This window comes from Cupressus sempervirens, chromosome 8 (genome assembly GCF_028749045.1).
Source record: "Cupressus sempervirens isolate cs-2001-9-10 chromosome 8, ASM2874904v1, whole genome shotgun sequence".
In the NCBI taxonomy this organism is placed as follows: domain Eukaryota; kingdom Viridiplantae; phylum Streptophyta; class Pinopsida; order Cupressales; family Cupressaceae; genus Cupressus; species Cupressus sempervirens.
Window position 1 is genome coordinate 275,636,182 of NC_143125.1, and position 144,179 is coordinate 275,780,360.

A 144,179-nucleotide genomic window follows, 5' to 3' on the forward strand; every position below is an offset into this window, starting at 1 on the left:
AGGGGGAAGGCTTTTCTATGCAAATGATTTCCTAGGTTGAGGCAAAGCTATATGACAAAACCTAAGGAGGATTGGGTTGGGGATTCTAACTTCAAAGATATGTTGTCAAAGTACAAAAGGTCTGCTTTCCTATGTGGAAGCTTGGTGGTGATTGTGTCAACTTAAGGATAGACTGATGATCCTTTAGGAAGAACACGAGATTGACCACTTGTGAATCCCAACCTTTAGCTCAAGGTGATGAGGGATAACAAGTGACAAAGCTAGATTACCCTAGAAAAAGCTATGTCAAAGGGATAACCTTGGTGAGATTGGTGGATTTGGAAGATTTTAGGAATGGCAAACTTTTAGCAAGGTGACAACAATTTTGAAAGCTTAGATATGCAGAATTTTGATTACTGGCTAGATGGTATGATTCTAAACGAGATGGATGAGCTGATAATGCTTAAGGGGATAACCTAAGATGGCTGGCTTTTCTACAAAGATGACTCTAGAGTGAAGCTTATCCAAGAAGATGTGGAGAAACAAGGGTGTCTAATCATAGAAATCATGCCTAGTTGGTAAGGCATAAGTAGGATTAACTCCTGGATGTTGGCTAAATTTGATGGTGCGCTCTAACCAGGCCTCTTGAAGTGCTTCGTCGGTAGCTTTGTCCTCTGCTTTGTGAAGTTTGGAAATTCGTGGGCTTGGTGTTATTGCTTTTCTCTTGGCTGAAAGTTCTTGGTATGCTAGAGATGGCTTGAGTTTGACCTTGTGAAACTTCTGTTTGGGTTTGGGTTGTTCCGACATAAATTCCTGAATTTGCTTGGCTTTGGGAAAAATCTTAGTTGTTTTGCTTCAACTTGTTCAACTTCCAAAATAGGCAGTGACTACGCTAAGTGTGCCCTAAGCTAGGATTGACCAAGTTTGGCAAACATTCATTCAACAAGTAAAATAAAAACAAGCAATAGATAGGAACACCCAGATAGAAGTTTGTGGTTCTCAGAATGTGGTACTTGCGCCAAGGAGTGTGTATGTTCTACAAATGTTTCGATCAGTCACTCCAAACACATTAACATCCTAGATGGTTTTCTGCAAGGCAGACAATTGGTTTAGCTAGGGAGTCCTCGATATACGTAAGGTACGTGAGGCCCAAATCCGTAGATGATACCAAAAGGATGTCACACAGCCGAGAGGAGCGGTAACCCACTTCTCCTCTTTCACTTCTCAAGGGTATAAAGTTCCTTGAGGCTTAGCCCGAATGACAAAATCTTGATCCCAAGAGAGGTGTCTTTCGATTCACCTCCCGATTCTTATACTCCGCCGGAACGCTGGAGTTGAGGTCGTCCAAGGGGTGATGAAATCCCCAAGCAGGCCTCCTAAAAAAGAAACAAGGTTTTGGATCCTAATCTTATGCACCCAAGATGGCCTCGAAAGACGACAAGGGGAGAGAAGACTCGGATGACCTTGGGCTAAAAAACACGCTTGTTCTTTTACCAACTGACTCTTATGTGTGCTAATCTAGACTTTGCAAGCACTCATGTTTAAGAGACAATGTTCAATTCCAACTTGAAGCGCCAACAAAAGTAAATCGATCGAAGAATGCACACAATAAGAAGAGTTAGGGTCAACAAAAGCAAACTCGCGCACCTGGAGGCCCTCCACGTCAAATATCGATTAATTTTCTTTAAGGCATTCAAGATTGAGTGTGAGTTTGTTTTAAGCCCAAAACAAAAGTGTGTGAGATTCGATTTCAAGCGCGCGCCCGGAGGCTCTCCACGTCAGTTGTTGTTCAATTTTAGTGCCCAAACTCAAAGTGTGATCAATTTAATCTAGAGTTTTGACCATTTAAGAATTTTGATAAAGTTAAAGCAAACGTTCAAAGACCAAGTGAGTGAGTTAGATTGTGGAACATTTAACACCTTTTTCAAGTAGACCCATCCCCATAAATGGCGCTGAGATTGCAACCAATGGTTAATATTTGATGGGTGATTAGAAAAGAGGTGAGTCCAAGGAACTACTCAAATTGATTTTTGTAAATTTGTATTTTAACTTAACAAAGTTTCTTAAATGTCCAAAAATCCAACTTTACCTAGATTGCATGTGAAAAAGAGATTTGTAATGGTTAATTGATCCTTGGCATTCAAGATTGGATTTTTTTTGTTTTAAGCATGCATTCCAAAGAAAGTTGATTTTAATCCATGACATTCAAGAGTGTGTTTTTGAGCAACATTCATTCAATGAAAAATGTGTTTAACCATTCAAGTTCATTTTTTTTTTTAGCAACATGCATTCAAAGACAAATGGTTAAACATTCAAGTTCATTTTTTAGCAACATGAAAACCTGCAAGAAACATGGTTAGTGGTTCCATATGTGCTCCAACCTGCAATGAGACAAAAAAAAGCAATTTAGTTAGTTAGCCAAAATCTTCAAAAATGAGAGCTTAACTATGGGAAAATTTTTTAAAACTTTTTTTGTTGTTTTTTCTACGCGTAAAAATGCTTAAAATGGTCTAAATCCTACGGAACCACTAAAAGTCAAATTTTGATTTATACAAAGAACACAGTCTGCCAAAATACAAAGACGCTGAACTACAGAGGTGCCAAAATACGAAGAGGACAAAACAGAGATGTCGATTTTCGCAGACGCGGATTTGCGCAGACGTCAATTTTCGCAGACGCGAATTTTTGCAGATGTCGATTTGCGCAGACGCAGATTTTCGTAGACGCGAATTTTCGCAGATGTCGATTTGCGCAGACGCAGATTTTCGCAGATGTCGATTTTCGCAGACAGAACAGGTTGCAAACGCCAAATCTGCGCCAAAAAAAGCTAAAAATGCGATTTATTTTTTATTTTTTATAGATGGTATTTCTTCTTCCTAAGTGCGTTCTTTAACCTGCAAAAACAAGAAAAACATCCTCACAACACACTCAAACAACAGCAAACGTTAGATGGTTAGAAAAATGACATATAGATGAAAATAGATGATTAAATGACCCATAGTGGGGTCCCACCGGGCGTGCCAAAATGTAGAACCAGAATCAGTATGCAAAGAACATTAACAAATGAAGTAAACATTCACAAACCAAAAACTAAATTCACATATATGCTTAGACTAAGAAAGAAAATAAGAAGTGCAAACCTCACAAGAGAAAACACTCCATGCTTTCTTGATTCTGTAGATGTGTCCTTTTGTTGTGGATGTATGCTCAAGATGCTCAAAAGCTGCTTCAATGGAGATGGGTAATGGCAAATTGGTAGCTTTGTGAGCTCTCAATTTGGCATTATAAGGGTATGGTTGATGGCTTTGGTTCTCAAAATAGCATGGTAACTTTAGCTCAAAGATTGTTGATGAAATGGCTTGGGATGGGATTCAATTTATAGGCTAAGGGGTAGAGGGATGGAGGGCTTAGATGCAAGGATGGATGAAGGCTTAAGGAGGGCTAAGATGCACTCAAAGGGGAGCACATGGATTGTGCTTGTTTAGCACCAATGGGAAGGTGACACTTGTCACAAGGAGGAGGAGTGTGAGAGGGTAGGGTTAAGGGTTGGTTAAAGTCATGATGAGTGGGGTTGAGTATGTAAGAGGGATGTAAGAGGAATGAGTGTGGAAGAGGGAAGAGTGTGTAAGATGGATGTAAGAGTCATGAGTGGGCTTGTAAGAGTCTTTATGTTTTGTAAGAGCACTCATGACTTAGTGGTTGGGTTTTTTTTTGAGGGGAGACTTTGGTTTGGATTAGGAAAGTCTTAAACTTGTTTAAGGAATGTGAAAACATTAGGGGGTGGATTAGGCTTGGGTTTAGGATTAGATTAGGGATGTTAGAGATGTGCAAGTGGATGGCATTAATGAGGGTGGGTGAGTTAGTGGCTAAGCTTGGTTAGTATGGGTGGATGGGGTGGATTAGGCTAAATGGAGGATTAGAAATAGGTTAGGGGTTTTTGAATTTGAGGATTTCATTTATCAAATAGATTTATTTAATAAATGGGGATTTTTGGAATTAGATAGAAGAATAGGATTTAATTGATAAATAATAGATTATTTGATTTATCAATTAGGACTATAGATGATTAATAAATTTAATCAACTAGGGGATGACAAAGGATTAATTAAATAGAAATTTAATTAATAATGCCTTTTTAGATAACTAAATAGGATTACTAAAATAGTGTAATCAAATTTAGGTGTCTACAAGTACAACTTTCTATACCTTAAATTGTGTGCAAGTCAAGAAAGGTACTCATTCAAAACCTTTTGATCTATGGTATGGATACTCATGCAATGTAAAATATTTTAAGGTATTTGGAAGCAAATGTTATATTTTCAAAGATTTTAGGAATAGTAAACTAGATTCAAAAGTTAAGAAGGTATATTTCTAGGTTATTCCACATGAAGTAAAGATTATAAGTGTTTAAATACTAACATTAACAAAGTTGTGAAAAATGCAAATGTGAAATTTGATGAATTACAAAAGTATATGAGGCTAAACCTATGAAGGAACTAGAAGAATACAAATCATTTGTATATTTTTATGAAGATATGCCTATTGAAGAAGATGCTACAAATCAAGTTACAAACCAACAACAAATTTTAGTGACTGCTGAGTCACATACTATAAATGTCGAGTTGCATTCAAGAACTGAATTGTATTTAGGTGTCAAGTTGTAGAATGAAGTTGAAGCACATTCCAATTTTGAGATTAGTGTACATGAAAGAGATGCTAAACTACCTGAAAGATATCTACAAAGTGATTTAGAAGTTGAGAGACCAAATGAAGAAACCAAAGCCAAACCAAGATTGTCTAAATATGTCAAGAGACATCATCCTATAGCATAAATAATTAGAGATAAAGATGCTAGACCAATGTCAAGGAACAAGTTGAGAAAATATGCATGTTTGTTGAGTATGGAAGAACCCAAAATAGTGAAAAATTCTTTATAATATGTGGACTAGAGTAAAGCCATGGAAGAAGAGATTGAACAAATTTAGAAAAACAAAACATGGACTTTAGTTCCTAGACCAAAGGACAAAAGTGTGATTGGTACCAAGTGAGTATACATAAACAAGTTAGATGAAAATGGTGAGTTCACAAGGAACAAGGAAAGATTAGTTTGTAAAGGATATACACAAGAAGAAGGGATTAACTATGTAGAAACATTTGCCCCTATTGCTAGATTGGAAGGAGTAAGAACTCTACTTGCTTATTCTGCATACAAAGGTTTCAAAGTTTATCAAATGGATATTAAGGCTACATTTTTTAATGGTACATTAGAGGAAGAAGTTTATATAGAATAGCCTAAAGGATTTGTTGATGCCAGCAATAAAAACATGGTATGTAGATTACATAAAGCTTTATATGGTTTGAAGAAAGCACCAAGAGCATGATACATGAGACTTAATAGTTATCTTGTAAAGATTAGATTTGTAAGGACTAATGATAACGAAAATATATACTTGAAAATAGAGAAAGGAAAGGATATTTTATTATCTAATTTTTTTGTTGATGATATCATATTTGAAGGTCAAAATACTTTATGTAAGGCTTTTGCAAATCAAATGGAGCAATAATTTAAGATGTCTATGTTTGGAGAGATCAAATTCTTTGTGGATTTCCAAGCACACTAAATAAAATATGTTATATACATCACTCAATCAAAGTACATTAAGGAGATAGTGAATTTTTTTTAGATTGGAGGATTCTAAGCCAATAAGTACACCTATGGTGACAAGAAATAAATTATCAAAGAATGATGACTCGGCTGAGGTGAATCAAACATTATATAGGTCTATGATTGGAAAATTACAGTATGTAGTACATAATAGACCTGATATTGCATTATTTATAGGAATAGTTGCAAGATTCTCTACTAATCCTAGGGAGAATAATCTGATGGCTATAAAGAGAACAATGAGATATCTAAAAGCAACATAGGAATATGATCTATACTATAAGAAAAATGAGAAATTTGAATTGAGAACCTATATTGATGTTGATTGGGATAGAAATATTGATGATAGAAAGAGAACCAATGGAGGAGCATTTTTTTAAGGCAAGAGGCTAGTTACATAGACTAGTGAGAAAAAAAACTACATTTCTCAATCTACTGCTAAAGCTGAATATGTTGTTGCTATAGTAAATTGTACAAACATTGTATGAATCAAACAACTACTCAAAGGTATGAAGGAAGAGATCACTGAACCAATGATACTATATTTTGATAATACAAGTGTTATACATATATCATAGAATCTTGTGATGCACACAAAGGCTAAGCACATTGGAAACAAGTATCATTACTTGAGGGAATTAGTTTAAGATAAAGAGGTGAAGATGAAATATTTTGACACAAAAGAGAAAATTGCTAATATCTTCCCAAAAGAATTTCCCAAGGATGCTCATGAGTATCTAAGTGGTAAACTATGGGTGATACCCCTATCAAAAGCTATTTAAGAAACAAGATAGTTACCCTAAATCAAACAAGTTGATTAACATATGTTACACATTAATATAGTGGATCCTACTTTAGAAGCTTCCTAAAGTAATCAAATAGATTTATTTACAAATTAGTCACAAGCAAGGTGATTGAGGGAGAAATTGAAACTTTTCATATCTGCATGTTTAAGATGATTAATCTTTGGCATTGTTGTCAAAGAGGGAGATTGTAAAGAAACTGATTAGAATAGATATTGAAGGGAGATAATTCTAAGAATGAAAAGATGAAGTCCTAAGTGGGAGAAATTATGAGGGGGACAGATATTATAATAAAAGAGAGAGAAATCCTAATGCACACTATGAGGGATCAATTCTAACTATTGAGAGAGAAAGTGTATCTACTAATTAAATCTACCTAGTAAGAGGGAGATAATGTATAGGGTGACATAAGAAGTAATTTAGAGTGGGTCATAAGGATGAGATGATTGTCTATTGATCAAAACAGAACAAAGTTTTGTAACCTATCCAAAAGATGAAAGTTGTTGTTAGAGGGAGACATTTCAATACAAGAAATTGTTTTCTTTTTGGTATTTTTTTGGTCTTACTATTTAAACTTAGTTAGTTTGGTTTTCCATCAATGTCAAAGAGGGAGATTGTTGAAAATAGATTGATACAAGTATGAAAAATGTGTTTCAATTATTGTTTTGCCATTGATGTCAAACTTGTTATTTTCTAGTAAGACAATTGCTTATATGATTTAAGAACTATCACTTGTTTGATTAATGAAGAGGATTTGATCAAAATGACATAACAATAGCAACTAGAGAAATGGTTGAGTTATGCTACGAAAAAGGAGTACAAGAATTGACTAAGAAAACTATATCATAATGCATTAATAAACTACTTATGGTTGCAAAGGTTGGTTACACTTAGAAAGGTTAGAAGAACAAGTTAAAAAAAGTTTGTTTTCCAAGCTTGACCAAGTGGATAGCAGGTGCAAAGCAAAGTTAGTTCAAGCCGAGAAGAAAATTAGTTGGAGCCAAGGAAAGTCAATTTTAGTGTAACCTAAGTGAAACACTTGATGTCGAGTAAAGTTTAGTTGATGTTGAGCACTAATAAACTTAAGTTCATGTCGAGTGATTTTATTGTGGATGTTGAGCAATGCAGTATGTGTCAAGCATCAAAAGTTATTTAATGTCGAGTTCCAACATTATTAGAAAGATCATGAATTCGATGGATCTAAGATGTCAAAGTTGATTTCTTTGATTATATGAACTATGTGGAAGATAAGATTGATGAGTTAGTGGCACAGAATTCATGGTAAACCATTTTGAGGAAAACTCAAAGAGGATTGAAGGAGAAGTTTCTAGAAGGGAAAAAAATGAACTAAGGAGTAGATTCATTGGATCCTACCTAATATGTCCTAACCCTAAATTAGATGATGAAGAATCAATGAAAAATATATTAATTCTCTATTTATAAAGATGGTTGGTTGAGAACCTAAGGAAGACAAGGAGTATAGGGTATTGCTTCATTTAGCGACTTAAGAGAAGAGTCTACATTAGCAATTTATTCAAAAAGGCTTAAGGGTGTGAATTCTTGAAGGGTAAACAAGCTATTAGAGCTGAAGTGTGTGAAAGCCAAGCATAATGGAGGATTGAAAAAAAGATATGTAAATGGAGTTGTAAGTTGTTATTAGATCAAGCCTTATTGTTAATCTCTAATAATTGTATCAGTCTACTATAAATCCTTTGGATTAAGGTTGACCTAATAGTCATTTGTAAATCCTTTAACTAGGTGACATCCAAGTGAATGGTCTAAAGTCCTCTAACAAGGCTAATTCCTAATAGGGTGATTGAAATCCTTTAATAGGTTCACATTTAACAGTGTGTATTGTAACCTTTAACAAGGTTGGCCTTTCACAAGGCATCACTTCAGAAGAGTACAAAAGAGTAGCATTTTATTGTTGATTTTTCCCAAATTTTATTTGAACATAAATCATTGTGTCAATTGTGTTATTGAATCTATTATGTTGCATGTTTACATTTTTGCAAATTAATTTAATAGTAACCTTCAAGTTTTAAGTGATTGCATAATCTTATGGATGCATGCAATGATGAAAATGTTTTATGGGTTCACTAAGCTATGAAAAGTTATAAGAATAGATCTGGACCTTGGATAATTGATTCAGCCCCCCTATCAATTATTCTAAAGAATTCTAACATCTCATATATCCTAATCTTACATTGTATTGTTGAATTTCAATTAGGTATACCTTGTAAGGATTACCATTTGGATGAACACCAAATTATATGATTTCAAGATCTATAGTTTGTGTTCAAGAAGCTAAAATTTCCTTAATTGAGTTGACATCTGAATATTTCCATAAAACCCATTATAAATAATACCTCCACCACACTCCTTTTTTGGTAGGATTTGGGAAGTATGTGGTAATACACATGTTTTCCTTACAATATTATGAACCAAAAAGTGAAGTCATTAAAAAATGTGATGGTTCTATTTTCTCTCACAATATTATGAACTAGATAATGAAGTGATTAAAAAATGTGATGGTTCTTATGTATCCCATGCATGACTGATTCAAAGTGTGAAAAACAAGATTCAATTTTTTATTATAGTGTAATAGTTGATCAAATCATTTATTTTATGAAATCAACCTAGTTTTGGGTAGTTTCTTGATTAACTAGGCCTAACTAGGCCTATTAGGTCTTTGAACAAATGCCTTTACTTTTATATAGACATAATATGATTGTATTATTGATAGTATAGTTTACTAAATATAACATGGTAATATTATGTCTAATATGATAGTTTACTCATACAAAGCATAACACGGTCACATTTTGTTAACAAAAAAGAGCGATCATGTTTAGGCTTGGTAATAAGCGTTCTAAACTACCCAAAGGATTGGGTTCATGTTTTCCCTCCATTTTTTATTGATTTAGATTTTTTTAATATCCTAATATCAATTTTCATCTTTGACATCATCAAGTTTGAAAATTTGTGAAGTATCTCTAAAATAACCACCATAATCTCATGGGTTTCTTACCTTTCTACCCATTTAATTTTCTTAATTTTTGGACAAGATTAGCATTGTGAAGTTAATTTTTCTATATAAATGTCTTGAGTGTCCTCTTAGACATATGTCTACTATATTTTTAATAACTTTTGATCTTCTCAACCAAATGAAAAATAAATTACATAATATTATTCTACATTTGATTCTCTACACTTTTAAGAAAAAGTGTTGATTTTAGATTATTTTAGAAAAAGTTATGCCCAATACATGAAGAGGTACCATAATTTCAAGATGGAGTTAGTATTAGAAACTTACAATTCAAAGAATTTTTGGTTTGTCATTGATGCCAAATATATGGATGAGACACATTGATACCTAATCTAAATATCATATCTATTTGATTGATGAAGAGGATTTGAGAGTTACTTATAACTCTTATACCTAGAGGAAAGGTTGAAGTTAATGGGAGTTAAAAATATCATATCTAGAGGAAAGGTTGAAGTTAAAGGTTGAAGTTAGAGGATTTGAGAGTTACTTATAACTCTTATACCTAGATGAAAGGTTGAAGTTAAAGGTTGATTCTCTACACTTTTAGATTATTTTAGAAAAAGTTATGCCCAATACATGAAGAGGTACCATAATTTCAAGATGGAGTTAGTATTAGAAACTTACAATTCAAAAAATTTTTGGTTTGTCATTGATGCCAAATCTATGGATGAGACATATTGATATCTAATCTAAATATCATATCTATTTGCTTGATGAAGAGGATTTGAGAGTTACTTATAACTCTTATACCTAGAGGAAAGGTTAAAGTTAATGGGAGTTACAATGGATATTTGATTAGATAGACTTCAATTAAGAAAAATAATTATTTATGTCAAGAAAGTTAAGACATGCCAAGCAAAAGAGTAAATTATTAAGGAGTATCGAGTAATGCTAGTGTCAATCGAGCAACAATTAGTGCCGATAAAATCTAGTGTTGACCAAGTATTAGCACCAACCAAGAAAGTTAGTTGATGCTGAGCTAGAAAGCTTAAACAATGATCGATTATTTTAGTGTTGACCAAGTGTTGGAGTTCAGTGATTTTCAAGTGAAAATAAAAGGCCAAATTTAAAGGAATTATTAGATCAAACCTACTTAGTTGATTTCTTGAGAGATGTAAAACATGTTGAAAATAAGATTGATGATTTGGATCATTAAATTCAAGGTAATGATTACGTAAAGACATAATAAAAGGATTCTAGAGAAGCTTCTAGAGGATGTTCAAAAACTTGTACAAGTACATTGAATCAAGTTGAAGGTGATTATAAACCCTAAGATCTATGGTAGATGTAGAAAATGGTAAAGCACAAATTGCCTATTTAAATGGAGACTAGATCAATTTTTTGGTGTAATTTCTAGTCAAGCCTATCCAAACCTAGTGATTGTGTATGAGCGAGTTCATATACAGAGCAAGGTTGATCATAAGCACACAAGAGTGTGAATGTGAAGCTAAATGATAAAGTCAGAAAATTTGTAGTTTTTATTGTGAAATGATTTTGATAAAAAGGCTTAAGTGTTGATGAGAAGTGTGCACTAATTGCTTGAAGGGTTTCCAAGCATATCAAGGTTAGAGATGACAATGAAAGTCTTATTAGTGAAATAGCAAAAGGACTGAATATATATGTAAACTAGATAAAGTGAGTTGTAATCACATAGATCAAAACTATAGTTTTCTTTCCTATATTTAAAAAAATTTGTATTGAAATCCATTTAAGAGATGTTGACCTAACAACCATTGAAAGACTTAATAGTTTGTGTAAATCCTTTAACTAGGTGGCATTCTAAATAAAATGATCAAATCCCTCTTACAAGGCCATTCCTAATAGGGTGATTAAATCCTCTAAATAGGACACATCTAAGAGTGTGTATTGTAAACATTTAATAGGGTTGGCTCCTCATAGAGCTCACTTAGAAAGAGTGAAAAAGAGTGACATGTTGCTAGTGGTTTTTTCCAAATTGGGTTTCCATCTAAAATTCTTGTGTTAAATTATGATGAATGTCTTATGAATATTTTACATGTGCTGATGTTTTTCATTATGCAATATAAGTTGATTTCATGACAATTTTACATTATAGACCGAACAACAACAAGTTAAGCAGGATCAACAGAACATTGATGTGTTTAATGTTTAATAGTTCAAGTGGTACATATAGACCTTGAGTAACTAATTCACCCTCATCTTAGCTATTCTAAACATTTCTAAAAATTGGTATCAAGCTAAGTGCTTATAAAGAAAAATATCATGACAAGTATGAGAGATATACCCAAGTTGAATAAGTGAGAACTTTCCTTCACGGTAGACCCTGATGAAGCTATACATGTCTAGAATCAATGATGTTTCTATATAATTTGTAAGCAAAGAATATGTAGTGGTAATAACCACTCCTTTAACTATTGAAGAATGGATATTTAAGTTAGATCACAAGCAAGCAATGTTGGAGATTACCTTAGCCCTAAGCTATGTCAAGTTTGATGACCAAAAAGATTGTGATACTACAAAGAAGATGTGGGATATACTTAAAACCATATATGGAGGTGTTAGAAATGTACTAAGAGCCAAAGAAGAAAGCTTGAGAGGTAAATTTGATGATATGAGAATGATGGAGGGTGATAATATAGGACAATACTACATACGAGTGAAAGATGTAGTTAATTCTATTTGAGGAGCAAATGCAACAATTGAAGACAAAATAGTGATAAGAAAGGTATTGAGGACTCTTTATCTTGAATTAGGTCAAGATAAAGAGGTAAAGATGACATATTTTTACACAAAAGAGAAAATTTCTTATATCTTAACAAAAGAATTACCCAAGGATGCTCATGAGTATCTAAGAGGTAAACTATAGGTGATACCCCTATCAATGGCTATTTAAGAAACAAGATGAGTGTCATGCATCAAACAAGTTGATTAACATATGTTACACATTGATGTAGTAGATCCTATTTTAGGAGATTCCTAAAGTAATCAAAGATCTTGATTTACAAATCAGTCACAAGCAAGGTGATCGAGGGAGAAATTGAAACTATTCATATCTACATGTTTAAGATGATGAGTCTTTTGCATTGTTGTCAAAGAGGCAGATAGTAAAGAAACTAATCAGAATAGATATTGAAGGGAGATAATCCTAAGAATAAAAATATGAAGTCCTAAGTGTGAGAAATTATGAGGGGGATAGAGATTATAATAAAAGAGAGAGAAATCCTAACACACAGTATGAGGTAGAAATTCTGACTGTTGAGAGAGCAAGTGTATTTGCTGATTAAATCTACCTGGTAAGAGGGAGATAATGTATAGGGAGATATAAGCAGTAATTCAGAGGGGGTCATAAAGATGAGATGATTGTCTGTTCATCATAACATAAATTTTTTTTGTAACCTATTTAGAAGATAAAAGTTGTTGATAGAGGGAGATATTTCAATACAAGAAATTATTTTCTTTTTGGTATTTTGTTGGTCATATTATTTAAACCTAGTCAATTTGGTTGATCAGTTTAGTTTTCCATCAATTCCAAAGAGGGATATTGTTTGAAAATATATTGATACAAGTATGACAAATGTGTTTCAATTATTGTTTTGTCACTTATGTCAAACCTACTATTCACTAGTAAGACAAATACTTATATCATTTGAGTAGTATCAATTTTTTAATTAATGAAGAGCATTTGATCAAAATGATACAATAGCACCTAGAGAAAAGGTTGGGTTATTGTTGGTGTAAATACGTACTTTACTATTTACACTTACTTAAGATTACTTAGGTTAATGCATTATTTAATTATTTTGCATTATTTTATTATTTTCATTTGTGAGACACTTAGGAGTTTTCACACCTTTTGAGTTGTCATGTAGACAACATAGGAGTACACAATTCTTTTTAAGCACATGGTGTCTACAACACTGATTTGCGTGTCCCACCCTTGTAGACTTATCCTCACATCACCACACTTACTTCTGTGCTTAATGGAGGATAATCCATATTTGGTGGACATGTGCTTGGTTGTATGACACTTCATGGTGCTAACTTTTATGCATTCTAGAAGCTCTCCTGAGGCCTTTATATTCAGGCACTCCTAGTGTACTCTGGAACAAGATATTGAATACATTATTATTCTGATCATACAGTCTCTCTCTCTTGGTCTACTATGTGCTTGTGTTTGAGTTCTTAGTTCTTGGGTGAATTTTTACCTTAGGAAAATTCTTACATGGTATCAGAGCATAAAGACTTTCTCATCAAAAGTCATTCAAGACCTCTTACTTGCTTCATCACCTCAGCTTGAATCTAGAATGTTGCAAAAATTGGGAGTGTCCAGCATCATATCTGACCTCGCCATCACGTCTGAAATGCTGAACCGATGAAAATTGACTATATCACACATACCTTGGCTTAAAGTCGACCATAAGGCAAATTTTTTTTTGCAAATCGGAACCTAGAGATCTGATTTGCGATATGGGTATGATCTTATTTTCAGATCTATAATTTAACTTTTGGATCTATTTTTTTCTCTGTAATTTTTGAAATTAGAAATTTTTTTAGCAGACCCGGGCAATGACACCCCGGATCTGCCATTTGGAAGGGTTTATTATTTTTCGCAAGAGAATATTCTTTTTTAAGGCCATACTGCACAATCTAGCATCCCATATTTTCCATTGGCATTAGAACTAGCTTGAGGCCCCTTAGGCAGGCCCAACCCAACCAAATTCTCCACCGGCATCTCTCTATTTTTCATTTCTACGGAGGCTTATTTTTATTAAGCACATAGTGGTTTAGCATGCTCAATGTGGGATTAACCCACATCTCCGACATGCAAATAACAACTTCCAGTGAAACGTGCCCTGTCTGCAGATCTTAAACCCCGACGACATTTTTCAAATTCTAGTAGGTCTGCGGTAATGGTGGCCCGCGTAGAGTTTTTTTGGCAAGGGTTTGGAGATTTTTGGAAATTAGCCTGTAAAAGCATATTTCGAGCACAATTTTGCATTTCTCACCCACCGCCATTCTTCTGTCACCTGGAGCCTTGTACCACTCTGCCATGCGAACCAACTGCCCTGCGCTACGTGGCATATCTACCAGTATTGCAGACAGATAGACTGGTACTACCACCTCACCAAGTGGAAACTGGATACATTTGCCACATCAGCATCATCCATACGTTCTATACAGTACAGACATCCTAGTTAGTAGACACATCATCCTGCCACGTTGCTGGGCGCCTTTTCTTTGCTGATGTCATCATTTCCTTGTGTTAAATTTGATGCCCATCTGGACATCATTCCAGGTTATTTTTGAACTTCTTTGATGGTCATTTGATCATCAAATTTGAACTCGCATTTCTCTTCCATACCCCTCTCCAGATTGCTTTTCAATTTGGCAGCCTATGCGAGCTCATAACTTGGACATCCAGACTCTGATTCAGGTGCAATTTTTTTTGAAATTAGGTAGAATTTCCTAAATTTTCCAGTGGTGGTGTTGTTTTCTGGTTTTGTTGCAATAATTTTGTAGAATTTTTTTTTTGGCGACTGTACCTGCATAATCCTATGTTTTGCAAATTTAGAAGCTCTGTACGGGCACATCTGGTCACCTTTTCAGGTTCTATTTTTTTTAAAGTGCGTGTTTTTCATCTACTTTCTAGATTTGAAGTCAGATTCTAGGGTTGTGTGGACCAATTTCTCACTTTAAGAATTAGGCCTTCTTTGGCATTGTAATGCTTTGATTCTTTTCATAATTGTTGTAAAACCAAGCTACAGTGCTTAAGTGACAGATTTCAGCCTCATAAGGTAGTTGTAAAAGCCAATTCAAAAAGTCCACTTTGTTCATTTTGACAAGTGGCCCATTGTAAACACACTACTTATAAAGTGCCAAAGCATCTCTTTTTTGGGGGTCTTTTTATTGAGTGAAAAGGGGGGGTGTGTACTATGTTTCTTGTGTCTCTCTATTGTGCTCTTTTCATTTTTGCATGATGAGTTTTAAATGTCCTCCTCTAACTTCATGCAACTATTCTACATGGAAAGATATTGCATGGAGTAGATTAATGGAAAAAGGATATAGTCTTTATGTTGATGGCACAATCACTAAACCTACTGATGCTAAAGAACTCATTGATTGGACAAGTCAAGACCGACAAGCTTTAGGTGTAATTAGGACATGGGGATCTTCTCTTTCACATTAAAAATTGTTCAAAATCTAAGAAAGCTTCAGACAAACTTGAACAATTGTATGGTAAAGTAGATGAAGAAAAGGGATTTCAGAGCCTATTCTGTCTCTCTTCCTTCTTTCATTCTCTTATGTATATACTAGATGTATGTCATAATGGGGGGGTCTTGATTACTCCATCCATCAATGCATCCTTACTTATATCTCTTTTTGGGGGAGGGTTTTTCCCATGAGGTTTTCCCTCTTTCCCTGCTTTATGGGAGATTTCATTTTCATTATGTACATGGGTACCTTATATGGCCTAGTAGCCGAGACCCATTATGCATCTTCATCCTAGTTTGTAAGCTTAAGGACATTCCCCTAAGTTGCACTTAAGGGGGCGTGTTGGTGTAAATATGTACTTTACTATTTACTCTTACTTAAGATTACTTAGGTTAATGCATTATTTAATTATTTTGCATTATTTTATTATTTTCATTTGTGAGACACTTAGGATTTTGCACACCTTTTGAGTTGTCATGTAGACAACACAAGAGTACGCAATTCTATTTAAGCACATGGTGTCTACAACACTGATTTGTGTGTCCCACCCTTGTAGACTTATCCTCACATTACTGCACTTACTTCCATGCTTAATGGAGGATAATCCATATCTAGCGGACATGTACTTGTTTGTATGACACTTCATGGTGCTAACTTCTATGCATTCTAGAAGCTCTCCTGAGGCCTTTATATTCAGGCACTCCTAGTGTACTCTAGAATAAGTTATTGAATACATTGTTATTCTGATCATACTCTCTCTCTCTCTTGGTCTACTATGTGCTTGTGTTTGAGTTCTTAGTTCTTGGGTGAATTTTTCCCTTAGGGAAATTCTTATAGTTATGATATGAAAAAGGAGTACAATAATTAGCTAAGATAGTTTTATCATAGTGCATTAATAATCTACTTATGGTTGTAAAGGTTGGTTACACTAAGAAAGGTTAGAAGAACAAGTTAAACAAAGTTTGTTTTCCAAGCTCGACCAAGTGGATAGTACATGTCGAGAGAAGTTAGTGCAAGCCAATAAAAAAATCAGTTGGAGCTAAGAAAAGCAAATTTTAGTGTAAGCTGAGTGAAACAGTTGACACCGAGTAAAGTTTAGTTCATGTCGAGCATGAGTAAACTTGAGTTCGTGAAGAGTGATTTTATTGTGGACATTGAGAAATGTAGTATGTGTCAAGCATCAAAAGCTATCTAATGTTGAGTATCAACATTATTATAAAGATCATGAATTTGATGGATCTAAGTTGTTAATGTTGATTTCTTGGATTATGTAAACCATGTGGAAGATAGGATTGATGAGATGGTGGCATAGAATTCATGGGAAACCATTTTGAGAAAAATTCAAAGAGGATTGAAGGAGAAGTTTTTAGAAGGGAATGAAAATGAAATAAGGAGTAGATTCATTGAATCCTACCTAATATGTTCTATCCCTAAATTAGATGATGAAGGATGAAAGAAAAAATATATTAATTCTCTATTTATAGAGATGGCTAGTTAGAAGTGAAGGTTGTCATGTGTGAGAACCTAAGGAAGACAAGGAGTATAGGTATTGATTTATTCAATGACCTAAGAGAAGAGTCTGCAGTGGAAAGTTAAACAAGAAGGCTTAAGGGTATGGATTCTTGAAGGGTGAACAAGCTATCAAAGCTGAAGTGTGTGAAAGCCAAGAATAATGAAGGATTGAAAGAAAGATATGTAATTTGCAAATGGAGTTGTAAGTTGTTATCAAATCAAGTCTTACTATTAATCTCTAATAATTATATTAGTCTACAGTAAATCCCTTGGATTAAGGTTGACCTAATAGTAATTTGTAAATCCTTTAAATAGGTGACATCCACGTGAATGGTCTAATGTCCTCTAACAAGTGTCATTCTTAATAGGGTGATTGAAATCCTTAAATAGGTTCACATTTAACAGTGTGTATTATAACCTTTAACGTGGTTGGCCTTTCACAAGGCATCACTTTAGAAGAGAGAAAGTAGCATCTTACTAGTGATTTTTCCCAAATTTTGTTTGAATACAAATTATTGTGTCAAGTGTATTATTGAATCTATTATGTTGCATGTTTACATTTTTGCAAATTAATTTGATAGTAACCTACAAGTTTTAAGTGATTGCATAATCTTATGGATGCATGTATGATGAAAATGTTTTATGGGTCACCAAGCTGTGGAAAGTTATAATAATAGATTTGGACCTTGGATAATTGATTCACCTTCCTCTTAGTTATTTTAAAGAATTCTAACATCTCATATATCTTGATCTTACATTGTATTATTAAATTTCAATTATGTCTACCTTGTAAGGCTCACCATTTGGATGAACAACAAACTGAATGATTTCAAGATCTATAGTTTGTGTTCCAGAAGCCAAACTTTCCTTAATTGAATTGGAATTTGAATATTTCCATAAAACCCATTGTAAATAATACCTCCATCACACTCCTTTTGTGGGGGATTTGGGAAGTCTTTGGTAATACACATCTTTTCCTTACAATATTTTTCTGTTTTCTCTCACAATATTCTAAACCAGACAATGAAGTGATTAAAAAATATGATGGTTCTTATGTATCCCATGCATGAGTGATCCAAAGTGTGAAACTCAAGATTCAATTTTTTTTAATAGTTCCCTAGTTGATCAAATCATTTATTTTATGAAATCAATCCATTTTTGGGTAGTTTCTTGATTAACTAGGCCTAATTAGGCATATTAGGTCTCTGAACAATTGCCTTTACTTTTATATAAACATAACATGCTTGTATTATTGCTAGTATAGTTTACTAAATATAACATGATAATATTATGTCTAATATGATAGTTTACTCATACAAAGCATAACACAGTCACATTTTGTTAACAAAAAAGAGCGATCATGTTTAGGTTTGGTAATAAGCCTTCTAAACTACCCAAAGGATTAGGTTAATGTTTTCCCTCCATTTTTCATTGATTTAGATGTTTTTAATATTCTAATATCAATTTTAATCTTTCACTTCATCACGTTTGAAAATGCGTGAAGTAAGTATCTCTAAAATAACCACCATAATCTCATGGGTTTTCTTACCTTTCTACCCATTTAATTTTCTTAATTTTTGGACAAAATTAGCATTGTGATGTTAATTTTTCTATATCAATGTCTTGAGTGTCCTCTTAGCCATAAGTCTACTATTTATTTAATAACTTTTGATCTACTCAACCAAATGAAAAATAAATTACATAATATTATTCTACATTTGATTCTCTACACTTTTAAGAAAAAAGTGTTGATTTTAGATTATTTTGATGCAAGTTATGCCTAATACATAAAGAGTTACCATAATTTTAGGATGGAGTTAGTGTTGGACACTTACAACTTGAACAAGTGTTGGTTTGTCATTGATGTCAAATCTATGGATGAGACATATTGATACATAACCTAAATATCATATCTATTTGATTGATGAAGAGGATTTGAGAGTTACTCATGACTATTATACCTAGAGGAAAGGTTGAGGTTATGAAAAGGAAGTTACAATGGATATTTGATTAGATAGACTTTAATTAATTAAATTAATTATTTAGTCAAGAAAGTTAAGACATGTCGATCAAAAGAGTAAATTACTAAGGAGTGCTAAGTAATGCTAGTATCAACCAAGCAATAATTAGTGCCAATAAAATCTTGTGTTGACCAAGCATTAGCATCAACCAAGAAAGTTAGTTGATGCTGAGGTAGAAAGCTTAAACAATGATTGAGTATTTTAGTGTTGACCAAGTTTTGGAATTCAGTGGTTGCTGAGTGACAATAAAAGATCAAATTCAAAGGAAACATTAGATCAAGCTGACTTAGTTGATTTCTTGAGAGATGTAAAACATGTTGAAGATTAGATTGATAATTTGGATAATTAAATTCAAGGTGATGATTAGGTAAAGACCTAATAGAAGGATTCTAAAGAAGTTTCTAGAGGATGATCAAGAACTTGTACAAGTACATTGAATCAAGTTGAAGGTGATTGTGAACCCTAAGACCTATGGTGGATGTAGAAAATGGTAAAGCACAAATTGCCTATTTAAAGGGACACTAGATCAATTTTTTGGTGTCGTGTCTAGTCAAGCCTATTTGAGCCTGGTGAATGTGTATGAGCTAGTTCATATACAGAGCAAGGTTGATCAGAAGCACACAAGAGTGTGAATATGAATCTAAAGGATAAAGTTAGCAAATGTGAGGTTGTTATTGATAAATGAATTGGATAAAAAGGCTTAAGTGTTGATGAGAAGTGTACATTGATTGCTTGAAGGGTGTCCAAGCATATCAAGTTTAGAGATGACAATGAAAGGCTCATTAGTGAACCAACAAAAGGACTAAATAGAGACCTAAACTAGAAAAAATGAGTTGTAATCACATAGATCAAAACTATAGTTTTCTTTCTTATATTATAAACAATTTGTATTCAAATCCATTGAATAGAGGTTGACCTAATAGCCATTGAAAGACTTAACAATTTGTGTAAATCCTTTAACTAGGTGACATTCTAAATAAAATGATCAAATCCCTCTTACAAAGCCATATCTAATAGGGTGATTAAATCCTATAACTAGGTCACATTTAATAGTGTGTATTGTAAACCTTTAATAGGGTTGGCTCCTAATAGAGTTCACTTAGAGTGAAAAAGAGTGACATGTTGCTTGTGGCTTTCCAAATTGGGTTTGCATGTAAAATCCTTGTGTCAAATTATGATGAATTTTCTATGAATATTTTACATGTGTTGATGTTTTTAATTATGCAATATAAGTTGATTTTATGGAAATTTTACATTATAGACTAAGAAACAACAAGTTAAGAAGGATCAATAGATCATTGATGTGTTTAATGTTTAATAGTTCAAGTGGTACACATAGACCTTGAGTAACTAATTCACCCCCCTCTCAGCTATTCTAAACATTTATAACAATTGGTATCAAGCTAAGTGCTTATAGATAAAAAGATCATGACAAATATAAGAGATGTACCCAAGTTGAATAAGGAGAACTTTCCTTCATGGTAGACCTTGATGAAGCTACACACATCTAGAATCAGTTATGCTGCTATAAATTTTATAAGCAAAGAATATGTAGTGATAAAAACCACTCCTTTAACTATTGAAGAATTTAGACAAAAATTAGATCACAACCAAGAAATGTTGGAGATTTCCTTAGCCCTAAGCTATGCTAAATTTGATGACCAAAAAGATTGTGATACTGCAAAGAAGATGTGGGATATACTAAAAACCATAAATGAAGGTGCTAGAACTGTACTAAGAGCCAAAGAAGGAATCTTGAGAGGTAAATTTGATGATATGAGAATGATGGATGGTGATAATATAAGACAATATTGCATAAGAGTTAAAGAGGTAGTTAATTCTATTTGAGGAGCAAATGTAACAATTGAAGACAAAATAGTGATAAGAAAGGTATTAAGGACTCTTTATCTTGAATTAGTTCAAGATAAAGAGGTGAAGATGCCATATTTTTACACAAAAGATAAAATTGCTGATATCTTCACAAAAGAATTACCCAAGGATGCTCATGAGTATCCAATAGGTAAAATATAGGTGATACCCCTATCAAAGGCTATTTAAGAAATAAGATGAGTTCCCTACATCAAACAATTTGATTAACATATGTTACACATTGATGTAGTAGATCCTACTTTAGGAGCTTCCTAAAGCAATCAAAGAGCTTGATTTACAAATCAATCACAAGCAAGGTGATCGAGGGAGAAATTGAAACTATTCATATCTACATGTTTAAGATGATGAGTCTTTGGCACTATTGTCAAAGAGGGAGATAGTAAAGAAATTGATTAGAATAGATATTGAAAGGAAATAATCCTAAGAATGAAAAGATGAAGTCTTAAGTGTGAGAAATTATGAAGGGGAATAGAGATTATAATCAAAGAGAGAGAAATCCTAACGCATAGTATGAGGGAGAAATTCTGACTGTTGAGAGAGAAAGCATATTTGTTGATTAAATCTATTTGGTAAGAGGGAGATAATGTATAGGGAGATATAAGAAGTAATTTAGAGGGGGTCATAAGGATCAAATGATTGTCTGTTGATTAGAATAGAACAAATTTTTTTAACCTATTCGAAAAATGAAAGTTGTTGATAGAGGGAGAGATTTCAATACAAGAAATTATTTTATTTTTGGTATTTTGTTTGTCTTGCTATTTAAATCTAGTCAGTTTGGTTGATTAGTTTGATTTTTCATCAATGTCAAAGAGGGAAATTTTTGAAAATAGATTGATACAAGTATGACAATGTGTTTCAATTTTTTTTTGTCACTGATGTCAAACCTGCTATTTGCTAGTAAGACAATTGCTTATATGATCTGAGTACTATCACTTGTTTAGTTAATGAAGAGGATTTAATCAAAATGACGTAACAACAGTACCCAAGGAAAAGATTGAGTTTTGATATGAAAAAGGATTACACGAATCATTTGAGACAATTATATCATAGTGCATTAATAATCTACTTATGGTTGCAAAGGTTGGTTATACTGAGAAAGGTTAGAAGAACAAGTTTAAAAAAGTTTTTTTACCAAGCTTGACCAAGTGGATAGTAGGTGCCAAGAAAAGTTAGTGCAAGTAGAGAAGAAAATTAGTTGGAGTTGAGCAAAGTCAATTTTAGTGTAAGCTAAGGTAAACAGTTGATGTCAAGTAAAGTTTAGTTGATGCCGAGCACTAGTAAACTTGAGTTCATGCCGAGTGATTTTATTGTGGATGTTAGGTAATGTAGTATGTGTTGAGCATTAGAAGGTATTTATTGCCAAGTGTCAAAATTATTAGAAAGACCATGAATTTGACGGATCTAAGATGTCAAATTTGATTTCTTGGATTATGTGAACCATGTGGAAGATAAGATTGATGAGTTGGTGGTACAAAATTCATGGTAAACCATTTTGAGGAATATTCAAAGAGGATTGAAGGAGAAGTTTCTATAAGGGAATGAAATGAAATAAGGAGTAGATTCAATGAATCCTACCTAATATGTCCTAACCCTAAATTAGATGATGAAGGATGAATGAATTTTTTTAAAAATTCTCTATTTATTGAGATGGTTGATTCGAAGTAAAGGTTTTCATGTGCAAGAACCTAAGGAAGACAAGGAGTATAGGGTATTGCTTCATTCAATGACCTAAGAGAAGAGTCTACATTGGCAAGTTAAGCAAGAAGGCTTAAGGGTATCTATCCTTGAAGGCTGAACAAGACATCAGAGCTGAAGTGTGTGAAAGCCAAGCATAGTGGAGGATTGAAACAAAGATTTGTAATTTTTCAATGGAGTTGTAAGTTGTTATTAGATCAAGCCTTACTGTTAATCTCTAATAATTGAATCAGTCTACAATAAATCATTTGGATTAAGGTTGACCCAATGGTCATTTGTAAATCCTTTAACCAAGTGACATCCAAGTGAATGGTTTAAAGTCCTCTAACAAGGCTCACTCCTAATAGGGTGATTGAAATCCTTAAATAGGCTAACATTTAATAGTGTGTATTGTAACCTTTAACAGGGTTGGCCTTTCACAAGACATCACTTTAGAAGAGTGAGAAAGAGTAGCATCTTACTGGTGATTTTTCCCGAATTTTGTTTGAACATAAGTCATTGTATCAAGTGTGTTATTGAATCTACTATGTTGTATGTTTACATTTCTACAAATTAATTTGATAGTAAGCTACAAGTTTTAAGTGATTGCATGATATTATGGATGCATGCATGATGAAAATGTTTTATGGGTTTACTAAGCTGTGAAAAGTTATAATGAAGATCTAGACCTTAGATAATGGATTCACCCCCCTCTTAGTTATTCTAAAGAATTCTAACATCTCATATATCCTAATCTTACATTATATTGTTAAATTTCAATTAGGTCTACCTTGCAAGGGTTACCATTTGGATGAACAACAAACTAAATGATTTCAAGATCTATAGTCTGTGTTTCAGAGGCTAAACTTTCCTTAATTGAATTGGCATTTAAATATTTCCATAAAACCAATTGTGAATAATTCCTCCACCACACTCCTTTTGTGGTGGGATTTGGGAAGTCCTTGGTAACACACATTTTTTCCTTACAATATTTTTTTGTTTTCTCTCACAATATTCTGAACTAGACAATGAAATGATTAAAAAATGTGATGGTTCTTATGTATCCCATGCATGGTTCTTATGATTGATGATTTGGATCATTAAATTCAAGGTGATGATTAGGTAAAGACCTAATAGAAGAATTCTAGAGAAGTTTCTAGAGGATGATCAAGAACTTGCACAAGTACATTGAATCAAGTTGAAGGTGATTGTAAACCCTAATATCTATGGTGGATGCAAAAAATGGTAAAGCACAAATTGCCTATTTAAAGGGAGACTAGATCATTTTTTTGGTGTCATGTCTAGTCAAGCCTATTCCAGCCTAGTGAATGTGTATGAGTGAGTTCATATACAAATCAAGGTTGATCAGAAGAACACACGAGTGTGAATGTGAAGCTAAAGGATAAAGTTAGCAAATGTGAGGTTATTGATAAATAATTTTGAGAAAAAGGCTTAAGTATTGATGAGAAGTGTACATTGATTGTTTGAAAGGTGTCCAAGCATATCAAAGATAGAGATGACAATTAAAGGCTTATTAGTGAACCAACAAAAGGTTTGAATAGAGATCTAAACCAAAAATAGTGATTTCTAATCACATAGATCAAAACTATAGTTTTCTTTATTATATTATAAATAATTTGTATTGAAATCCATTTAACAGAGGTTGGCCTAATAGCCATTAAAATACTTAATAGTTTGTGTAAGCCCTTCAACTAGGTGACATTCTAAATAAAATGATCAAATCCCTCTTACAAGGCAATTCCTAATAGGGTGATTAAATTCTCTAACTAAGTCACATTTAACATCGTGTATTGTAAACCTTTAACATGATTGGCTCCTAATAGAGCTCAGTTAGATAGAGTGAAAAAGAGTGACATGTTGCTGATGGTTTTTCCCAAATTGGGTTTCCCTGTAAATCCTTGTGTTAAATTATGATGAATGTCTTATGAATATTTTACATGTGTTGATGTTTTTCATTATGCAATATAAGTTGAGTTTATGACAATTTTACATTATAGACCAAGCAACAACAAGTTAAGGAAGATCAATAGAACATAGATGTGTTTAATGTTTAATAGTTTAAGTGGTACATATAGACCTATAGTAACTAATTCACCCCCCTCTCAACTATTCTAAACATTTCTAACAATTGGTATCAAGCTAAGTGCTTATAGAGAAAAAGATCATGACAAATATAAGAGATGTACCCAAGCTGAATAAGGAGAACTTTCCTTCATGGTAGACCCTAATGAAGCTACAGATTTCTAGAATCAATTATGCTACTGTAAATTTTTTGAGCAAAGAAAATGTAGTGGTAACAACCACTCCTTTAACTATTGAAGAATTGAGACATAAGTTAGATCACAACCAAGCAATATTGGAGATTGCCTCAGCCCTAACCTATGCCAAGTTTGATGACCAAAAAGATTGTGATGCTGCAAAGAAGATGTGTGATATACTAAATACCATATATGGAGATGCTAGCAATGTACTAAGAGCCAAAGAAGAAAGCCTAAGAGGTAAATTTCATGATATAAGAATGATGGAGGGTGACAACATATGAAAATACTACATATGAGTTAAAGAGGTAGTTAATTCTATTTGAGGAGCAAATGTAACAATTGAAGACAAAATAGTGATAAGAAAGGTATTGAGGACTCTATTTCCTATCTTTATCATTAGAGTCTCTGTAATTCAAGAACTAAGGTGCACACGAGGTAAAAATTTGACCTTAGAAGGTGTAGTTGGAAGACTTGCTACTTTTGAGATGTCTAATTGTGATAACTACACACCTACTACCATTGAATCTACTTTCAAGTTACAATTGATTCTTACTAAGAATAAAGGAAAACTTGTGAGGAGTGAAAGTGATAGTTCTGATGATGAGATTGATGAGCTTGATGCTGTCATTACAAAAAGGTTTGGAAGAGGAAGAGGTAAATACAAAGGTAAATTACCTATTTTTTTTTTCATGCAAGAAAGTTGTTCATATTGTTGTTGGATGTCCTAGCTGAGAAGATAAGGATAAAAATAAGAAAAGAAAGTATAAAGGAAGAAGAGATGAAAAAGACTACATAACAAGAAAGGATTAAAAAGGTGAGAAATCCTATTATATTGATGAACAAAATATTGATAATGAATCTAAGAGTAATGATGATGAAGTTTTCTATGTTGCTATGAAAAAAGAGTCTAATGAAGATGAGAAAATTTCTTATGTGAACAAAAGTGATAGATGGATAATTGATAGTGGATGTTCCAATTATATGGGTGGTGGTAAAGACAAATTTGAATATATTGTTCCATACAATAGAGAATGTGTTAAATTTGGTAATGATAATCCATGTGTTATAAAAGGTAAAAGTACTATTCAATTGACTGACAAGATAACATGTAAAAATGTTTACTAGGTTAAATTACTTAACTATAATTTTTTGAGTGTTTCACAGTTAAAAAGAGTAGGTTGCACATTTGATTTTTATAATAGGAAGGCCAAGATACATGATGATGATGGTAAGCTAATTGGAATTGGCAAGCAGACAAGAGGTAACTTTTTCTATCTAGACCTATCAGAAGAGATATGTATGTTTACACAACAAGAAGATGTTTGGTTATGACACAAAATATTATGTCATGTGAATTTTGAAAATTTGGTGAATATTAGTAAGATGAAGAAAGTAAGAGGATTTCCTAAATAAAGAAGCTTGACAATGTTATGTGTAAACAATGTAAATTGGGAATGATGACCAAGTCTAGTTTTAAGAGTAAAAAATATAGCACCAATGATATTTTGGAATTGGTTCATATTGACCTATGTGGACCTATTGGTGTTGAAATCTATGGGGGAGATCAATATTTCATTCCATTTGTGGATGATTACTCTATAATGATGGCTGCAATGTTTCTTAAAGTTAAATCTAATGCCTTTCAGTTATTCAAGTGGTATTTAGCTAGGGTTGAAAAAGAAATAGGCAAGAGTCTAAAGTGTTTAAGATCTAAAAAAGGTGGTGAAATCATTTCACATGAGTTCAACACATTCTACAATGATAGAGGAATGAAAAAATAGATGTTAGCACCAAGGACCCCTCCTCAAAATGGGATAGGTAAATGAAGGAACATATCAATTGTGGACTGTGCTAGAACACTAATGATGGAAAAAGGCATATCATAGAAATATTGGAGAGAAGTAGTTAGTACTGCTATCTATAACCTAAATAGAGTTCTAGTTAAGAAAGGTACAAATGCTACACCTTATGTACTATGGTATGGTTATGCTCCCAATGTTAAATATTTCAAAATCTTTGGAAGTAAATGTTATATATTGGAAGATGAAAAAGATGGAAAACTTGATGCAAAAAGTGATGAAGGCATATTCCTAGGTTATTCCACAAAAAGAAAATATTATAAGTCTTTAAATTATAACACTAACAAATTTGTGGAAAGTGCAAATGTGAGAATTGATGAGTTTGCAAAAAAAGGTGATGCTTCATGCAATGAATATCTTGAAGAAAATAGTACATTCATCTATGTGGACAATGATGCTCCCAACCCTAAAAATGAATAGATAAATCAAGTTGCAAGTTTCCATTAGTCAAGAAATGGAGCAGAAATATAAATTGTCAAACAATAGATAGTTGGTATTGAGCAACATATTATGGATGCTAAGTCATAGACAGGCAATGCTGACCATCAAACAATGAATGTTGAGCATTCAAAACATGAACTAAAATCAAAGCAAAGAAGAGGAAATGAACCTAAGATTATTTTTCAAAAAGAACCTCAAGAAGGGCCAAAAAGAAGGCTACATGTATTAGCAAAATATGTCAGAAGACATCATAAACTTGATCAAATAATTGGAGATTGTTAGATTAAATAATTAATTATTAATTATTTATTCTTTTACTTAAGTTTACTTAGGTAAATGCATTTATTTAATAGTTGTAATTGATGAGTTATTGACAACATGGGAGTTTGTTCCTATCTAGTCATACTTATCCCCTCACCTTGATTGAGGATATTCCAACTTTTTGTGGAAGTATGCTTATTTGTCAACATTATTTTCTAGCACTTTCCAACTTGTTCTAAAAGCTTCCTTGAGGATTTTATATTTGGTCTCTCTCATTGTAAATTCACATCACTCACATAGCAATTTTATTTTTCCTATTGTGAAATATTTTCTCTTGCTTTGTTGATTTGGTTCAAGTCTTGCTCCTTTGATTTCTCTTCAGCAAGTTATTTGCATGTAGGTGATCTTGGTGCACTATGAAGTTGGATTTCATCAACGTCTACATGGTATCAGAGCCTCCCTATTGCTTCTTGGTTGAAGGATTTGTGAAGCCACGATTCAGAGACAAAAACCCTAGTTTGTTTGTGCATTTTTCTTCAATCGAGGGGAAAAGCAATTTTTTAGAGCACTTTGGACCCAAATGGGCACTGCCATTGAGTTGAGAAGGCTAGTTATAATCAAGATTCATATAAAAAAATTTGATTTTGGCTTCTGGGTGTCTAGGAAATTTTTTTTTGGCCCCTATAGGTGGTCGTATAGACTGTACATATTTTTTAAAGCAAAAAAATAAAAAAAGGCCACAACACCCGCACCAACACCCCCATGCCATTGTAGTGGAACCCCTATGCCACCCGCACTCATCTTTGATGTTGCCATAGCTAGCCATGCTACTGTAGTGATGCTCGAGCTCGACTGCCACTAATAGGCTGTCAACCCACCACCACCACCAGTAATGAAGTAGCAGTGCCACTAGGTTCTCCACCCAGGTGTCACCTCCACCAGTGACACCATCACCTATTACTGCTCTGTCAAGTGACATCAAATTTTGATTACCTACATCAACAAATTGGCACCATAGCAGCATTTTTTGGTGCCATGTCATCTTTTTTTAGCATGACATCACACTGACATCATCAACCCCACTAGCTTGCTGATGTCATTTTTTGGTGTGTTGATGTCACTTTTTGGCATGCTGACATCAACAATTTGGCCATCCATTTTTTTTTGGTGATGTCCTTTTGATAGCCATACAGCTATCAATTTTTTTCCAGAGACCGTATTTTTCCAGTGAGCTAGTCTTTTGGAGCAATAGTTGGTTTTTTGGCCATAACTTGAGCATATGGAGGTATTTTTCTGATCTAAATGAAGTGCTAGAAAGTTAACTCAGAGATAAAGAAAATGGTGCTGGTTTCATCCTATTTTAAGTTGGTTTTCACTTCCATTTTTGGCATCAAACTAGAGGCTTTTGTTTCCTCCTTCTTTGTATCTAGAATCCAGGTTCTCTTTTAGTTTTCATGCTTTCTATAGTTATTTTCTATGGTACTTGAGGGATATCTTTATATGTTTGGGGTGGGAATTTTCTTTTCTGTTATTTACTTTAGAATAAGACCCTTCTACTTTTGTCTTCTCTCAATGTTGGACTCATTTGTGACCCTACTCATGCCACACAACTATCACACCTGGAAGGTACAAATGACTAGACTTCTCATGTCAAGGGGCTTATGGTCATACCTGGATGAGAATCAACCTATTCTCACATCCCCTTTTGAGTTTCTTCAACATAGGAATAAAATGGATGAGGCCATGGGATTGATTGCACTGAACATCTCAAATAATCTTCTGTTTCACTTGGATGGTTTAACCTCTTCGTGGGCTATTTTGATAAAATTCTAGAATTTTTTGGCACAATGAATGAGTTCTGAGCACTTCAACTTGATGTAGAATTTACATCTTTGACACCTACTAACTTCCCCACCATTGAGGACTACTTGATGAAGTTCAAATCTCTGTGTACACTTTTGCAGGGATGTGGGAAAAACAAGACTAATGATGAGTGTATCTTTTTAATACTCTCCAAGTTCTGAGGCCAATATCAAATCTTCTCTTCTACTTTCTACTCTACTGTGGATGCCTTCATTTGAGATTTTTTGTGATCGGTTAACTCGTGAACTATCCAAGATCAATTAGATGGATTCACTTTTAGGATCAAAGTCATAGGCATTTCTTGCCAAGGATACATAGGAGTAGAAGCCAAAGAAAATATTAGATTCCTCTTCTACCAGTTCATCATCATCTTCTAAGAAGAAGGAGAAAAAGAAGACTAAGACTTCTACTTGTTCCTATTGTCAACAAGGATCTCATGATGAAGCACATTGTTTTTAGAAGAGATTTGATAGCTATGTGAAACAAATTGTAGATTTGCAAGCTCTTCTTCAGAAGAGCACTATTTCCTCTCCATCCTCTTCTACCTCATAGGGGTCTACTTTTCAGTCTGCTTCCACATCTTTGACATCTACACCAAATCTTGGATAGGGTCATGCATTACAAGCATCCTTTGCACACTCTTCATAGGTCCCTTGGATATTAGATTTAGGTGCTTCTCACCATATGACATCTTCTCAAGGTGTCTTCTCCACTCTTGAGGCTTCTCCCATTCCTCATATTGCAAGAAAGGTTTAGTTTGCATCCAAGATGGTATATTCAATGATGTATTGTATGTTCCATCTTTGTCTACCAACCTTCTCTCGATTTCTCAGATTACACGTAGCGGATTAGGGAAGACAGTTGAATTCACTACTGATTCAATCTTCATTTAGGATTATGTCACAGGAGGCCTTATTGCTATAGGGATAGTTGATTCTTCCACCCATCTCTACACCTTCTCACACTTTTTCCCACTATCTCCATTTTTGGAGCATGACTCTTCTTTTTCATAGGAGCATCATGTGGTGTAGTCTGAATACTTGAACCTTTGTATTGTTCCTAAGATCCCTATTTTGATTGCCACATCACATCCAGTTGAGGGATTTTTTCCTCTATAGGATTCTTCTTCTACTCTACCTGATCCTCCAACTTCATTCATCAAGCCTCCAGGTGCACTTCTTGTGGATACTACAATGAACATTCATGATAGTGTCATCACACCTACCTTGGGGATTCCATTTCAGGATCATCATACTTTTTCCTTTCGACATTAGCTAGGCCTTCCAGTTTCCCTCTCATATAGGGGTTCCCTTGTTATTTTTCCTTGTTCCTTCTCCATTGGAGTTTAATCGGTTTGATCATTTCTATATGAGCACCATCATTCTAGGGGGGCTTTGGTGTCTATTCTGATGGAGGGACTAGTTGTACTTATGGTTTTGACAGAGTCTCTTGAGCCATTTCCAATCATTGTCCTTGGGGGGTCTTGTTGAGGCCTTCCTTCCTTCATGTTATTTTCTCCATGTTTGTTTTTACCTCTTTTTGGAGGAGGGTTTTTCCCATGAGGTTTACCTCTTTCCTCATTTTTAGAGGTTGCATTTCTTTACATTGTTCATGGATACGTAACATGGCCTTGTTGTCAGGACCCATTCTACATTTCATCTTAGCTATTGTGAACTTAAGGCATTTCCCTAAGTTTCTCTTAAGGCATTTTATTCTTTTAATTAAGTTTACTTAGGTTAATATATTTATTTAATAGTTGTAGTTGATGAGTTGTTGACAACACGGGAGTTTTTTCCTATCTAGTCATACTTATACTCTCACCTTGATTGAGGATATTCCACCTTTTTGTAGAAGTATTCTTAGTTGTCAACCTTATCTTCTAGCACTTTCCAGCTTGTTCTACAAGCTTCCTTGAGGCATTTATATTTGGTCCATCTCATTGTAAATTCACATCATTCATATAGCAATTTCATTTTTCCTATTGTGAAACATTTTCTCTTGCTTTGTTGATTTTCTTCAAGCTCTTGCTCCTTCAGTTTCTCTTCAACAAGCTATTTGCATGCAGGTGATCTTGGCACACTATGAAGTTGGATTTCATCAACTTATAGTGATGATGAATCAAGTGTTATGACAAGGAAAAAAATCAAAGGTGACACATGATTATTATGTGAGTTTGAGCCTAAATCAATAAAAGATGCTTTAGATAATGAAGATTTGATACATGATATGAACGAAGAAATTGACTAGATTAAGATGAACAATACTTGAACTTTAGTGCCAAGACCTAAAGACAAAAATTTCATTGAGACAAAATGGGTTTTTAGAAGCAAGCTCAATGAAAATGGTGAAGTAACAAGAAAAAAAGAAAGGTTGGTATGTAAGGGTTATGTACAAGAATAAGGAGTCGAATATGTAGTGCCTCTCCCATTTGATTTATGTGAGCCATATTGATGGATGCAACCTTAATGATATTTCTTTGTGATTGATTATGATTAGGACCATGATGGTCTACACCCTTGGGGTGATTAGATTTATGTTATTGTATTAATTAAATTGATTATTCTTATGGTTGATTTATGAGAGTATGATGGGTTATATGGTTTCACTGAGGTTTGTGCTAGTGGTTACTAGGATTGATGTGGTATCATGATGGTGTTCCTTTATTACCTTGAGATGTGTGTAGAGATTTTATTGTGTATTATTGTCCTACTACACTAGACTAGGTTCTTGTAGCAATGGTTATTCATGTATTTGACATTATTCACTTATGTGTTTTAAGTAACTTTTTATGTGGTTTAACAATTGTTATTAATTCCATTATTAGATTCTTACATAATTAGAAATGAATTGTCCATGTTGATTCATCAATTATTTTCTATGAATGTTTACTTTGTTCATTTCAATAATATATGCAACATGGGCTATTTAAATGATTATTTAAATGAAATTAATTAGATGCTTTAATTATGTAATTTCACATAATTTTTTCTTTGACACAAAGTTAGTGATTAGACCTTTCATGTTGTGCCAATATCATCCATGTGTGGGTGATGCATCTTTTATTATTATTTTAATCCTCTGGTAATTAGTAAATGCATTATGTGATTAAGCCCATGAGCATGTCCATTCATTTAGGATTCCATAATCATTATGAAAAATATTAAATTAAATGATGTTTAATGGGTTAGAGGGATTATAATTATTTGATTCAACCTTTATTTTATTGCCGACTAATTTGGCCATAGTTAAATTCCATGCAATTGGAGTTGCCTAATTTATTTGGGCTAAGGGGCCAATTGGTTATGAAGCCATTCTAATAAACTAATTTATAGATCACTTTCAAAAAAGTGCTTATATTGGCAAAAAGTAACTTTATTGTTCACTTTTCACTTTTATTTCTTGCTTGGAGAGAAAATTGCCAAAATAGTCTTCATGGCATTTTCTTCTATTGCTTGTTGGGTGAGATTGGCTTGGTGGATTATCACAAGGTTGGTCTCATTGAATTTTTAGTGGGGAAATCTTGTTATGCCAAGTGCTTCAACATATTCAAAGTAGTTGTTATTTGATGGCATCATTTCTTGTTTTAATCTTTCGGCTATGAGGCAAGGCCTTTTGGTTTTAATACTTATACTTCATTTTAGCTTTTGATTCTCGTTGCTAAATGTTAGGGACAAGAGAATTGGTGTTCCCCTCCATTTTAATGCAATTCCATCACCTAGTTGGATGGGTGCATTTGATCTTTTTAGCATGTGGGTTTGGGGGTTTTCTTCTTGTTATGTTGTTGGATTTCCATGTGGTGTCTAGGTCCATGATTTTATTTGAAAAGTGTGATGTTGCATAGATTTGATCAATGGGTTTTTGATTTTGTCAAATTCCAATATGTTTTAGTTTTGGGTGTTTTGGCATTGTTTTGTTTTGCATGCTATTGGGGTTTTTTTCCCATTCCTTTGTTTGGCTTATTTTGAGATTTGATCTTGTAGCTCTTTTCTTAATGATTAGGGTCATAGAATCAAATTAGTTATAGGAAATTCTAGATTAGTTATAGGACATTCTAGAGTAGTTTATTTTCTAATCCAAACTCATGTTTCCATAGTGGATTTTATGGACTTGTGTCATTTGCGAGATTTTCCAGATTGGGAATTTGTGCCTATTTGGTGAATTAGATTGGACCCTTGGTCTTGTGACCCTATTATTGAATTGAGGTTTTAGTTTCATTGTTATCCTAGAACTTTGAGTTTTGGGCTTTTATCCTTGCCTCGTTTTATGTAATGCCCATATTTTATTGGGATTTTGGCATTCGGGTAAAAGCACAAACCTGTGTCACCTTTTATGAAGAAATGTGATATCAAAATGCAACAGTTCAACATTAATGACAAAAAAAATGCTATTTATGTTTAGAATTTGAAAATGATGTAAACTAATGAAATGTGTAGAATTGGATGAACTTTATGTCTATCATTTTAAAAAAAATTTTTGAGTAAGAATTTATTCATTTTTTAAATTTTGAAGTCCCTTTTTAACTATAAAAAAATAGGGTGTAGTTCTCGTCAAAAAAAAAATGCAAATCATCTTTTTTTGTTTTGATTTGAAAATATTTTATAGATGACACTTATATCTAGAGCACAACAAAAGAAATAATTATTTTTGATCTATATTTTCTTTTTTATAAGTACTCAAGATTGACCTTCTCAGAAGCCAACATTTTTTTCCTCCTGTCAAAACGTCCCAATCAAATCTACACCTTATTGAGAAAAAATTACATATTCATGAAGATGACTCTCTCCTCTAGAGATAAATATAAATTTTTTTTTTTCGGTATGATTTACTATTTTTTTCCATTTTTTAAGTGAGCATCTTCTGAAATGTTGAAATATCGACTTATAATATTTTGAAATTCTAACATATTATAACTAATCAAAACACTCAAAAATTTATATAACAATGATATTGAATCTAAGATCTATAAAAGGGTATTTTTAGTTTTTGAATAAAATTGAGTTTTGATAGAGAAATGAAATTTGACCAAAACAAGTTTTGATATCACAAACGGTGACACAAATTTGTGCTTTTACCCATTCTTTACTTGGATGGTGGAAATGGATTGTATTCCATGTTTCCTTGCATGTTATGTTTCCCCTTAAAGGACATTGGGATTCATGTAGAATCCATACTCCTGCTTTAGGCTGGTTGAGTGAGTTCATGATGCTTGGTGATTTATTATTCATTAAGATTCGTGTAGAATCTATACCCTTGAATATAGGCTAGTTGAGTGATCTTGTTTTACTTGGTATTTTGATTATTTTTCATCTAGCCCTTGTTGTTTATGATCATTATGTAGTTGGTGTACCCACACATGAGCACGTGCCAATGCACTTTTTAGGTTCTTGCGAGACCTAAACTCCTATTTGATTTTGATTGAGTTATGTTCTCTAGGGTTGGGTTGGGAAATTACATTTCCTATGAGCACTCATCATGCGATGAGCATGGGTATGTAGGGTAGACCAGTTGAGGGGCTTCTCTCATAGCCCTAGGTTGTATTTCTGACAAGGTATATGTGAAGAAGTTTCTTATAAGAGATAAATAAATGAACTCATGGGTAATTATCTAACATAATAAAATATTATGTACCTATGCAACTCATATAAAGGTATGTTCTCATCAATTTATTAAAGGGCCTAATGTATGCATGGTTTATCTAGGGGCATAGCATTATGGCCTCCCAAGAGAGTGATTCTATTGGATGTTTAGCTTGGGCTCTACGATGTCAAGTGATCTACTCTCCACCAGAGTCCCTATGTAGTAGACCCATAGAGTGTTTGACCAGGGCTTGTATTGCATTGTCTCATGATCTTGGTTTCAGTCCTTTATATTTTTTGGCATGAGTGTTAGCCGTGGATAAATGATTGTGTTGTGTGTTTATGGTTGGATCATTATCTCCATTAGCGCAATGGAAGTGGGCCTAGGGGTACCACATTCTTGGGAGGCATAACTAACTATACCACTACTAGAGACTAGTGTATAAAGATGGTCTATTTCCAATTTAAGGCTGATGTTGGATATTCACTTGGTACTTTGGTGTATCTGGAGTATATTTTATAGTGATTTATGTTTTACTTTGGATGCACTTGATATCATGTTTAGATGATGATTAGTATGTTACTAGATTCATTCATTTATCATGATGTTGTATCATATTACAAGATGATATTTTTTACCACTTCTTTGGACTAGTAATGCTATTGGTAGATTATCATGTTGGATGTGTTGGAAATATAAGGTAGGAAAGGTTATTGAGAGGGGAGGGGTGAATTAAGAACCAATAAAACTTTATCTTACATCTCCAATTAATCCTTCATATAATATTCTAATCTAAATTACATGCATAAAAGAATCAAAGTAATAAAACATTCATAATAGTTTGATATAAGATATGGTGACCCAAAAAGCTTCCAAATAGAAGGTAAAGCTAAGGTGGGGATGATACCCACAAGCTTTAGTACACCAATATAGAGTTAACTATTATGCCCTAAATTTAACAAGGAAAAAACACAACCACAATTATATATATATATATATATATATATATATATAAAATTCTTCTTATTATTATTATAATCCTCATTATTATTATTTATTTCTTGTAATATATAAAACCAAGTTTTACTAACACCTTGACAATTTACAAGTTGTGGTTTGGTTATCATCTAGTTATGTGTACAGGACACCTTGACATAAGGTTTTTCGAGGGACTATTACAATCACCAAGTGTCCTTAGGGTCATGCTCTTAATCAAGGGAACTCCCTCGTGGTTGGAATAGAACGAGGAACATTACTCCTTGAGTACACAATTTATGATTGTTCAACTTGACAATAAGAGAGTTAAATTCCAACATAGTTCATATCATGGTTTTACTTCTTACTACTAGGGTATACATATATTCTTGTCTTGATTGAGGCATGTGTTGTCAAGGCTTTCATCGATGAACTTACTAGCCTTAAGATCTATTCATACAATATATAATTATATCACTTGCAAAAATAATGCACCCTTCTTACACCAATGTAGATCCAAAACATATGTCACACTTCATTAATCACTAGTTTATGGAAGGATAAGGGGTTAAGTTCATCTAGAATACTTTAGCTTAAAAAAATAGTTTTGGGCTTTGCAACCTATATACATATACAAGGATCTTAGATATATTTGTTAAATAAGTAAATATGGATCATAATTATTGTGTACCAAATAATGGATAACACTAAGTACAAACAATCCTAGGTCAAGTTTATGAACAACTATGTTTATTGATGGAATTGAATTAATAAAACCCCACATCAACCACATCTCCATACTTGAGGGCCTGCTGATATTAAAATTATAATAGTGTTTATACATATATATATGTAAAATAAATATATTTAGCTATGTCATATAAGGGTTTCTTAGGTTATCACATAATGTCGAAATGCCTTCCTACCGAAATTACATATGAAATTGTTACTAGAAGTAGGTATAAGGACTTCGATAAATATCGTTTAGTGCATGAAAATATTAGGACTAATTCACTTCTATCTCCACTTCCATTATAAAATAGTTTGAAAGGTATATCTATGTGTTCACATTTAGGATATTCTTCTATTCATAACATCATATATTCCATTGTAACACTAGATATTTTATTTATTATATGTTTGTTAGTGATCATTTCTAGTTATGGTAATTTATGTAAACCATAATTCTATTACACCTCAATCATTGACCATGTTAAACTCTACAATGTGAGTATACAAACATATTATTTTCAACAACCAATTTATTATTACATTTAAAAGCTTACCAATACTATTTCATTAAGTATCCTAATAACACAAGGAAAATTACACTAATTAAATAAGTCATATCAATTTTATTTCTATCCAAATAAAATAATATAAATCTACTATTACTAAATGCTGGCTACGATTTTCCTCATTAGTAAAGGTAATAAAATAAAATCTTATTAACACTCTAATTATCCAATTTTACTAAAGTACCCCACTAACTATACCCCACTTACTTTATCCTACTCAGTTTCTAACATCTACACTAACCACAATTAACCTCATTTTTAAATACCCACTAACACCTTTTTCTAATCATTTTACTAATAATTATTTAAAAAAAATCTACTAACATCATGTCACACATTCCCCCTACCACCATATACCTCTTTCCACTTCCCTAGACATCTACATTCCCTAGGTTAGCAAATAATGTTTCTCCCATGGTGAAGACACCCAAGGAAGGGATGATTCTAACATAGGTCAAAGCATGTCCACTTTTACATATTTCTATGCACTTTCAAAAAGGTTCTCAATAGGATAGGTGACTTAAACCAAGGTGTGGTGATATGAGTTAGTAAGGGTTTTTCCTAAGCGTCATTGGATGAGTGGGGCCCTCTATCTCCCCCATGGTCATTTACATAACATTGAATATTATTATTTTATAAGATTTATGCCCAAGCCCTTGCCTTGTCTTATTTATGTGTAAGTTTCTATTTTAATTTATAGGGGAATGCTATTATTATTATTTTTATTGTTTGATACTATCAAGTCTAAAGGTGGGGGGTTAGGTACCTAGGGCATTTCATAATACTTGACTTGACATTATTTAATATGTACATATAATTTTTTTAACTCTTGTCAAATTGTGACACAAGGGCCATGAGATTATTATGAGTCCTTAAATTCAAAGTTAATGCATAAGCATATTATTACAAGTTTGAGTCTCACCTCTAATATATTGTTTCTTATTATTCTAATCATGGGGTTCCCAAGGTATGTATTCTTTTGAATATGTTATTGCTCTGCATTTTTGGTAAGGGATTTATTTTCTTCCCCCATATATTTTCCAGAGAGGAAATGTAAACCTATAGCAAGGCTTTTCATATATTTCAACTATTTATTTTCTCTTCTCAAGTAAATTTTGTTTTTGTTCTACCATGGAATTTTAGTGATTGTGTGATGATGTGAAGATGTTATCTAACCTAGGAATAGATTAGAATTTGAAGTCCAAGTAACCTAATTCTTCATACATGAATGAACTATCAAATATGTTAATTTTCTTCTATCATATTGTATGCATAACATAGATATTTACAATACACCCATTTATGCATTGAATTAAATCAACTATATCAAAAGGATGTAACCACTATGAAATATTTACACTAGTTGAATTGTAGGAAGAATATTTCATTTACATGATTATCCATTTTTCATCAATCTATATAATGTGAAAGCTCACAATGAATGTTTCCTTACAAGTAAACTATATAAATAATTTTAAATCTTTCTTTACACATTTTCAAGAAGATACAATAATAAGAATATCCCTCTTTACATCACAAAGTAATGAACATGGAGAATTAACATCTTGACACATTTACAAAGACATGGAGGATTTGTATCTTCACACACACTTGATTTCTAATATTGCCTTGAATAAGCCCTAATATCTCCAAGGAATCCATCTTCACAAAACTAGCAACACAACACAAAACTTGAAACTATGGAGGCTCACCTCCCATCCTAGGCTTCTATGAAGCCACTCACCAAGCAAGGGAAATAAGATCCAAATGGAATACACACATACAACATATGATCATGCATGAAAAACTTACAAGATAACACATAATAACTCCCTTCCAAGGTTTACACTATGATTCACCATTGAAACCATTGCACATAGGGTGAAGGTGTGCTTTCAACAAGGAGACTTGCCATATCATCACATATCTACAATAAATAATTTTCATGCCCTTTTAGGGCTTTCACAATTCAACAATTTTATGCCCTTTTGGGGCTTTCACAAAAGTCCTCCAACATATTGTCATTAACAATAGCATCCTTGAATGCGTACACTCCATAATCTTCTTTTCTACACCATCATTTCCCTTATCACACCCAAAGAAAGATTTGAATGAATATGGCATACAATGGAGCCCATACTCCAAGGTTCTCATCTATTTTTTAAGCCCAACTGAGCCCTTCACCCTAGACTTCTCATCCCTTCCCAAAGGGTGAGTGAAGCCCTCACACCCATATCAACACTTGATATTCAAATCAAAACAACAATATCAAGAAATAAAATCAAGAAGTTACATGAACACCACTCAACACAATGCCCAAATTCACAATACAAGATTCACAAAAATTACAACACAATGGCCAAATCCACAATACAAGACTCATAATACATTGCATGAACCCATAACAAATTTCTCCATACTTTCAGATTCATTATGCAATACAAAAGAAGGAAATGATCATGCTTTTAAACACTAACCTTGGTCTAAGCTAAGGCAGAGAAAGTTGTTGTATAGCTCCCTTAATCTTCCTCCCAAAAAATCTATTTGTCTCTAAACTTAGAGAGTGGGTGAACACCCCACTAGTTTGTCCAAGACTCTCTAATAAGGCCATGTTACTAACTATTTTAACAAGGACACTAAGCCACTCCCTCTTACAAGCTTGTCTCCTCTAAATTTTCTATATTTGACTTAGAAGGAAACATGGAAAAGAACACATGTGACAACTCAAATTTCAAATTGGTGGAAGAATGCATGGGTAAAGGGGCCACCTTGGCTGTATAAGAACTCACATGATCAAAATTAGGTCCCTAACTTGATATACTATCATATGGGTAACTTATTTTCACCTAAAAGACACTTTGGGATCACTTAAAGACCCCTCAAAACCTTAGCCAAGTCAAATTTCGAATTTCCTTTGATTGTGACCCATCCTACCCCTTACCATGTGGGTTTACTTACTCATTAACAAGGTTGTTAGTTTTAGGGTAAATTGCCACCATAATCAGAACCCTAAGTAACATTTCAATTACACATAAAGTCCACAAGTGTCAAGTGATACATAAAAACACATTCCACATCACCATGACATGTCCCTAATGCATCTTAATTATTAAACATTTCCACATGCAAGCAAACTCACATTTACAAAGAAAAATGCTTTCACAACAAGGCTTTTGAATCTTCCAAAGATTATCCTTGGTTAAACCATGTTCACAAAGGTTTGGAACTTGTTTCCCCAAAGAATTTCCATGGTTCCACTTCCTTCACATTAAACTCGAGCATCAGTAGTCCAAGGAGGTCATATAAAATATATATATCATAATTACATAAAATTTCAAATTTTACAAAGTCCCTATTAATATATTTCAAATAAAATTTTCTTTCCTAATCATTTCAAATAAATCATTCAAGATGTTAGAATATCAAATCTACATACTAAAAACCATCATAATCAGATTAACATTCATCTGTGTATCATAAATCATCATAATCAAATTAACATTTATCTTCATATTACATTAAGTCATGAAACATCTTAATCCAATTAACATTTTGCATACTATCATGTCATAAAACTACATCCATATGTGTTTGATCATCCCATTCACAATATTAGGATCTATTGCATAACAAAATCTATCTTTTAACACTAACATTATATTTTGACATTTCAAGCATTTCTACAAATTCAATTTTTATTAAAGCAATTGAAATAATTTAGAACATTAAATGGGATCATTAATTATATCAATTAGGTCCTAATGTGTGGATAATTAAAGTGTAGATATTAAAAAACATAACCCTATAGTCTCAAAAGTATATCAAAACATCAAATTGGAAATATCATAATGCAAATATGTCATATATACTATGGTGCATCAAGTGAGGCTTCACATTAACCTACTAAGGCTTACAATTGACCACTTCTAGTGATCTACTCTGATAGGAGAAATAAGGACTATGAGGTCCAGCTTATTAAAGGATTTACAAACATACAATCAAGTATACACTTGGTTAAGAGATTTAGAAAAGATTGTTAACTCTACCCTATTAAAGGATTTGATTGATGTACCTATTAGAATGAACTAGTTGCTGATCACTGATCTACAACTCTAATTTTTTGAATGACTTTCATTGTATTACAATGACCACTTGACTTTGATAGATAAATCTACATTTAACCTTATACTTCTTGTAGTTTTCTTTAATTATCACTCCTGTACTTCATAATCTTCTTTGAATGACATGTTTTGATATGATACAATGCATTACATATATACTAATCCAAATAATAACTTACTAGAGTTGGCTACAATATGAATTTTATTATAATTCATAAATTCAGCCCAATTGTTGTAACTTGAGTTTAGAAGACAAAGTCAATGATGTTTTGATACATAGAAAACATTATCAATGCTTGAAAAACTTTGACACTCCATTAAACTTGAAGTGTAGTCCATAATGATCACTTCCAACTAGCTCAATCTTGGTCAACACTGTGTGACTTGGTGAACATTGAGAAACTCGATAGCTATTGAATCACTCAGTTGACACTACATGACTTGATCAACACTAGATTCACATTGGTAACACTATGATCTTCGTAGATACAATAGAATTTGGTTAACATACTAGAGATCACTCAACACTACAATCTTTTTCACTTCTACTAAATAGCTCAGTAGCCTTTGCTACACTTGGTTTGCATGGTACAAAGTCTTTGAAGCTAGATAAACACTGAGTGGCTTGGAAAACAATGTAAAGTAACTTAGGTGTTCAATAGACACTACTTCTGACTAGTTGGCTTGTGAGCAACTAAAAACTTTGGATAATATTATAGAATGAATGATAAGCTTAGTTGCAACTATAGAGCTCAGTGAAAATGTAACCATTAGACTATGTGTTGAGTCATTGATAGATAAATTGACCTAAATTTGAGCAATACCCCCCTTTGGCATTAGTGACAAAAACACTTATCAAACCAAAAATCTAAACATTCAAAAGTATCCATAAAAAAAAAAAAAAAAACTTCCTCTATCATCATTTTGAGCCTTCAACTTAGTTTTGACTTCCTATTGTTGTAGCTTAGTAGCATATTTTATTTTTCTAATTTTTCTAATTTTTTTTTGTAAAGATATTTTTTTGCTTATTTGTACATGTATCTACATAATACTATACTACTCCCCCATACATATATCTCTCCTATGTACATACATCTACAACATAGTATACTTCTCCTCCTTTTACAATATCCTCTCCCTCTTTATGTAATAATACAATATCTTCTCCCCCTTTTTGACATAAATGCTAAAAGTGTATAATATTTAGATGTTAATACCAAAATGTGACAAGAAATCAGAATGTACCTTCAAAATTAGAACCATAGTCTTGTCTCAATTCTATTATAATACCTTACTTGCATGCAAGGCTATCTAAACTTCTACTTACACTTCCATCATGTGGTTAGCTATGAAGAATTTATTGTCATAGATGAGAGATTTTGCATGTGCAATTTTCTTTTGAAATGCATCCATATTTGGAAGAATAAAGCCCTAAATTTTTGCAAGTGTGGCCCTGATTTTGGCTTCTTCCTTCGATAATCCTGCCTACAAATTTGTTAGATATCTAATCTTTGCGAAGTGTGTAGAACTACAACTTGGGTTAAGTGATAGCTGGTGTGCACTTGCCTTCATATCATCATCTATCTTGGAAAATTTATCCTTGATCTCCTTTGTAAAGATAGATGTGCCATTCAATTTGACAAATAATGAAATACCATTATTTATAGATGTTTCCAGTGAAACAAGAATAGTAGATAACTCTACTTGATCTATTGCAATTTTTTGTGCAACTTGCTCCAACACTCTATTCTCAAATTTTCTTTTAGCTCTGAACAACAATTTTTCTTGTCCATTTAGATCTTCATTGAATTTGTCAACAATTTTAGTTAGTTGATCAAGAATAGGTTGTGTACCATCAACCTCAATACTCAGAGCATCAAAAAAATCCTCTTTATGTCCTCAAAGACTTGATTTTTATTCTTTAAGCTTTTTTTTTCTTATCTCTTTTCTTTAATCAAGTGTGAGGAGTGAGATATCCAAATTTGGAATAACAATGTTCTCATCTAGATCAATTTATTCCTCTTCTTTACCCTTTTCTTTTAGAATGGTAGAAATAATTTCTTTACCCATTTTTAGAACTTTAGTGCTCGGTTGAGACTAATTCTCAACTATCAATACACTAGTTATGGATGCACTTAGAATAGAAACAATTGTAGAAATGGATGGAAAAGAAATGACAATAGGAATACCTTGTTGTTGCTTAGTCAAGCCTGATGATGGAAGAACTTGCTACTTAGCAGATGAAGTGTTGGATACTTTAGTTAATGTAACGCTCAGTAGAATAGATCCAAAGTTTGGTTGGGTGCTTGATGTAGTAGTGGTATCCACAACCAACTTGGTAGAAGCTTTCTCTAAGCCTTATTGCACTAAGGTTGTGCTTGGAGAGTGGGGAAAGGAAGTCATAATCTAAGCTACAATCTTTCTGCATCAGATTCTTCAATGCTTTGCATCTCTAGAAGGCTTCCACTAGTAGCTTCCTATTCTTCCTCCTCATCATCAAGATTGAGATCATCTATCTTATCATCTTTTATTTCTACTTCTTCCTCATCTTCACCATCTTTTCCATCAATGTGCATAACAAATTAATTGGGTTTATGTAGCTGATAGATATTTTTCCATATAGTAGTAGCTATCTTCACTACAAATTCAATATCCTTAAGAAATGTCATACATGTATTTAACTTAAGAGTGAACTTCTTCTCATTTTGCTTCAAGGATTCCTTCACTTCTTTCTCACTGAGACTCGACATGAGTTGCTTCAAAGTTTGTTTAAAGATGTCCTTGGCAATCTTCATTGATTTTTTCCATCTATGTTTTATTACCTTAATAAGTTCAATAGGATTTACTGTGAAAGCTCATTTGGTGAATACTTCCATTTGCCCAATTTAGTCACAAGAGTATCCTTAATTTGCGTTTTCTCTTTTTCATTCCTTGTTTCATACTTGAGAAACTTAAAACATGCCATGCTAGATCCTTCTTCCATCCTCTTCAATCTTTCTTGGAGTGTAGGGGTAGATCTTTTAAAGATAATCTATTTAGCTTCATCTTCACCTAACTTCAACTTCCTTTTAGATTTGGCTACCCTTCTTGTAAATACAATAGGGGAGGATTCGGTAGGTCTAGTTACAATGACCTTCCCCTTCTTCTTGGGAGGCTCTTCCTTCTTAGATTCAAATTCCTCTACTTCATCCTCTTCATTATTGTCTTCTACATCATCTCCTTTTCCTTCTATTAGCATGAGAGGAGAACTTGCTTGCTTTGTGTTTTTCATTAACTTTTCTATCCTCTTCCTTCCTTTTTTCACTACTTGAGGTAGCTTGATCTCAAGCTCAATTCTTACCTTTCCTTAATCATATGTTTTGAAATAGGTGGCTTTGGGATCCAAAAGCTCATTTAGTAGAGTTTTAATGATATCCTTAGTGTCATCAATGTTATCCTTATTCTCTAGAGGTTTAACCCATGCCACTCTAGTTTTGACTACTTGAATATAAACTTTGTCACAGTCAACCATAAAACAAATATCTTACTCATAGTCTTCCATAAGCTTCCTGGGTATCCTAAACCTATTTTGCATCTTTTTTTTGAATGTTTCAAATTAGTTATCCATGATATTGTCAAAATTCTCATGCATTTCTACTATATATTCATTGATTTTATATAAAACTAAAACATCCTTCCTCCATACTATAGAATCTTTGGAAGGGAAAAAATTTTGAACAAATAAAAAGGGAACTGAACTTACATGGGTTGTTCTTTGACACTCTAATACACTCCATGTTCTTGTTGAATTGGTTCAATAGCAACTTGACAAGGTCGAAGGATATATTATCCTTTACCACCTTGTATGCAAGATCAATAGCTTAACTTAACACATTGTTCAACTGACTAGAGCTATACATTTTGTGAGCAATTACATGTATGCAAAACTTCAGCTCCATGTATGTAATGCTATTAAGCTTTATGCCTCTTTTTTTCCCACTCGATAAGAGTCTTCTTGGTTAGTTTAGCTTCACCTAGGGTTTTGGTCATCTTTTCTTTGTTTAGCATTGGTAGTCTAATGATTTTGTGAATCATTTTCTTTGTAATATGAATGGGTTGGTCAAACCACAATTGTCCATTATGAACACAACTTAGGATAAGACTAATCCATTTGACTTTAAAATCCCTTATCATATATGAAATATGTGTCAAATACTTAGTTTCCAAATGTTGATGTTTGGGCTTCAATACACCATCCACACATAATTCACTGAATGCCCCATTCATTTCTAAAGTACCGAGTTCCTAAATAGAATATGGTAAAATGAACAAATATCATGGTTGAGTGCCTCTCTAATCATTTTACTCAACTTAAAAGTAGGTTCCTTGTAGTTGACTCCATGCATGAATATTTTAGAACCTTTCTTGATTTTGTTGCTTGATGATGCCATTGCTCGGTAGGGTTTGCAAGATATCTTCAAAAACAAATTCTTAAATCACTCAGGGGCTCTAATTTCTTTACTCACTCTATTCTCTAAAAATTCATTGTGAAATGATGCAATTGATTTCTTCGTTTTAACAAATTTCTTCTTTTCAATCACCATTAATGCTTCATATTTCATACTCACTTGATGATAGTATGCCCTCCACTTGGTTTGGATATTAATGCTCAAGAGTCATTCATAGCTTGGTAGAGTCACCATTAGCCAGTATCTACATCCAATGTTCTAGCATATCCTAACCTTGCTCAGTAAGGTCTTGCGACATGACCTAGCTTGGTAAGGTCTTGAATTTTCATCATTACTCAGTGATCCTTATGCATCTTGAATGCTAATATGGATCTTTTTGTTAACTAGCTAGATCAAATGTTAGATGACTTCTTCTGAATCACAGTTCTACCGATCTCCATAGGGAACTAAGTTAAGATGATTGTGCCACCCAACTCATTAACTTGGGTATCATCGAATTCATGATTTTGGCTTGTATTCTTTGGAGATTTTGTAACCCATTGCTACCTCAGTTATTTTCTAATATTGTCATCTTTGGCTTTCTTTTCATCTTCAATTCTTCCTATGATCATATAGTTCTTGGCAAGATTTCCAAGTTCTATACAAATAAAACATCTCTTTTCCTCATATGATGTTTCACATAGTTTTGACCAATGTATCCAAACTCACCACAGTAGTGACATCTACACCATGTGTTGTAATCCCATCCAAATATTGCTTTCAGAATTTGTTCTACTAGGTTCCACTTCTTGGTTTTGCACTCTAAAGATTTGTGTCCTTGTTTCTTGCAATTGTGACACTTCAAACTTAGGTTTATTTGTGCAATCATTTTCTTTATGACCATGCTTGTTGCAATTGTAACACTTTCCATTGAATTTTGTTTTACCATTGCTCCGGCATTGTTTGATGTATGACCTATCTTACCATAATGATTGCAAGCAGGCCTTTTGTTCTTTTGAGCTCCTTGTTGAGATGATTCACCGTCTTTTGTATATCCTAATCCATATTTGCCTTTGTGTCTATATTATATTTTTTCATTCAATTAATTCATACTTTCTTGAGATTTCATCATTCTTTCATTGGTTTCCTTTTCAATGCTGAGATCATTTTGCAGTGTTTCATTCTCTAACCTTAGATTGATAAGTTCCTGATCTGCATCATTGAGTTGATCAATAAAATCCACTTGTTGAAGGGATAGTTGTTGATCAATAAAGTCAAATGGCCAATTCTAGATCCAAATTTTCATTCTCAATAGCCTTATCTATCTTGTATACCTCCATTTCCTCTAATCTTATTTTAGGTTGTTAAACTTATGAAATGAGAACCAAAAGCTCTGATACCAATTATTGGAAATATAAGGTAGGAAAGGTTATTGAGAGGGGAGGGGTGAATTAGGAACCAATAAAACTTTATCTCACTTCTCCAATTAATTCTTCATATAATATTCTGATCTAATTGCATGCATGAAAGAATCAAAGTAATAAACAAATCATATCACTTTGAAACAAGATATGGTGACCTAGAAACCTTCCAAATAGAAAGTAAAACAAGGGTGGGGATGATACCCACAAGCTCTAGTACTCTAGTATAAAGTTAAACTATTGAGGCTTACAATTGACCACTTTTGGTAATCTACCCTATTAGAAGCAATAACAACTATGAGGTCCACCTAATTAAAGAATTTACAAGCATACAATGAAGTATACACTCAGTTAAGAGATTTAGAAAAAGACTATTAAGTCTACCCTATTAAAGGATTTTACTAATGTACCTGTTAGGATGAACTAGTGGCTGACCTCTGATCTAGAACTCTGATTTGTTAAATGAGATTCCTTGTATTATAATGATCACATGACTATGATAGATAAATCTCTGCTATCCCTTATACTACTTGTAGCCTTCTTTAATTTTCACTCATGTACTTCATAATCTTCTTCAAATGACATGTTTGGATATGATACAATGCATTACATATTTACCAATCCAATATCAACTTACTAGAGTCGGCTACAATACCAATTTCATCATAATTCACAAAATCAGCCCAACTATTGTAATTCAGGTTCAGAAGACTAACTCAATGATGTTCTAATACATGACAAACATTGTCAAAACTCAGCAAACTTTAGCACTTAGTTTAACTTGAAGACTAGTCCATACTAATCACTTCCAAGTAGCTCAAACTTGGTCAACATTGTGTGACTTGGTGAACACTAAGAAACTTGGTAGCTATTGAATCACTTGGTTGACACTACATAACTCGATCAACACTAGATTCACATTTTTAACATTGTGAGCTTAGCAGAAATAGTATAACTTGGTTAACATACTAGAGCTTGGTTGACACTGCGATCTTCTTCACTTTAGCTGAATAGCTCGGTAGCTTCTACTATGCTTTGTTTGCACTGTACATATTCTTTAAATCTTAGTAAACATTGTAAACTGGCTCAAGTTCTTGGTAGACACTACATTTTGACTACTTGGATCATGATATATTGAATCACTTAGTTAACACTATAAGATGAATTTTAAGCTCGGTAGCAACCATAGAGCTCAATAGAAATGTAACCATTTGACTAAGTGTTAAGTAATTGATAGAGAAATTGACTTGATTGTCAACAAGATCTTCTTATTCTTATGATGTTATTTGATGATTATTGGTAAGAATTATCTCATGAAATAACTCCAACTATCTTGTTGAAAATTTGATATGCATGCTTGGGGGATCACTAGGACCTTTGAGGTCTCATGATGCCATTATGGTTGGGATGAAATGAGCATGGTTATTTTTGATTTGGTACTTCATTGTTTGTGCTTTCCTTCTTGTCATATTTGATTTTTGCACATGTATGTTCATTGTGATGTTTCTTTACATATGATTATATTAGATTCTATGGATTAGATGTAGAGTTAATTTGATCTCCTTTATGCTCTCAAGTGATCATTCCTTGATTTACATGGATTTGGTACTCCCCAATGTGGAGGTTTGATGTTTTTATGTATTTTAGTCTTGCCTTGTTGTTGCATTATTGGCATCTCTTATATGGGAAGGGTAGTTTCTCACATGAGAACATATTGTCTCATACAGGCATACATTCTCACTTGCATGAGCATGAATTATCTACTTGAGTGTGTACTTCCTTGCATGAGTGTATACTTCCTTGTGCAGAGAAATGAAGTCTTACATGGTGTGACACAAAGCCTTGTGCATAGTATTGTGAAGCCTCATAAAAAGAAATACATATCCTCATATGGGGTTATGCAAGGTCTCGCACGAAGAAAAAAATCTCACATGGGACTATAATGAAGAGTTTCCTCATGCAAGAAATAGTGGACATTTTGGCTTGGCCAAGGAAAGTTTGGAAGTTGGTTGTGGACACTCTATTGGATTGCACACCTTCCTAATTCAAAAATGATTTATACAGTAAATTTTGGAAGTTGGTTGTGGACCACCTATTGGATTCTACACCTTACTAATTCAAAGAAGATTTATACAAGGTATAAAATATATTATTAAGTATAAGTTTATGTATATTTAATTCCTTATATTTAAGATATACTTTAATAAATGCAATGATTTATTGAGATAGGTTCTAGAACTTTCTAAGTTAAGATAAAGATTCTAGGAAATTTTAGGGCTTAAGGATTTTAGACTTAGCCAAATTTTAGGATCTAGTATTTATCTTTTAGCATGGTTTGTAGTAGATGAGTGGTTGTAACCTTGAGCCCTCCTCTTGTGCATGACCATTTTTGGTCTCTACTTTTGAATCTTGATTATGATATGATTAGTAGAAATGGTTTTGTATGTCTAACTATGCTAGGAACTTCTACTTTGGGTTTTAAATAAAAGAACATTCCCTTGGTATATTCTCATGATTTGTTTGATCTTTTGTTCCTTAGTTGGTCGTTGCTATTGGAAATAACAATGGGAAAGTAAACTCTCTTTTTTTTCTGCGGGGGGGGTGGTGGTGAGGGGCATTGAATTGACACTTCAAAACTTTAACCATAATTTAGCATGTAAACTAAAATAGCTAACTACACATGTTCATCCATAACATGAAATAAATAACACATGACACAATAAATTTGTTACCCAGAAACCCTCCAATGAGAAGGTAAAACTGGGGTTGGAATCACACCCACAAATCTTTACTACTGCAGTGGTAAAGTATAGCTGATTAAGGTTACAATAAGTTTGATCATAAAATATGATCTAACCTGTGAGGGGTCTACCCTATTAAAGGATTTCAAAACCCTACTAAAAGTGTGCCTTGTTGGAGGACTTAAACTTACAATAAAGGAAGAACTCGATTAAGAGATTTACACAAGTCTGTTAAGACTACTATGTTAGGAGATTTACTCTACATCATTAATTAAAATGATCACACACCATGATCCTTTGGTTAACACTCTATTGTTAGATGTCATATCTTATCTTTCCTGATGAATCCTTGATCCTTTTGATCAAATATGTCTCCTCTCTCTTCTTTCCTTTTTTTCTCTCTAACTAATTTTTCAATTTAGATCATTATCACAACCTCCATACCCACCATGAATACTCTCTCTACACTTAGCATTTGTCTCCTTTCATGCATTCACTCATCATACAAACTTCTTATGGTTTTCCTTCTTAAGTAAACATAGGTGGGCTATGGTTAGGTATGAATCAATAGCTATGGTTGATCCATATTGCCCCTTTAAACATCCCTAAATTTTATTGTTTGCATGTACTGCATAGGGATTCATAATATACCTCCATTCATATCTTCTAGAATCATAAAAAAATTGTTATATTAGCCCAAAAATGGTCTACATAGAAGTTTAAGCCATTACAAACAACTATATAAAAAATAGTTCACTCAACATTTGAAGGCTCTGATGCTTGGCCATCACTATATTCACAATGCTATAACTTGGCTCCTTAATGATTTAGCATACTCTGTTTACTCATCTCTTGAATAACTTGGCATGTATAGTCTACTTGGCTCATGAGTAACTTGGCACATACTAGGTTTATCACTTGTCATGTATTATCTGACCACTGATGCTTAGCTTGCTTTGGTTACTCAACTCCCACTAATTGCTCGACTTTCTCTGATCACTTGGCTTACACTCTATTACTGATAGATAATGACTAAGTGTATTGTCAGTGCCTTGTCAAAACTAATCTAAGATTAACAATCTCACCCTTTGACATGAGTAGAAAAAACATGTTGTCATGCATATACAATCCTTATTATGAGCATAGCTTAGACAATATATATCCATGACTTGACTCTTTATAGAAAATTTAAAAACTTCAAAATTTTGCAAAATGAATGACTGACTGTCATACCTTATTTCTACATTACTCCATTACTCCTTTTGAGTAAATATTTCCTTTATGTATCTGAATCTGATACTCCTACTGAGTAGATTTGATGCACCCTATTTCTAAACTTTATAATCCCCCTTTTTTGACATTTATGTCATGGGCAATACACTGATAGTGTGTATTATCAAAAATGATTTATGGATCTACATTATCATGTTCATGGTTGCATCCATATTGTTACATGCTACCTCTAGAGATTGATATTGAATGTCTAGATGGGAAGCAAGGTCATCTAAGTGGTCATGAGTAGAGATTTGGTTATCTTTCTTCATCAATGTCTTAGCATATGCTAGTTCCTTATGCAAACACTTCTATGTGTGGGGTCAACATGGATTGGATACTTATCATGGTATCTCTAATAGTAGCATCTGGTGGTTGTAGCTCAACAATCCTACCTTGTGTGGATAGCAATCTCTAAAAATGAGACTGACTTTGACTAGGAAATAGTTTCAAGGTATTACCTATAAGCTTTAGATCTCCTTGTAGTTGGTCAACATCCCTCTAAACTTATTTTGTGAATAAATTACATCAAATAGCTGGGTGTAGATAGAGAAAATATTCTTTAACACCTTCTTCACACTTTCTACTTTGGTTTCCAAATCAACCTGTCTAAGTGCAATAGAACTAGAAATATTTCAAGTATCATTGAATGAAATTTCTTCTCAAACTATTCTAAGAGTTTTACATTTGAATCTAGGCCTTCATCTTTTATTTTGTCAACAACAATAGTAATTTATTCAATGATGGGCTTGTCTTCATTCATCTCAGGGAGACTGAAAGCATCATAAAATATGTAATTAATTTCATGCAAAATTTGTTTTTTTCTTATACTCCCTTCTCATTATTTCTTTCTTCTTCTTTCTTTCTATAGATTATCATAGAATGCTCATCTCTTCAGTTGTGATTTTTGATAGATGAAACTTGCACAACTCAATCACCTCATCTAGACTTACATCTCTAAATGATGTATCTTTTGCATGGGATGTGCTAGGACTAGGCCTTGAAATCTATAGTGGAGTAGCATCTGTACCCAACCTTTGAAGAGTATGACTAGTAAGAGGAGATATAGAGACTAGTAGGGTAACCAATGTATGTATAGAAATCTATTCCTCTAGCTTAGTAAGAACCTCTGACTCTTCAGTTCTACTATCCTTCTTCACTTCTTTTTGAACTTCACCTTGAACTTGTGGTGTAGGTACAAGACTTGCCTCCTAACCTATGTGAATTTTGGTTCCATCCTTTTTAATAGTAACAATGAAAGGAAAAACTAAATTGTTTAGGATAGGAAATAATGTGTCTATTTGTTGTCCCTTAGCCTCGTTCATGTAAAATACTATAATGGGCATTGTAGATGGTGTCTTAGTTGTAGCAATAGGTTGTGCCTCTATGGATTAAGGGGGCGCATTTAATTTTTCTTGAAGCTTCTCCCCTACATATGTCAGATTTTCCTTCTCAATCACATCTACTCTCACCAAAACAAGATTTGTGCATATTTTTGCTACTATGGTGGAGTCAACCAATATCTTTTGAGACCTTAATCAATCAAAAGATTGATGTTTTGAGCTGATGTGTCAAGAACATCCTTGATTTTAATCATTGAGTCCTATTGACTCTCATATGCTACATGTGGTGGACTATTAATTGGCACTTGTGCATCTTGCTACTCATCCTTAGCTATGACCTCTTCTGCTACTATCTCCTTAGTCCCACCCACACTACCATCCTTGACTGGAACTTTAGTATCTTGAACATCTTAATTTGTATCACCTTTCTTAGGTTCCTTTGTTCCTTCATCTACCTTCCTTTCAACTATTGTGGTAGGTATCCAATAGACATTTTTCCAAAGCAATGTGCTTTGTGTTACCACTTCTTGTAGATTGTTCCTCAAAATTTTGAAAGCTCTATATTTGGGGAAAAATATCCCCTTATATTTTATCATGACTTTAACCATCATCTGCTTGTCCAAAGTAGGCATAACTTGGGCTAGCTATGCCTCTCTTATTTTTCTTTCTATGGTCAAACTAAATTTCCACTTTTTCTCAACTTGGTCATATAGACTCTTAGGTATTGAGTTGGAAAATTCTAGTGGAGTGGATTTGAAAGTTTCCATCATGTCATAAATGGCCTCTTCAACCTTATTCTTATTCTCAATCCATAGCTTATCAAAATTTACATGTGTAAACCCAAACAAATTTTCATTTGTAACAATATTTTCATACAAATTATCAATACTAGAGGAGGGATTGTGGCTTACCATTTTGAATTGGTTCAAGTCATCTAACTCTATCCTCTCCTCATCTGAATTTGGTTTAGGCTTAGACTTTTTCTTCAATATCTTGTATGTCTTCTTAGTAGGCTCACTCAACTCTATTGTATCAAAAGTCCTCTTACCTCTAGGCTTTGCAACTTCACTTTCTTGAATAGTGGCTACCCTTGTGTTAGACCTAGTAGTAGGTACTACAAGCTTTTGTTGTCACTTCTTCATAGGATTCTCTGATTTCTCCACTATTTGTTCCTTGGCTTTCCTCTTCTTGGCCTTAGTGTCTTTTGGCGCTTCCCCAATTTATTCTCCCTTGACACCTTCTACATCTCCTTGTAGATCCTCTTCCTATCCTTGAGTTAATGCCAATGGGGCTTGAACTTGTTCTTCCTCTTCTTCATCATCACCTTCTTCTTCTTCTTCTCCCGTTTTGCTAAATCTCTCCTTCAACTCTTTAACAAGTTTGTTCCTTTTCCTAAGAATTGTATTTTTTTTCAAATAAATACTTATCCTTGATTTAGCTTCCTCATAGTTTCCAAATGAGGTGGCACTCTTATCAATGTCTTCTGCCAATAAGGTTGTAATTGCTATAGAGGCCTCATCTACATTTATCTCATATGGCAAGGGCTTTAGCCATTTAACCCTAGGTATAGTTGATTGCACATATGTGTGGTTGACATCAACTAAGAAATAAATATCATCATAATGTTTCCCCACTAAGGACATAGTGATCCTTAACCTCTATTTTATGTATTTCTTAAAATCCTCAAAATAGATTTTCATTATTGAATCAAAGTTATCACCTAGTTTCTCTATGAATTCTAAAATATACAATGTAATAGAAAATGTAGGAAATGTGATCTGCACATAGAAGAATATGTAGACTAGTAAAGAGCCAAATTTTCAAGATGCACTCTTTGCTTTCCTTATGGCCTCTAAGTTTTTTGATAGTTGTTGTAATTGCAACTCGGTAAGGTCATAGGAATGATCCCTACAAATTTACTTGAACCCCAAATCAAAATCCATTCAAGAAACACTATTTAGTCGACTAAACATTGTGAGAAATCACTATCACCAAAAAGGAAATTAAGGGATTTGTGATTGTGTCAATAGACATCCCTCATTTGTTCCACTCGACACCCATGTTCTTCTCAATCACCTCCTTTGCATCACTTCTCATGTTCTTAGGTCTATCAAGGGTAGCATACCATGATACCTAGTTGATGATCCTCTTAGTGAGCTTAATCAGTCCATTCTCTAACTAGATGTAATTGTCATGTATGTGGCTCAAAACAATTCTAATCCATTTTGTTTAAACACTTGAGGAAAATCTAGGGCACGATTCAACCAGGGATAACTTTAAGGAACCCCCCGCTCCCACAATTTATAAAATTGTGGCGAATCACATGTCATTTGGGTGAAAAAAAAATTAATAGTGTTGGTGAATTATGCGTCAGTGGATGGATATTTGGTGGCAATTTTTTTAATAGTTTAGACAATTTTTATTAAATAATGGCGATTATAATTTTTGTTTTTAATAAAATTATTAATATTGATGGCGAATTATGTTTTGAAATATGGATATTGGTTGGTGAATATTTTAATAACCGATACCTTTTTTATAAAAAGGTGGCAAAATTATTTTCCAAATAATTGAATTAATTTATTTGTTATGGTGAATGGTTTTCAAAAAGTTATAGTTGGTATGGCTATTTTCAAAAGATGGGAAAAAAGTAGCCTAACCTAACATACCAACTTACATTAATTATTGGCCACTACCACTGTAATTATGTTAAATGTATTATTTGAGAACTCATACTGTCTGATGATCCAAGATCAATGGCTGAGGTTTAATTTCGGCCAAAATTTCTTGAAGGAAGAAGAATTGTCAAGGTAGTCACCAGAATGTTCACACGTATCAAGGTAAGTTGTATGCGGAGTACAGTGCACATGGAAAGAATTAAATGCCATGCCATGTCTAGAATGAAGCCTTGACCTTGTTCAAGTGTCCGAAATGGTGACACGTTTCTGTCTGGTGTGTATCACTTAAGTTGCAAGAGATAGTATATTGATGTCTTGTCACTGTTAATTACAATTTACAATTGGCCTTTTCCATTGGTGAAGTGGCTTCGCACGCATTACATGACATGGCACAATCCACTAGCAGTAGTACTATTACTATTAGTCTTAATTACAATTGGCCTTTTCCATCAGTTAGGTGGCTTCACATGTATTACAGGACAATGGACGATATTAGTGTTGAATTACAATTGGCCTTTTTGGCACGTACTTGCAATTATGTTCAATATTTGAGAATATTTGCTAATTTAATGTAATTTAATTGGCAGTCGAATGGAAACAAACAAATAATCCCTGGCACCCTACCCGCCAAGCTTATTTATAGGCGATTGAGCTACTTCTTTCATCATTGCTCATCTCATTTTTGGTAGTCGATAGGGTTGGTTTGTTAATTGTTTGTTAATTTTTTGGTGTTAGTTTGAACTTTGCAGTAAAGATGGACAACCCTATTCACCTGAGATGCATTTTAGAAGAGGAGCAGAAGGCCTTTCTAGGTCGCGTTCGTGAGGAAAACCTCTTGTCAATTTGCAATGAGGTTGTTCCATGCTCTGGTGTGAAGTTTGTTATTGCTGCTGTCAAAATGGTTCTAGGGCGTGAGTTTTTGAAGAATGAGAATCAGTATCGTGTCAACAGTGACATTACATCACAATTTCTAGCCTCCCTACTTGACCTCGGAGAAGCAAGGGCCGAAATTCTGCTGCTCCTGAGGAAGATTTTTAAATTAGTATATTTGGGCAATGACATTGAAATTGTCGCTCATGCAATTTTAGGAGTGGGGATCCCTTGGGTGGGTGAAGTCCACAAGCTTCTAGAACCTGGCCAGAATGTGGTCCTGCAACCATTTTTACTTGGATTGACTGCTGGGCAGTTGCAACACCATAGGAAATGCACTAGAATTGGGTTGAATTTTCTTTGTAAATGGTTTTTCCTGGATGAAGTGGAAGATGACAACAACTGGCTACAAGAATTCGCAACCATGGTCAATGCTGGTGGTTTCTACAACGAATAGTACAGTAGTTCTAGAGTCTAGGGTTTTCCCCTAATTTTGTAAATTTGTAAATTTTAAGAAATATCAATGAAATTTCTCGAGTTTCAGTTTCATATAAAATTGTATTTCATTGTTTTAACTTCTTATGCTTACTTATGCAACATTGCAATATTTTGCATTTTTTCATTTTCTATTGAATTTTTTATAAAAGCCTATGTGAATATAAAATATTATTAGTTCCTGCCTTTGACAGGGAACTAATGGAATCACCTAGTTCCATATTAGTTCTATAATCTAAAAATTTCATTGATATACCAATGTTTGCAAAAGGTTTATTAATTTGCATTTTTTTGAAATTGAAAAATACAATTTTTTTAAAACTTTATTGGTTCATGATGAAAAAGGCAATGAAAAAATTCAATTTTCTTCATAAAAAATACAACTATTTTTTTCAACACCTCTATTAATGCAAGCATTAATTGCAACCTTATATCTTCTTGTGACAAGTGGATTAGTTTAAATTAGAATTTAATTATTTTTATTTTTACATATCTAAACCAATGCTTTTAATAAATTTTCTTTTATTTTTTATTTATATATATTATTTTATTAGATTATACATTTATTTAACATATATAATTTTTACTATATTGATATTTTTAATTTATACTTTAAATACATAATATTAATTTTGTATCAATTTTAATAAAGTTCAAATTATTTAGCTTGGTATATTATCAACTTTATTTATTAAAAGTGTGTTTGGTTTTTTTAAAGCATAAATGTTATTTTAAAATTAATTTATGTTTTTTTTTAATGCATTATATTTAACCTTAAGAATATTGTCCAGCTTCTGCAATTGGATAAATTTATCACTTGAACAAGATATATCAAACAATTTAATAATTGAAGTTAATCAATTTAACTCTTTTTAAAAAAAATTATACAATTTTATCTATATCTCATGTATAGTATAATTAGTTGATAAATATCTTTGGTATGATAAATGTTCTTTAGGATGTCATCTAATTTTAGTTTAGCATGATACTATAATGTTTATTTATATATTCTTTTATTATTTTAATTAATATACATCATTGCAGTTATATAATTTAACAAGTGCCACGTCGTGGCATATACTTGCCTAATAGTTATTAGACTAATTAGAAATTAGGATTAATTTTTTTAAAAAAAGTTATTATACAAAAATTAGAAAAATAGAATTAGTATGGAGTTAAATTATAGTTTTTATACTAATTAAAAATTATAATTTAAATAATAAATTTAACACTTTTACTAAAATATTATGTATTTATAGTAAATTGAAAAAAATTCTAAATTTGCATTACATTTATGAAGGGTATACAAAAATTCTAATATTGGTTAAAATAAAGACAAGAATTTACTAATTTTAACTTCAATTAAAATAAATTCTAATTAGGTACAAAATAATTTAAGTATTTTACTAGAATATATATAATTATACAAATATACATTTAAAATAGTTTACTAAATTATTTAATTTTAATTTTTAAAAATTAAGTTAGTCAAGAAGGTTCGAACCAATCCTTCTCTAGATTTAAAATTGTATAATTTATAGATTATTGCATATCAAAATGCTATCAGAATCACCTAGCTTAGGATTAACCCAATAAACTCTCTTTTCTTGAATTATTAATTTTTTTAATAATATAATTATTTCTTATTCAATTTAGAAATTGTGATATTGAAATCTATTAAAAGAAAATTAATGTCGAAGAGTATGCGAGAATCTAGCCGAAAATAAATGAACATGGAGGTAGCCTCCGAGAAAAGGGGTCGTATAACACTAAATAAAAAGAACCAATTATCATTTAGATAAATAGTATAGATAATATATAAGAATAATAAATTTATATAAAAACTTTAGAAATATTTGATAAAAAGAAAAATAGTTCATTTTCATTGGTTGGTTGATTCTAAACTAATTCACTTATTGTGCAAACTGAATGCAATAGTACTAGCCTATCAGCAAGTACAATAATATACTAACTATACTCGTAATTTAATGGGAGTGGGACCCATGACCCACGGGGCCACCACACCATTCACCGGTGCCGTTGGATGTTTATAGATCAACGACCGAAGTTGAGTTTCGAGATTAAAGGAAAAAGAAACCCTGTCATTTCAAACTCATCCTGGAAATATGACACGTCACTAAACTCCTTGGTCGACCAACAAATAACAATGTAGTTTCAATTTGGTGATGACGTGACACTGACACGTTTGACTCGTGATGTGAGTCATCTTGATACATGACTACGTTAGTTAATGGGAGTGGGACCCACGACCCACGGGGCCACCACACCATTCACCGATACCGTTGGATTTTTATAGATCAATGACCGAAGTTGAGTTTTGGGATGAAAGAAAAAAGAAACCCTGTCATTTCAAATGCGTCCCAAAAATATGACACATGTCATTGGTCAGTTAACACATTGACATAATCACATTCCACTTGCAGTTAACATTTATACTGAAAGTGTACTGTGTGACAAGTGTGACGACTATAGACTGTAGAGTACAAATTGTACAATTTTGGCGCGTTAAGTTTCTTTAATTTTGCAGTTATACGTTGGCTGTAGATTTAGAAATTGTAATGCCCCGCCAAGGGATCCAAAAGAATTAACCTGTTCTCATAATTAATTATAACGCAACTTAAAAGTAATAATAATCATTTCTTTATTTATTAAATAATAATAATATTTGATTATTAAATAATAAATAAATAAATCCAAAACCCATTTAAAAATCAAAGTTCTAAAAGCTAAATATACCTATTTTATTTAAAAACTATTTACCAATAGCTTAAATCAATTCCAATTTTCATATACATATTTGAATTAATAATTATCTAATAATTATTAATTACGTAATCAATAATCATTAACAATTTCCTCAATTTTATATTTATATACATATAAATAGTTAATTAACTTAATTAACTAACAACTAAAATTTTGAGTTTAGTCCTCCAATTATTTATTATATAAAAAAAATTATTATAAAAATAATAATAAAATTATTATAATAAAATTATTATAAAAATAATAATACGTGATGGATAGGCAGACTCATTGGGAGGACTATCTCTACCTAGTGGAGTTTGCTTACAACAATGGGTATCACAGTTCTATTGGCATGGCACCTTTCCAAGCCTTATATGGACGCCCTTGTCGTACACCTTTGAGTTGGGATAGCCTTGAGGATCGCATCCTGTTGGGCCCAGAGATGCTTCGTGACATGGAGCAACAGGTGGCGCGTATCCGAGAGCACTTGACAACGGCACAGGATAGGCAGAAGAAGTATGCTGATGCTCATAGGTCAGATAAGCAGTTTGCTGTGGGAGAGAAGGTTTTCTTGAGAGTGCGTTCGCGAAAGAGTCCGATCCGTTATGGAAAGGGCTCGAAGCTAGCACCTCGCTTTGTGGGACCATTCGATATTCTTGAGAGGATTGGTCCAGTTGCCTATCGTCTTGCTTTACCGCCTAGCCTTGCTCGCATTCACGATGTTTTCCATGTTTCAGTACTTAGACAGTATATTCCTGATGCTGTACATATTCTTAATTGGAATGCATTACAGGTAGAGGACGGGCAGCTGGCTTTGGAGCCAATACGTATTCTGGAGCAGCGGGAGTTGACCCTCAGGGGTCGAACCATAGAGCAGGTAAGGGTCCAATGGGACCCTACTGATGACTCTTCAGCTACATGGGAGGATGCATCTAGATTACGGGATTTATATCCCTATTTGTTTATAGGCTTCCAGGAGTAAGCCTAAGTCTAGGGGGGGTGGATGTAGTGCCTGCCCCTAGTTTACATTTTTCGAGCTACATTTATGATATGATTTCCAAACTCTTTTAGGCCAATTTATGTTTGATGAGTAGTATTATTATTTTAGTGATTATTAGAGGATGTTTACACTCAGTTTATTATATGATGAGATTACTTGGTACTCTATATTTCGTGCATGTATGATGATTATTCAATGTTTTTAGTTATCGATGATGATTAGTTAGATGGCTTATTATTTCATGTGCCTCTTATGGATACTTACCCCATACTGCATGTGTATGGTGTGCGTGTTGTTTTATTTATGTATGGTGTTTCTGATATGGTTAAGGAAGGGAGTCGTAGTCACCTGCTAGTCGGGATCTACACGATGCACCACTTCCTGCCATTGCCTGTTTAGCTTAGAATATTGTGTTTGTACATGCGTGGATTTTATGTAGGTTGCAGGTACCGGGTATCGACTTCCCTGAATTGTCAGGATGAGCGTACCCTATCGCACTGTCTCAATGGTAAGAGAGGGGAGATAAACTCTTAAGTCCAAATCCTTAACCCTTTAGCCAATTGTCCTAATTGATAATTAGGACTAGTATCTGAGTTAAGTGCCCTCCGAATGCATCAAATGATGTAAATTCGTGATTATAACCCTTTTGTTTGATTTGGTATGTATTTTTCTATGATGGGTTTTCGTATATTGCTTTATGAGTCCTTGGTGTATTTTCTATTAATTAAGTCTAATTAAAAAAAAAAAAAAAGATTAATTAATGATTTAATTTAATAAAGAATTATTATGATATCTTTATATTTAATTAATTAATTAATTAAATAAAAGAATTAAAGTTGGAAATTAAAGTTCAAGATATATTTAGAACAGGATAATATTTATTTAATTTAATAATAATATATTTGGAGTTCATTTTTAAATAAATGCTAAATATTATTGTTATTTAAATTAATTAAATATGTTATCAATTAAGTTCTAAAATAAATTAAAAAGTTGAAAGATATTAATTTATTAAGAATTCTAGATCGCATGACCTAAACATGAGTTAAATATAAGAATTAAATTAAAATATTAAATTATAAAAATTAATAATGTTATTTTAATTTCTTAAAAGTGCACATAAGATTTAAAGTAATAAATTAATTAAGAATTGAAGTCAAGTGAAATTTTAAATAAAGTTATTTAAAAATTCAACTTAATGTGCATGAAAGTTGAATGCAAAAGAATAAGAAAAGATAATAAAAGTTAGATTGGAGTTAACTGAATTGTGCAAAGAGTCTTCTCGGGTAAACGCACAATTAGTGCCCCGATTTGAGGAGAAATTGCTTATCACAACTTTGGGGGTTCATTTTTGAGAGAGACGAATTTGGACGGGAATTTTTGGGGAGACAGCTTTTGGAAGAAAATTTCAGAAGGCGAATTCTAAAGAAGATTTTCAGAAGAAGGATATTGAAGAGGAGCGAATTCTCGTACAGCTTTCGAAGATTGCATAATAGCATCAGATTGAGGTAGGGTCTTGTGTTTGATCATGGGTTGAATTATGCAATTTGATAATCTTGTCTTCTTCGTGCTTGTGGATTATCAATCCGAATTGTCTGGATTTCACTGTTTGATTCTTTCGCTCTCTTATGAACCTTATGATACTATATTGTATTTCACCTATATAATAGAATTGGAAGAATAATCAATTTGAAACCCTTGTTTCTAGATTAAGGAATTATTGTATTTAATTTGGGTGGGATCTGCTATTAAAATAAATAAATAAATAAATAAAATAAAGAGAATTGTTTAATAAATTTTGTTTATTTGTAATATTTTGTTACATAAATAAATAGAATTCTTTTAAAAATTTTTTTTGTTAATATTATAAAAAAAAAAGTTTTTTATATTTAAAAAAATAAATAAATAAAAAAAATAAAATATAGTTGGTGGGGGAATTACCCCCACCCGTGCCTTTTTAGATGGCAGGCCGACTGCTGTGCAGTCGTACCTGCTGATGCAGGCCGACTGCTGTGCAGTCGTACCTACTGATGCAGGCCGACTGCGGCAGCAGTCGTGCACTGCAACATTAAAGGGCAGGCCGACTGCTATGCAATCGTACTTGCTAACGCAGGCCGACTGCGGCAGCAGTCGTGCGCTGCAACCCTGCATGGAGTCAGCGATTTAAAAATCGCTAGGTGATGTGATTTCTATATTATTTTATAATGTTATTAATAAATTGTATTATAATAATTTTATAATAATAATTTTATTATTATTTTTATAATAATTTTATTATTATTTTTATAATAAATTTTTTTATATAATAAATAATTGGAGGATTAAACTCAAAATTTTAGTTGTTAGTTAATTAAGTTAATTAACTATTTATATGTATATAAATATAAAATTGAGGAAATTGTTAATGATTATTGATTACGTAATTAATAATTATTAGATAATTATTAATTCAAATATGTATATGAAAATTGGAATTGATTTAAGCTATTGGTAAATAGTTTTTAAATAAAATAGGTATATTTAGCTTTTAGAACTTCGATTTTTAAATGGGTTTTGGATTTATTTATTTATTATTTAATAATCAAATATTATTATTATTTAATAATCAAATATTATTATTATTTAATAAATGAAGAAATGATTATTATTACTTTTAAGTTGCGTTATAATTAATTATGAGAACAGGTTAATTCTTTTGGATCCCTTGGCGGGGCGTTACAGAAATTAGAAAGGGGTTACAAATTACAATTTACAAAGTTACAGCGCAACAAAGTTACGGATTCTTAATTTCTAGGTTGAGGATTGTGGTCCGAGGAAAGCAACAAACTACAATCTCTAGACTCTCAGCTCTCTGCAAAAATCAAAACTAAGGGCAACATAAACGTGAACCGGTAAGTGTAACTACTAAAATCCTGAAAATTTACGTCCCGCGTTTTAAATTTTACAACTTTACTGTTTATATTATATAAAAAAATTTAGTCTGTAAGGTTTTAATTTTGGATCACTCCTGTAGGCTTGTAGCTGTGTTTAAATATTTACCATGATGGGAAAAACAAATACCAAGAATAACATGGGCAAAATAATAGAATTCCAGAATATGCTTAAAACACTAGGTTTCAGTGATTTATTCCATGATTTACATGATTCTGTTATTCATGGAAATAAGGGTATAATGAAGATAAGATTTGCACTTGAAAACAAGTGGAACGATCCAAATAAGGCTACAAAATTTTGTTCATTTAACCCTAGTGTAAATGCAACTGCAAATAAAAATTGCACCGTGGCTAGCTGGGTCGGCACACATGGTGTTACCTCAAGTATTCCCTTGCCCAGAAATTGTTATGCTCTGTGCCAAAAATTATGATGAAAATAGAAAAGCAATTGTGAATAAAATTACTTAGGAGGAAATTTTGTCCATAACTGAGAGTGAATTTGCTAGTTTGTTGAACCTAGGGTTTCAACAACAACGGTCAAACATACATATTGACCTGGGAAAGCTGGCAGATGATTATGAAAAATTAGATGCAAAGCAGAGAGATTCTTATATCAGAGGAATAACAAGCGGTTGTAGGCTGAGTCCAAATCACATGCCTCCTTATGATTTTGAATTTTTTGTGCCATGGGCACAGGATAGTATTTCCTTGCTAGCATTTTTTTTGGGATTGGATAGTAACAAACAAGTGGATGCCAACATTCTTGAAATGCTTTATCCTATTCATTTTAAAAAAAACTAGTAAGATATCATTTTATTGAGCACATTGTTCGTTGCATGCAAGATCAATTACTAATGATTCAAAGAGGTTCAGAGAAGACATTTAGATTCACAACCTACTTGTGCTATCTTCTCCTAGCAAAGCATCGTGCATTATTTGAGGCAAACAAGCTTTGGAGTCAGACTCAAGGCCAAAATCCAATATATGAGTGGACATCTCAGATAAGGATGATTGATAACAGAAGGAACTATAACAATTTTGTAGACTTCTTTTTGGCACCAATGCACCATAAAATTATAGGCACTCCAATGCCTAGATTGCCTGTTACTTGTAGAAATTGCATTCAACTCGGAAGTGAACTACAATTGGCTGACTGGTACTTAATGGAAGAGTACACTGTGTTAAGGTTTTACGGTTCATGGGTAGAACCCTACAAACTTCCAATACATGTAATAGAGAGAGCATTTGCATTGGAATATGCACCACAAATGGAGAGCACAGATGTACTCTTTCATGGTCAGCAAAAGAAAATGATATTTCCTACCTTGCCATTCTCCTTTGGAGGGTTCACATTTGAGAGAAGAGGATTCAAAGTGGCAGAAGCTTTTTTTTCAATTTTTTGATTTGATGTTGACAGTCACTGGCAGTATGATCCACTGAACATAATTGGAGCAAGTCTTAAGGGCATTGGGACTTCTACAAGCAAATATCAACATGAAAGTATGCCTTTGATTGAAACTTTTAAAAACATGGACTCTTGGGAGGAGGTCAAAAAACAGATGGAGAAATATGCTGCTGAAAATAATATGTCAATACAGGAATTGTCATGACAAATAATGGCATTGCACAAATAGAAAGGAAAAGTGCAAGGCATGACATCGTCCAATTTCTACAAGAAAGTTGATAAACCATCTACAAAACCTATTCCAAAAGAGCTAATGAATGATTGTATAGATGCTGGATGGATTCGAAGCAAAATTTCTCAATTTTGGGAAATGAGGAAGAATCTGTTAGAATTCTTTAGAATAACTAAGAGGAGGGGTGAATCAGTTATTCAAGGTCCAAAATTCCCTATTAATACCTTTTTACTACTTTTAATGAATCCATACACTTTTCATCCATCCAATACTTAAATCAATCATATAAACAAGTTAAAGTAAATCAATATGCAATGATAAAACATCCAAAATCAACACATGACACAATGATTTACGTGGAATCCCAATTTGGGAAAAACCACCAGTAACATGCTACTTGATTTTCACTCTTTTGAAGTGATGCCTTGTTAAAAGCCTTCCCTGTTAAAGGCTTACAACACACTGTTAAATGTGACCTTGTTAGAGGATTTCACCAAACTGTTAGGAATGGGCCTGGTAAAAGGTCTTTAGAACTTTCACTTGGGATGTCACCCTGTTAAAGGATTTATCTTATGGCTATTAAACCAACCTAAGTCCATAGGATTTAAACTTACTGTTACAATTGCTAGAAAGTAACGATAATGGTCTTTTGATCTGATATAACTTACAACATACTTTGCAGGTTTCAGATCACACTTTCAATTCAATCCTTATACTTGGCTTCAATCACTTCAGCTTTGACTACTTGTCTCCCTCTCAAGCTTTGTCTCCTTGAGTCTTCTTACTCATTCTGCCAATGCAATCATCCTTGTGGTCGTCTATTCAAACAGAGTTCCTGTGCTTTCTTCTCCTTAGCACATTCTACAACACTTCATGCTTTTATGCTTGACCACCTCTCTCTCTCTCTCTATTTTTTTTATTAACTTATGTCTTCTTAAATAGGAGTCTAATTTTCCTTTACCGCTCAATTCTCCCTCTCCAATTTTAGGGCTTCAAAATGGATTAGGTAGGATAAAATGTATCTACCCCATATCTTGTTCTCTTCTAGAAAATTTTCCAGTTATATCCTTAAAAGAAAAAATGTTCTACATGGTGTTCTGTGCCACCAGCTCATCATTCTTATCTTCCTTTTAATTCAAAAATTTCTAGATAACAACCTTGTCGGCTTAGATCTGGCGAATCTTTGATTTCCAAAATAATGCAGCAACTCGGCATTATTGATTTACTGGTGCTTGACACCTCTGTGTTACTCGGCACTTGGTTTTGCTTGGCACTTGATTCTGCTTGGCACTTGGTTCTGCTCGGCACTTGATAAACTTTGTGTCACTTGGCATCTTAACTTGCTTGGCATCTGAAGTTTACTCGGCATTAACTAGAAATTTACTCGGCTCTTACTAGCTTGCTCGGCTCCTTCTCTCTAATGAACTTAGTTTGAGCTTTACAAAAGGCTTAGCTAAAACCTTAAATCTTTGATATCTTTCAATGTGCCCATTCTTTGTGTCTTATAGTATTCCATCAAATACACTTTTTCATCAATGGCTTAGTTGATCCTTGTACTTCATTACAACATTATAACTTCAACCTTTCTCTAGGCATTCTAGTTACATCTTATTGATTGCCTCCACCTTGACAATCAACTAATTGATAGTATTTGGATCACTAAAGCAATTGACATTCCTGCAAGTAGCAAGTTTGACATCAATGACAAAACAATGATTGAGGACATTCTTTACCAGTTCCATATATTATTCCAACAAATTTTCTTATGATCATTTCGATCATTTCCAATAATCTCCCTCTTTGTCATTGATGGCAAACCAAATTGATCAATTGATCAACTTAGTTACCACCAAGATTATATACGTTGTCTTGCTGTATGTTTACTACTGATCTCATATATCTCCCTCTTTCATATATATATTTCCTTCTTTTCTTTGTATTGATCAGTTTTCTGCATATTTCTCCCTCTTTGACATAAATGCCAACGATGCAACATCGTTATCATGCAAAATATAAGCTTTGGCTTCTTGTTGATTTTCTCCCTCTGTCACCATGCTTGTGATTGATTTAGAGTTTCTGCTTCTGCTGCCATCCTTTGCATCAACCTGCTAATATTTCAATGATTTATTCCTGTTGATGCAAGGTAGCTTCCATGTTGCCTTAAACTACTTGAGTTAGGGGTATGACCCCCAACTTGCCTCTAAGATATTCATAGGCATCCTTGGGCAATGGTTTGGTGAAGATATCTGCAGTTTTTTCCTTTGTGTGAATGTATTCCAACTTCACTTGTTTGTCTTCTACCGATTCTCTGACATAATGATACCTGATTGCAATATGCTTGGTTTTTGCATGCATCACTGGATTTTTGGATATGTTAATAGCACTTGTATTATCACAATACAATATCATAGGTTTTATTACTTCTTCTTTCATTCCATTCAATAGATGTGTGAGCCATACAATGTTTGTGCAATTGACTGTAGCTGCCACATATTTTGACTCTGCAGTGGACTATGATGTACATGTTTGTTTCTTGCTAGTCCAGGTAACCAGCCTTTTGCCTAGAAATAATGCACCTCCACTTGTGTTTTTTTTGTCATCAATGTTTCTTCCCCAGTCTGCATGTATATAAGCATTGAGCTCAAATTTCCCATTATTTTTGTAGTATAGACCAAAGTCATCAGTTCCTTTGAGATATCTCATTATTCTTTTTACTGCTATGAGATGATTTTCTTTAGGATTAGCAGAGAACCTAGCCACTATTCCAACTGCTAATGCTATGTCTGGTCTACTATGTACAACATATTGTAGTTTTCCAATCATGGATTTGTACATTGTTTGATTAACTTCAGCTAACTCATCATTTTTGGATAGCTTATTTCCTGTTGCCATTGGTGTGCTGATTGGTTTGGATCCCTCCAATCCAAATGTTTTAAAAACTTCTTTGATGTATTTTGATTGTGTAACAAATATTCCATGTTTGAGTTGGTGTACTTGCAATCAAACAAAAAATTTGATTTCTCCAAACATAGACATCTCAAATTCATGTTTCATTTTGTCAGCAAAGCCTTTGCAAAGTACTTCCTTACCTCAAAACACTATGTCATCCACAAAGATTTCAGATACAATGATGTCGTTACCTTCTTCTGCTTTGATGTACATGTTTCTGTTATCATTAGTTCTTTCAAATCCAATTTGCACTAGATACTTGTGAAGTCTCTCCTACCATGCTCTAGGTGCTTGTTTCAAACCATAGAGTGCTTTATGTAACTTACACACCATATCCTTGTTGTTTTCATCAACAAATCCTTCTAATTGTTCAATGTAGACTTCTTCTTCTAGTACACTATTTAAGAAAGCAAATTTTACATCCATCTGATAGACTTTAAAATCTTTGTAAGCAGCATATGCAAGTAAAGTTCTTACAGCTTCCATTCTAGCAACAGGAGCGAATGTTTCTCCATAGTCTATTCCTTCTTCTTGAGCATAACCCTTACATACTAGTCTAGCTTTGTTTTTTGTAATCTCACCATTCTCAGCTAGTTTGTTTCTGAATACCCATTTGGTGCCAATCACATTCTTTTCAGTTGGTCTGGGAACCAAACTTCAAGTTTTGTTTTTTCTTATTTGATCAATTTCTTCTTCCATAGCTTTATACCAGTCATCATCTTGTAATGCACCATATACTATTTTGGGTTCAGATTTGCTGATCAGACATGATTCATGTCTTAGTCTGTTCCTTGTCATTGGTCTTGCATCTTTGTCACCAATTATTTGTTCAGCAGGGTGATGTCTTTTTACATATTTGGATAATCTTAGCTCTATCCTTGTTTCCATGTTTGATCTTTCAGATTCAGGATCACTATGCACTTCGTTGTCAGGTTGTTCTTTATCATGTATGCTATCTTCAGAATCAGATTGTGCATTTTCTTCATTCTGCAACTCAGCTTCTGAATGCAACTCGACATTCACTGGTTGTGACTCGGCTAAAACTGACATTTGTTGTTGATTTTGAATTTGATTGACATCATCCTTATCAACAATCATTCCTTCATAAGAATACACAAAGGTTCTGTACTCTTCCATTTTCTTTGGTTTTTCAACTTGGACTTTTGTGTGCTCATAAAAAATTACATTTGCACTTTCCACAATTTTGTTAGTGTTAATATTCAAACACTTATATGCCTTACTTCTAGTGGAGTAACCAAGATATATGTCTTCATCACTTTTTGCATCAAAATTTCCATTTCTAACATCTTTAAGGATAAAGCATTTGCAACCAAACACTTTGAAATGTTTTACATTGGGTGAGTGACCATACCATAATTCAAAAGGTGTTGTATTTGTACCTTTCTTGACTTGTACTTAGTTCAGTGTATGAACAACTACACTTACATCTTCTCTCCAATATTTTAGAGCAACATTCTTTTTCATCATTAATGTTCTGGCATAGTCAATCATAGATCTGTTTCTTCTTTCAGCAATTCCATTTTGTGGAGGAGTTCTAGGAGCTGACGTTTGTCTTTTGATTCCTTTGTCATTATAGAATATCTCAAATTCATTTGATGTAAATTCACCACCTCTATCTGATCTTAGGCATTTCAAGCTTTTTTCAGTTTCTTTTTCAACTCTAGCCACACAACACTTAAACATTTGAAAAGCATCAGATTTTTGTTTTAAGAACATAACAGTCATCATCCTGGAATAGTCATCAACAAATAGCATTATGTATTTATCTCCTCTATAGCTTTGTATTTCCATTGGACCACATAAGTCAGTGTGAACTAACTCAAGTATCTCTTTAGATGTATAGTTTTTGCTTTTAAAACTTGACTTTGTCATCTTTCTTAGCTAACATTGTTTGCACATGATATTATCAGGCTTCTTCAATTTTGGTAAACCTCTAACTTTCTTCATTTTACTGATGTTGACTAGATTGTCAAAGTTGACATGACATAATCTTCTATGCCATAACCATTCATCATCAAATTTTGCAAATAAACAAGAAACATCATCCATATCAAGGTAAAACAAATTACTCTTTGTTTGATCTCCTTTTCCTATCAGTTTACCATCAGTATCATAGATTTTTGCAATTTTGTTTCCAAATTCCACTTTGCAGCCTATATTGCTTAACTGTGAGACACTCAGTAAATTGTAGTTTAATCCTTCAACATAGTATGCATTGTCACATGAAATTTGTTTTGTGAGCTTAATGGAACCTTTTCCTTTGATTTGACATGGAGCATCATTACCAAATCTAACACTATTTCCATCATACTGAGTAAAGTTAATAAACTTACTTTTGTCTCCTGTCATGTGATGTGAGCATCCACTGTCTATGATCCATCTGTCATTCTTGTTTATACATGTTACCAGTGCTGTGGTCTCTTCTTCATCAGATTGGTCCTTCATAGCTACATAAACAACTTCATCATCATTATCATCAGCATTTTCTTCAACAATATAACACTTCTTACCTTTTTCTTTGTAATCTCTCTTATCATCATCTCTTCTATTCTTGTATTTGTTGCCTTCCTTGGAATACTTTTTCTGTGGACACCTTGCAGCAATATGACCTACTTCATTGCAATTGAAGCAAATGATAGGCATCTTACCTTTGAATTTTCCTTTGCCCCTGTGAAATCTTCTAGCAAGAAATGCTTCCAATTGTTCCACATCTTCCTCATCATTGCTACTGTCAATGGATACATACTTCATTTTTCTTCCTTTCTTTGATTTCACCTTTTCGGTATCTTTCAGGGATAACTTTGCCTTAAAATCAGATTCAACATTTCTAGGTTTGTAGTTGTCAAAGTTGGATAACTCAAATGCAGTGAGTCTACCTATTATACCTTCAAAACTTAGATTATTTCCTGGTATACATCTTAGCTCTTGTATTGCTGATACTCTAACAGCATAGATAGGGAGCAAGGTTCTTAAGAACCTACTATTAATAGTATCTTCATCCAGTTGACCACTCAAGCATCTTATTGCACTTACCACTTCCTTTATTCCCTCACCATATTAAGCAACATTCTCATTTTCTTCCATTTTGATGTCATCAAATTTTCCTTTGAGACTTTCTCTTTTTTCTCTTTGTACATTCTGATCTCCTCCATAGATGTTTGATAGGGCTTTCCACATTTTGTATGCGAAGTCACATCCTTTGATATCATCAAATTCAGCATAGCTGAGTGTAGAGGCAATTTCCAACATTGTCTGATTGTGTTCTTGCTTGTTTTTCATGTCTTCAGCAGTAGGAGCACCTGTTGGATCTACATGTTCAGTAACAATTGAATTTTGGGCATAATCTCCTATGGATCCAAGATGTAGCTTCATCAAACTTTTTCATGCAACAAAGTTGTCTTTTTTGATCTTGGGAACTTCTTCTTTGCCATTTTGATCTTTTCTGCTTGTAGTCCCTTTAAACTGAATCAACAGTTAGCTCTGATACCAATTGTTAGAATTCTTTAGAATAACTAAGAAGGGGGGTGAATCAGTTATTCAAGGTCCAAAATTCCCTATTAATACCTTTTTACTACTTTTAATGAATCCATACACTTTTCATCCATCCAATACTTAAATCAATCATATAAGCAAGTTACAGTAAATCAATATGCAATGATAAAACATCCAAAATCAACACATGACACAATGATTTATGTGGAAACCCAATTTGGAAAAAACCACCAGTAACATGCTACTTGATTTTCACTCTTTTGAAGTGATGCCCTATTAAAAGCCTGCCCTATTAAAGGCTTACAACACACTGTTAAATGTGACCTTGTTAGAGGATTTCACCAAACTGTTAGGAATGGGCCTAGTAAAAGGTCTTTATAACATTCATTTGGAATGTCACCCTATTAAAAGATTTATCTTATGGCTATTAAACCAACCTAAGTCCATAGGATTTAAACTTACTATTACAATTGCTAGAAAGTAACGATAATGGTCTTTTGATTTGATATAACTTACAACATACTTTGCAAGTTTTAGATCACACTTTCAATTCAATCCTTATGCTTGGCTTCAATCACTTTAGCTCTAACTTCTTGTCTCCCTCTCAAGCTTTGTCTCCTTGAGTCTTCTTACTCATTCTGCCAATGCAATCATCCTTGTGGTCGTCTATTCAAATAGAGTTCCTATGCTTTCTTCTCCTTAGCACATTCTACAACACTTCATGCTTTTATGCTTGACCACCTCTCTCTCTCTCTCTATTTTTTTATTAACTTATCTCTTCTTAAATAGGAGTCTGATTTGCCTTTGTCGCTCAATTCTCCCTCTCCAATTTTAGGGCTTCAAAATGGATTAGGTAGGATAAAATGTATCTACCCCATATCTTGTTCTCTTCTAGAAAATTTTCTAGTTATATCCTTAAAAGAAAAAATGTTCTACATGGTGTTCTGTGCCACCGGCTCATCATTCTTATCTTCCTTTTAATTCACAAATTTCTAGATAACAACCTTGTTGGCTTAGATCTAGCGAATCTTCGCTTTCCAAAATAATGCAACAACTCAGCATTATTGAGTTATTGGTGCTCGGTAGCTCTGTGTTAGTCGGCACCTATACCTGCTTGACACTTGGTTCTGCTCGGCACTTGGTTCTTCTTGGCACTTGGTTCTACTCGGCACTTGATTCTGCTCAGCACTTGGTTCTGCTTAGCACTTGATAAACTCTGTGTCACTCGACATCTTAACTTGCTCAACATCTGAAGTTTACTTGGCATCTAAAGTTTACTCAGCATTAACTAGAAATTTATTCGGCTCTTACTAGCTTTCTCGGCTCCTTCTCTCTAATGAACTTAGTTTGAGCTTTACAAAAGACTTAGCTAAAACCTTAAATCTTTGATATGTTTCAGTGTGTCCATTCTTTGTATCTTATAGTATTCCATCAAATACACTTTTTCATCAATGGATTAGCTGATCCTTGTACTTCATTACAACATTATAACTTCAACCTTTCTCTAGGCATTCTAGTTACATCTTATTGATTGCCTCCACCTTGACAATCAACTAATTGATAGTATTTGGATCACTAAAGAAATTGTCATTCCTGCAAGTAGAAAGTTTGACATCAATGACAAAACAATGATTGAGGACATTCTTTACCAGTTCCATATATTATTCCAACAAATTTTCTTATGATCATTTCAATCATTTCCAATAGAATCTCCGTGAGCAAAAGACCTCTTTAGATCATGATGAGGCTGAAGAGGATAGAATATTTGACGAATTGTGGAATAAGGAGCATCCAACTGAAGCACATTACAGTGATACTGATGATGATGATTACGATGACTAGGATTCTTTGAATCCCTCATCTAGTACACAAATTCATAGAGGAGTTGATGCATCCACCAAACTTCTATATAGAAAAGGGGCAAAAATTGTAGAAAAAATGGGCTACGAAGGTTTTGGTAATCTGGGTCCCAGTGGAGAAGGGGTTTGGTTACCACCTCAACCACTAGCTGTAGCACCAAAATATGGTCAGAATCCAGGCCTTGGGCATGGAGATCAATCATCAACTCAGTCAATTCCATCCACGTTGGATTCATCTCAGTTAATTAAATTTGTTCCTTCTTCATTTACAGTTCCACTTCCAAGCACTCAGATTCAATCTGAATCAATTGTCACTCCCACAGCTATAGATATCATGGGTACAACTACAACTAGTGGTCCAAAAAGGACATTGTATATAGATGCAAAAAAAATTGGTCCCAGAGATCAAGAAAGTGTAAAGAAGCAGAAGGTTATGACAAGTATTAGTAGTACTACTAGTACAACAACGCCAATGGTGACTGTGAGTCCAAAAAAACTAGAAGAAGTTCATGCTTTATTTTGGCCAAAGCTCACCAAGATGAACAATAAAACAACAAAATTGATATCTCTTGGTTTACCGAGTCCTAGACCTAATTTCTCAACAAAAGGTTTCATTGGAAGAGAAGTTTACAAACAAAAGTTGGAGGACCAAGTAACCTCTAATTTAGGCAACCTTCCTTAGAAAAAAACTCATGAAGGCATTGCAAAGTGCATCAAAACATTCACAAATTTGCATGCACTAGTGGAACGAACATTTCTTGAAACTCGCTCTTCCAAGTATGGAATGCTGATGAGAATGCAGGTCATTTACCATAACATCAAAATTTTTTCGCTTCCAACTGAAGAAGCATGGAGCATACTACAAAAACTTATAGTCTATATGGGAAAGTAATTTCAGTTTCAATCATCTCGATATCTTTACTATATATGAATATCTTTCATATTATCCTACATACTATAGTCTAGAATCTAGAATTGAGTTTAAAGTAACAAGTTTGAACTTTGTTTTTTAACAGGATCAATGTTGCAGTCTTGCAGATGCTACTGCCTATGCTAAAATTGCTAATTTACTAAATCAGCCTGTCAAGTGCAGAAATGTACAACTAAAGTTGTAGAGATCTTTTAGACTTGTAGATGTCTTACTGATTTAGATTTTGAGACTTCACATTATGCAAATCGACCTGAAGCTGTTGTTGCTCCCTTTTTTCTATAAAAGGGAATTCAGGGTCATTGGCTTACAAGAATTGTACCATATTAGCTGAATATTGCAAATGAAAACCATTGATAATTATTTATTGTGGAATTGAATCTATGATTCTATCTAATAATACTCTTTGTTCTCAAATTTTAATGATGAAACATAATACATTCTAATTTCTTGCTTTTCTAAAATGAACATTGAATGATAGTATATCATATAGTAGTTAATATGTTCAAAAAATACTAATTGGTTGCCACTGCTAATTTAGCAGAAATTTCCTAAATTTTCCAATTCATCTCTATGTCATCATCATCATCCAATTCTGGTAGTCCAGTTGCTTCATTGTTCTCTTCATTTTCGTTTGTGTCTTCTTCAACTTCAAGTTCACTCTGACCTCCGCTTCTATGACTTAGACTCCCAATCCCATGGCCAGTGCCACTGCCAACTGTACTTGTCCCACTTGCAGTCACTGTAGGAGATTGGTTAATGGTGTTGCCTAGTCTCACCTTTCTTCTTTTGCATCTTTTCTTCTAGATTTCCATTGCTTTTTTAAAAGGAAAAGTATTGACATTATACCTAGATGTGTATACCCTCAAGCATGATTCCAAATTCTTTTCTAGTTTGTTTCTTAGCTTTGATTTTAGGAAGCTCAAAGCACTAAAAACTCTCTCATCCTCGACTAAACCCAATATCATGGTTTGACATAGATCAGCAAGCTTGAAGTACTCTAAAATTTCTTCACGCGACAATGTGCTCTGTTTTAGTTCTGTCCAAAGCTTTGTTGCCGAGCCCTCTTCATGTGGGTTACACATTAATTGATATTGATGCTTCATGGTCCTTGCAAAGGTGCCTGATTGCTGTTTAAGAATACCCTCATCTAATATTCTATTGATAGTCACTCCATTGAATTATATAGATTTGCAAAATTCCTTTCTCAAAATAAATAGCCTTCTACGATAATCTTCCTTATTGTTGAAGGACCAATATTAAGGAAACACAATTGCCATGGCTTCAAGAAGTTGATCATATGGGAATCATGATATTATTTCAGAGAAAACTCTATAGACTATGTCCCTTGCAGTAGATGCTATAGACTTGATGATTTTGGTAAACTCTTCCCTTATAACTCTTGTAGCTCGCTTCTTTGGGGCACTGTAGTACATTGGTATCTGAAATCCCCTTACACAAACACATAAATCTCCATTTTCAACAATCTTTAAATAATTATCAGGATCATCCAAATCTGTTAATTTCTGCCAGTGATTAAATCTATTATCGAATAAATTTAGGTCAGTACGATAGAGACTATCGAGGGCTCAGCATGACATTTTACGCAACTGAGCATATTCTGCAATATACATGGCTCTTTGCTGGGATTTTTTCATAATTAACCTCATTTCTTCTAGCATGGGAAGAAGAGATGTCAAAGTCAAAAGTGTCTCTATATTGCTTAACCTCCGAAGCAGGTCGCCACATCTCTAATTTTTTGCATCGTCCCAATTTTCGTACATCAGTCCAATCAAAGATTGATATTTGGAAAATACTCGATGCACTGGTCCATCCAAAGAGATCCATCTGGTATCAACATCTTTTAGAAGCTTGTTTCCATCGGTAATTCCATCAGCAAAGTGTTGAAATTCCCTAAAACGCTTGGGACTTCGACAAAAATATGCATACAACTCTCTTACTAAATCTTCAACCTTTTTTATTGAAGGAAACTTCTTCACAACTCTAAAAGCAAGATTCATCCTATGGGCCATATAGTGAATGGCAACAACATATGGTGAACAAGAAGCTTGCATCTTTGTGCAAAGACCATTCCTTTGACCTTGCATTACTGAAGCTCCATCCGCTCCAACACAGACCAACTTCTTCGCTATTGTCAATTCATCCATAGCTCCATATTCAATTAAATTGCTCTTTACTAATTGAAATAAAGTTTCTGCTGTCGCATTGTTTCTCAATTTAGCAATAGATAGTAGATATGGTTGGCAGACAGTATTCTGTATAGTATAAACATGCATGCATACCCATGAAATATTATCTATTGTGGTAACTTTGTCTGAGGACAATGCAATAAAGCTTGACTCTTTTATTTTTCTTTGTAAATCCTCTATTTCAACCTGCACAATACAACTTGCCCATTCCCATCCACTATTTATCTACCAATGACTGACATGATAGTTAGGAACTTTTAGAAAGTGTAAAAAACCACTCATTTCTGGATAGTCTGTCATTGAACACCCTCTACTCAAAATATAGGAAACATTATTTAATTGAATAGCTTTTCCACGTTCTTCTACTTCACTTGCTTTTGCAAAAATAGCATTAATAGAACCTTGAACTTCACCAGGCTTCGTCTAAAATTTCTGAAACATATAATATTCTTCCACATTCCTTTTATGTTGACATTTCTTGTTTGTTTTATATCTTACCACTTTTATTTCCTTACCATCTATAGTTGAGGTTTCATAAATCTTACCAACATGTTTCTCTATGGTGTTTAGTTTAAGCTGCAACTGCTTTTCCTTTTTATATTTCCAACTAAAAATTGCACATCTACATTCTACTAGTGGCTCACCTACAATTGGATTGTCCACGGGCTCAATGAATGGATACTTTTCTACCCAATCAAATTTAAATCTCCTAGCGATCTCCCACTGATGATTAGTTTTTTCTTTCGATTTTCCTCTCCCTTTAGTGTCACTGTTACTATTAATTGCACCATCATCATCACCAAAGTCAATTGATTCATCCTGGTACTAGTTATTTACTAGATATTCTTCTTCAAGGTCATCTTCATTAGAGATATCAAGTTCTGCAACTTCATCACCAGATTTATTAGGCTCCCCAATTTGTGGAATGGACTCCTACGTAGGTTGAGATTGTATAGGCTCCTCTAATGATGTACCTTCCTTACTTTGACCAACACTATTGCGTCTACCCCTGCCAAAGTATGAAGATATATTTTTGCATTTCGTTGGCCTCTCTTGGACATCTCCACCTTCATTAGTCCTACTCCTCTTCCTATTTAAATTTGACTGTGACATCTCCATCAAATTAAGTCTGCAATAAAATACTATGGACTCGTAGTATTAGTCATTTTGGTTCTCTACTGATCGCAATACTATGAAGAAGGCTCCTTCATTTGGCATGTTTCAATAATGAAACTCATGTCTTATAGACAACTACAAATAAACCATTTTTATTTTGGCGAATGGGCCGACTGTTACATATGATAAGAACTAATATTTGGCAAAGTTCGCATAATTTCAAATAATCAAGTGGGTGAATAAGGTGGGAATTTGGGACCCCGTTGTGTGTGATGCATGGAAAATTGGGTCCTAGGAAAAATAAAAATTTCACATAGGAAAATGGGGCGAATGATGATCGTCAAAAGAGACACTCAATTAATTCCATGGTGAATAAGAGTAAACATTAAAGAGAAATATGGGCGAAGAACCTGACTACCAAACTAAAATTATGTAATAATAGTGGCAAACGTTCCGACCACTATATGAGTATTTTATAAAATTTGGGCGAACCGGTCAACTAGTATACGGTGTTTTTTTTTCGCCAATTTCTATAGCCCGATCGGGACATATTCACTAATTGGTAACTAATCACCACTAAAAAAATCCTTGGATTCAACCCTTTCCATTTAAAAATTTTGTATTCTTCCCTCAAGACTCTGCTATCAAAAAGTTTCTTGTAGGAATCCCTTCCCTCCATGTCACCTACTTCTCTTATCTTTCTTATATAGCAACATCTAATGTCTTGAATCATAAGAACTTTTGGTGGTATCATTAACAATGTACTAGATAGGTCTCCTTTGTATGCTATTTCTGGTATTTCTCAGAAAGGTGGTTGTCTTATATCATTACTTATCAATTGCACATTGAAAAAATCCTTCCCCTCTTTCCTAACACTTGCAGGCAAGCTAGATGCCATTTCAAATAACTAGGGTTTACAAAAATTTAAATAACATAACTTGTCAAAAGTGAAATACCTTTCCAATTTGGTGAATGTGTCGAGTTGTAGCTGAATCTAGTTCACAAATGATAGAATCTCCTTTTCCAATTCTCCTTCATATTTGGCAATAAATGCTCAACTATCCTAGGACTTCCCACTCATTCAACTAATACATGATTTTTAGTATGCTCAGATAACATAGAAATCTTAGACAATACTAACACAGTTCCATCACTAAACAATAACTATGAAACTTTTCATGCTTGACAACAACATGAAAACTAACAAAACTATAGATTTCTTCTAGGTTCTAACCAATATATTACATCTTTATTCATGCATATATAATCTTTCTAGATCTTAGATTCTTGAAACTAATGTTAATATTGTGAGTCCTCACCTGATCTGTCATAAGTGTAGATAATATATTTTCATTATAATACTTCTAATTCAATATTTTGATACACTTTTGAGACTATAGGGTTATGTCATTTTAATACCTGCATTTTGATGATCTGCACATTAGGACCTAATTGATATAATTAATGATCCATTTCATGTTCTAAATTATTTCAATTGCTTTGGTAGAAACTAAATTTGTAGAAATGCTTGAAATGTCAAATTATAATATTTAAATAGAAACTAGTGTTAAAGTATAGATTTTGATATGCAATAGAAGCTAATTTATGTGCCTAGTGACTTAATAGTCATGGATTTAATATTTCATCACTATGATAGAAAACAAGTTATAAGGTTGTTCATAATCTTATTTAGATTAGGTTAAGTAAAGATCAATATTGATATGTAGGAATTGAAATTTTAATTTTTCGAATATTCTACATTAGAAAAGGGAAAGTTAATTTGAAATAATGAAATAAGGGTGAGTGAGTAGCCGAGTTGGTGTGAAGGCGAGTTGTGAGGCATAGTGTTAGGCTAATGATCCCGGTGCTACGCATCAACTCCAGTTCGAGTCACACTAGGTTTACCACAAACCCTTTTAAGGGTGAGTGAGTAGCCGAGTTGGTGTGAAGGTGAGTCGTGAGGTGTAGTGTTAGGCTAATGATCCTGGTGCTACGCATCAACTCCGGTTCGAGTCACACTAGGTTTACCACAAACCCTTTTAAGGGTGAGTGAGTAGCCGAGTTGGTGTGAAGGCAAGTCGTGAGGTGTAGTGTTAGGCTAATGATCCCGGTGCTACGCATCAACTCTGGTTCGAGTCACACTAGGTTTACCACAAACCCTTTTAAGGGTGAGTGAGTAGCTAAGTTGGTGTGAAGGTGAGTCATGAGGCGTAGTGTTAGGCTAATGATCCCGATGCTACACATCAAATCTGGTTCGAGTCACACTAGGTTTACCACAAACCCTTTTAAGGGTGAGTGAGTAGCCGAGTTGGTGTGAAGGCGAGTCGTGAGGCATAGTGTTAGGCTAATGATCCCGGTGCTACGCATCAACTCTGGTTCAAGTCACACTAGGTTTACCACAAACCCTTTTAAGGGTGAGTGAGTAGTCGAGTTGGTGTGAAGGCGAGTCGTGAGGCGTAGTGTTAGGCTAATGATCCCGGTGCTACGCATCAACTCCGGTTCGAGTCACACTAGGTTTACCACAAACACTTTTAAGGGTGAGTGAGTAGCCGAGTTGGTGCGAAGGCGAGTCGTGAGGCATAGTGTTAGGCTAATGATCTCGATGCTACGCATCAACTCCAGTTCGAGTCACACTAGGTTTACCACAAACCCTTTTTAAGGGTGAGTGAGTAGCCGAGTTGGTGTGAAGGTGAGTCGTGAGGCGTAGTTTTAAGCTAATGATCCCAGTGCTACACATCAACTCCGGTTCGAGTCACACTAGGTTTACCACAAACCCTTTTAAGGGTGAGTGAGTAGCCGAGTTGGTGTGAAGGCGAGTCGTGAGGCGTAGTGTTAGGCTAATGATCCTGGTGCTATGCATCAACTCCGGTTCGAGTCACACTAGGTTTACCACAAACCCTTTGCCAATAGTGGCATGTTGTGATGGTTAAGTTGTTGCGTTGTTATCCTTGCCATCCAGTTTCAAATCTCATGGGGATGAGGTCCCCCGTTTGTGGCCTCACTGGTTCATAGCTCCAAGTCAAAGCGTTGGTGGTACCGTTGGGCGTGTCATGCCAGCACTACCGGTCACGTTAAAAAGTTTACCATGCGCATTTAAAAAAAAAAAAAAAAAAAAAAAGAAATAATGAAATACGCAAGCCTAATGTTGAATGGGATAATGATTTATTGCACATATTTATTTATTTCTTACATGATTTTCTTGGACTATTGATGCTTGAGTTTAGTGTGTAAGAATTTGACCATGGGTTTCTATGGGGAACCAAGGCTCAAGTGTATGTTAACATAACATAGCCAAGGTGAATCTTTGGAAGATTCAAAGCCTCATTGTGATGTATTTATTTTGTAAATGTGAGTTTCCATGTGTAGTAAATTTAAATTCATGAATACATTAAAGACATGTCATTATGAAGTGTGATGTGTTTTAATGTGTCACTTGAAGCTTGTGTTGTTCATGTAGAGATGAGATGTCATTCAGGGTTTGGCAAGAAGTAACCTAACCTAAACCTAACCCCAATGTAGTACCCAAGTTAACCTCATTGTGATGTATTTATTTTGTAAATGTGAGTTTCCATGTGTAGTAAATTTAAATTCATGAATACAATAGAGACATGTCATTATGAAGTGTGATGTTTTTTAATGTGTCACTTGAAGCTTGTGTTGTTGATGTGGAGATGAGATGTCATTCAGGGTTTGGCAAGAAGTAACCTAACCTAAACCTAACCCCAATGTAGTACCAAAGTTAACCTCACATGGAAAAATGTTATGAGAAGTCTTTATCAAGGGAAATTCGAATTCCAACTTCCTATTGACTTTTAAGGATCAAAAAGTGATCCTAGGGGGTTATTTTAGTGAAAAATAAGTACTCTCATGATAGTAATATGGGTTGGGTGTCTAAATTTAACCTATTGTAGGCCTAGATGACCTTGGGAACCCTCCAAACAAGACACTTTCAAACCAATTCGAAATTTGTGTTGTCCCATGAGTTTACCCCCACTTTTTCCATTTAGTCAAAGTAGCAATTTTATAGGGACAAGGGTGTAAGAAATAGTGCCTTGATGTTTTTGCAAAAATAAGATAGGCAAGAGTCTTTTTAGTGGACTTGGACAAACTAGTAGAGTGTCTACCCACTCTCTAACTTTATAGATACTTAGGATTTGGAATCTTGTAGGGAGCTCTTCTACAACTTTTTAATTTCATTTTGGAAAGGAATTCAAGGTTGATGTTTCTTTCCATGTAGTTAATTTCTTCCATTTTGAAGTTGAATCTTGGTATTGCATTTAGGTGCATGTAGGGTGGTGAAAATGACATTGTAAGGAAAATGTGTGGTATCATCTTGTAGCATGTTGTGTTGTGATAAAAATGAATTTTAGATTTTCATTGTTTTCTATTTTTGATTTTCCATGATTTTGTGTGTGAGTGTTGTTATGGGTGTGAGGGTTTCACTCACCCTTTTTGAAGGGAAGAGAATTCTAGGGTGAAGGGGTTATTTAGGCTTGAAAATGTATTGAGAACCTTGGAGTATGGGCTCCATTGTATGCCATAATCATTCATATCTTGTTGGGGGTGATATAGGAAGTATGATGTATAAAGGAAGTTTAAGGAGTATGGGCTCCAAGAGAGCAATAGTTGATGGTAGTGTGTTGGAGGATGATTGTGAAAGCCCCGAAAGGGCATGAAATTGATGTTTGGTGAAAACCCCAAAAGGGCATGAAATTTTTTTATTGCAGGTATTGTTTGATATGGAAAATATCCATTTAAAAAGCACACCTTCACCCTATGTTTATGGTTCCAATGGTGAACCATTGTGAAATATCCTTAAGATGGAATTGTTCAAATTTTGAGATGTAATATATATGCATCTACAAGATTGTATATGAAACCTGTTTTGAGCCTTGTTCCTCTAGCATGGGGGTGGTCTCTTTGCAGGCCTATGGTTGGGTGGAGAGTACCCATGGTCCTTTTTTTTTGTTGTTGTGTTATTTTGCAGGTTTTTAAAGGAAAGATCCTATGAGGAGATTAGGGTTTCACCTTCACAGTGCTAAAGAGTCAAGTGTTGTGAAGAGTCCAACATTTCCATGTCATCTTGTAATGTGTTGTGATATCAAATTTCCATTATTTTTTCCTTGTAATGTGAGAGGGGATTACTTTTGAATGTATATTGTTGTAGATGTGTAAAGAGAAATTTGGATATTGTCATACATATTTGTATTGTAAAATTCAATGCCATGTATTTAGTTGTGATGAAATGGAAAGGTTAACAATCATAATAGTCATGAATGGAATGTAAAAGAAACTCATTTTTATAAGATATGTTATTGTTTGATGCTCATGTAATGAACCTGCATTGTTTGTATCTTGTTCATATAAAGAAATCTCATGATTCCTTAGCTCAATAAGAAATTATCATTTCAAGTTTCATTAATTGATAGAATAGATTAACCTATTAGTTTATATTTGATCTTTTTTTAAAGAAACTTCATGTGCTAAGTAATTATTCAAGTGATTTTTAATGGATCCATTAAATTTAGTTTTTACATTGAAGTATCAAAATAGCATCAAAATAACGCCAAGCCAAGAGTCACAACAACATAGTTGCATAGAGAAAATAATTTCAAACAATACTAGAAAAAATAAATATAAGGGAAAACGCTATGGCAAACTAAAACTATAGTGTTGGGAGAGTGTTTTCCACTCTTTGAAAATTGTATGGGAAGTGGAAAATAATTCCCTTCCTATTATAGATCAATAAAATATTGAAAAGTATATTCTTTAAAATCTTTTGTAAAATATAAATAAATAAACTTGAAGCCATAAGATACTATTGTTACTCCCTGTGCACTAAATGGATTAATAACCTTTGAAAAGAAAAAGAAAAAAGAGACCAACTCATAAGAAGCCTGTGACTAGGACTGGTGCAAATATGTACAACTAACTTTATGTCATTATCATCCAAATAACATACATACATACATACATACATACATATACATATATATAAAATAATAATAATAATAATAATAATAACAATAAAAGTACCTACCCTACTAACAAATAAACATACATAATGATGGAAAAGTCAACATTCCTTTCGCCAAAACAAGCACAACACCCCATACCATAGTACCTAGGAAGAAGTGCTTAAAAAGGAAGCCAAATAAAAGTAAGAAGTTCTCCTTACATGTCACATGAGCCATGGAAAGAAAATTCACATGGGGTGGGGAAATGTTGGGTAGGGATGAACAATTATTAAGAAATTAGTTGTTAGGAAGATGGGGTAGTTAGTATAATAGTTAGGGAGAATTTTTTAATTTATTTTTTAAATAAAAATAAAAAGTTGTTTTCTTCTTTTGTTTTGGATGGTAGTGAGTAAAGGCTAGTAAAGTAGAACTTAATTTAAATATAGTAAGGAAATTATGTTGCCAGTAAAATAAAAAAATTATGGAAAGTTTACATTTTTGAATCAAACATTCAAGTTATAGATAAAGTATTAAAATTTAGGTTATGTTCTAGATAAAGTGTTAGAGATTTTGAATGGAAAGTTGTTTAGTGGAAGAGGGGTATGCATAGGTTTATTAGTAATCAAATTGGTTGTTAACTAAGCCAAGGTCATTAGTTGTAGGTAGGCTTACTTACTTTAGTATTAGGATTATTAAATTTAAATATTAATTAATGATAAAAGGATTTTAAATGATAATATATTGTACTAGTTGTTCAAAATTTATAATTAATAATTGATTTAATAATCTAGATATAAGTACTAGTTAGTAAGATACGATATGGTCGAAGTTAATAAACCAAAAAAAGGTAGCTCATTAAAATAGGTATATCTATAAGAAAAATAAAATAAAAAATAAAATGGATAAAATGATAAAATAAAATGGGATGGAATTGGCCTGAAAACGTAATGAACTAAGATCACTTTATAAGTGCAAAAATATATATGTTGAATCATGAAAGGTAAGAAAAATATTTAGAAAAAATATGTATATCTACACATTTTCAATTATTAGGTTCTATAACTATAATTGTACTGCACATCTTTATACAGAATGTCCCAATAAAAGGTTAGGATGTGGAATCAAAGTGATAATATCATCTAGTTGTGCGATAGTTTTAGACTTTCAACAAATGTTAAAAATATAATTGGTCTTCCTAGAAAACTTGAAGTCTAGAGTTCTAAGTGAAACCAATTCTCCTACATAAACTAGAATTAATGATCGTAAAATTATATCTTGGAATTTTACCATTCTACTCAAGTATCTTAAAAACCTAGCTGAAACATTCCTAAATGCTATTAAGTATTACCTCTAACTCAATGATCAAATAAGTGATACCCTAATATTTTTGAGAAAATATGAGTTGTTACATTCTAACTCCCACCCATAGTTTGATAAATTATTCATAACAAAACATTGGTCTATTGGAAATATCCTTTAGTTCACCTGTCAAAAAATAAAAAAATTGTTGGTTGTGTTTTGTCTTGTAAAATTTGGACATGACAAATATAACATTTGAATTATTAGTCCCATACATACCTCTTGATTGTCTGGTTGGGGGTGATGTGTGTTGGTAATAGTTTGTCCCTCTTTCTAACTTGGCTTTATCTTAACTCTAGATGCCCAAAATATGAGGAAACAAAAGGACATCACCAACAAATGGGTTAGTGTATGTGTTATATCACTGCCCTCTAAATTATAAGATACAACTCCCTTATATGAAAGATATACTTGGAATGATGTTTTTGTGTGATCAAAAGGGTGACTATGGGTATGGTCTTAATATAAGAGTGAAATAGGCAAACTAAACTACTCATGGACATAAGAAACCTAGGCAATATTTTAGGTCTAACACTAAGTCTACTCCTAAATGCATTTAAGACTATAGGTTGCAAGAAGAAGTAATGAAAGAAGGACATCTATGGTCCTAATTGGCTCTTTGACCAATCAAGGTTACCTAGTGGCAAACTCTAAGCACACTTCAATCCTAACTTCACATCACAAATGCAGGTTGTTATGTAGCTCAAGAAAATAGAAGAAATACCTATGAAAGATACCACTCTGACTACCCATACTATTAACACTATACTAATACTCTGATTATCCAAAATAATAACAAATTCACCTGTAATAGTCCTTCAATTCCAAAAAGATTCATCTACATGCATGTTAGCTCAATCGAGGGAGACAATGAAAGAAATCTTGGCATGCTAGTTCTAAGTGGAATTGTAACATCACATTACCTAGTTATAGACATCAATCTAATCCTTCATTCCATACACATCTCGATTTCTTTGCTACAAGGGGAGAAAATGCATGAAACTTGCCAACCCCTTTCCATTAACATAGAAAATTACATATATAGGCCCCCTCTTAGGGTTGTTGGCTAGTTATAGATTCATCAGTTATATTAGTTGAGCACTTGAATCACTTAGAAATCCAATAGTTGTCTATTACAATTCAGTACATTAGAGAAAGAAATCTCTTAGAAATCTCCATCATCGATCTCTTATCAATGATCATGATTAAAACAGGAAACCCTTCGTGTTTTTTCCCTATTACTTCTTCACAACTATTATTCATACAATGTCTTCACTTGATGTGATGATTGTTTGAAACTTACTATTATTGTCTTTTGCGAGTTTGCAGTTCAAAGTTCTAACTTATCCTTTAACCTTATTAAGCTATGAAAAAGAGTTTTTCCACTTCATGACCTTGACCCAAGGTTAACTTTAACCTTCTATGAACACATGAATACACATTTTTTCTCCTTTCATAGCCTTAGCTCATGATTAACATTAATTACCTACAATAGTGCAATAACTATTTTGATCTAACCACATCTTTGGGGCTTTCTTTGAGGGTTAGTATTAACAACATGCAATGATGCAATATTTAGGTGTTTTCTACTTCACAACTTGAATTGACTATTATTCTAATTTCCTTCAATGAGGCAACTCTTTTGAAAACTAAAAATTAACTATTTCAATCATGTGCCTAGAAATCATCTCTGGCATTTTATGACTTTGCAACTATCATCCTTAAACTGCCAGCCAAGCTTGCGATCAAGTGATGCCTTTCTTTTACTCCATCATGGCCCTAACTCTAGGTTACTTCTAACCACCCGTGACCATGGGATCAATGGCTTTTTTGGATTCATAGATTCTGGATTATCTTTAATCACTTGTGAACTTGTGATAAGCATTGATCTTTAAGATCTAATGGCTAAGATTAGAAGGTCCTAACTCTCTTATTCATTTTTTTAGTGCAGGTCCATCTTCCAATTGTGTACATTGTGGTAGACAAGTGGTGCCATTTCATTGGCTATAGAGTTTGGTGACTATAGAATATGACAGGCCCATGTAAACATGTGGCATTCTATTTTCTTTGTCACATCTTTGCAACTATTCGTCTTGACTATATTACTACTTGCAATGTTGTGATGACTTCCTTGAGTTTGACCTTGACTTTATTTGCAAAATCACAACTTAAAAAGATCGATTGTTTGTAACACCTATGATGGTGCAATGAATGCCTAAATTAATTGTCAATTCTTCTCTCATCTTTGCAACATAAATTTGAATCATTTGGCTTACTGTGTACAATGTTGCACTCTTTTTAACTTAACTATTCATATTACTTTTCATGGTTTTTCATGTTTAGCTTATGATTAACCCTAAGTGCATGCAACTATGCAAAAGCTTAAATTTTGACTATTGGGACTGTCATCGCATCCTCGTGACTTTAAGGGACCTAACTATTATATTTCCTATGATTGTGAAAAATCCTATTTTATTTAACTATAGCTATCTTTTGCATCTTCATGACCTTGACCTTGAGTTAATTTGAATACCATGTGAACTTGTGATGTTTAGTTTTTCACTTCTTTGCAACTTAAAAGTCTTCTAACCCAAGACTAAGTGCGATCATGTGATCCTTTCAAATTTGGACATAAACATTTAGATGCAATATGTGCCATTGATATGAGAGAACATTTGGTCTTTTCCACCTTTAACCATTTTCTTCCATACTCTTAGATTGTTCACACATTTGCAACATGTTCTTTATTCTTAGTCCTTATGTTCTTCACTACCATTTTTATATAGATATGCTCTTAATCTTTTCATTTGATCTACATCATTTTGTCATTGGAACATTTGATCATAAAGTTAGGATTTCTTATTAATAGAATTGTTTCTTTCTATCATCTAGGGAATTTATTAACTTACCCTTCCCATCCTAATTACCTAGTATGACTAAAAATATTTGCATTTTTCTTTTATTCCCACCTAGGCAACTCAGAGGGAAAAATGAGAGAGGAAACCCTAATGGAAACATATAACAAGACAAGATATGAAACATTAACTTAACACCTGACCTAAAAGCTTGAAAAATATAGGGGACTAAAATCATGGCAACAATGTGATCATCTAATCCATTGGATGATGTGACCTCATCTAAATTTGATGTGTTACAATCTTCCTTCTTCTTCCATGTCTTGTTGATCTTCACTTTGACCTTCTCAAAATTGACCTTTTCTTTTCCTTTATTATTTCGATTACTTAGTGTTAGTGACCTAGTTGGGAAATTTGTGTTGATATGACCACTCTTAAGACAACTAAATCATGTAGTCTCACTCAACCATCTATTGTGGTTGCCTTTGAAATGTGTTTTAATGTAATTCTTAGGAACATGTCCATACTCTTGACAATAGTAATAACTATTTATTGTATTGCAATCCTCACTTGATCATTCTATAACTTTAGGGTTGTGATCTCAATGTCTTTTCCACTCAATTCATGGTTTGTAATCATCAATTGATTCATTGTATCTAGTTACATGTTGGAATGATTTTGCACATCTGATGTCTTCTTTTCTAGTCTGATGGGCAGTGTTCTTTTTTCATCTTCAATCATGATTTTGTCTTCCTCAACTTTCTTTTTATTTTCAATCATCTCACATTATAATATTGATTGGACTTCTTGTTCTATCTTAAGATTTTTTACCTCTTCAGTTAGGGCATTGTTCTTTTCCTTCAGATCTACAAATGTTGCATCAAACTCACTTGATTTTCCATTCTCAAAAAATTTAATAGTGTCTTCCTCTTGGTAATTAGTGTCATTTATCTTAATAGTCGGTTTCTTTCTTCTCTTCAATGAATGCTACATTTCATCTCTTGCTTCATTGAGTTGGTGTAGGGAAAGATATACTTCGATCCTCTAGTTCTCAATAACATTTCCCAACTTCTAGACTTCCATCTTTGATATCCTTCCTCAAAGTTATAAAGCTTTCCTTTTCAGAGAACAAATCTCTAATACCAATTATTGGAAATGACAATGGGAAAGTAAACTCCAAGAGGGGGTGTTGGGTGGGTGGGGGGTGAACCAACACTTAAAAAATTTAACCATAAAACATTCACCACACATCCATCTCATAGTTTATCATGCAAACTGAAATAGCTAACTACACATGTTCATCCATAACATGAAACAAACAAAATGTAACACAATAAATTTGTTACCCAAAAACCCTCCAATGAGAAGGTAAAACTAGGGTGGGAAATTCACCCACAAATTTTCACTTTTATAGTTGTAAAGTGTAGCCAATTAAGGTTATAATGATTTTGATCATAATCTATGATCTACCTTGTAAGGGGTGTACCTTGTTAGAGGCTTACAAAGACTATTAGGTCTCAACCTGTTAAATAATTTCAACACCCTGCTAAAAGTGTGCCTTGTTAGAGGAATTGAAATTACAATAAAGAAATCTCTTAGTTAAGAGATTTACACAAGTAAGTTAAGACTACTTTACTAGGAAATTTACTCTTCATCACCTATTAAAATGATTCAACACCATGATCCTTTGGTTAGTACTTTGTTCCTAGATGTCAGATCTTCTTTTTCCTTATGAATCCTTAATCCTTCTAATTAGATATGTCTCCTTTCTTTTCTTTCCTCTTTTCTCTCTAATTGATTCTACAATTTAGATCATTATCATAACCTCCATAGCTACCATGAATGATATCCCTACACTTAGCATTTATTTCCTTTCATGTATGATGACTTAGCATTTATCTCCTTTCATGCATTCACTCATCATACAAAATTCTTAGTATTTTCCTCCTTAAGTAAACATAGTAGGCTTGGGTTAGGTAGGAATCAATGGCTATGGTTGATCCATATTGTCACTTAGGACATCCCTATATTTGAATGGTTGCATGTACTACATAGGGATTTGTAATATACCTCCATACATATCTTCTAGAATCATAAAACAATCATTAAGTTGGCCCAAAAATGGTTTACATAAAAGTTTGTGCCATTGCAAAAAATTATGTGCAAAACTTTCACTCAGCATTTGAAGGCTCTGAAGCTTGGTCATCACTACATTCACAATGTTGTAACTCAATTCCTAAATGAATCAATATACTCCATTTATCTGGGTCCTAAATCACTTGACATGTATATTCTACTTGGCTCATAAGTGACTCAACACATACTAGGTATATCACTTGGCATGTATTGTCTAACCACTAATGCTCGACATGATTTGATCACTTGGTTTGCATTAATTTCTCAACTTTCTCTAATCACTTGGCTTGCATTGTAATACTGATAGATAATGACTAAGTATTTTGTCACTACCTTCTCAAAACCAATATGAGATTAACAGTTAGATGCATTGGTGAGTAGTGACAATTGGAGATCATTGGTTGCTTGGATGGTTTGATTAAGTCTTCCAACTTTTGATTGGAAGTATGTTGATATTTTTAGAATCCATGCTTGATATTCTAACAAAAATGTATTTTCTTTTATTTATCCTTGTTGCAAGGATCTCCAGGTAAGGTATTACAACTTTGGAGAAAATTTTTCTCCCATGGCCAAACTTCAAGGAGTCAGAACTTTGCTTGCATACTTATCTTATAATAATTCTAATGTATATTAGATGGATGTCAAATCTACAGTTCTAAATGATATGTTGGATGAAGAAGTATACATTGAACAACCTAAAGGATTTTAACATCCAAACAAAAGGAACATGGTATATAAATTAAAAAAAGCTCTTTATGGATTAAAGCAAGCACTAAGAGCATGGTATGAAATGTTACATAACTATTTGCTGAAAATTGATTTTGAGAGAACAAATGATAACAACAATCTATACTTGAAGAATGAAAATAATAATAAAATATTTTTATCTAAGATATTTGTTAATGATATCATATTTGGAGGAAGAGAAGTGTTATGTAAATCATTTGCTGATGAAATGAAAAAGGAATTTGAAATGTCTATGTTTGGCGAGATCAAAATCTTTGTTGGTTTACAAGTGTTCCAAATGAAGTTTGTATTTTCATTTCACAAACCAAATACATCAAGGAGATATTAAATACTTTTGGTATGGATGATTCAAGACCAGTGAGTACACCTATGTCTATAGGACATAAGCTATCTAAGAATGATGATTGTACTGCTGTGAACTAGACCCTATACAAATCCATGATAAGAAAATTGTAATATGTTATTAACAATAGACAAAATAATTCATTATCACTAGGGATTGTTGCTATATTTTCAAAAAATCCTAAAGAGAATCACATGATGGTTGTAAAAAGGATAATGAGATAACTAAAAGGTACAAAATATTATAGATTATGCTACAAGGGAAGTGATGAATTTGATTTGAAGGTTTTCACCGACTCGGATTGGGTAGGAAATGTTAATGATAGGAAATAAAATTTTAGGGGTGCATTCTTTCTAGGAAAAGGATTCATGTCATGGATGATCAAGAAACATAATTGTATTTCCCAATCAATAGCTAAAGCTGAGTATGTGATAGCTGCAGTGAATTGTTCAAATATAATATGTATTAAGAAATTGTTAAAAGGAATGAAAGAAGAAATTAAAGATCCAGTAGTTATATGTTCTAATAACATAAGTTCTTTTAACATTTTAAAGACTCTAGTGATGTATACTAAGAAAAAGCATATTGTTATCAAGTATCACTACTTGAGAGACCTAGTTCAAGACAAAGAAGAAAAGCTAGAATATGTGAATATATACAAATAAATTGCTATCATATTCACAAAACCATTACCCAAAGATTCTCATGAATATCTTAGAGGTAAATTAGAGGTCATTCCCCTAACTAAGGCTACTTAAGAAGCCAAGGTGCATTGGATCACATGTGCTACACATCATATTTTACATAGTGATGCAATACAACTCTACTCTAGGACATGCCTAAGGTAGAATAATTTAGTACAACATACAAAGATCAGTCATAGTCAGATGACAAGTATCAACTAGACATGCAAAATATGCATAATTCATATGTATGAAGAATTTATAGTTGAGACAACTATACATATTTGGCATTGTTATAAAAAAGGGATAGATTAATTAGAAATAAATTGAAAGAACCTAAGATTATAGGGGGATAGATTGAATCATGAAAGAGAGAAATTTGATAGAGGGAGTTTGACAGTTTGAATGGATGAGAATTGTAATCAAACTAAGGATAGTGGTCACTAGTCATGGAAGTGTAATCTTTTGGATTTTATTATAACTAAGTTACCAGTACTTTGGATATTTGATATGTTGCTATCAATTCCAAAGAGGGAGATTATTGGAAACTTATAATTGGAATAATTGTTGTTTTTTCATTGATGTCAATTATATGGATGAGACATATTGCTACCTAATCTAAATATCATATCTATTTGATTGATGAAGAGGATTTGAGAGTTACTCATAACTATAGCAACTAGAGGAAAGGTTGAAGCTATGAAAAGGAAGTTATAATAGATATTTGATTAGATAGATTTTTCTTAAGAAAAGTAATTGTTTATGTCAAGAAAGTTAAGACATGCTAAGAAAAAGAGTAAATTACTAAGGAGTGTCAAGTAATGCTAGTGTCAACTGAGCCACAGTTAGTGCTAAGAAAATCTAGTGTTGACCAAGCATTAGCATTGATTGAGCAAGTTAGTTGATGCTAAGATGGAAAGCTTAAAAAATGATCTAGTATTTCAGTGTTGACTGAGTGTCAGAATTGAGTGATTTCCAAGTGACAGTAAAAGATCAAATTTAAAGGAATTGTAAGATCAAGATGACTTAGTTGATTTTTTGGAAGATGTAAAACATGTTCAAGATTATATTGATGAGTTGGATCATTAAATTCAAGGTGATGATTAGTTAAAAACCTAAAAAAAAGATTCTTGAGAAGCTTCCAAAGGATGATCAAGAAGTTATACAAATAAATTGAATCTGATTGAAGATTATTGTAAGCCCTAAGATCTACGATGGATGTAGAAAATGGTGAAGCACAAATTGCCTATTTAAAGGGAAACCAAATCAAAATTTTTGGGTTGTTTCCAGTCAAGCCTATTCGAGCCCAACTAGTGTGTATGGGAAAGTTCATATACAAAGAAAGGTTGATCAGTAGCACACAAGAGTGTGAATGTGAAGCTAAAGAGAAATTTTCCAAATGTGATGTTGTTATTGAGAAGTTATTTTGAGAAAAAAGATTAAGTGTTGATGAGAAGTGTAGATTGACTACCTGAAGGATGTCCAAGAAGATCAAGATCAAAGATGATAATAAAAGTGTTATCAACAAACCAACATAAAGACTAAATATAGATCTAAACCAAAAAAAGTGAGTTGTAATCACATAGATCAAAACCTACTATTTTCTTTCTTATCATTGTAAAGAGTTTGTATTGAAATCCTTTTAACAAAAGTTGACCTAATAGTCATTGGAAGACTTAATAGTTTGTGTAAATTCTTTAACTAGGTGACATTCTAAATAGAATGATCAAAGCCCTCTTACAAGGCCACTCCTAATAGGGTGATTAAACCCTCTAACCAGATTACATTTAAAAGTGTGTATTGTAAACCTTTAACAGAATTGGTTCCTAATAGAGCTCACTTTGAAAGAGTGAAAAAGAGTGACATGTTGCTACTGATTTTTCCCAAATTAGGTTTTCATGTAAAATCCTTGCATCAAACTATGATGAATGTCTTATGTATGTTTTACATGTGTTGATTTTTTTCATTATGTAATACAAGTTAAGTTTATGATAGTTTTATAGTATAGACTAAGCAACATCAAGTTAAGCATGATCAATAGAATATTGATATGTTTAATGTTTAATAGTTCAAGTTGTACATATAGATCTTGAGTAACTAGTCCACCACCCTCTTAGTTATTCAAAACATTTGTAAAAATCAGTTCAAAATATTATAAAAAAAAACTACTCATCAGAAAATTATGAAAAAATACACAAAGTTTCTAGATCACACTCTTGCCTATTATCCTACCACGAGGTTTTTTTAAATATAACTATATTTTTTTTGGAGTGCATGGAAATAGCTATGTTATGCTTTTCAACAAATATTAGGAACAATGATTCATGTGCATGGTGTTTGAACCTCTTAATTGAATCTATTTAAATAAAATAATTGTAGTTTGGAAACTAGATTTAGAGTACTACAATTTTTTTATTTTTACGCATTTTCTCATTTTGAATTCATGACCCTCAAATGGGTCTTCCGAGATTAGGTTTACTTGATTAAAAAAAATGTGTCCACTATACCCCCATTTTTGCACACCATCTTGGTGCACACACCCCAGAATTGTCACCAAACTTGACAAAACCACCTTCAAAATCTTCTAAGGAATTTTTTAATTCCTACCATGTGATGTGAACAACCACATCCTAATACCCATGTTGTTGTCTTGTTAGAGAGCAAGGAAATTGGAGCTATCATGGACTTTTCTATGGTAGGTAATGCCTTAGGCTTCAAACTTTATTTTGATTTTGAATTACTTTGCATTGTGTAGAGATATGACTATTAAAATGTCTTTTTTGACACCTTACAAATTTTGATACACCATAAGATTTTTTGTAACCAAAACTAGATTTTCATTGTGTTAGATATATGCATGAGCTAACCTTATGTCTAAAAGTATGACAAAAAAAATAATACCCATCAAAGAAACCATATTTAAATGTTGTCTTATTTTATGTATCATATTGGTTTTTATTTTTAGACTTCATGTGTTTTTTGAGCACTTCATTTTTGGTAAGAGCATCACATGTTAGAATATTGTCTAAATATACTAATTTATTTTTATCGACTTTGTATTTTTTTTCTTTATCATTGAGTTATTTTATTTTATTTTCAATAATCTGATTTTCTATCTCTAATTCTTCCTGTAGGACCTAATTGATACTTTTGTTTATGGCCATAAGTTTTTTTCAAACATTTAACTTCTTTGAGATAATGCATAAGTTCTTTCTCAAGATCTACCTCTTCATAAGGACCCTCTTCATTATTTTCAAAGTTCATTACCTTCACAATGTGAATATTCTTATTCATCTTCAATGTATTCTTTTGAGAAAAGACTCTTATTTTAACCTTTATTAAATCTCCCTTTTGGATTGTAATATTTCTTTTAGGAAATCTTTTTTAGAAATAGAGAATACTGGGGAGGAGTGAATCAATATTCCACAACTTTTTGCCTATTTATGAACATCCTACATTAACCTTAAATTTTCATAGATACTTAAATTGAAAATAAATAAGAAGAATACCATAAAGAAACTCATAATACCATATTGTTTTAACTAAGAAAACCCTAGGCAAGTGAAAACCCTAGTAGAAATGGTATCCATGAAATGATCGACTAATCAAAAGTACCTTGTGAAAGGTGTTGAACATTTAAGAGTTTATTGCATTCATATAGTGTATATTTACTTGTTGGGGACTATACCTTGTCATAAGTATTGACCCTATTAGGAGTTGTACTACAAAAGATGAAGTCACTACTCTTACAAAAATATACAACTTTAAAAGTATTATAGAGAAATACCAAAACTTGAATATGTTGATATCCCAAATATATGATTAGTCATTTATAGTTCCTTGAACCCAATCATACATATAACCTTCTACTCTAATTTGACTATCAAATTTTCATATAACCAACATAATAAAAGTGTTGATATAACAATAATAACATTACAATACCATTGGTAACTTTTCTAAGAAAAAATTCATTCCTTTATGCTAATTTCTTTAACCTGACAACATTACACATAACCAAATATTACTAAAAACCAAATATTATAATCTACTAGTCAAGGGTTAACGTCTAGGATGTTGTCCCTAGCTTGTAAAGTTCATTATTTGAAAATTCAAATGAATTCCTTGAAGAATTTTTCAATACTCTATCATTGTTGGAAATAATCAAGACTAGCAAGGTTACTAAGAGGGGAGGGGTGAATCAGTAACCTCAAAAATTTTGAATTAATTTTGTGCTTAACTATAGATATCATTCACCATTCATTCATCTAATCTACTGCATATAATAGTATTGAAAGATAAAACATTCATCACACAAAAGAACACAATGTTTTGGTGACCCATAAACCTTCCAAATAGAAAGTAAAACTAGGGTGGGGATGGTACCCACAAAACTTCATTACTGCAGCACAAAGTTGGCCTGTTAAGGCTTACATTGACCACTTATGGTGATCTTCCCTTTTAGGAGCATAAAGGACTCCTAGGTCCACCTTGTTAAAGGATTTAGAAACATACAATGAATTATGCACTCGTTTAAGAGATTTATACAAAGATTGTTAAGTCTACCTTGTCAAAGGATTTAGAAACTGATTCACCTATTAGGATGAAGTAGTGGATCTACTTACAACTGATTGCTGATAAGATCCTTTATGCACTGATCACCTTATGTGATAGATATGACTTTTCTATTTCTGTATTGACCTTGTTGCATTCTTTAAATTGTTGTTGATAATCCTTCACATGCACTTCTCAAAAAATACTTCTTAGTACTTTGATATATATTGATATTTTACAATGCATCTTACATATATACCTTTCCAATTTACAAAACTACAAGGGTTGCCAAAATATAAGTGAGCAACACATTACAAAGTTAGCCCAATAGTAAATAACTCAGGTTCACTAAACTGACTCGGTGACCTTCTGATACTCAACATTCATTGCATTACACGACATTGTCATGCATTTGGTAGAAGTGAAGGTTTGGTCCATACTGATCACTCAATGTAGTGTCACTGATACTGCACATTGAGTTTACCTTGCTTCACTCGGTAAACATTACTTCTTCCAATGCTTGATTTACACTATATTTCCATGACACAAGCTTACTACTTGGTAGACACTGTGAAGCTCGATAGACACTGTGAAGCTTAGTAGACACTGTTGGTCATCACATTGCCTGTATTCACTCAGTAGACACTATTTTGTGTAGTGTAATCTACTAAACACTTTGAAGCTTGGTTAACACTAGAATACTGAGAGAGGGTAGGAAAGTGAGTGTTGAACTCGGTAGTTATACTAATATGGATAAGTGTTGTCACTAATGGCAATAATAACTTAATGCCAACATGTCATATGTTATGTTTCTTCCATATCAAAATTGTCCTAAGTAATTTCATAAAAAAGACCATGAAAAACATAGAATAAAATTAAGAAACCATAGAAGGAGAACATATTTTTTCCAAACAATCATTCCTCCAACTTATAGCCTCATATGTACTCCTTGTGAAGTTCACTAAATCAAATTTTCTTCTGATGCACTATTTTCTTGTTTGGTGCTTGGTCAATTTTCTTGATCAATCATTACCAAACTCAATACTTACTTTTAGCAACCTTACCATATCCAAAAATTTCTATTAATGACAACTTCTATCAACTAACCTCAATCAAAATTTGAAAAATATCATCCTTTTGCGTTGATGGAAACATTATGAAAAATTGGCTAACTATAAGTGATACTACTTCAAAATACTTCAAAAATTCTAAGACTTCAAACTTTGCAAAAATTACCAACAAAAAATTGTGGATCATCATATCATATATACATACCATCTTCTCAATACTAATACTGCACTCTCCCTTCGAACATACTCTATTTATTACATGTGCTCCCCCTTAGTATATAACTATTGTTCTATATTTACCTTATATTTTTTTATTGTCCTTCATTTTTAGATATTAACACTTACCTCTCTATATAGTATATGTTGAATAACATAAAAATATAATAGTACATGGCATGAAACATGAAAATAACATTCACACAAGTATGACACCAGGATTTAATGTAGAAACCCAATTTTGAAAAAAACTACCAAGTAACATACTACCACTTATCACTCTCCTGAAGTGAGCTCGATTAAGAGCCAAATCTATTAAAGATTACAAAATACACTATTAGGTGTTACCTTGTTAGAAGTCTTTAGAACATTCCAATAGAATGCCACCTTTATTAAAGGATTCAAAATATGGTTGTTTGGTCAATCTTGTTTAAAGTATTTTACTACCATAATGGTTAGAAAGTAATAGCTAGGTCAATTTGATAAAATAAAACTCAATTTGTATGTTCTAATCTCCATTTGGATCATTCCTAGTTCATTGGCTAGACTTCATCACATTATCAATATCTGATCTCTAATCTCTTATTTGCTGGAAACTCTACAAGCAATCACTCTTTCACAAACTTCTCTCTTTTTCTCTATAGCTTTATTCTTCATAAATTTACCATTCTAACCATCTCAAAACATCTCTTATGTCTCCCTAATTAGACAAGTTTCATATTTTTCCACTTAAACATAATTGTAGATATTAGGGTTTGATCAGACTCATTGAATATGTTTATTATTTTTGTCCTCCTTCTTCCTTAAAACTTCTACAAACTTATCATTGAATCCTCACCTTAGATCTCTTAACAAACCCAATTCATATATTGAATACTCTAGCTCATCAATCCATATCTTTTATGCATTTTGAAAAATCTATAAATTCAAATATGTCAACCTCAAATCTTGATTCTTTCACAAAATGTTAATATCCTCACACTCGATCATCACTATGTTCTTCAGGTTAGTCATCACCAGGTAGATAAGTTGCTACTAATATGTCTCACTTGGCTCATATTGGCTTTCTTGTCCAATAATCTCCTTGTTCATTACTCCAATTTTCCTTCATCTTTGTTAGCCATTACTATCACTCAGTTAATATTATCTTGTTTGGCTACAACTTAAGTTCCTTAATCTTTTACTCAGTAATGCTTAACTATTTCATTGACCTAGTAACCTATCACTTGGTCAAGCTCATGTTTACTCAACTTCTTGACTTCTATAAATCATCTTTTCTACTCTTCAACTCATATTTCTTATTCACTTAATACAATGATCAAACAACATATCATCTTGTTAAATACTAACTAATCAAGTTCCCTTTGCAGTTTTATCATACTTACTCCTCTTTACTTGACAACATTACTACTTCACTTTTTATTCTCTCAAATACTCTTCATCAATCAAATAATATGGCACTCTACACTATTATCAAATGTCTCCCAACAAGGTTTGCCATCAATAAAAATATAATAATTATTTAATTGTAGTTTCCAAAAATATCCCTCTTTGGCATTGATGACAACACCTTTAGTTATCATGCACTAGAAAAAGTGTTCACTTGATTTTCACTACCAAGTCCCTTTATGTTTTGTATTAGATCTTCATTAATATCCTTAGTTTCATTCTGATTCTCATCTATGCAATCTCTGATATGCTCCCTCTTTTCTTCTTTACACTTCTCTTTTTATACCAACTATATTATCTCCCTCTTTGATATATATCCCACATGTTAAATGGTAACTTAATGTTCATCTTCTCCCTCTTTGACAACAATGCCAAAGACATCATCCTATGTACACATTTCCTCTTTATGACTTCTATACTAACTGATCTTTGAATTATCTTTCCCTCTTCCATCTTTTTCCTTGATTGTATAATCATGTGTCTAATTATAGCTCAATCAAAATATACTTATGTCCTTCTTTTCACAACTTTAGGCATCTACTAAAGTGTGACCTCCTGCATCAATCTATAAGATATTCTAATCATAAAAATTGATGTAATGTTTCATCTCTTCTTAGTTTTCTTCAGATAAGGGAATGACTCTTAACTTACCTCTTAGATACACAAATAAATCTTTAGGTAGTGCCTTAGTGAATTTATCAGCTATTTGTTCTTTAGTACTCACATACTCTAGTCTTACTTCTTTGTCTTGCACTAACTCCCTTAAGTAATGCTACTTAATTGCAATGTGCTTGGTCTTCGTGTATCATAGGATTCTTGAACAGTATATCACCACAACTTCAATTATATCTTCCTTTATACCTTTCAACAATTTCTTGATCTATACAATGTTTGAACAATTAGGTACTACTATAATATATTCAACTTCTACTATAGATTGTGAAATACAAATTTTCTTCTTACTTTTTAATGAAATCAATCTCTTGCTTAAAAAGAAAGTACCTCCACTTTTAATTTTCCAATGATCACTATTTCTAGCCTAATTAGTATCATACATATACTTTTAGCTCAAACTTATCAATCTTCTTGTAACAAAAACCACACTCTTATGTTCCTTTTAGATATCTCAATATCCTTTTTCACATATATCATGTGATTCTCCTTAGGATCAGCATAAGATATTTTAACAATATCAATACCTAATATAATGTTAGGTATGCTACAATTTTTTTTTTATAATTTTCCAATCATTGACCTATAAAATGTCTAATTTACTTCTAAAAAATCATCATTCTTTGAAATTTTATGTCCATTAGCTATTGGTGTTCCAATTGGTCTTGAATCTTCCATTCTAAAGGTTTTTAGTATCTCCTTGATATACTTTGATTATATAATGTATATCCCTCCTTTCATTTGATAGACTTACAAACAAACAAATGACTTTATCTCTCCAAATATTGGCATCTCAAATTATTTCTTGATATCATTATAAAATGATTTGCTCAATAAATCATATCCTCCAAATATGATATAATTAAAAAATATTTCAACTAGCAATATTTAATCCTCAAATTTACTCTTCAAGTATAGATTTATATTATCATTAGTTCTTGCAAAACCAATTATCACCAAATATGTTGTAACCTTTCATACGATGCTCTAAGATCTTTTTTCAAACCATACAATACTTTGTGAAACTTATATACCATGTTATTCTTGCTAGTGTCAACAAATTCTTTAAGTTGTTCAATGTAGGCTTCTTCTTCCAAGATTCTATTCAAAAATAGAGATTTGATATCGATTTGATATACCTTGAAACCTTTGTAAGAAGCATATGCAAGTAATGTTCCAACTGGGGTAAATGCATCTCCATAGTCAATTCATTCCTCTTGTGCACATCCCTTACAAACTAATCTTGCTTTATTCTTTGTGACTTCACCTTTCTCATTTAATTTGTTTCTAAATATCCACTTGATTCTAATCATATTCTTATTCTTTGGTCTTGGTATCAATATCCATGCTTTTTTCTTCTCTATTTGATCAATTTCCTCATTCATTTCTTTAATCTAATATTCACTTTCCAATGCATATTTAACTATTCTTTTCTCAAACTTGCATAGTAACCATTTACCATTCTTCAATTTTTTGTTTTCATAATTTTTGAATATTTGTCTCTAATGATTTGATCAATTGTATGATGTCTTATCACATGTTTTTCTAAAATAAGATTAGACCTTCTTTATCTTTGTTTTAGATCACATGGTTCAGCTTGTTCATCTCCTATAGGTGTTTCCTATTGTAACCCAATAGCCTTTTTTTGTTGTTTGGTCTCCTTTCTTTATGACTTAGCTCCTACATCCTAATAATTGACAACTTGTTGATGCTTGATAGAGTTTCTTTTTTAAAAAATTAGCAATACCAATTTGTTGATGCTTAACAGTCTCCTTCTCTTATTTAGGTAAGGTTCTTGTTTCTCCTTCATAGATGTATACAAAGTTTCTATAATATTTAGGTTCCTTCTTGCATTCTTCTTCATTCTTTTCTACAAATTCACAAACAATGACATTTGCACTTTGAAAAAATTTGCTAATGTTGGTATTCAAACACTTGTATGTCTTTCTTTTAGTGGAATATTCAAATAATATACCTTCATCACTATTTTCATCATGTTTCCCTTTCCTTGAATCTTTCAATATATAAAACTTTCTTTCAAAAACTTTAAAATAGTTGACATAAGGTGCATAGCCATACCATAGTTCAAAATGAGTTTTGTTGTTGGAAATATAAGAGGAGTAACTAAGAGGGGAGGGGTGAATCACTTACCACAAATATAATTCCAAGTCCCTTGCGTCTTTACAAACTTTGTACTAAGCCAAGATCTTGCATTACTTAGTTAGAACTAGATAAATACTCTAACTCAATTAACAAAGAAATCTTATGATATTAAAGTGTATTAACCTTTAGTAACTTATTTGTAAGAACATAAAGCAACAATAAAATAACATAAACACATGAGACACCAAGATTTAACATAGAAACCCAATTTGGGAAAAATACCAATGCAACTAGTTATAACTTTTCACTTTTCTAAAGTAAGCCATGTTAGGATCCAACCTTGTAAAAGGTTACAAAACACATGGTTAAGTGTGACCTTGTTAAAGGATTTGAATCACCCTATTAGGAGTGGCATTATTAGAGGTCTTAAGACCCTTCAATCTACAAATGTCACCTTGTTAGACAATTTACAAAAATGACAGTCAAGTCAACTTTGTTGAGAGATTTCTTCATAGCTACAATTGTTATAGAGTAACAATGATTCACCTAATTGATGAAGCAATTAATTTGTAGATTCAAATCACTATTCTAGTTTATCCTTCTTGATCAAAATATTCTTTATAGCTCCCCAAACACTCTATCATCAATCAAATATCCTTCTTAATTTTTATCATGTATTCTTCTTCAAAAACTACATTCTTCAATCCACAACTTAACCTTTCATATAGGAAATCCCATGTCAAGTTAGCTTGAATACCCTTTTCAAACAAATAATTAACATCCACTAAGTTGGCTTGAATTAACCTTTTAATTAAAAAAAATGTTCTTCTAAAGGTCAACTGATACTAAACTAAATCACTTGGTTAACACATAGTTCCTTTGGTAGCCAATCTACCTCAGTTTAAACTGAGCTCTTGTGGTAACTGACCTAAATTGGGTAGTATTGAAATCCTTCATTGACCAACTTAACTTAGTTAATACTAGTTTTAGGATCCTCCTAAATTATGCTTAGCTAATACTAGAGTCTTCTTTAATTCCCAACTTAGCTTGGTTAATATTGTTAGAGTAAATAATTAATTATTTATTCTATTTACTTAAGCTTACTTAGGTTAATGCATGCAGTTAATAGTTGTAGTGATGAGTTGTTGACAACAGGAGAGTTTGTTCCCTTCTAGCATGTTCCAACTTTTTGTGGATGCTTAGTTGTCAACCTTATCTTCTACCACCTTCCAGCTTGTTCTACAAGCTTCCTTGAGGCCTTTATATTTGGTCTCTCTCTCTCATTGTAAATTAATCCATTCGCATAGCAATTTCATTTTCTCTTCCATTGTTTGCTCCAAGCTCTTTCTCCTTCTTAGGTTTCTCTTTGGCAAGCTATTTGCATGTAGGTGACCTTGGCGACTATAGAGTTGAATTTCATCAACCCCTACATGGTATCAGAGCCTCCCTGTTGCTTCTTGTTCGAAGAATTTTTTTAAAGCCATGAGTTGGAGACACAAACCCTAGTTTGTTTGTGAATTTTTTCTTCAATCAAGAGGAAGAACATTTCTTTAGTATTTGGGAAAAAAGAAGAAAGAGCGTTTGATATAACAAAACTGATATTTTTTGGGCTTTTTTCTTTATTTTTTGGAGGTGCGACGGTGGTGATTCAGAAAAAATAACTATAGAGATGATTTTCAAACAATGATATCTCCCTCATATGGACTCATTTTTTCAAGCAATTGTTTTGTTTTGGGGTAGGATTTCATGATCTACACATTGGTGCAGGTGGTTTGAAATATTTTTTCCTAAATTTTTCTGCAACTCGTAAATATCAATTTTAGCTACTTCAAATGCTTAGTACAGGCTCATCTGAACACATAATCAAGTTCTATTTTTTTTTAAATTGTATTTTTTTTTGTCTACTTTCCAAATCTATAATTACATTGTAAGTTTTGTAGATAGAAACACTACTTTCAAAAATAGGCCCTAAATTGGCTATTGTAATTGCACTAAGTAAAGAGTTCCCAATTTATACATTGTTGGGGGGGGGGGGGAGCATTTTCTTTTCTGTAATTTACTTCAGAATAAGATCCTTCCACTTCCATCTTCTTCTCTCTCAATGGCAGATCGATCTGTGACCTGTCTCACACCACACAACTATCACACCTAGAAAGCACAAATGACTAGGTTTCTAATGTCAAGGGGCTTATGGTCATGTTTGGATGAGAATCAACCTATTCTTACACACCATTTTGAGGTTCTTTAGAATAGGAATAAAATGGATGAGGCCATGGGATTGATTGCACTAAATATTTAGACAATCTACTATTTCACTTGGATGGTTTGACCATTCCATGGGCTTATTTGCTCAAATTTTAGACTTTTTTTGGCATAGTGAATAAGTTTCAGGCACTTCAACTTGATGTAGAGTTGATGCCTTTGACACCTAAAAAATTTCCCACCATTGAGGACTTCTTGATGAAATTCAAATCTTTGTGTATACTTTTGTAGGGATGTGGGAAAACCAAGACAAATGATGAGTGTATCTTTTTGATACTCTCAAAGTTGAGGGGACAGTATCAGATCTTCTCTTCTACTTTCTACTCCACTATAGATGCCTTGGGTGATAGAGACAAGATGCCTTCATTTGATATATTTTGTAATCAGTTAACTCATGAACAGTCCAAAATCAATCACATGGATTCACTTTCAAGTTTGCAGTTATAGGCATTGCTTGTCAAGGATACATAGGAGCAGAAGTTGAAGTTGATATTAGATCCCTCTTCTACTGGTTCATCATCTTCTAAGAAGAAGGGGAAAAAGAAGACTAAGAATCCTACCTATTCCTATTGTTATAAAAGATCTCATAATGAGGCATATTATTTTCAAAAGATATTTGATGGCTATGAGAAACAAATTGTAGATTTGCAAGCTCTTCTTCAGAAGAACATTGTTTCTTCTCCATCTTCTTCTACCTCATAGGGGTTTTCCTTTCAATCTTCTTCCACATCTTCTCCATCTACATCAAATCTTTGAAATGGTCATGCATTACATGCTTCCATTGCATCTCCTTTACAGGTTCCTTGGATACTAGATTCAGGTGCTTCTCACCATATGACATCTTCTCAAGGTGTCTTCTCTACTCTTAAGGCTTCTCCTATTCCTCATATTCTCATGGGAAATAATACTGCCCTACTAGTCTATAGGAAAGGTTCAGTTTGCATCTAGGATGGTATATTTAATGATGTATTGTATGTTCCATCTTTGTCTACCAACCTTCTTTTGATTTCTCAGATTACACACAGTGGATCAGGGAAGACAATTGAGTTCACTACTGATTCAATCTTCATTCAAGATCATGTAACAGGAGGTCTTATTACTATAGGGATAGTTGATCCTTCCACTCATCTCTACACCTTTTCACACTTTGGTCCACCATCTCCATTTTTAGAGCACAATACTTCTCATTTGTAGGAGCATCATGTGGTGTAGTCAAGATACTTGAACCTTTATATTATTCCTTAGATCCCTATTGGGACTACCACACCACATTCAGTTGAGGATTTTTCTCTTTAGTAGAATTCTTCTTCTTCTACTTTGCCTAATCCTCCAACTCCATTCATCGAGCCTTCAGGTGCACCTATTGAAAATTCTATAGTGGACATTCATGACAATATCATCACACCTACCTTGGGGATTCCCTTTTAGGATCCTCATATTTTCTCCTTTGAGCATTAGATAGGCCTTCCAATTTTATCTCTCATTTAGGGGTTCCCTTGTTTACTCCACATTGGAGTTTCATTGGTTTAATTCCTTCTTTGAGGGCTCCATTATTCTCAAGGGGATTTGGTAGCTCTTCTATCTCTCATGGGGGGCTGGTTGTACTTATAGTTTTGAGAGAGTCTCTTGAAACATTACTGGGAAGTAATCCTTGGGGGGTCTTGCTGAGGCCGTCCTTCCTTCCTTCCTTCATTTTTGCAGCATGTTTGTACTTACCTCTTTTTGGGGGAAGGTTTTTCCCATGAGGTTTGTGCTCTTTCCCCATTTTTAGAGGTTTCATTTCTTTGCATTGTATATGGGTACCTAACATGGCCTTGTTGCCGGGACCCATTCTGCATTTCATCTTAGTTTTGTGAGCTTAAGGCATTCCCATAAGTTGCACTTAAGGGGGGGTGTTAGAGTAATTAATTAATTAATTATTAATTATTTATTCTATTTATTGGAGCTTACTTAGGTTAATGCATGTAGTTAATAGTTGTACTGATGAATTGTTGACAACATGAGAGTTTGTTCCCCTCTAGCATGTTCCACCTTTTTGTGGATGCTTAGTTGTCAACCTTATCTTCTACCACCTTCTAGCTTGTTCTACAAGCTTCCTTGAGGCCTTTATTTTTGGTCTCTCTCTCATTGTAAATTCATCCATTCACATAGCAATTTTATTTTCTTTATTGTGAAATATTTTCTCTTCCATTATTTTCTCCAAGCTCTTCTTCCTTAGATTTCTCTTTGGCAAGCTATTTGCATGTAGTTGATCTTGGTGACTATGGAGTTGGATTTTATCAACTCCTACAAATACTAGTTGTGCCTGGTTAGAGTGTGACATTTTTGTAACATTAATGACCATATATAATTAAATAATTTTTTCAGAAACCTCCCTCATTAGCATTGATGGAAACACAATATGTAATTATGCAAAAAAAGCTTTGGAGCAAATATCCTTACTTTGATTCTGATTCTTCATCTATGAGAACTCCCTTTGAGGTTCTCCCTTTGTCATCTTATCTTTAGACTCTATCTAATCAAATTCTCTCTTAATTATTTTGATATGAACATGACATGTTTCAATATCTCCCTCTTTAACATCAAATGCCAAAGACTTTATACAATGAGTTTGTAATGTGCTTTATGTACTAATTCATATGAAATGTGCTATGATATTCTTTCGTCAACTAGATAGATCTTCAATATATCTTGGTTGATGCATCACTAATCTATACTCTAGTGAGCATCAAATAGGAGAATTACCCCTAGCTTACCCCTGAGATACAAAAATGCATCATTAGGTAATGGCTTGGTGAACATGTTAGCAACTTTCTCCTTTGTGTTTAGATATTCTAATCTAACATCTTTATCTTGAACTAACTCTCTCAGAAAATGAATCTTGATTGATATATGTTTTTTCTTGGTGTGCATTTGTGTTATCACAATAGATAACCATTGGATCCTTGATTTCTTCCTTCATTCTTGAGAACATTTTCTTGAACCAGATTATGTTGGTATATGAAGTACTGTAACAACATATAATGCCTCTATTGTAGACTAAGAGATGCAATTATGCTTTTTTCTTGTCCATGATACTAACCTCTTTCCAAGAAATAATGCTCTTCCACTGGTTCTTTTGTTGTCATCAATGCTTCCAACCCAATCATCTTTAGTAAAGGATTTCAACTTAAAGTTTCCTCCTTTCTTATACCATAGACCATAGTGTTGAGTGCCTTTTAGATATCTCATAATCCTTTTGACTACCATCATATTATTTTCTCTATGATTTTTAAAAAATATTGCAACTATATCAACTACTAATGTAGTATCAGGTCTTGTGTGAGCCCTATACTAAAGTTTCCCAATCATAGATCTGTAGGTAGCCTAATTTACCTCTTTCAAATCATCATTCTTGGATAGTTTGTATCTAGTAGACATAAGTGTTCCAACTAGTTTGGAATCATCCATTCCAAACGGCTTCAATATCTTCTTGATGTATTTTGACTAAGTATTGAAGATTCCATCCTTCATTTGATGAATTTATAAACCATAAAAGAATTTTATTTTTCCAAAAATTGACATTTCAATTTCTTTCCTCATTTCTTTAAAGAATAATTTTCATAAGTCATCATGACCTATAAATAAGATATTAGCCACAAATATTTCTACTAACAATATCTTGTTCTATGGTCCTTCTTGAATATATAGACTACTATTATCATTTGTTCTTTGAAAAACAATACTTACCATATATCCATGTAGCCTTTCATACCATGCTCTAGGAGCTTGTTTTAGACCATATAAAACTTTGTGTAATTTTTAGACCATGTCTCTTTTACTTGGATCAATGAAACTTTATGGTTGATCAATGTAAATTTCTTCCTCTAGAATTTCACTTAAGAAAGTTGATTTTACATCCATTTGATACCCTTTGAATCCTTTGTATGCACTATGTGCAAGTAGTGTTATGATGTCTTCAAGTCTAGCAACATGAGAAAGTGTTTCTCCATAGTCTATACCTTCTTCTTGAGCATATCTTTTGCATACTAGCCTTCCCTTGTTCTTTCATACTTCACCATTTTCATTCAATTTGTTTTTAAAAACCCACTTTGTAACAATTACATTTTTATCCTTGGGTCTAGGAATATGAATCCAAGTTTTGTTCCTTTAAATTTGCTCAATTTTTTCATTCATTTCCACTATCCAACTTTCATTATTCAAAGCATCTTTTATAGTTCTAGGTTCAAATTTAGTAAGAAAACATGTACCTTTTAGCTTGTTCCATGTCATTATACCTCCTGTATGATCTCCAATTATTTTTTCAAGTGCATGATACCTTTTGACATATCTAGCAAGTATAGGTTCCTTTCTTTTAGGTTTTGGATGTGTTTCACTTGGTTCACCATGCTCAAAGATTATATAAATTTCTAAACATTTCTCAAGTCCCACTATTTGAGACTCAGTTTCCTTTGACTATAACTTGAGTTCCTCTACTATTGGTTGCAACTTGGGTTGTGCTAACTATTTCTTGGTTTTCACTAGTTGTAATTTGGGTGGTATTGATTACTGGGGTGGTGCTATCTATTGTTGTCCAATCACATTTTCTTGAATCTTGGGTAGAGTTTTAGGCTCATAGTAAACAAAGTTTATGTAGTCTTCATATTCCTTGTTGCTTTGTTCTTGACTCTTTTCTACAAACCCATCAATTTTTACATGTACAATTTCTATAACCTTGTGAGTAGAAAGATTCAAACATTTATATGCTTTTCTCTTGTTGGAGTATCCTAGGAATATGCCTTCATTTCTTTTTTCATCAAATTTTCCTTTCCTTTCTCCTTTCAAGATATAGAATTTTCTTCCAAATACTTTGAAATATCAAATATTAGGTTTATAGCCATACCATAATTCATGTGTTTGATCTGTACCCTTTTTTAGTTGAACTCTATTAAGGGCATGAACTATTGTGTTACTTGCATCTTTCCAATATTTGGTTGCAACATTTTTCTCTATCATCAGTATCTTTGCACAATCCATAATGGATATATTTCTTTGTTCTATAATGCCATTCTATTGAAGTGTACCTAGTGTAGATACTTGTCTTTTGATTCCTCTTTCATTGCAGAATTTATTAATGATGAATTCATCTCCTCTGTCTTATCTGAGGCATTTTAGATTATTTCCTATTTCTTTTTGAACTCTAGCTAGATACCATTTGAACTTTTGAAAAGATTCATATTTTTATTTTAAGTACATTACTGCCATCATCCTAGAATAATCATCAACAAATAAAGTGATTTTTTTTTCCCTGTAGTGTAGCTCTTGGTACCTATTGGTCCACAAAGATCTGTATGAACTAGTTCCAGGACTTCTTATGTATTATAATTTTTACTTCTGTAACTAGTCTTTGCCATTTTTCCAATCTAGCATTATTTGCACATGGCTAATTCAGGTTTCTTTAGGTTTTGAATATAGCCTTTGTTTCTAAAACTATGCATTCAAAAGTTGGAAGGTCTAATTAGAAGAGTCATGGGTAGAGGATAGGAAACCATAGGAAGGAAAGGATGAGAAAGCCCTACTATTATTGTTATCTGCCACGACCCAACAGAAGTCTAGAATAACCTTATATATAGTAGGGGCTAGTAGCATCCCCTATAATTTTATGGACATAAAAAAATCTTAGCTCAGACCAAAGGGTTATTATTAATTGGCTCAGCTCATATCCATCCTTCACCAAACAACCTTAAACTATTGTTTACATCATGGTGCATCTACCTCTTACTCTTATGTTCTTACTTATGGTAACTAGATTATCAAAGTTTACATGAAACATTATTTTATTACATAGCCAAATTTCCTTTACTTTGTCAAAAAGAATGAAATCTCAGTAAGATCTAGATAGAATAAATTAACTTTTGTTTGATTGCCAAGCCTAACTAGATTTCCTTTACCATCCTATAATTTAGCTTTTCCATTTAGGAATTCTACATTGTATCTAATTTGTTTAGTTCTATGACACTTAGAAGATTGTATTGTAGTCCTTTGACCTAGTAAACATTGTCACATTTGAGTTAATCAGTTAATGCAATGCATCCTTCTCCTTTCACATAGCGCAGTTCATTGTTTCCAAATCTAACACTTCCACCATCATAATGTTCCAAGTGTTCAAACTTAGTTTTGTCACTAGTCATGTGATGAGAAAAAATACTATCTATTATCCATGTGTCAATCTTACTAACATGAGAAATAAGTGCCATCTTTTCATTATTCTCATCATCTAATTCATCTTTAATAGAAATGTATACCATTTCATCTTCATCATCACTGTCAGAATCTTTAGCAATATAATAAGATTTCTTACCTTTTTCTTTGTAGTCTTTGTACATCTTGAAATATTTCTTGCCTTTTAACTAGCTATGCTCGATTAGAGTCTAACATTTGTGCAACATCAATAAATATATATGATTGAATAATTATTTCCAAAATTTGTTTGTACCTTTCTTGAATCGTACTTGGTCAATGTATAAACAACAACACTTATAATTTCTCTCAATACTTTTGTGAACCACTCTTTTCCATCATTAGCATTCTAGCACAGTCCATAATTGAGTTAATTATTCTTTTAGCTATCCCATTTTGTGGTGGAGTCCTTTTGTAGACATCTTTCTTTTGTTTCCTTTGTCTTTGAAAAATGTATTGAACTCCTCAAATATGAACTCACCTCCTCTATTTAATCTCAAGCATTTCAGAATTTTACTTGTTTCCTTTTCAATTCTATCCAAATACCACTTAAACATTTTAAAAGTATCATTTTTTTCTTTAAGAAACATCATAGTCATCATTCTAGAGAAATCATCAACAAACAGGATAAAGTACCTGTCATCATAATAACTTTGCACTCCAATAGGACCACATGAATTAGTATGAACAACCTCCAAAATATAATCAGAAGAATAGGTCTTGCTCTTGAAACTAGATTTTTTCATTTTTCTATTTGACATTGTTTATAAATTACTTTACTGGGTTTTCTCAATCTTGGTAATCCTCTTGCTCTTTCCATCTTACTCATGCTTACCAAATTATAAAATTTTACATGACATAGCTTGTAATTCCATAACCAAACATCTTCAAATTGTGAAAATATACATGTATTTCTAGAGAAATCTAGATATAACAAGTTACCTATTGTTTTCTCTCCACTTCTAATCAGTTCACCAATAGTATCATAGTTTTTTGCCTTCTTATTTTGAAATTCAACCTAGTAGCCTAAACTATTTAGTTGTACCAAACTCAAAAAATTGTATTTCAATCCATAAATCCATATTGCATTGTCACATATGATATTTTCATTCATATTAATAGATTTTTTACCTTTAACATAAAATGGTGCATTACTTCCAAACTTAACACAACTTCTATTGTAGTGTTCTAGTTTTTCAATCTTACTTGTATCACTAGTCATATGATGTGAGCGACCACTATCAATTATCAACCTATAATTATTACTCACATATGAACTAAGAGAAGTTTTCTTAAACTTTTCATCATCATCAAATTCATCTTTCATTACAACATAAAAAAATCTTCATCATGTTCATCAAAAGCACTTTTAGAACCATCTTTTTTAGAAATGTAACAAAATTTCTTACCTTTTTCTTTGTTTTCTTTGTTACCTTAGTTGTCTATATTGCCTCTGCTTGCTTAGTATTTGTTGTCTTTCCTTTCCTCCTTTTCATCTCTGTCAGGACATCTTACATCAATATGACCAACTTTGTTACATGTAAAATAGTTTATAGGAAGTTTACATTCCTATTTGACATTTTTTTCTTGGTAGCCTTCTTGCTAATAATGCTTCTAGATCATCAAGGTCATCATCTAATTCATTAACACTTTTCACATGTTTAATTTTTAACATTTTCTTTCTTTTGGATGGGGGTGAAAGGTAAGGGGTGGATGGGGGGTTGGTGGCCTTGCCCACCAATTTAATATTTAAAAAAAAAGTTTATTGGAAACAAACAAAATAACAAATCCGCCTCACTAATTACAGTTTCCCAATTTTTTGATAAGACATTTGATAAAAAATTATAACAATAATTTTATTTACTCTGGTATTTTTTTTAGCATTTAAAAAAAAAAAAAGAAATTCATGTGAAAGATTTGATAGAACAATTATGAATAACCAATAACTTTTTACAACTCTAATCTTGATTTCCTTTCCAAACCCTACCTGATTAAAATACAATTCTATTAAATTAACAGGATGAGGGTTTCTAATACTTAATCCCCATATACAGATAATCTCAAAATGAAGAACAAATAAAATTTACCACAAGGGTTTCAACTTGAACTTTAAAACTCAAAACACATATTTATCTAGACATGAAGAAGACATGAATTTGAAGAACAAAAAACCACTACACAAATAAACCCACAAGTTCCTACCTGGATCTAATGCTAAGATGAAAAATGCATGAAGCATGCAAAAAATTCCCTTTCTCTAAAACCCTTATTCTTTGAAATTTCTCCTCTAAAACTCAATTATCGAGAATTGAACTCTAAATTGCTAATAAAGAGTTTTTCCCCAATTTGGGGCTTTGATTGTGCAACCACACAAAAAGCCCTTTACCTTTATTTTTTAAATTATATTTTAATATTCATGCACAACCCTTTTGTCATTTAATTAAAATATCTTTATTAAATAATTTTATTTCTCTCTTTAATAAATGGTTAGTTGAGACTTGAAAGAACATTCAACACTAGAAGGTGTATAACTATCAAAATTGAACAATTCAAAAGCAATGAGTCTACCAATTAAACTATCTAGGTCACATCATTACTAGGTGTACATATCAGTTCTTTTATTGTAGATATTCTAATGACATAAATAAGAAGTAAATTTATTAATACCTTTCTTATCATAGTCTCTTCAGATATGTTTACTCGAGCACCTCTAATTGCATTTACCACTTATTTAATTTGGCCACAATATTGTGCAACAACTTCTCCTTCTATCATTCTCATGTCATAAAATTTTCCTCTCAAACCTTTTTCTTTAGCCCTTAACACATTTTTGTATCCTCCATGAATTTGTGCCAACTTATCTCACATTTTCTTTATAGTAGTGCAATCCTTCACATAATCAAATTCAACATACCTCAAGGAAGATGATAGATCTCTCATCATTTGATTGTGCTCCTTCTTCTCTTTGATTTTCTCAATTGTCACGAGTCTAGGAACTTTTATGTATTTATTTTCCAAGTAGTACAATGAAGAACATCCAAGTCTAGATAGATGAAATTACTGGAAGTCTATTCAGAAAGTAAGATACTGAGAGAGTGGGGGGTGAATCAGGATCTATATAACCCTTTTCCTTTGAAACAAATCTCAAAATAGTCACTACTAACCCTTAACTCAACAATATTACAAATCACACAAAAAAAAATCTACAATGATTTGTTAGATCCAAACTATTGGTCACAATGATAAGATTCGAAAGGAAATGATAAATACATAACACAAAATATTTGGTTACCCAAAAACTCTCCAAGTGTTAGAATATATAGTCCACTGATATAACGAAGAGAGGGGAGGGGAGTAAATCAGTTATCTAACTATTATCATAAACACCAACCTTAAACAAACTTAACCATATGAGTAATATAAACTTAAACCACAACAAGATACTCATACATAATTAACACCATATAACTAGGGAAACCCTCAGTGGGGATTGTACCCACAAGATGATGTACTAATATAAATATTCCTTGTTAAAAGATAGACCCTATTAGGAATCTGTTACAACATTCAATACATATGATTCGCTATTAAAAGACTTTGAATCCCTATTAGGAGATTCCAACCCTGTTAGGAGTTGTGCCAATGCTATTAGGAATTGTGGAAGACAACTGGACCCATTGCCCAAACAACTTCAAGGTTAAGACCAATGAACCCATTGTCCAAATGATCTTTGTATTAATCCTTATAGAGTAATAGAACTAAATTGTACTTCCTCTATCTTTGTCCTATCAACTAGACTTCTACACCTTCAGATCTTGCAACCAAATCTCATACTACACATCCAATAATTTCTTGGATTTCTCACTTGCATTCACTAAGTATTCTGCTCATTTTTGCACTTTGCAATTTACTTTGCATCCTACTTAATATGAGTACATATACACACTACAAATAAGGACAAAAAATGTTCCTTTATACCATATCTTCATAATAATTCTTTGAGTCAACCGTGAGGCTTTCCCAATTAATTATAATAAGATAATTAATTAAATTACAATTACAATAGCAATGTAGGCTTACAATCTATACAAAATTTCACACATGTAATACCATGGCTTGTGCACTCACTTACATCACCATACAACTATCCTCTATCACTATGTGATTGCACACTTATTCATTACATCTCAAATGAAAGATAGCAATCAAACATAAAAATAGTATTTTCTAATACTTTGTTATTGCACTACTCTTAGTAAATTGGGTACAACTACCATATGCCATCAACTTAGACTCTGCACCCTTAACCACATCATCAAGACATAGTTTGGAACATGTCCTTAACTATGCATAACTAGACAATCAAATCATTGTATGTACCAGTAAGATCTCTGACTATTGTTCTCCTAGTCTTCACATAAATCATGCTATGTTTCCATCAATGACAAACATAGCCAAGAATGTAACATATAAATACTCTTTAGTGATTAGGATACTCCCCCAATGTATTATCATTAGAATTCATGCCAACAATCTCCCTCTTTGGCATTGATGACAACATAGATGAAAAATATCTAAGTTCCAAGAATACCAAACTATAGTCTACTATTATTGTTGTTGTTATCTCAAATCCTCTTCATCAATATGAAATCCTCATATCTCTACCAGGGATAACTTTAAGGAACGCCCCCCTCCTAAAATTTATAAAATTGTGGCAAATCACATGTCATTTGGGTGAAAAAAAAATTAACAGTGTTGGCGAATTATGCATCAGTAGATGGATATTTGGTGGTGATTTTTTTAATAGTTTAAACAATTTTTATAAAATAATGGCCATTATAATTTTTGTTTTTAATAAAATTATTAATATTGATGGCGAATTATGTTTTGAAATATGGATATTGGTTGGCGAATATCTTAATAATCGATACCTATTTTATAAAAAGGTGGCAAAATTATTTTCCAAATAATTGAATTAATTTATTTGTTATGGCAAATGGTTTTTAGAAAGTTATAGTTGGTATGGCTATTTTCAAAAGATGGAAAATAAGTAGCCTAACCTAACATACCAACTTACATTAATTATTGGCCACTACCACTGTAATTATGTTAAATGTATTATTTGAGAACTCAGACCATCTGATGATCCAAGATCAATGGTTGAGGTTTAATTTCAGCCAACATTTCTTGAAGGAAGAAGAATTGTCGAGGTAGTCACTAGAATGTTGACACGTATCAAGGTAAGTTGTATGCGGAGTATAGTGCACCCAGAAAGAATTAAATGCCATGCGATGTTCGGAATGAAGCCTCGACTTTGTTCAAGTGTCTAGAATGGTGACACGTTTTTGTCCAGCGTGTATCACTTAAGTTGCAAGAGATAGTATATTGATGTCTTGTCAGTGTTAATTACAATTTACAATTGGCCTTTTCCATCAGTGAAGTGGCTTCGCACACATTACATGACATGGCACAGTCCACTAGCAGTAGTACTATTACTATTAGTCTTAATTACAATTGGCCTTTTCCATAGGTTAGGTGGCTTCACACGCATTACATGACAATGGAAGGTATTAGTGTTTAATTACAATTGGCCTTTTCAGCATGTACTTGCAATTATGTTCAAGATTTGAGAATATTTGCTAATTTAATGTAATTGAATTGGCAGTCGGATGGAAACAAATAAATAATCCCTGGCACCCTGCCCACCAAGCTTATTTATAGGCGATTGAGCTACTTCTTTCATCATTGCTCATCTCATTTTTGGTAGTCGATAGGTCTAGTTTGTTAATTGTTTGTTAATTTTTTGGTGTTAGTTTGAACTTTGCGGTAAAGATTGACAATCCTATTTTCCTGAGATGCATTTTGGAAGAGGAGCAGAAGGCCTTTCTAGGTCGTGTTCCTGAGGAAAACCTCTTGTCAATTTGCAATGAGGTTGTTCCATGCTCTGGTGTGAAGTTTGTTATTGCTGCTGTCAAAATGGTTTTGGGGCATGAGTTTTTGAAGAATGAGAATCGGTATCATGTCAATAGTGACATTACATCACAAATTCTAGCCTCTCTGCTTGACCTCGGAGAAGCAAGGGCCGAAATTTTGCTGCTCCTGAGGAAGATTTTTAAAGTAGTATATTTGGGTGATGACATTGAAATTGTCACTCATGCAGTTTTAGGAGTGGGGATCCCTTGGGCGGGTGAAGTCCACAAGCTTTTAGAACCTGGCTAGAATGTGGTCCTACAACCATTTTTACTGGGCTTGACTGTTGGGCAGTTGCAACACCATAGAAAATGTGCTAGAATTGGGTTGAATTTTCTTCAAAAATGGTTTTTCCTGGATGAAGTGGAAGATGGCAACAACTGGCTACAAGAATTCGTAACCATGGTCAATTCTGGTGGTTTCTACAACGAATAGTACAGTAGTTCTAGAGTCTAGGGTTTTCCCCTGATTTTGTAAATTTGTAAATTTCAAGAAATATCAATGAAATTTTTCGAGTTTCAATTCCATATAAAATTGTATTTCATTGTTTTAACTTCTTATGCTTACTTATGCAAATTTGCAATATTTTGCATTTTTAAATTTTCTATTGAATTGTTTATAAAAGCCTATGTGAATATAAAATATTATTAGTTCCTGCCTTTGGCAGGAAACTAATGGAATCACCTAGTTCCATATTAGTTCTATAATCTAAAAATTTCATTGATATACCAATGTTTGCAAAAGGTTCATTAATTTGCATTTTTTTGAAATTGAAAAATACAATTTTTAAAAAACTTTATTGGTTCATGATAAAAAAGGCAATGAAAAAATTCAATTTTCTTCATAAAAAATACAACTATTTTTTTCAACACCTCTATTAATGCAAGCATTAATCACAACCTTATATTTTCTTGTGACAAGTGGATTAGTTTAAATTAGAATTTAATTATTTTTATTTTTACATATCTAAACCAATGCTTTTAATAAATTTTCTTTTATTTTTTATTTATATATATAATTTTATTAGATTATACATTTATTTAACATATATAATTTTTACTATATTGATATTTTTAATTTATACTTTAAAATACATAATATTAATTTTGTATCAATTTTAATAAAGTTCAAATTATTTAGCTTGGTATATTATCAACTTTATTTATTAAAAGTGTGTTTGGTTTTTTTAAAGCATAAATGTTATTTTAAAATTAATTTATGTTCTTTTTAATGCATTATATTTAACCTTAAGAATATTGTCCAGTTTCTACAATTGGATAAATTTATCACTTGAACAAGATATATCAAACAATTTAATAATTGAAGTTAATCAATTTAACTCTTTAAAAAAAAAAATTATACAATTTTATCTATATCTCATGTATAGTATAATTAGTTGATAAATATCTTTGGTATGATAAATGTTCTTTAGGATGTCACCTAATTTTAATTTAGCATGATACTATAATGTTTATTTATATATTCTTTTACTATTTTAATTAATATACATCATTGTAGTTATATAATTTAACAAGTGCCATGTCATGGCATGTACTTGCCTAATAGTTATTAGACTAATTAGAAATTAGGATTTAAATTTAAAAAAAAAAAGTTATTATACAGAAATTAGAAAAATAGAATTAGTATGGAGTTAAGTTATAGTTTTTATACCAATTAAAAATTATAATTTAAATAATAAATTTAACACTTTTACTAAAATATTATGTCTTTATAGTAAATTGAAAAAATTCTAAATTTGCATTACATTTATATTGGGTATACAAAAATTCTAATATTGGTTAAAATAAAGACAAGAATTTACTAATTTTAACTTCAATTAAAATAAATTCTAATTAGGTACAAAATAATTTAAATATTTTATTAGAATAAATATAATTATACAAATATACATTTAAAATAGTTTACTAAATTATTTATTTTTAATTTTTAAAAATGAAGTTAGTGAAGAAGGTTCTAACCAATCCTTCTCTAGATTTAAAATTGTATATTTTATAGATTATTGCATATCAAAATGCTATCAGAATCACCTAGCTTAGGATTAACCCAATAAACTCTTTTTTCTTGAATTATTAATTTTTTTAATAATATAATTATTTCTTATTCAATTTAAAAATTGTGATATTGAAATCTATGTAAAAGAAAATTTATGTCAAAAAGTATGAGAGAATCTAGCCGAAAATAAATGAACATGGAGGTAGCCTCCAAGAAAATGGGTCGTATAACACTAAATAAAAAGAACCAATTATCATTTAGATAAATAGTATAGATAATAAATGAGAATAATAAATTTATATAAAAACTTTAGAAATATTTGATAAAAAGAAAAATAGTTCATTTTCATTGGTTGGTTGATTCTAAACTAATTCACTTATTGTGCAAACTGAATGCAATAGTACTAGCCTACCGACAAGTACAATAATATACTAACTATACTCATAATTTAATTGGAGTGGGACCCATGACCCACGGGGCCACAACACCATTCACAGGTGTCGTTGGATGTTTATAGATCAACGATCGAAGTTGAGTTTCGGGATGAAAGGAAAAGGAAACCCTGTCATTTCAAACGTGTCCCGAAAACATGACACGTGTCACTAAACTCCTCGGTCGACCAACAAATAACAATGTAGTTTCAATTTGGTGATGACATGACACTAACACGTCTGACTTGTGATGTGAGTCATCCTTATACTTGACTACCTTAGTTAATGGGAGTGGGACCCACGACCCACGGAGCCACCACACCATTCACCGGTGCCGTTGGATGTTTATAGATCAAGGACCGAAGTTGAGTTTCGGGATGAAAGGAAAAAGAAACCCTGTCATTTCAAAAGCGTCCTAGAAACGTGACATGTGTCACTACTCAGTTAACACATTGACATAATCACATTCCACTTGCAGTTAACAGTGACGTTATGAATGGCATTAATACATTATGACGGGTTAGGTAACACTAGTGGTCCATAATTCCACTCATATTTATATTGAAAGTGTATTGTGTGACAAGTGTGATGACTATAGACCATAGAGTACAGATTGTACAATTTTGGCAGTTATACGTTGTCTGCAAATTTAGAAATTAGAAAGGGGTTACAAATTACAATTTACAAAGTTACAACACAACAAAGTTACAGATTCTTAATTTCTGGGTTGAGGATTGTGGTTCGAGGAAAGCAACAAAGTACAATCTCTAGACTCTTAGCTCTCTGCAAAAATTTAAACTAAGGGCAATGTGAATGTGAACGGGTAAGTGTAACTTCTAAAATCCTAAAAATTTACATCCCGCATTTTAAATTTTACAACTTTACTGTTTATATTATATAAAAAAATTTAGTTTGTAAGGTTTTAATTTTGAATCACCCATGTAGGCTTGTAGCTATGTTTAAATATTTACCACGATGGGCAAAACAAATACCAAGAATAACATTGGCAAAATAATAGAATTCCACAACATGCTTAAAACACCAGGTTTCAATGATATATTCCATGATATACATGATCCTATTATTCATGGAAATAAGGGTATCATGGAGATAAGATTTGCACTTGAAAACAAGTGGAACGATCTAAATAAGGCTACAAAATTTTGTTCATTTAACCCTAGTGTAAATGCAACTACAAATAAAATTGCACCGTGGCTAGCTGGTTCGACACACATGGTGTTACCTCAAGTATTCCCTTGCCCAGAAATTGTTATGCTCTGCGCCGAAAATTATGATGAAAATAGAAAAGCAATTGTGAATAAAATTACTCAGGAGGAAATTTTGTCCATAACTGAGAATGAATTTGCTAGTCTGTTGAACCTAGGGTTTCAACAACAATAGTCAAACATACATATTGACCTGGGAAAGCTGGCAGATGATTATGAAAAATTAGATGCAGAATAGAGAGATTCTTATATTAGAGGAATAACAAGTGGTTGTAGGCTGAGTCCAAATCACATGCCTCCTTATGATTTTGAATTTTTTGTGCCATGGGCACAGGATAGTATTTCCTTGCTAGCATTTTGTTTGGGATTGGATAGTAACAAACAAGTGGATGCCAACATTCTTGAAATGCTTTATCATATTCATTTTAAAAAAGAACCAGTAAGATATTGTTTTCTTGAGCACATTGTTCGTTGCATGCAAGATCAATTACTAATGATTCAAAGAGGTTCAGAGAACACATTTAGATTCACAACCTACTTGTGCTATCTTCTCCTAGCAAAGCATCATGCATTATTTGAGGCAAACAAGCTTTGCAGTCAGACTCAAGGCCAAAATGCAATATATGAGTGGACACCTCATATAAGGATGATTGATAACAGAAGGAACTAAAACAATTTTGTAGACTTATTTTTGGCACCAATTTACCATAAAATTATAGGCACTCCAATGCCTAGATTGCTTGTTACTTGTAGAAATTGCATTCAACTCAGAAGTGAACTACAATTGGCTGACTGGTACTTAATGGAAGAGTACAGTGTGTTAAGGTTTTACAGTTCATGGGTAGAACCCTACAAACTTCCAATACATGTAACAAAGAGGGTATTTGCATTGGAATATGAATATGTACAAAAAATGGAGAGCACAGATGTACTCTTTCATGGTCAGCAAAAGAAAATGATATTTCCCTCCTTGCCATTCTCCTTTGGAGGGTTCGCATTTGAGAGAAGAGGATTCAAAGTGGCAGAAGCCTTTTTTTCAATTTTTTGATTTGATGTTGATAGTCATTGGCAGTATGATCCACTGAACATAATTGGAGTAAGGCTTAAGGTCATTGGGACTTCTATAAGAAAATATCAACATGAAAGTATGCCTTTGATTGAAATTTTTAAAAACATGGACTCCTGGGAGGAGGTCAAAAAATAGATGGAGAAATATGCTGCTGATAATAATATGTCAATACAGGAATTGTCATCACAAATAATGGCATTGCACAAACAGAAAGGAAAAGTGTAGTGCATGACATCGTCCAATTTCTACAAGAAAGCTGATAAACCATCTACAAAACCTATTCCAAAAGAGCTAATGAATGATTGTATAGATGCTGGATGGAGTCGAAGCAAAATTTCTCAATTTTGGGAAATGAGGAAGAATCTCGGTGAGCCAAAGACCTCTTTAGATCGTGATGAGGCTGAAGAGGATAGAATATTTGACGAATTGTGGAATAAGGAGCTTCCAACTGAAGCACATCACAGTGACACTGATGATGATGATTACGATGACCAGAATTCTTTGAATCCCTCATCCAGTACACAAATTTAGAGAGGAGTTGATGCATCCACCAAACTTCTATATAGAAAAGGGGCAGAAATTGTAGAAAAAATGGGCTACCAAGGTTTTGGTGGTCTAGGTCCTAATGGAGAAGGGGTTTGGTTACCACCTCAACCACCAGCTGTAGCACCAAAACATGGTCAAAAACTAGGCCTTGGGCATGGAGATCAATCATCAACTCAATCAATTCCATCCACATTGGATTCATCTCAGTTAATTAAATTTGTTCCTTCTTCATTTAAAGTTCCACTTCCAAGCACTCAGATTCAATCTGAATCAACTATCACTCCCACAGCTGTAGATATCATGGGTACAACTACAACTAGTGGTCCAAAAAGGAAATTTTATATAGATGCAAAAAAAATTGGTCCTGGAGATCAAGAAAGTGTAAAGAAGCAGAAGGTTATGACAAGTATTAGTAGTACTACTAGTACAACAATGCAAATGGTGACTATGAGTCCAACAATTGCCCATCCTTTAGGACAAAACTCTCAGACTAGTCCACAGACCCCACTAATGGGTCTAGGTGTTGGTTATCCTCATGGTATTGGTGGAAACTCATACATCAGAGAAAGTGCTACTGCTATTTCACCATTCAAACATTCAATTGTCTTACAAAATCCTGATTTTCATTACAATGAATTTGTAACTAACTATGAAAAATAAAAAAACAAGAACAGACAAAATAGTAAGACAATGAAGATGGAAGCAATTGCTGTAGCTCATGATGTAGAACTTGCAACCAACAGGCTATTTCCCACGTATGACCCAGATAAAGATATGATGGAATTCATGGTTGTTATGCCCCTAGCTAGAGATAACAATCCACCAGAGAATCAGTTAGATCCATCTGAATTTCAAGTTAGCACCTTCCAAATGGATTTATCCAAAATTAAAAATGTGGACAAGATGAATGTGTCCAAAATGACCAACCAAGTGGTCTATAGTTCAGTGATGAAGTTGGAGAGAGAGAAAGGAAAGCTTTAGCGCACAATAGATAAGTTAACGGCAGACCTGGCAAATGTAAAGGCAAGTGAGAAAGCGGCAGTAAATAGATGCAAAGAATTAGAGAAAAGGATAAAAAATTAATCCTCTGGCTCTAAAGAAGCAACTAAATAGCAAGAACAAATCGACGCAGAACTGAAAACTCTGAGGGAAAATTTGGAAAAAATGGGAGAAAAACTCCAGAATGAAAAAGAATCTTCAACAAAGTTATTCAGAAACTTGGAGAATGCTGCAAATGTAAACAATAAGTTAAATAAAGAATTGGAAAATGAGAGGGTAAAAACAAAAGAGTGGGAAGAGAAAGCAAAAGGGTGGGAAAATAAAGCAGAGCAAATAAAAAACATAGTGAACACCAGTACTCAGAAATGAAAGAAGACCTAAAGAAGGCAAATGATACTATTAAAAAATATGAAAACAACTTGAATGACCATGTAAATAATACATTAAAGCAAATAAAAAATTACTTTTGGGGGAAAATAAAGACTTCTGTTGATAGGTTGTGTGATTGGTTCGAAATCTACGAAGCTCTTACAGATGTTTTTGCAAAGCTGAAAGAGCAACTTGAGGAGAACAAAAGTTTTGGTCAGAGATAGCAAACTACAAAGCAGATTATGGAAGAAATCAACAGCACTACTGATAGGCATTTGGCAAGCAAGGGAATTCAGGACCGCATTGGTTCAATAATAAAGGCGACCTCTGTATTTCATAAATGTCAAAAACTAATAGAAGCAGAAGAAGTTCTTGCTTTATTTGGGCCAAAGCTTGCCAAGATGAACAATAAAATAGCAAAATTGATATCTCTTGGTTTATCGAGTCCTAGACCTAATTTCTCAACAACGGGTTTCATTGGAAGAGAAGTTTACAAAAAAAAGTTGGCGGACCAAATAACCTCTGATTTAGGCAACCTTCCTCAGGACAAAACTCATGAAGGCATTGCAAAGTGCATCAAAATATTCACAGATTTACATGCACTAGTTGAACGAACATTGCTTGAAACCCGCTCTTCCAAGCATGGAATGTTGATGAGAATGCAGGTCATTTACCATAACATCAAAATTTTTTCCCTTCCAACTGAAGAAGAATGGAGCATACTACAAAAACTTATAGTCTGTATGTGAAAGTACTTTCAGTTTCAATCATCTCTATATCTTTACTATATATGAATATCTTTCATATTATCCTACATACTACAGTATAGACTCTAGAATTGAGTTTAAAGTAACAAGTTTGAACTTTGTTTTTGAACAGGATCAATGTTGTAGTCTTGCAGATGCTATTGCCTATGCTAAAATTGCTAATTTACTAAACCGACCTGTCAAATGTAGAAATGTACAACTAAAGTTGTAGAGATCTTTTAGACTTGTAGATGTCTTACTGATTTAGATTTTGAGACTTCACATTAGGCAAATCGACCTGAAGCTGTTGTTGCTCCCTTTTTTCTATAAAAGGGAATTCAGGGTCATTGGCTTACAAGAATTGTATCATATTAGCTGAATATTGCAAATGACAACCATTGATAATTATTAATTGTGGAATTGAATCTACGATTCTATCTAATTTTCATGTTTTCCAATTCAATGTATGTTGAATAAATGAATAAAATAGAAAACAAAATTTCATTCAAGAATTTCAAATTGAAATATGAATGATCATTGATGACATGATATAAACTACACTCTACAGTAATAATACTCTTTGTTCTCAAATTTTAATGATGAAACATAATACATTCTAATTTCTTGCTTTTCTAAAATGAAAATTGAATGATAGGATATCATATAGTAGTTAATAAGTTCAAAAAATACCTATTGGTTGCCGCTGCTAATTTAGTAGAAATTTCCTAAATTTTCCAATTCATCTCTATGTTGTCATCATCATCCAATTCTGGTAGTCTAGTTGCTTCATTGTTCTCTTCATTTTCGTTTGTGTCTTCTTCAACTTCAAGTTCACTCTGACCTCTGCTTTTATGACTCGGACTCCCAATCCCATGGCCAGTGCCATTGCCAACTGTACTTGTCCCACTTGGAGTCATTGTAGGAGATTGGTTAATGGTGTTTCCCAGTCGCACCCTTCTTCTTTTGCATATTTTCTTCCAGATTTCCATTGCTTTTTTAAAAGGAAAAAGTATTGACATTATACCTAGATGTGTATACCCTCAAGCATGATTCCAAATTCTTGTCTAGTTTGTTTCTTAGCTTTGATTTTAGGAAGCTCAAAGCACTAAAAACTCTCTCATCCTCCACTAAACCCAATATCATGGTTTGACATAGATCAGCAAGCTTGAAGTACTCTGAAATTTCTTCATGCAACAATGTGCTCTGTTTTAGTTCTGTCCAAAGCTTTGTTGTCGAGCCCTCTTCATGTGGGTTATGCATTAATTGATATTGATGCTTCATGGTTCTTACAAAGGTTCCTGATTGCTGTCTAAGAAGACCCTCATCTAATATTCCATTGATAGTCACTCCATTGAATTCTATAGATTTGCAAAATTCCTTTATCAAAATCAACAGCCTTCTATGATAATCTTCCTTATTGTTGAAGGACCAATATTGAGGAAACACAATTGCCATGGCCTCAAGCAGTTGATCATATGGAAATCGTGATATTATTTTAGAGGAAACTCTATAGGCTATGTCCCTTGTAGTAGATGCTATAGACTCGATGATCTTGGTAAACTCTTCCCTTGTAACTCTTGTAGCTTGCTTCTTTGGGGCACTGTAGTACATTGGTATCTGAAATCCCCTTACACAAACACTTAAATCTCCATTTTAAACGATCTTTAAATAATTATGAGGATTGTCCAATTTTTTTAGTTTCTACTAGTGATTAAATCTATCATCTGATAAATTTAGGTCAATACGATAGAGACTATCGAGGGCTTGGAATGACATTTTATGCAACTAAGCATATTCTGCAATATACATGGCTCTTTGTTGGGCTTTTTTCATAATTAACCTCATTTCTTCTAGCATGGGAAGAAGAGATGCCAAAGTCAAAAGTTTCTGTATATTGTTTAACCTTTGAAGCAGGTCGTCACATCTCTGATTTTCTGCATTGTCCCAATTTTCGTACATCAGTCCAATCAAAGATCGATATTCAAAAAATACTCGATGCACTGGTCCATCCAAAGAGATCCATCTGGTATCAACATCTTTTAGAAGCTTGTTTCCATCGATAATTCCATTAGCAAAGTGTTGAAATTCCCTAAAATGCTTGGGACTTTGACAAAAATATTAATACAAATCTCTTACTAAATCTTCAACATTTTTTATTGAAGGAAACTTCTTCACAACTCTAAAAGCAAGATTCATCCTATGGGCCATACAGTGAATGGGAACAACATATGGTGAACAAGAAGACTGCATCTTTGTGCAAAGACCATTCCTTTGACCTTGCATTACTGAAGCTCCATCTGCTCCAATACAGACCAACTTCTTCGCTATTGTCAATTCATCCATGGTTCCATATTCAATTAAATTTCTCTTTACTAACTTAAATAAACTTTCTGCTGTCGCATTGTCTCTTAATTTAGCAACAGATAGTAGATGTGGTTGGCGGATATTATTTTGTATAGTATAAACATGCATGCATACCCATGATGCATTATCTATTGCCGTAACTTCGTCTATGGACAATGCAATAAAGCTTGACTCTTTTATTTTTCTTTGTACATCCTTTATTTCAACCTGCGCAATACAACTTGCCCATTCCCATCCACTATTTATTGACCAATGAGTAATAGGATAGTTAGGAACTTTTAGAAAGTCTAAAAAACCACTCATTTTTGGATAGTCTGTCATTGGACACCCTCTGCTCAAAATATAGAAAACATTACTTAATTGAACATCTTTTCCACATTCTTCTACTTCACTTGCTTATGCAAAAATAGCATTAATAGAACCTTGAACTTCACCAGGCTTCATTTGAAATTTCTTAAACATATAATATTCTTCAGCATTCCTTTTATGTTGACATTGCTCCTTTTTTTTCTATCTTACCACTTTTATTTCCTTACCATCTACAGTTGAGGTTTCGTAAATCTTACCAACATGTTTCTCTATGGTGTCTAGTTTAAGCTACAACCACTTTTCCTTTTTATACTTTCAACTACAAATTGCACATCTGCATTCCACTAGTGGCTCACCTACAATTGGATTGTCCACGGGCTCAATGAATGGATACTTTGCTGCCAAATCAAAATTAAATCTCCTGGCCATCTCCCACTGACGATCAGTTTTTTCTTTCAATTTTCCTCTCCCTTTAGTGTTACTATTACTGTTAATTGCAGCATCATCATCACCAAATTCGATTGATTCATCCTAGTACTGGTTATTTACTGGATATTCTTCTTCAAGGTCATCTTCATTAGAGATATCAGGTTCTGCAACTCCGTCACCAAATTTATTAGGCTCCCCAATTTGTTGAATGGGCTCTTGTGTAGGTTGAGATTGTATAGGCTCCTCTGATGATGTACCTTCCTTACTTTTACCAACACTATTGCGTCTTCCCTTGCCAAAGTATGAAGATATATTTTTGCATTTCGTTGGCCTCTCTTGGACATCTCCACCTTCATTAGTCCTACTCCTCTTCCTATTTAAATTTGACTGTGACATCTCCATCAAATTAAGGCTGCAATAAAATACTATGTAATCATAGTCATAGTTGTTCCGGTTCTCTACTGATAGAAATACTATGAAGAAGGCTCCTTCATTCGGCATGTTTCAATAATGAAACTCATGTCTTAAATAGACAACTACAAATAAACCATTTTCATTTTGGCGAATGGGCCGACCGTTACATATGATAAGAACTAATATTTGGTGAAGCTCACGTAATTTCAAGTAATCGAGTGGGTGAATAGGACAGGAATTTGGGACCCCATTGTGTGTGATGCATGGCAAATTGGGTCCTAGGACAAAGAAAAATTTCACATAGTAAAATGGGAATTTGGTGAATGATGATTGTCAAAAGAGACACTCAATTAATTCCGTGGCAAATAAGAGTAAACATTAAAGAGAAATATGGGCAAAGAACCTGACTACCAAACTGAAATTATGTAATAATAGTTGCGAACGTTCTAACCACTATATGAGTATTTTATAAAATCTAGGCGAACACATCAACTAGTATGCGATTTTTTTTTGCCAATTTCTATAGACCGATCGGGACATATTCACCAATTGGTGACTAATTGCCACTAAAAAAATACCTGATCTCTACCTCATACATACTAATGAGTTATTCTCCCCCATTGACATCAATGTCAAAGGCCTCCAAACAAGTACAAAATAATTACCAATGGTTATTATTACTTCTTCTACTCTCAATCAACTCAAGTGTACAAAGACACTATTCAATACCAAATACCAAATACCAAGAGTCCTTAATGACTTAGTACATACCAAATAATCTCACATAAAGGAAGCACCAACATTCCATCTAGTCTAACCATAGTGCTCTGTACCAATAGACTGATGCACTTTCTACATCATCTATTTAGAAGTAGGTAGGGCATAACCCCAAGCATACCTCTTAGGTACTCAAAAGTATCTTTAGGTAAATGTTTCATAAAGATATCTACAATTTAATCTTTAGTACTTAAATACTCCAATAATATCTCCTTTTCTATTTCCTTCTCTCTCAAAACATGATACTTGATGGATATATGCTTTGTCATAAAATGCCAAAAATGATTCTTAGACATACTCACTATATTTTTGTTATCATAGTAAATGATAAAAGCTTTTGTAAACTCAATCCCAATATCCTTCAATATTTTCTTCATACACATAACTTGATTACAGTTGTTTTCTACTACAATACACTCAACCTCAAATGTACTCTATGAGATGCAGTCTTATTTCTTGCTCATCCAAGAAACCAATCTTCCTCCAAGAAAGAATGCCCCACCACTGGTGTTCTTTCTATCATCCATACTGCCTACCCAATCTGAATTAGTATATTCAAACAAAGTGAAATCACTTGATTTGTCATACCAAATCCCATAATCAGATCTTTTTTTCAAATATCTGAATATCCTCTTCATAGCTACATAATGATACTCTTTATGATTAGCTTGGAATTTAGCTACAATTCCAACTACATTTTCTATATCTAGTCTAGTGTGAGTCAAATATTGCAATCCTCCAATCATAGATCTATACGTCTTCTACTCAATTGTAGGTGTCTCATCTTTTCTAGATAAATTATGGCCATTTATCATGGGTGTTCCAATAGGTTTTCAACTCTCTATTCAAATATTTTCAACAAGTCTTTAAGATTCTTGGCTTGTAAAATAAATATCCCATCTCTGCTTTGTGCAATTTAAAATCCTAGGAAGAACTTCATCTCTCTTATCATGCTCATTTCAAACTCAGTTTACATCTCTTCAGAAAACTTATCACATTCTTTACCATTTCTTCCAAATATTATGTCATCCATAAATATTACAATGATAAAAAAAATCATTAACTTTTCTCAAGTACAAATTAACTTCTTCTTCAAGTTCTCCATTTATAAAAACTAACTTGACATCCATCTAATAAACCTTGAAGTTCTTACTTGCTGCATAAGCCAAGAACATCCTTATTTCTTCCATTCTTTCTATGGGTGCATAAGTCTCCCCATAATCTATGCCTTCTTATTGTGAGTAACCTTTGCAAACAAGTCTAGGCTTATTTCTCACAACTTCTCCTTGTTCATTCATTTTATTCCTAAATACCCACTTCATTCCTATCACATTATTGTCTTTAGATCTACAAACTAATTCTCATGTCTCATTCTTTTCAATATGATCCAATTCTCCTTTCATTGCTTGAACCAAATGATCATCCTAACAAGCTTCATCTATACTTTTAGGTTCCAATTGATAAATTAGACACAATACCTCATTCACTTTGTTCCTTCTCATCACACCTTTATCTTTACTCCCAATTACCTACTTTGGAGGGTGGTTCTTTATCATATTTTTGTTGGATGTAGGAGTTGACATCTCAACTCTTATCTGATCTCTAGGTTCAGACCTCTGCTCTTCAATATGCTCAACATATAGCATATCATTCTGTAGGTCATTGTTTGTCTCAAAGAAAACTTCAGCATTCTATCTAACAATTCCAAAATTATCCTCTTCTTCATCAAAATTATAATCTACCATCTTTTCTTTAGTACCAAACTTTTTATCAATTCTTACATTTGCACATTCAACTATTGTCTTAGTTCTGTAGTTGAAACATTTGTATTCCTTACTCTTTAATGAGTAGCCAACAAATATTCCTTCATCACTTCTAGGATCGAACTTACCAATGCCATCATCTCTCTTAATGTAACATTTTCTCCAAATATTTAGAAATATTTGACTTCTCACAGATTCATCTTCCATCATCTTAGCATCTTGAAATGCTCAAATCTAATTTTGCATAATCATCACCTTCAAAAGTAACTTCTAATGCTTTCCAAATTTTATGAGAAGTTAAAAGTGATTTTACTTGATTGTATTCATTCTCTAGAAGAGCTAATAGTAGGGCTTCTCTGGCTCTTATGTTACATATGAACAAATAGCTTTTTCCCTCACTACATTCCTATGGTTTTCCTTCATAAAAAATTTATCTTATTAGCTTTTTTCAAAAGCCAATATCCAGGACCCATACACAATAGATGAGTCTTCACCTTTTCCTTCTAGCTATCATAGTTAGCCCCATCAAATCTTGGACTATCCTTCCTAGACACATTTTCCATTGATCTCCCAAAGCTAGTAAGCTTATTCTTCAAGGGCCTGATGCTTTGATACCAATTATTAGATTATATAGTCCACTAATATAACTAAGAGAGGGGGGAGGGGTGAATTAGTTATCTAACTATTATCATAAACATCAAACTTAAACAAAATTAACCATATGAGTAATATAAACTAAAACCACAACAAGATACTCATACATAATTAACAATAGATATGTTAACTATGGAAACCCTTGATCAGAGGGAAGTGGGGATGGTAACCAAAAGATGATGTACTAATATAAATATTTCTTGTTAGAGGATAGTGTTAGTGTAAATAATTATTATTTACACTTTACTTAACTTTACTTATGATAAATGCATTGTTTTATTATTTATTAGGTTAGACACCTAGGATTTTATGTACTCATATGTGTTGTCTTGTTGACAACACAGGAGTAAGAAACTCTATTTTAGCACATGGTATCTACAATAGTGTAGTTTGCATAAACAACTGAGTCATCATGCAGACAACATAGTTGTTCACACTCTTAATTAAGCACATGGTTTCTACAACATAATTTTACATGACACACCTTTGTAGGCTTATCCTCTCATCATCACACTAACTCTTGTGCTTAATGGAGGATAACCCACTCTTGGTGGACATGTGCTCAGTTGTGAGGCTTATCATATTGCTAACTCCTAGACATTCTAGATGCATCTTAAAGGCCTTTATATATAGGAACCTCTAGTGTACATATCACATCAATCAATTAAAATCAATTGAATATCATATTGTTATTCTGATCATACTCTATTAGTCTATTTTGTGCTAGTTATTGTGCTTCTTGGTCTTGGATGAATTTTTTCCTAAGAAAAATTCTTACATGGTATTAGAGCCATAGGAGCATTATTTCATAGCCATTGGAGACCGTTCTTGCTTCACCTCTTTGAGGACACCTTAATTCAGATCCAGAGTATCCATAGCTATTAGGAGCATCTAGAGCCAAAGAAGACCTCACCATTGCGTCTAGAGTGTTGATTTAGTAAAAATTAACTATAAATTCTCCTATATTGGGCCATAGTCAAATCTGAGGCAAGTTTTTTTTTAAAACTAGCACCCAAAGGCCTGATTTGAAAAATTAGTATGATCATTTCAGATCTACATATTTATTTCAGTCTTTGCAATTTCTCTACATTATTTATCAAATTTGTATAATTTGTTTGAAATTTTTTTGGCCATCAGGCTTGTAGAGGAGAGATTTTTTGTAGGACAAGATTGGTGCTTGTTGCTGCAAATCAATTATTGGCATCATACTAAGAAGGTCAAAAAAACCCCAAATTAACTTGTGTTTCACCAAAATTAGACATCTAAGGTGAAATCTAGAGTTAATTTATTTTTGGAGGTGCAATAGAGGTGATTTAGGAAAAATAATAACATAGGTGATTTTCAAATAGCGATATCTTCCTCATATAGACTCCTTTTCTCGAGCAATTTTTTTTGTTTTGGGGTGGAATTTCATGATCTACACATTGGTGTAGGATGTTTGATACTTTTATATCTGATTTTTTTTGTAAATTGTGAATTCCATTTTTTACAACCTTAAATGCTTAGTATAGGCTTGTTGGGCGGTCATTTTGCACAAGGTCAACGACAGGAATCCATTGCACAATTCCTCTCTTGAAAAGCTAATCTTTTTGGGATCAACTCCAACATTCAGTATTTGTCTTATGACATACCAAAATTCACTTAGTTGAAGATAAATGTGATTATTCATGAGGAGGCCTTTGTTGGTTCTAAAAAAACACTTTTGTCTCAAAATCGAAGTAAATCTATTCACTGTCTTAAAATTACAAACCAAAGAGAATTATATTTTTGTATTTTTTATTTTTTTAATGAATGCAACACTAACAATGCAGCTAATATGAGGTCCTATTTTAAGAAGGGGCTAGCAAAGAAAATAAAAAAATTGAAAGTAAATAACATGAAATTGAAATAACTTGAAATTGAAATCCTAAATGGACATAAGCTACAGAAAATAACATGCTGCGAGTTAAGCATTCAAATATATTAGTAGGAAACCAATAAAAATAGGAGCAACACTTCCTAGAATCCATTGATGCAATCGTTGGTGAGAAACTTTAACCATCATATGATATTTCACCTTTCATCAAATCGCAAGTCCATGGAAAGTGCACTCATGTGAGATAAAAGGCTATGCAAACACAATTTGATGATCTCTTTTCAAGCTCGTTATGTTGGCAGAATTCATAAATTTGTAGCAAACACTAGAACTAAAATATCGCACAACCAAAAATAACACAATAAACCTCTAGCTAAATCACAATCTCATGAATAAAATCCATAAAATATGACACATTTAGGAAATGATGACTACACTCCAAAGGAAAGTTCAAAAGCATAATTTTATTGCATAATAACAGTGACCTTTTTTACATTTTACAATGGGGTATTTATAAAAAATTGTCTCCTCAATTTTTGTTGAGAGTAAGAGATATCTTCATGCAATAAAATGCTTTATAAAACATTAAAACAAACTAAATATATACAAAGTAACCATTAAATCTGGTGCTTAGAGGGACTCCATCTGTATTTTATTCATTAATTGGATGCATGAGCCCTTTACATGTCAAAAATAGAGAAAGTGTGAGAGAGGAAGTAGGAGGAAGCCATCAATCAAAGTGGAAGTGCATGGAGGCACCAAAAATAAAATTTGGTCCTTCACTAGGTGTGTGTCAAAGTTAAACTGCCACCAGAATGTGCTCCCGATGCATGGAAAGTGCTATTTTTGAAACTAGCAGTTAACTGTTGGTGCACCTTTGAATTGCAGAGCTACAAACCAGTAGAGATGCAGACCTACGAACGTGCATGAAAATGTAGAGCTGCAGACCTACGCACCTTGGAAGCTCAATTTGCCAAAAAATTAAAGTTCTCAATTTTGAAAAAAAAATTTGGGTTTTGCTCAAATGTGTTTTTAAATCACTTTTTGTGTACATACTTTTCCCCTTTTTGATTATTTGTACCTTCTTTATAGCCAATCACTTTCATAAACTTGAACTCCTTCTGCTTCCTCAATCCAAAATCTCAAGGCACCTATGTCGAATCTTGTCATTAATAGCTGCATAAGATGAGGAACCTTTTCCACTTCATGTGTCCAACCTCTATATCTTTGACCTTTGTCTGCTCTCCAACTGCCTTATCCTTCCCAATGAGAAACCAAGTGATCCAAATTATCCAAAATGATCAAATGTTTGAAACTTTTTTCGTATTTTTTTGCAAATTTTTCCAAGCAATTTTAAATGGCTTTTTTGAAGGTATTTTACTCAAAATTTCAAGTCAAACTTTTGTTGGTCCCTAAAATTGGGTAGCCAAAGGCTTGCTATTTTAGAGACTAAAATTAGATCTTTTGTTCTTCTTTCCAATAGTGTAAACAATTTTGAATTTTGAGCTTCGAGTCAAAAGTTACTACCTTGACAAGTTAAGGATACCTTTTTTACCTACACAAAGAAGCAAAGATTAGTTTGTAGAGATGAAAAATACTTAATTAAGACACACTCTAATGACACCAGAACAAAAACCCCAAAATCTAGTTACTTGAAAACATTAAAAAAATTGAAGGTGAATAAGAGGGCGCATGGGATGTGTGGTGCGTAGGCGAGTGTTTGGCTCTTTGGCACATGCGTCCATTTGGTGTGTGCATGGCCGTTTGTGGCATACACAATGGCAGTTGGGTGTGCACAACCATTTGTGGCATGTGCAGTAGTGCTTGGGTGTGTGCGTGGCTATTTGTGGCATGCACAGTACTCAAACACGCACGCGGCCATTTGTGGCGCACATTCTTTTATCATTAATTTTTTAATTTATTTATTTGTTTTGTGATTTTTCAATTTATTATTATTTTTTTATTCTTTGAATTTGACGACTCTAGAACTCTAACTCTACTAAAATTTTCTTCTCTCGACTCTCGACCTAGGAGTCTGGGAGTCAAAAAAAAGTAGGGGGTCCCATTCCTAGTGAGGAATGGGGCATGTGTTGTGGACACCACAACAAGGCTCATTTGGACACATTTTCATCTACTTTCTAGATCTACAATCAGATTATAGGCTTGTGTGGATAGGAATACCACTTTCAAAAATAGGTCCTTTCTTTGCATTGTATTGCTTCAAAATTGTTGCATTTCTAAGCTACATTGTAATGTTCTAGATTTGAACTATAAAAGGAGGTTTTAAATTGAAAATCAGAAATTCACTAAGGTCAAAATTGACAAAGTGTCCCATTTTATTTATACTACCTATTATAGGACCAAAAAAGGGCTAATGTCCAACATATTATGAGAAAATCACAAACTCACTAAACATATGTTAGGACCCTCTAGTCTACCATGAAAGCCAAATAAACAAAAAGGAAGCAACACAAGGTTAGAAACCCCTTCTTTCATTTGTAACTCCCATGTCTTTCTTTCTTCTCTATATTATGTAGCTCCAAATTGCCTATAATGCACACAATGAGGAAGCAAAAGCCTAAGATAGTGATGATGCTATGAGAACACTAGAAGATGTGATTTTTAGCATGAGAGGTTGAGCAAAAGACTAAAAACTAGGGATTAGAAATGAGAGGAAGAATGCTCATTTTATAATCAATATGAAAGATGAGAGCATTGGAATTGTCACCCTGGATATGCGACATGGCAAGAGATTCCTTGGAGAATCCATGATATATTAAACACAACATGCCAAATGTTGGACTGTATGATGCTTGGAAGTCAAACATGGCTAAATAGGAAAGAGAATCTATGATGCATCATATGACACCTCAAACCCACTTGAAGCCGAGAATCTATGACAAAGGAAGCCAAATATGGATCTGTGTAAGAGAATAAGAATATATGGAGTATGACATATCTTAGCCAAGTGTCGATGGATAATCCATGAGGTTTCATGCCCATGTGTCATGATGATGTCAATATTTTGTGGAATATTTGAATTAAAAATCCATTATTCCTCACAAATAGAAATTAGTGAAAATGAAATTAATGGAGGAAAATATGACTTAGGGAATTAAGAATTCCCATGATTCATGAATGATGAATCAATTATTCAATAAAATATCAATTAATTGAGGAGGTTAGTTAGGAAGAATAATTATTAATGACAGGATTAAATTATGGGTTATTTAATCCTATAGAGAGAGTTACTAGATGATTGGCCTATTTGATTAAATAAGTGTGCTAGTATCCTTTGATGAAATGTGATGATAATGGAGATTGACTAGGATGATGATGGGTAGACCAAAGCCATGGTCAAATTGATTGATTGATTGATTGAAATTGATCACATGCCAAGGACACATGACATGAATTAAAGATATGTAACATTTAACTAACATTGTAAAATGGTACAAGATCGAGATTGGTTGATAAGGGTTGATCATAATAACATTGATGAACATTGTCAATGTTATTAAGTAGTTGATAATGCCATGATTTAACACTGAGAGACTCGACAATGTCACAAATTAGATGACGTAAATGATAGTTCGACCTAGCACTGAGAGCCATGATAGTACTAAGGTTAGATTGATAAGATTTGATAGATTGATAGGTTTCCAAGGCACTAAAAGCCACAAAAATGCCTAGGATTGGATAGATGATGATTGATTTAATGTATCTGACATGTTTTAAGTTGGTTATGGTTGATTCTGGGTGATTCAGAGTTGATTTGATATGATTCTGAGTTGGTTTGATATGATTGCAAGTTGATTTGAAATGGTTTTGAAATAACATGAAATTGATGTAAAAGAGGATATGAATGATGACAGACACTATTGAGATATGATCAAGTTGGCCAAAATGTCAGAATTAGTGGAATGAGAAAATGAGATGAATTAGTATGAAGTGATGAAATCATAGATGCGAACCATTTTTGAGCATCTACATTTTGCCCCTCTTTGATACAATGTGATTTAGAGCATTGTGTCAAAGAACATTGATGAGAAGGCCATAACAACATGCCCCAATAGGAATGATATATATGGGTGCCCCCTTGATAAATTGACTGAGATATGCATACGGTAGGTCAATTTGTTGATAATGAGATGCAAAGTAGCAGATGAAGAAGACACAAAAGATGGAGGAGATGAGATGAGGAATTGTCAGTATGATGAGAAGGCTTTTGCTTTTATAAAGTGCACTATATATAAACTAGAGCTTTATTTTGATATGACAAGTGGAATGCAATGCATCATGGCATAAAGGGCCAGAGTGCAAAATGTAAACCTTTTGCGTAGACAAGAACAATGCAGACAAAAAATGACCTTGTCCTTCCTAAGGCATGTATACATGCCCTAGACTCTCAAAGGTACATTTTAATAGATAGAAAATAAAAGATGACCATGAACTATCTCGACCACTCTCATAGATCAGTTTATATCATCAAGTAGCATATGATCATGATCAAAGAAAAACAAAGCAAAAAATATATCACTCACTAAATAGTGTGAGCCAACAGCTATTCTTGTCCATTAGTACTTGCTTTTTAGTGTTGGAGGTCTTCATATAGTGTTTGATAGGTTGATCATGTGATATTTTTGGCTGTTGATTTAGTTGATAGGTTCATAGTGACATGTTGGACTGATTGTTGGTTCAGATTGCTTAGATAGTCTGATTGTCATGGAAATGCAGTTATTTAAGTTTCAATCTACAAAGTGCAAGTGTTTATGCAAAAGGGATGATTATGTACAAGTTTTATTACAAATTTTTGATGGGTTTTGTGATTTTTAGGGTTTTCAGTGGATATTTGATGTTTTTGTGTGATTGGTTTCTTTAGGACATTTTATGATTTTTAGTGCATTTTTTAGGACATTTTATGGTTTTTAGAATTTTTTCAGGATATTTTATGATTTTTAGTGCTTTTTTTAGGACATTTTATGGTTTTTAGAATTTTTTCAGGATCATATTTGAATGTTTAGGACTTTTTTTTTCACGATCATATTTGAATTTTTAGGATTTTTTTAGGATCGTATTTGAATTTTTAGGATTTTTTAGGATCATATTTGAATTTTTAGGATTTTTTCAAGATTGTATTTGAATTTTTAAGATTTTTTCGAGATCATATTAGAATTTTTAGGATTTTTTTAGGATCATATTTAAATTTTTAGGGTTTTTTTCAGGATTGCAAAAGCATATACAAGTGTTAGCTCCAATCCATTATGCAATAGGTCCAATGGATAAAAAGCTCTTAGGGATATGCCCCCAGCTCAAGTTCAAACTCATGCATCATGTAGGTAATTTTCCCCTGGACAAGATGCAAACTATGTACGAAGGCCAAAGACAAAGTATGTATAGACTGGTGATGCTTTAGGTAAGATAACAATGGATATTAACCACGTTGTAGGCCATGATAAGGGACTAAGGATGTCTTGTTGTACAAAGGATATGATTAGGAAATGAAAAAAGGGGAAAAAATAGATGGAATCCTAAGATATGGAGGAACAACAAATAATTACACATGGCATCTATTTGCCAAGTTTTCACCATGGTACTTGCCCAAAGTGCCTGTTTGCCAAGTTTTCACTTTTGGATAAATGTTTTCTCTTGACTCAAATTTTCATGCCAAGATGCTTGTTTACCAGGTTTTCATCAAGGCATCCATTTTTTCACTTTTTTCTTTTCTTTTTTCAAGACTTTTTTCAATTTTTTTGATATTTTTCAGGGCTGTTAGATGGAATCATGAATGTTGCTGATGAATGCTGAGAATATATCTATTGTTGGTTCTTCTAGCTAATAATCTCTGGATCCATGATTAACCATAACTATGCAAGATTTTTTCTCAGTTTGTAGCTAAAATCAAACCACTAGAAAGGCCTTGAGATATACCATCATGTACTTTATGTAAGATAGTGTTTGCCTCTTGTGAATCAAGGCATCTAAGGATAAATGGGTCAATAGATATGTTGTGTGGGATATCACTGATGATGAGGTACTAAAATTTATGTTGGGTAGAGGATTGATTTTGGGTGGTAGATAGATTAGGTAGTAGGATTGGGGGATAAACTATTGGATATAAGGAAGGTTTGGGAGGATTGAGACCAATGAATTCCCACATGAATGCTCATTAATAGAGCTCAAGTTGACTTTGTGGTATGTTGAACATTGGAACACTGATATTCATGGCATCATCTTTTTCATCTTGTATCCTTGGGAGCTACTTAGCTTTTGATTTTTCATGGTCTAATGGTGCCTTTTGATTTTCACCAAGAGAGATATTCTTGTCATTTTTTCCTCTTTTTTCTTTGCAACTAGAAGCTGGAGTTGGCTCCCCAAAATATCCCAATGTATTCACTTTAGGATAAATTGCTTCTTTATGATCACTAATTTTAATGCCTTCATATATTTCAAAGTCTATTGTGAAAGTGTAATCATTTTCAAATTGATCAAAAGTCAGTGGTCCGCATTGGTCTCAATCCAACAGTTTAGCATAACTTGAGGGGATGTCATCATTAATGTTGAATGAACTTTGGTTGAAGGTAGATATATGGATATATGAATCAATGGTATAATTAGGGTCATGCTTAGAAGCTGAAGGACTATTGGTTTCAGGTTGAATTTCCTTAGATGCCTTTTCATCATTCAAACCATCCATAGTCTTACACGTAGGTACCGTAGTACTAGGAGGACCTATTTGTAATGGTTTAAATCCAAGCCCCAACTAGGAGGTTGTCCTTTCATAGCAATAGGTTCAATTATTCCTTGTTTTTGATATCTAAGACCACTACATCCATCATAGCCTTATTTCTACATAATAGTAAACCTAAGTCCATACTTGCTAGGAGATATCAAAGTGGGTTTTTGTTTTGCCTTTGCTTTCTCAATACATATGGATGTATTGTCATTGATAGAAGTGGATTTTGTGTAGTAATTTCAAAGTTTTGTTCTTGTAATAGATATGATTTACCATAAGTCTAGGGAGAAAGTGGAGACTCCCTAATGTGGAATACTTGACACATAAAGTACTCTCCACACCCATTGTCTTCAATCTTCATCTTTTCCTCGGCCTTACTGAGGATTATTTCTATGTTCACACATTTAGAGGAATCTATGGGTTGTGCTTCATTATTTTCTAGGACTTGGTATGCGGTATCATCTCTCAAATTAGCATAGAACTAGAAGAGATCTGGATCAATAGGGATAGTAACCTCCACATTATTGTAGGAAAATTTTAGACATTGATGATATGTAGAGGGCACTGCTTGCACAACATGGATCCAAGGGTGTCCTAGTATCATTTTGCAATTCATTTCAATATATAGGACATGGAATAATGTGTCTTCAATAGCCAAACCAATTCTTATGGGTAATATGACAATGCCCTTAGAGAAGCATTCACCATCATCATAGGCTTTTATTGTGATTCTTCGAGAGGGATCCACATCATCTTCAGAATAACCCAAACCCTTGACAACTTTAAGTGTACAAATATTTAGCCCTGCTCCTCCAGCTATTAAGGCACATCTAACTTTAGCATTGTGGACAAAGAATTCAAGGTGAAGGGGATCATTGTTGTTTGGTCTATCTTTATGAATATCCTGAGGGGAAAAGGTGATATGTTGTGATGTAGATAGGTTCCCCACCATGGCTTGGAACTAGGCAACATCGATGTTATCTAGGACTACTAACTCTTTAAGGGCTTGATCCAAGATCTTCTAATGTTGGGGAGATGTGCGTAGTAGGTTCAACATGAATATTTGTGTAGGGGTCTTTCCAAGCTATTCAAAAAGGCTATAATTAGATGAAGTGGGAGCAATAGGTCTACTAGGGGGTGCAAGCCTAATAGAGGCCATAGGTCTATATGGGGCTCTAGGTAGGGTGATCTTGGTGCGACATGTAGTGATAGCACAACAAGGGTCTTTAGCTTTTAAGGTGAATGTGGATATACAGGAATCTAACTCATTGAAATAGTTGATGGTGTAGTCATATCTAGTGTGCATGTAATTCACATTACCTTGTGAGTTTGAATTTGAACTGGAGGGTTTCTCTTTGTCCTAATTTTTGAAAGAATCTTTGAAGATAGTGTAATCAGAGTTGGATGCTAGCAGTGATGGATCGACTATGATTACACCATCATCAATGAGGTATTGTATTGCATGATTTAGTTGGAAGCATGATGAATTCTTATGTCCTTTGGTGTGATAGTAATCACAAAAAAATTTGTCATCCCACCAAGAAGCTTTAGTCAGTGGCTCATCTTTGATTGGGGGTAACTGAAGGAAGTTATTACTGAGTAACTATTGAAATGTAGTTTCAAGAGGTATCCCCAATGGTGTGAATTTTCTATCTTATTCTCTAAGATGTCTTTGACATCCGTCCTATGTGGAAGTCTCAATTTTCTATTGTGGAGGTGGTGTTCGGTTGGTAGTTTGTGAATTTGTAGGATTTGAACCTTTCAATGTCAGTTGGGGTTGTGTTGTGCTAATTGTATAGGTGTCCACAATGTTGTCATTAGTCACATTCTTGTTTTTGGAGAAAATGTTTTCCTTATCATTAGATGAATTGGTGTTTGTGTTTTGCTTGTTTGTCTTGAGGATTCCCTTACCCATAAGCGCATCTTCAATGCTAGCCCCTTTTTTCATTAGTTTAGAAATGATGCTTGGACTCTTGATTTTGAGTTCGTACATTATGTCCAAGACTAATTTTTCAATTGACAAGTTAACTTGTTGTTCTTCAAGAATATCTAGTGAGCATTGACTGACTATGCTTCTCCATCGTAGTAAGAATGTGATAAATGGTTCTCCCATATTTTTTTTGGTTGAGCACAAATTTGAGAGTGTCACCTCATTTGTTATGTTAAAGGAAAAATGGGAGATAAATTTTTCTCCTAGTTTTGACCAAGTTTTGATAGTATCAAGAAGTTTGGAGTACCATTCAAGTGTGGTCCCACCTAGAGAACAAGGGAATAATCTCATGAGGTAGGTGGGCTCATCACTAAGTTCAGTACATGAGGCACAAAATGCTTTGATGTGATCAATGGGGTTGACCTTTCCTCAGTATATTTCAAATCTTGGAGCCTTGAAGTGTTTTGGGAATGGAGGCATATACATACTTTTATAAAATGGATTAGGATGTAAGTCCCTTTCTGTATATAGAGCCTATTTCTTTTGGACTCCCAATGCCTTGAATTGTTTGGAAAGTTGTTTAAATTGTTGTAATATCTCTTCATTAGGGTTTTGCATGATAGTATTTCCTTCAAGTATTTTGTGTCTATGAGTAGATTGTTTGGTATGCTGAGAACTATGTCTACTCAGTTTTGACATCTTTGTGTCTAATGAGTCCAGTGATGTGTCACTAGGTGGTGGAGGTATGTTAGTACCTTGAAGGAAAAAGGGTCTCTATTGTGACACATGTTGGGGTACTTGTTGTGGTATTTGATGTGGCACTTGTTGTAGTATTAACTATGATTGATGTAACATGTGTTGTTTTTGTGCCATTTATTGTAAATGTTGTAGGGATACCTCTGTTGGTTGTATGTGAGACCATGTATGTGATTGTTTTTGTAGAGGTATTTGTTGAAGTTTTTGTGGCACATGTTGTTGTAAAAAATGTTGCTAGTATGCAATTTTTTGCTCAAGGAATCTTTGGTATTCCAACTATTGTTTGAGTTGCTCTTGTTGTTTAGTAAACATGACTTGTTTTTGTTGGATTTTTTGTTTATACATTGCATGGAAGTCAAGTAGGTTTACATTGGATTGTGTGTTAGGGACATTAGATTCTTGTACCACTTGAGGTTGTTGTTATTGTGGTTGATGTTGTTGTTGATATTTTGAATGTGTGTTGGAAACATTAAGTCATTGGACTATTGTAGGTTGATTTTGTCAGGGTAGTTGATTATGTCCTTGAGAATTGACCACCATGTTGGTATTGTTGCTTTGGAACATTTGTGTGTTAGAGGATTCTCCTTGTGAAATCATATTGACTTGACAATTAGATGCATTTCTTTTGGGAATAGGTGTAATGTCAATAAGACTTTTCCTTTGTGTATCAATAGGGATTTTTGTACTTGATGTTTCACATAGTGTACTCGTGAGAGGCTCCATAACATTTGATGTCATAACACTTGGTAGAGTTAGGAGCAAAGGTGCACTTTGTTGATTTTCTTCCAAAGGAGGTATGTTTGGCATCCCTAGAGTACAAGTCCCTTTAGGTGCATCTTGTTGTTGCATCACGTGATTGAGGTGAAGTCTTAACATCCTCTCAGGATACTTAGGAAGGTTCTTATTTTCCTTTATAGGTTTTGCTTCATCAAACAAGGGATTAATGTTGATGTGTTCAAATGTACATTGGAGGATTTTGATGGTTGGTTCTTGATGGGACCTTATAGGTGCCATTATTGTGTTCAAAAACTCCAAAGGTTGTTTTCCCTTATTTAAATCCAAATTGATCATGGGTTGTATGCTTTAAATTATTGTGTTGGTTTGATGTTTGGACTTAGGTCCCTCCAAGTTTGGGTTGAATTTGACAATTTCTTGGGCTGCCAAAAGTTTGAAGTTCTTGTAGAATTTTTTTTCTTGACATGCCCTAGCCATTTCTTCATCAATGATGCCATAATTAGTGTCAAATTCATCACTTAAGTTTACAATATCTTGTTGTATTTTTGATGCATTAGCGTTGAAGGTACTCGTGTTAGGTTTGTTTAATTCAAAGAAATGTGTTTGATCATCCTTAGGTGTGGTTGGTACACTTCCACCTCTGGGTGGTACTAGCATGAATATAGGTTCAAAGTTAGGAATCCATTGAACCATCCCATGTGTAGGGAAAGCATTTGAAGGAAACCTCATGGTAGGTGCATTGTTTAGGGTTTGTTGCATCATCTCCTGATTATGTTGATCTTGTGGATACATGTTTAAGGGGTCCACAAGTAATGTTTGTGATGCCTCAATTTCATCTTCATCAAAGGTTTCTTGGGTTTCCTTTCTCTTCTTCTATCTTGGATAAAGTTTTTATTGTGTTGGTACCTTAAAAAAAAAGGTTGATAAAGTTGTTCAGGTCTCTGAGCTAATTATGTCCTATTCAGTGTTGGCATGATACCTAAGGATTCAAATGCAATGGAGGAAAACCTAAAAAGAATTTTTGCCTCCCGAGTGCACACCTAAACTACCAAATATGCTTAGATAGTACCAAGTGTGCCCTTGGTGCACTTGGGGCCCTAAAGGTAAGCAGTTGGTAAACAAATGGTATGTAGTTGGTAAACAGAGGTGTCAGGTGCCTAAAATGCAAAAAATGAATGATATGGGTGATTTTGAGTGTTTTCTAAGGTTTTGGGATGCTATGAAGGCTATGGAAGTGTAGATTAGGGTTCTAGAACCTAAGATGAAGTCATTGATTACCAAGTGCACTCTGAAAATACCAACTATGCACTTGAAGTGTGCAGTTGGTAAAACAACAGTGCAGTTGGTAAAATAGGTCAAAACTTAATAATGAGGATGTGGGTATGCAAGATATAAGTTTTTTTTGGATTTATAGGTGTTTGAAGATGTTATGAAACCTAGAAAAATGACAAATTAAGTAGGGTTTTTATATGCAAGGTGAAAATGTCCATGGAAACTATGCAAATGCAAATGCAAAGTGACATTTTGGAGGTATGAAAAGTGAAGGTTAGGGTATGCAAAATGAAGGTGAGGGTTGGACCTTGGACTTATTAATGATGCTAGAGGTTGATGTATGCAAGGTGGACTATGCAAGATATGGTGTTCTAGGGTTGATAATGACGTTTGAGATATGCCAAATGAGGATAAGTGATCAAGAAGACAATTTGGTTGATAAACAAATTGATAGGGTTTGATAGTGGAAATTATTCTAGGGTTTTGAACAATGCAAGATGAGGGGGAATATGCTAATAGGGTAAGTCAAAATGAAGTTTAGGGACACTAGGAATATCATTTTGCTAAT